This window comes from Bradysia coprophila, unplaced genomic scaffold, assembly GCF_014529535.1.
Source record: "Bradysia coprophila strain Holo2 unplaced genomic scaffold, BU_Bcop_v1 contig_350, whole genome shotgun sequence".
In the NCBI taxonomy this organism is placed as follows: Eukaryota; Metazoa; Arthropoda; class Insecta; order Diptera; family Sciaridae; genus Bradysia; species Bradysia coprophila.
In genome coordinates this window covers 11,717,306-11,839,201 of record NW_023503608.1, presented here as the reverse complement: position 1 = coordinate 11,839,201, position 121,896 = coordinate 11,717,306, and the positions used below count along the sequence as shown (strand labels likewise).

The 121,896-nt window shown below is 34.9% G+C and overlaps 7 protein-coding genes and 2 long non-coding RNA genes across 16 annotated transcripts; 4 read left to right on the top strand and 5 right to left on the bottom strand.

Moving 5' to 3' along the window:
- Positions 1-2,738: 2,738 nt before the first annotated feature.
- On the top strand, positions 2,739-19,123 carry LOC119081038. Its single transcript, XR_005088423.1, has 3 exons — positions 2,739-2,932; positions 4,364-4,369; positions 19,112-19,123. It is a non-coding gene; the product is annotated as an uncharacterized LOC119081038 (long non-coding RNA).
- Positions 19,124-19,290: 167 nt separating this feature from the next.
- On the top strand, positions 19,291-55,675 carry LOC119081022 (junctional adhesion molecule-like). The gene is made up of 6 exons (XM_037189704.1): positions 19,291-20,144; positions 24,432-24,610; positions 43,723-43,939; positions 46,303-46,520; positions 46,596-46,752; positions 55,529-55,675. The coding sequence occupies exons 1-6, from the start codon at positions 19,958-19,960 to the stop codon at positions 55,636-55,638; spliced, it is 1,068 nt and encodes a 355-aa protein (XP_037045599.1). The 5' UTR covers positions 19,291-19,957; the 3' UTR covers positions 55,639-55,675.
- LOC119081035 lies at positions 46,617-57,207 on the bottom strand. The gene is made up of 3 exons (XR_005088420.1): positions 56,990-57,207; positions 53,402-53,411; positions 46,617-46,627 (listed from the first exon to the last, which is right to left on the bottom strand). It is a non-coding gene; the product is annotated as an uncharacterized LOC119081035 (long non-coding RNA).
- Positions 57,208-58,068: 861 nt separating this feature from the next.
- On the bottom strand, positions 58,069-59,292 carry LOC119081030. The gene has a single exon (XM_037189727.1). It carries the CDS (start codon positions 59,214-59,216, stop codon positions 58,590-58,592), a length of 627 nt encoding a protein of 208 aa, XP_037045622.1. The 5' UTR covers positions 59,217-59,292; the 3' UTR covers positions 58,069-58,589.
- A 6,356-nt stretch (positions 59,293-65,648) lies between these two features.
- On the bottom strand, positions 65,649-66,724 carry LOC119081029 (integumentary mucin C.1-like). Of its 7 annotated transcripts, none has more exons than XM_037189725.1 (4): positions 66,400-66,724; positions 66,097-66,346; positions 66,038-66,063; positions 65,649-65,968 (listed from the first exon to the last, which is right to left on the bottom strand). In XM_037189725.1, the coding sequence occupies exons 1-4, from the start codon at positions 66,638-66,640 to the stop codon at positions 65,715-65,717; spliced, it is 771 nt and encodes a 256-aa protein (XP_037045620.1). In that variant the 5' UTR covers positions 66,641-66,724; the 3' UTR covers positions 65,649-65,714. The 7 variants fall into 7 exon arrangements, with proteins under 7 accessions (XP_037045620.1, XP_037045621.1, XP_037045618.1 ...); XM_037189726.1 differs by having other exon boundaries at positions 66,166-66,346; positions 66,400-66,723; XM_037189723.1 differs by having other exon boundaries at positions 66,038-66,346.
- A 5,352-nt stretch (positions 66,725-72,076) lies between these two features.
- Positions 72,077-79,269, bottom strand: LOC119081002 (regulatory-associated protein of mTOR). Its single transcript, XM_037189676.1, has 11 exons — positions 78,633-79,269; positions 77,597-77,699; positions 77,284-77,525; positions 76,822-77,222; positions 76,142-76,760; positions 76,003-76,077; positions 75,497-75,934; positions 74,270-75,434; positions 73,885-74,200; positions 73,701-73,817; positions 72,077-73,633 (listed from the first exon to the last, which is right to left on the bottom strand). Exons 1-11 carry the CDS (start codon positions 78,774-78,776, stop codon positions 73,420-73,422), a joined length of 3,834 nt encoding a protein of 1,277 aa, XP_037045571.1. The 5' UTR covers positions 78,777-79,269; the 3' UTR covers positions 72,077-73,419.
- Positions 79,270-80,909: 1,640 nt separating this feature from the next.
- Positions 80,910-84,011, top strand: LOC119081015 (aldehyde dehydrogenase, mitochondrial). Its single transcript, XM_037189698.1, has 10 exons — positions 80,910-81,123; positions 81,204-81,352; positions 81,417-81,436; positions 81,489-81,565; positions 82,413-82,467; positions 82,529-82,638; positions 82,698-82,982; positions 83,039-83,476; positions 83,535-83,692; positions 83,755-84,011. The coding sequence occupies exons 1-10, from the start codon at positions 81,028-81,030 to the stop codon at positions 83,900-83,902; spliced, it is 1,536 nt and encodes a 511-aa protein (XP_037045593.1). The 5' UTR covers positions 80,910-81,027; the 3' UTR covers positions 83,903-84,011.
- A 1,094-nt stretch (positions 84,012-85,105) lies between these two features.
- LOC119081008 lies at positions 85,106-94,523 on the top strand. Of its 2 annotated transcripts, XM_037189689.1 has the most exons (6): positions 85,106-85,505; positions 85,590-86,446; positions 86,483-87,157; positions 87,213-87,506; positions 94,215-94,219; positions 94,512-94,523. In XM_037189689.1, the coding sequence occupies exons 1-4, from the start codon at positions 85,314-85,316 to the stop codon at positions 87,373-87,375; spliced, it is 1,887 nt and encodes a 628-aa protein (XP_037045584.1). In that variant the 5' UTR covers positions 85,106-85,313; the 3' UTR covers positions 87,376-87,506; positions 94,215-94,219; positions 94,512-94,523. The 2 variants fall into 2 exon arrangements, with proteins under 2 accessions (XP_037045584.1, XP_037045583.1); XM_037189688.1 differs by having other exon boundaries at positions 85,590-87,157.
- A 15,381-nt stretch (positions 94,524-109,904) lies between these two features.
- On the bottom strand, positions 109,905-113,102 carry LOC119081017 (forkhead box protein G1). The gene is made up of 2 exons (XM_037189699.1): positions 111,460-113,102; positions 109,905-110,850 (listed from the first exon to the last, which is right to left on the bottom strand). The coding sequence occupies exons 1-2, from the start codon at positions 112,100-112,102 to the stop codon at positions 110,156-110,158; spliced, it is 1,338 nt and encodes a 445-aa protein (XP_037045594.1). The 5' UTR covers positions 112,103-113,102; the 3' UTR covers positions 109,905-110,155.
- Positions 113,103-121,896: the final 8,794 nt, after the last annotated feature.

Here is a 121,896-nt window from a genome sequence, read left to right as displayed (position 1 = left end):
AAAGACTGCTCCCAATGACGCAGTCAGTTCGAAATACTTGATTGAGTAAATATGTTTAGTCAAATAGCTTCATAAGTTACACGATCTGTAATTTAAAGAATATTTTGGTTTATACTTTTGCTAAGTACCTATTTAGTTCGGTTTGTTTTCATTCAACTTTTACTAAAAGTCGTAATTTGTAGCCCGTGCTTATGGTATTGTAATATGAAACGTGTTCGAAATTAAAAAGCGTTCAAATTTTAATTCTTCTTTTTATAATTTCGACGTCAATGTGAGCAAGCCAAAGTTTTCACTAAAGAAACTTGTATCTAAATCCTACTCGCATAACACACAAAAACAAGTAAGTGCATTCACATACAGCTATTGGTCGTTTTTGGCATAACAAGAAAAAAAAGGAACAATTTCCGAGAAACTCTGTAAGAATGTTGAACAAGTAAAACTTTCCATTGCATGAAAAACTTCATCAACCTACGACCAACCCCTAAACAAGCGCATGCAATGAAAGTTCCAATTTTAAACCTTTTCTTAAAATTGTTTCTCTTTTTTTTCAAACTAAAACCTAACGATGACATTATGCAAATTCGAATACAGAACCCACTATTTATAACACTTTATACAATACTCGCGTGTTTGCACGCTTATACATAGTTTTCATTTTCTTGTCACTTTCCAGATACACCGATATTGTAGCACGATGTGATATTAAAGCTTTTGCAATGGAATCTTAAACTTAAAGTCAAGCGGTTACTACGGTATGTGCTGTAAGCCATTGGATGCACCGATTACCCGACCAGCATTTTATCGAAAATATTCTTTATTCGGAGCGATATTATTGTGCATGTGCATCCTAAGAATTTTATGTTCATTTTGCAGGCTTTGATAATGTGTAACGTAAATGATTTTGTCTGATGATCCAGTCATTGTCGTTATTACATTAGAGTAGTAGCTACTAGGAGTAAATTTTTTTCATTGAAATGTGATCACAAAGAACATCAAGCTATGCTTCAATTATAAAATTACAACAAATATCTTTGGATCAGAAAATGTGGAAAGAGTACATCCATCCAGCTAGCATACGAAGGTTGAGAAGATAGAAGAAGACACCATTTGTTGAGTCATTAGAAATCTAAAAGTCAAATAGCTCATTAATGAAATTATACGTTTTCATAAGTAAACTACTTCTCATGTGGCAGGGGCGCCGACTTGTGTTTTGGTTGTTGGGTGCGAGATCTATGTACAGTGATTTTCACGATAGCGAATCTAGCTACTTAATTTAATATCAAGAGAAAGTGCAAGACCTGGTTCTCAGTGATTTGTAAATCTAACAGAGAAATATGTATTCTCCCATCGTAGTAATAATATAGTCGAGAAATGTAAAGCTAAGAACAAACTATAACAAAAGGGCGCATGAGTGCGTACAGAGGTTTTCCTTTAAGAAATTGCCTGTCTAAACCGAACCAAAAACTCTAGTTTTCCAGCAGAACGTCATAAAATAAGGCTAAATTCGTCCAAATAGATAGGGTTCGCCAAAAAACTAAAATGAAGTGATCGTATTGCAATCAAGATTGAGTCAATAATGTCTAAGTCGTACTTGTAGAACATACTTCTTCATGAAAATATTACGGAATAACAACATTCACTTACTTTTGTTCAAGCCTTCTTTTGACAATCTAGCTTCATTTTATATAATATTTTGGTGGAAAATTTGAGTTGAAATTTCCGGTTTTTCATCTCTATTCTGGACATGTATGAAAAATTGCTCGTGTGCATGTTTTCCATTTTTTATGCAACTGTTGTCTAATGGTCGGAGTGGTTCAGGTAAAGTAAAACTTGAATCGGAATCTCATTTACCTGATCTTAACAGGGTGGCTTCCGGTTAAAGAAAATGAAACTGACCTGAAAAATCAGGTTGGCTCGAAAGTAGTTTCAGGTTGACTTCCATTTTGACAACAAGTCAAAAAGTTAACATTTCAGGTTTCAGCTTATACTTACAAGTCGGACTCGTACCCAATCCAGGTCGCCCTCGCCCTGACTAAAAGTCCTGACATACTATTTCTTTTTCATGCTTGCTATGGGAACCGAAAGTAAAAATGTCAATTTTGAGGGGCGAAAGTAAACATTTTTCTACTTTCGGTTCCCATAGCAAGCATGAAAAACTCAATACGTCACATGGAAAAGTACTTTCGGACCTTTGTCCTTGTGACGTAAATGACTATTTCTACAAAAGTATTCTTCATAGCCTTTGTCATATTTCTCGTATGATTTTATTTTTAAACATATCGTCTGTAATATAGATGACTATTTCTGCACGTTTCTTCTCGGTTCTACATTAGGAAAGTGCTGATGTGGAACACCAAGCTAAGACAAAACTAATACAAAAACTAAAATTCCAGACAACTCACACAGAAACGTTATTATTATTGCTTGTGAAGGTCCGAAAAATGTCTGAAGGCTTTTTTTGTTTCAATTCAGAAACAGTGGAAATAATGTTAGTTTATTTAATTAAGAAAAATATCAAATATCTGTTGGGTGCTACGCACCCAACGAATCTTGGTGTCGGGTGCTTGAGCACCCAACGCCACCTAGAAGTCGGCGCCCCTGTCATGTGGTGTATACAGTATACCTCGTACGTAGCAGTTACGAGTTCGAAAACCTATAGGTAGTTTTTCGTCCTGATTGTAAATCACTAATAAAATAGTTTCTAGGACGTCAGGATGCGAAGCTATCCCAATTTCATTTAAAAAAGCATTGGTGGGAGCGATATAAAACTATGTGACATCATTGCATCTCCCTCGCACCAATGCATTTCCTATTTAACTTAAAATTGGGACAGCTCCACATCCTCACGTCCTAGGAACTATTTTATTAGTGATTTAAAAGCAGGACAAAAAACTGCCCATAGGTTTTCGAACTCGTAACTGCAACGTACGAGGTGTCAAATAGTGAATTGAAGAACGTTTCGACGTGATCAGAATGCTGTGTTCTTTGACCTCGACGTCGCCTCGGATTAACAACCTTCGCGCGAGAGCACAAATAGCCACTTTATGTCGCAAGCCATCCAGAGAATGTCAGGACGAATGCCACAGTTGATGATACCCGAATACCAGTGACCTGAACAGCCCGGCAATAAGTTTTCATTCGTTTACAAACATGTACGATAAGTTATTGTATCCGATTTTCATATTTTTTCTGTTGTTTGGTAATATTGTCTTCCATAAACGCGATTTGTGATGGCATTAAATAGTTAAAAAAGGACATAAAAAATGCTATCGGAAAGTTTCAATAAAATTTGGTATAAATAAATAAGTGAATGAAAATGAAGAGAACTCTCCATCAATCCATCGATAACATTACAATGAACAACTCATATAATGGGATAAAAACGATAAAACAATAACTTTACTATCAGCATTCAAGTCGATGTACGAAAAGGCTCTGCCACGGAAATTGAGTTTCATTCTCGATATTCGTTGTGGAATGGTGACCTTATTATGTTCGTAACATATAATAGGTTGGTTAGATATGGATTCAATAATATTATTTTTGTGTATTAAATAATAATAAATGTAGAGCCGTACAAAATGTTTCTATCGGGACGCAATTCAAACAACATTGTGGAGTTAGGGAAGAAAAAAAACTTTGGCCATTGCATGTAAACACCATAAAAGGAATTACCTTCGTTCATCTAGTAGAGTAAAGCGAAACTTCTTTCACTCAAGGTTTAAGTGTATATCTCATTGCGATTTTGTTGTATATTTCTTTCTTTCTTTTATTTGGACTTTGGTACTTACTGGTAAATAGAGAAAAAATGGAAATTTTTATTTTGTTGTATAATACTTCTTATGCAATGGAGTTTTATTAGATTTATCTAAACATTTATAATAATGGCAAAATGCTTAAAGTGTAGGATGAGGAACGCGAGTATAAAAGCATACACCAATTCAAACATTTCAAAAGTAAACATTAATTTATATTTTTTGTTCTTAACTACCGGATCTTTATCGCATTGAAACTATACTTCATTGGTTTATCGTCTGTTCTTGTACTTTTTTTCCACTTTATTTGGCCTGGTTATTCTTCTCTCTGGACGCAAAGGGATGAAACTCATGATTCGAATGAAAAGCAAAGAGACTAGTTAAATTTTTCCCTTATTTCTCCAATTTACATTGTTCTGGATGAGTAGGGTAATTTTGGTTAGGGCTCCTAATATTTTCTATGTTCATGCTAGAAGCAGTGCTGTGTCATATCCTTTTTTAAGACTCTTATCGCCAAGGCGATTGAAAAACTGATTGATGTTCCAGAATCCTGAGCGCAAGTGATAAAAGGGAACTGTTGGCATAATCCCTCATCTGGATGAGGTTAGGTTTAGGTATATATGGCTTCACTAGACTCATTAATAAATTACTTTAGTTGCGATGAAACATAACACATTCCAACTATTTTTAATCGTTCTTAAGTGACATCGAGGATAAGGCGACCTCGTGAACCTAGTCTAGCACCGCACGGTACCACGATTTTACTATCAAGATCATTTTACACACAACACACGATAAATAATAAGCAAATAAATGTTGTGGAAGACAGTTTCAAAATAAATCATCAAACCAATTAAAAGCGGAAGGACATGTGTTGTTATTTATAATTGCATTTTATGATAATGAAATTCACAGAGAGAATTAGCTGATCATTCTCTTCATAAATATATTTTTGAACTGTTCCACTGCCATATAAATTACCCTTTCGCTTAACAACATATTCAGAGTACAGAGTAAATATTATTAACGTTATGAAAACAGCTTATAAGAGCCCCTTTGCAACTTCAGAACAAACATTTGAATGGTTTTGTGTTATGAAATTAATGTACGGTCCCCACAGTGTAATTCACCAGTGATCCCTTATTTTCGACAGCAACATTTCAAGTGTAATTCTTAGTAAACATAATAAAATTTAACAATCGCTGGTACAGAGGAGGAAAATTGGGCAAAACGAATACCAATGTAATCTGTTATCGACAACGAAATGATGACAAAAAATTGCTAGATAATTTGCCTAACATAGAAAAAGGTAAGTTAGAAGTACAAGATTGTGAATTTGTATATGAATTTGTTGAAAATCAAAAGAAGTAGCAGATTTCAAAAATATCATCAAAATCAATCTTTCAGAACCTTGCTATAATCTACTAGACAATAACTTAACAGCTGGAACGATGAACTGTGTCTAATATCTAATATTATTTTCGATTAAAACAAAATTTTTGTTTTTATATTCTGTTTATGAAAACATATTGGAAGATGTATTCTGACGACTCGCTATCGTTTTAGCGCTGACCTAATTACCTGTTGTTTATAATTGTTTGTTTTTTATTATTCCACGAATTTCCGTACAAAGAAATTAACTTCAAAATAAATATTTATTGAAAATGTTCGATGGCCTCAGGTTATTAGCTGTATGAAGTATTTATATTGCCTCGCACCCCACTTCTTCACAAAATTGTTGCTGCTCTGGGCCGTAATTTTTGTTGTGTGTTTATTATATTGTACAACAGCAAAGCACACATCAGGAAAACAAATGTTTAAGCCATGCACACGAACTTATAACTTTTGGCTCTTATAACAAAGCTGATTTCTTTTTAGAACTTCACAAGCCCGCAGATGTTGCTTTCGATATGTGGTGTACCCACTTTGAATGAACAAAAAGTGAAAAATAAGAAGAAGAAAAAAACGTAAAATTCAATTACAGTCGAGTAACTTCCATCAAGTAGCTTTTGTGCACCATTTACTTCGTATTTGAAAAATACATCACTTGATTGAAATAAAATATACCTGCAGCATCTAACAGAACAATAGAGTGACAAATCGCTACTAAAATCAATTCTAACAGCAATCTAGTTTGTTCGAAAACTAACGATATCTTTTTTGCTGTTTTGAATTTTAATTTTTTTTTTAAATCAATACTTATTTCGTGCAACATTTTTCAATTGAATCTAGATTTCATTTCAACAAGCCTTACATTACATCAGTACAATATGTAACATACATAAATTAGAATTATTCGATTGAAAATTCACAACAAAGTATTGAAATGCCCGTCAAATAACCAAAATGTAGATGTTAAACTAGAAACAGGCACTCCGAAAATCAATCATTTTTGAAATTATATTCAGGTAATAAACAAAAGTTCCTCAAATTGTTATTAATATAAGCGAGATTGTGATTTTCAACCGATAAAGTTGACGTAGAACGTGGAAATTATCGTAGTCTCTGTTCTAATGTTCATTTCGACGAGTGCTTTGTGATCGTAAGACGAAGGATCGGATCATGATCCCACTTGTCAAAATAAACATTTGAACCGAGGTGCATATGATATGTTATTTGCCGAAGTCGATGCAAAGATAAAAGAGTCATATACAAGTAGAAGAAGAGTACATTATTTACCAATTTAAAAAATGCCGGAAATGGTTCAGCTTGTATGAAATAGAAACACACAAGAAATGCCATTTCCAGCATTTGTTCCATTGTTAAGTAATACATTTTACTCAAAAACTTGAGGTACGGTTTCGCCACCGTGAAGTAAAGTTGGAACGGAGTATGCTTGGGATTTCGCTTAGAGATAAAATGATGAATCAGTGGATTCGGCAACAAACGAAGGTCGTAGACATGATGGAAAGGATAACATATCTGAAGTCGAACTGGTCAGGACACATTGTGAGAATGACAGACGAACGTTGGACCAAAACCATAATTAATTGGAGGAGACCACCATTGACACGACCAGTGAATGGGCAGACCACCAGAAAGATGTATCAACTCAATCAAGCGAATGGTGAGGATAAACTGGCAGCAAATGACAATGATATCTTCAGAATGGAAGACAAAAGGGGAGACCTACATCTAGCAGTGGATTAAGAAGAAGAAAGAAGAAGAAGAAGTAAAGGTAACTTCAACTTTATATCACGTATTTGAGTAAGCACTGTTTTCGACGCAACTATTGAGATTGCAAATATGAGCCGTGTAGGTGATATTCAAATAAAACAGCCCAACTGCAAAAAAATCCCAATATATAGAATAAGGAAAATGTAAATGAAAAGTGTTTGCGGGAAGTGGAGCACGATGTAATCAAATCAAACGCTTCTTTTAACTTTGAATAGGTACTATACGACGACGACAAATTGTTGTTGAGGGCAGATTCTGCCAATAACGGTCTGTTGCGTTACAATTTTTAAGACTGGAAGCTCTAGTTTCAAGAAAAAATCGTAGTTTCAGATCCTTCCTCTATTGCCTCAAAGTGTTAAAAATTTGATCTAAGGTAACTCAGGCGTCCGCAGATAGACGATTTTACATATTCTGACAATTTACCATCAGCGAACCGCCGAGGAGGACAAGAGTACAACTAAAACTTTCAGGGATGGAAAGAGACGGAAAAACTGTGGAAATTTTGATAACGGAGACAGGCCGAGGCTCTAAAGTACCAATTCAAAAAAATATACCCTTAAGAGATGGTTTCCCGTTTCTAAAATGATATGTTAAGCTTTAGGTGTGGTTCAGTTCTGACCTAATTTTGAAGAAGCCCGGTCTGAGATCCAATTTTTTGACAGGAAAGAAAATTTTCCGTACGCAGTTAAATTTTCCTCTCAATCGAAATATTGTTGATATTCCTCTACCAAACTGAAACACATCGAACGAGGAAACCATACTGGTGTGTTATATACGTCTAGTTAATAGAGACAGAGCTAAAGCGCCCCAAAAACATAATTCCATGTTTTTGATTTTAAAAAGTTCATCAAAATCCTTTGGAGATAACAAAATTTATCGCAGCATCAAGAATATTAATGAGGTACGATAGTGAGTTGAGCAAACGATGTACAGATATACATAAGCCGAAATAGTACAGTGTTTCAATACAACTGACTTCAAATAGGTATCGAAATTCGTTGGAAAACTTTTGAGTTATGTTGGTGTGCATAGTAATGGGAATAGTTTTCGAACCGCATGACCGAATCATTGATTGCTGGTTGATTTTCAATACGTTCATACCGCAATCGAATGTAACGTTCGCAGATAAAATCTCCGAATTTTCCACTTTTCTCAAATTTTTAGTCAATGAAATAATTAAATCTTCCGTTGGTACATCCAATAATTTAAACATTTTCATTCAATTTAAAATTAAAGTGTTTCATTATGCATTCAATTATCGAACACATTCTCGACGGCATTCTCAACATTTTTGCGTACAAGATTTTATAAATTCATTTGTATAAATCGATTTTGTTTAAATTGCCGTAGCAGTAATTTTAATTTCCCTAACAAGAAGTACACTGTATACGACATGCCCTACACAATCTATGTAGTACATGTATAAAAAAGACCATTAAACATTCGAAGAACATGAGCTAATTAAATGAGTATCAATTGCCGTATCCACATTCACATAGATTTCATTATACGCACTCTTGATGTCAACTCAATGTCATGTGATAAACGATTATGAGATTCAATATAACCTTCTGGCCCCATATTCCGATATATTCCTTTACTGTAAGCTTTTCAAGAGCTTGCTGCCGGGAGAAACAGCCATATCATAATATCACTTTATGTAACTACGTACACACATATAACATTAGACGATAATATGTTATACATATAAGTATATTGCCAATGTGTGTGCTGTTGCCTTATATCTCGTTGTTTTATTGATATGGCAATGAATGGCACACATTTTATAGTGTTTAGTAGCTTTACGTAGTATATAGCGAGCAAGCGACCACCCAGCACCCTTGTATTTCAAAATGTTCATGTATATTACGAACAAATCCATCCTAATTTATTACAATCGCTCTCTCTCTAGTTCGGTAATGTTAGCAAAATTAAAGTGTCTTGTCTATGTTCTGTGCCTTGTTTATAATATCCGTCAGGGTATGGCTGTGTAATGTTGGAACGAAATTGAATCCAAACAGTGATAACATGTGAGTATTAATACTGTATCATCTATCTATACAGTTGGGAAAATTCTCTCGGATTTCAAGTAAACATATCATCAATTCACAGAAGCCTGTTGAAAATAGGCAAGAATTATCGTTATGGCACCTAACATTGCTGGCATATCAAAGTTGGTATTAGCTGCAGCATGAAAGCATGCAGAAACGATAGATTAAACGATAATTAAGATTGTTTGAAGCTGAAAGGTTAGTTCAAACACAATTTATAAACATTTTCTGGTCGCCCCGTGTTACACACGAAATACGTAGCTCTACTGTCCACAATTACAATCGAATCATCAAGTAAACGAACAAAACCACATCTAACCCCATAATGTTTAATTACCATCAGCAGTGATACGAACGGAACACACAAATCTTCGTTATGTATGTTTATTCTCCTTGAAATTGTTAATTACTTAGCCTCTTACCAACCTCTTGGCCTCAACCCAATACGAATACATGACTGAACATGATGGTACGTACATACACAACAGCAGTTCCACCATGAGAGGTATGCTAATGGTATTCATATATAATATAAAACCACTCCTCAGACGAACCTTAAATATCAAACATCGAAGACACACACCATTCATACAATACTGGGTACATAGTATGACCTCCACTAAAGTTTTATCAGTAGACAAACATCTATTATCGAGTATGTACATATGGGGTGTACAGTACAAGAAGTATATATACAAAATGTTGTATGCATTGTGTGTGATTCAGATGTAGATCATTTATACACATGCCGAAATCACAAAGTATTCTCGACGTAATTTCAGTGTTTCAGACTATGATATATACAGAGAAAACGCTCATCTCCATGGAATATGTATAGATACACGGAACTACATGTTGTTTTTACACAATAGATTACAGCTACTATCCGTCTTATACCCAAGCCTTTCCAACGAATTTCGCATGGTATCAGCACTTCTTGTTCCTAAGTAAATTTTAAGTGTTTGGCGTGCAATGTACATACCATACATGAACGAAATTTGCTGGATTGTTATATATGATTGTGTATTTATGTCCTAGAAATTTATCCGGGCACTATGTGTGTCAACTTATGCGTTGAAGATATATTATGTGGTATAATGTCACATATTTAAAATGGCCAGCTGAAAACTGGAGGACTTGGTGCATGTGTATATAATATGAGGATCGTGTTCAATTGACCATTTTAACAGAATCTTTTTGCTTATCAAATTGATTATAATCTCAATGATTCCATAAGAACTCTAAGTCCATTTCGTGCCTAGTAATAATATAGAAAAGTAAACTTTACAACAAAATTGCCCTTTTAATTTAAACCCATTTAAGATGCCTGAAAACATGCAAGAATTGTGAAGAGTAAGCATATCACGGGAACTTCAGAACATCGTTCAGAGAAGACAGTTCTTTTAATAATTAATTTTGCCATAAATTCCTAAAATAAAGTCTTTGATAAGTGGTTTCGGTTGGTCATGCGACAAAAAAAATACTATTCAATAATCTAACCACAAATCGTCGACCCGGACTAACTCCGTTCAATTTTACTACCCAGTATCTCTATAACTGTTCTTTATACTGGTTATAAATTCAAATTTTTGATTTATTTATTGCGACACATAAATCGTATGATTTATTCTCATTCTAATTAAAATTCTATACCAAAAGTGCAATGAAAAATAAAACTTTGAAAACCACGACTTTTTTCAATGGATGATTGCCAAAATTGGATTCAAAATCCTTTACTGCATAGATTTTTTTTCCGTACGAAATAATATGATATGAACATTTCGTTTACGTTTCAGTAGAATATATTTATTGTGATAAAGAGTTTGCAAGTTCACAGAATATTACAGAAAACGTTGAGAAGAAAAAAAAACCTTGAACTATCGGGCAGGGTATTTAAAGCTTTATGCGAGAAGCATCATTATTTATTTCCGCTTAGGTAAAGCCTGTCAATGATAATTGAACCGTAAATAATTGTAAATAAATTTAGAAATGCGACAGTTGTGATTTGCGTTGATTAAATACCTTACACTTTAAAGCTAGATGGACTACTTAACATTGGTGGGGTTGTAGATTTTGTTGTGGTTTAATTTTCTTCATTTTCTGATCCCCTACTGAGATAGCACATTATTTCATTTAGTGCTGCAGTCATTTCGTATTTTTAACCTTTTATGAACGGCATTTTTATCGAATCTATTACTTCTCTAGATCTAAGTTTTATGAACTGACTGAAGACATCAGTTAGAGTTCATTCCTTATTTTTGTCGTCGTTATGTATAACAGCATACTAAGAGTCCTTTATTACAACTTTAGATTTGGATATCGAATGTGCAATTAATTGTGTGAATAACCACTTTACAATACTTTGGCTATTCCCACATTGTACGAACATTCACTTCATAATACTACAACCATATTAGGGGTCTAATGAAAACTGAAAGACCCCTGAAGACAGGAAAAAGTGGGCATCGCTTACGGACACTCCCTCAACGTTTTGTTTGAATTCGACTATTTTCTTTAGAATGTGCAAATAGCTACAAAGAGATTATTCTCACAAAGTGCCCTTCTTGCATTAGTCAAACCATTTTTAGATAAATTTCGACAAGTAATTTATAGTGTCTGATATAGCGTTGCAGTACACATGCAAGTGAAAATTACCCCACAAAAAAATGTAGTGTCCGCAATTTCTGCCAACAAATTATTTGGGAGGTATACTCAATGTCATATCATTGGACATGGACACTCTTTATACGTTACTGTTCTCTACAGTTTTTCATTTTGGTTATTCCGAGCAATATATAGTCAATAACAATAACGATGCCAAAATCAGGAGATTTTTTTCGATTTTTCATTTCAGATTCCAATGTATTGGCAATGTTTGCTGTAGTAAATTATGTATTGTTCACTACCACAATTCTTGAATACCTAAACTGAATTCATATGAACTAAAACAAGAGAAAACCTTGAAAAGCTTCGGAGTATGTAATCTCTTCTAATCCTACACAGCTTCTGCATATATATACGAAAACAGAACACGTTTAATTCATTGATCGTAAACATCAAGTAATTCCGTGCAAACTCGTTGAACTGTATACATAAACATAATTCTGCCATCAAAATATTTTTTGTATCCAAAAATTCACATTCGTTTTCTTCGTTCACGATTCACAAACCAATTTTCCTCATCCCAGCCACATTTTCAGTTTATGCTAGCAATCGCGATATATGTGTATGCGAATATAACTTTGTACGCCATACAGTACAAGCAATTGTTCCATCATCAGCATTTCTCTTAACTCACATTAAACGTTAAACAACCAAAATCAAAGTTTAAATCGGTTTGCTATACTATCCGTTGATGGTATAAAAGGAAAGCAAAGTCGGTGCTAGCGTCTGCAAGTAATCTAATCGGCGATATACATAAACAAGATATATAAGTACAACACCATGTGAGTATGTGTGTGTATATAGAAATTTGTATAAATTCGCTAGAGCCCAATTTTATATTAATTTAATTGAATCCATCAAATTGTTGCTCCCCCTTTTAGGATATTTTGTATGCCATTGATCTACTTTGTGCTGTTTGTAACATCGTCGACTTGGAGTATATACAACACACATATATTGTAATACGGTCTCCTCATACTAAAAGATATTTCATTTAATTTAAAATATGGCTGTGATTTTCCATGTAAATTGCCTTCAATAGAATTTTGCTCTATTTGTGTCCAATATTTAAATGCTCCACTGTCCATTTTCTACCTTTTGTAAGTATACCGAAAACAAAACATGAAAAATTGAAATTATGTTTTATTAATTTTTGGTACTCCAGATGGGATAATCGACCTAAAGTTTTTTTTTTCATTCATGAGTTTGAATAATGAATTCATTAGTGTACGTCGTCTGGTGAAAACGCTATGAATATTTCTGTAACTTGTAAATGAACAAATGGTTTCTGGGTAGTCGATCTACCGAGACGTTTTAAATATATGCGAGTAGGCATTTTGAGCCTTTTGTTGAACGTATATGTTCACCTAATTATATTTCATAAGGGCAATGTCATGCGGTCGCCACCGTGAGTCGTCGAGGATACTTTTTATGTTTTCTTTTAGTGTTATTATGGTAGCAAATTGCGCAGACAATATTTATCCACAGTCGGCGACTTTGAAATAATTGACACATTTCGTTTCAGCTGTTTTTTTAGCTGATCCACTCATAGAACCAATTGAACCCATAGAACCAAACAGAATACTATTTTGTGTAAAAAGGTTTTTTTTACAGTGTTTTAAAATTGTGTGACACACTGTCAAGTTTCAGTTCCATATTTAGATTACCACTCATGCTTGAAGTGCGTTTCTGAAAAACAACTGAAATCGAATGCGTCATTTCCTTCAAAGTCGCCGACAGTACACCGCTCTAAGCAAAATGCGTGCATCTGTTTGTTAAAGATTGTTCAACTGGAATCAATTTACACTGATCGGTCTGTTCTAGTAAATGTATAAAAAATGTTTGCTACTCGCTCGTACCACTGTCAAATGTGGCGAAGATTCTATAGTGCCTTGGTGGTATGGTATAATGCTTTTTAACCATTTATTTATGATATTAAAATTCACCTCTCTTCTAAGGAGTATTTTCTAATCATTATGCACCACCACAAATTCAAAAATTTATGGATACTAAATTTTAACGTTCCTTTCTTTATGCTGGCCCGTTGTTATTTTTCAATTAAAGTGGCTGGTAAATTCCGTATTGTGTATACTTCTCAATATTGTGCTACGGTAAATAAATAAAAATAAATCAATGCATTCAAAGTTCATTATGAATGGCTCATGCTTTTCGGGAACCCTATAGTCGCGTAAGTTAAAATTCTGCTATAAATAGGTATGAGCAAAGAATTTTTGGGGGGTAGTTCCATCGTTTTATTATGCTAAAGTTGGTCACAATTTATAAATTATTACAAGAATAGAAGCTTAATTACAAGAAAGTAACGGTTAGGAGAGTTCATATAAAATTTCGCACATACTTTGAAGTTTTATTGTCTTGAACGTAACAGCACGCTGACTATACCTAGAAGTCCTATACCTATAATAACATTGTGCAAATTTATATATTCAAAAGTTATTGTGAAGCCGAGTAGGGCATAACCAATTTAAATGAAAATATAAAGCTATGTCAAATTATTTTCCTGGTCCTTTCTCTCGAGTGATTCGTACCCGGACTAGCTGTATGTATATCGCTCACTCTAAGAAAAGTTCCGTCTTTGGTTCGCACACATATTTAACCTTTGTCTCTCTTCACTATCTTTACCGTTCGTTTAGTATCTGATTTAATATTTAATGTTTTACAACTCGTAATTTTACAAATCCACGAGTTACAACAATGGAAAGTTAAACTATTCAATCAGTTATTCAGTATTCGGCTTGGTTATGTATGAATTTCTTGACTCGGTTTTTTTATGCGGGTGGTGTTTTTGTAGCCCCCCATTCAAAAATTGATTTATGTAGCTGAAATGTTATTGCAGTGTAATGTGTGCCAGTTCAAATTAAGTTTTTCTTTTCGAGAATTTTACTTCATTTCTGATTGCCTGTTGTTTTTGAAACATACGACTAAAAAAATTCAGGATTTGATTACGTTCTCTCTTTTTGAATAGAATTGTACATTATATACAAGCTACGAAACTATATAACTGGAATACAGAAATGGAGGCCATTTCCGTAATATTTACGTTCACCGAAATGATCTATAGACGAACATAACATACATATTCCAAAGGACAAACACAAAAAAAGGAAAAGATTTTACGCTTTCGTTCTTAGTATCCAATACATTTAACTTTTGTTAGTTAGTTTCCACTATGAGATGTATTTGTAATTTTTTTTCTATTCTTGTGTCAAGTGTTCCACTCCGCACGGTGAGCGTGAAAAAATTTAAATAAAAAAGTTCTTGCATATTCAGTTTGATTGTGGGGCAGAGGCAAAACTTTTTTGTTCTGGCACAACACAATGTTGACGGTAAATTTTAAAATTGTTTTTGACAAAAACAAGTCTTCCCTTTTCTTTTAAATTCTTTTTATTATCACCTGTCCATCGATAAAAAGTGAAGAGACACTTGTATGCAATGTTTTTTCATGATTTCCTGGAAAATTTCAAAAATGTATGGAGAATACTCGCTTTTGTCAAATATTTTTAAAATGCACCGTCAACATTGTGTTTTGCCGGAACAAAAAGATTTGTCTCGACCCCACAATACTTTTTGCACAATCACACTGAATATACAAGAACTTTTTTATTAAAGTTTTTTCAAGCTCACCGTGTCCTTATGTATAAATCCCATTTTCAAAACCTCAACTCCGTTTCAGGTCGCTAAACATAGTTCCAATTACACCTCCTAAAAGTTTGTCAAGCGAAACCCCACACCCGAAGGACTGTATTTAAATGTATGTTGGACATAAATATAGACCAATGTAGACTCACATTCATATGAATGTTTTATTGTAATTAGGAATGATGTAGTAAGGTATGAAAAAGTAGACGAAGACGAAAATTCTTGTTATAACACAGCCGCCGATAGCCACTTTCGTGCATAAATGTATTTACTTCGTTCCAATGCAAATTTTCTTCGTCCTTTTTAACAGTAAATAGAGAAAATTCCATTTTCGTTTACGTTCTGGATTTACGTACGAAATAATGTAATTAAAATCATCGACTTTGCTATATATTCGTAGTGTACCATCAACAAACTCAGTAAAAAATCGTTCGAACAATAATAATACCATCACTCGATTTAAATTGCGGTAGCTGTTATACGTTGTTACAGGTGCATTGTTGCGTAAATGAGTTATAATTTATAAGTCGACATCTGAGTTGTGAATTACATACTTGAAGTCTTGTGCAATTTTGTATTCATAGTTACTTTGTCCTTACTATATATAACACTATTAGATGTAGAGATCCTGGTTTGAATAACTTCATATTGTTCCTATTCTTCCATTTTATCAAAATGTACCAAAGGAATTTCTTGTAATTTCCTTACTATAAATTTATTAAAATTATTACTGGTATAACGATGTGATGAAACTTTAAAAATTTAATTTAATGACGTTATGACTGAACCATATGAATTTTTTTTTACATTTTTTGTTGCATTTTTTTGTACATGAACTTTTCCGGAAAAAAAGTTAAATTAAATTGAAGTGCATTCCAGAATTTATCACCGAAAAACTGTATGTAATTCATCAAAAAAAAAGTTTGTTAAATTTTAATTACTAATTAGTTACTATACACACGAACATTCAAAAATTGTAGTATATGGTGCAAATTGTTGCAATTCTAATTTAATAAGAATGAAACGAATATTTCATTTACAGATATCGGTTTGAGTTGTACAGCCGAACGTTTCAGCGTAATTTCAATGTAATTTTCACAGCTCAACAGATTCTTGAAATTAATCAGCATATTATTGTGGTCGAATCAGAAATTACTGTAGTTACATGCTATGATGGATAGAGTGGTTACATCAAATTGTAATTATCATCAAAATTCTTTCAAAAGATCACTTTCACGGATCACAGACATTTATGTTATGAATTCAAAAAGGGCATTCCAAGTTTCGAGTTTATATTGAGTATATATCGAGTATATCCCGTATATCGAGTATAATTCGTATAAATGACAACTCACCAGAAAAAAATTACATTACCAACAAAACGCCATTGTGTAGCGTGAGATCTCATGAGTTCGGTAAAGTAATTAGTTTTTCAATCGGACTAATATCTTCTGAGCGATAGGACTTTGGAAAAAAAAAATTCATTCTTACGGACCACGGCACATTCTGTCACCAGAAGCCAAAAAAACACATTTTCTTTCACTTTTGGTCCGACTGACATCACTTTTCGTTTTAACTCACGTCACTTTTTGCATATTTCTTAGGATTTCGTGCAATTGTTATGCATACAGCCAAGGACAGTCAAAAAAGTGTATTTTTATGATTTTCGTGTTTATCGATTTCAGCTGTTTTAACAATACAAATTACAACGGCAAAACAGCTGAAATCGATGAAAAACGTATAGAATAAAAATGCACTTTTTTGACTGTCCCAGGCTGTAAAATGATTGATATTAAAGTAGATCGCTTCGATTGCTAACGTAAATATAAGTGATATGAGTGCTACACCGCAGAGGTTGTTGTTATGTTTTGTTCGGAATGTGACTTTTTGGTCAGCCCAACATGTCACTCAGAACAAAAAGGTTTATTTTTGACCCAGATGGTAAAAACGTCGGAGGATGGAGCGGAACGGCAGGTTAGTCCGATTAAAAAAACTAATTACTTTACCGGACTCTTGAGATCATACGATACACAATGGCAGTTTCTTTGACAAAAATCCGTCGAATCAACATTTATTTTTCATTCATACGAATTATACTCGGTTATACGGGGTATACTCGATGTAGCCTTTATGTATTTATGGCTGGACCATGTCACGTGCATATCCATTTATGCAATTTATCTATTTCGTTTACAAATAAGAAAAGCAACCACTGACCCTTTTACAAAATTACAAAATAAACCCACTTTTCATCAACCTACTAGATTTTTCTCAGCCATATTTTCATCAATATGAAAGAAGTTTTTTTTTCCTTCTTTTTCGTCTTTGAAACGTAGTAGCAGTACCAACCGAATGGAATTTGTTCATAAACCAAAAAAATCATTCGAACTTGAAAAACCTCGACGTCGTTCTTTGATTTATTGTCGAAACGTGATGTAATTGCAAATCTATGAAAATGTTTATAAAAAAGTTTCATTTTTCTATTTCATTTTCCGGGAGACATCTCCACTCCTTGACTTAAACACGAACCGTTAAAAGTAGGATGTTGTTTAGTATACATATGTATATAGACAACCAAGTTGCCGAATATGTGTTGAAACGGTGTTAGAACGGGAGTAGGAAGACGGATATGATTGAAGTGGAAACCCGATTTTTCTTTCTTTCTTCCATCTCATGTGTGTTTCATACCCCTTTATACTCTTGTCCCTCCATATTCGCCAACCGCTTCACTTCGGCACGACCAGATTAGTGTAGGTTATCAACATAGCATGCTGCTTGGCTATTACTTATGGGTGTTTGGGGCTGTGTGGAACGAGAGTTTCGTCTTTTTTTTCCTATTTTTTTTATTTTTGGTTTGTTTAGTTTGTTTAGTTTGCGGGTGTAAAGTGAAGTTTTATGATGGAACTTGTTTGGTTTCGGTTTCGGGTACAAATTGAAAATCAGCTATAGATGTAATGTTTGTTCGTACAAGAGAAAGGATTTTTCGGTCTTGAAGTTTATGTAACGACAAACGGGGTAAGATGTTGTGCGATAGGAAATTTTATTTTGTTTGTTTGGGACTGGGCTAGGAATTAGTTTATTCTGTTTGATAGATCTTATAATGTAGCACGTTAAACTCTATAATACACTTTTCTTTCCATTTCGAGCGACAGTACAACGTACGAGGAAAACCATTTGGTTGTAAAAAAATTTTTTGTTGAAAAACTTTGTAAATCAACCAAATTTGATTTTATTATTTCCGATTGAAGTCTCTAAGGTTTTATATAAATTCAATTGGTTAATATTTTTTTTGTTCGAAACGACATCGACAGACATGGGACTGTTAAGTCACATTTTCATTTTTAGCAGTGTGTCTAAGAATTCAATGTCGAAGTATGCTTACTCGTTCACTAACTTTTATATTAGTTCGTTTATAAGAGTTAGTTTTGAAGTCTAGTAATATTCGTTTTTTTGCATAGAGTTACACTCACTCTATGGTTTTTTCAGTCTTATTCAAAGTCTGGAAACTGCACATTACATCTCCCACTTTCCACTTTCATTCTGAATGTTATTAATTTTTGTTGTTGTTACAGGGTGACATGAGCTAATAATTATGAAAAGCGATCATGTTAACCTGTTAATGGCTATTTAACTAGTTTTTTCCCTCATTTTTAACAGAATTTTATTACACCAATTCGAAACACTTTATTTCATAATTTTCACATAATCAACATCTTTTTCACACATCATAATTTCTGATGATCTTGTGTCCCACACACATGTTTGTGAAATTAATTCGAAATGGAAATAGTATGCTCAGATGTGTAGATATACACCATCATTGAAGATAGTTATACGTATAAATAAACCGAACATAGCCATACACATGGCACGAATTGTGGTTTGGTAGCGATCGTAAAATAACACATATCGAAATGCCTAGGGCGTCTTGTCGATGTTTCAGTCATCTTCACTGATGATTATCTCAGTATGTAAATAGCAGTGCACCAGGAATGTGTTAAGAAATTTTAAAAATAGTGAAATACTGATGTCGCGTTCGCACGCACAAAAAAAAACGGTGGATCATGTGTGTCAAATCATTTAAATAAATATATTTTAAAATCAGCTGACGAACAAACAAAATTAAAAATAGATCGAACTTTTGATATAGCCACTAAAATAGAACGCTTCTGTATACCAAGTACTCGCCTGATGTGAAAGAAAAGCAATCGTTTGAGTTTATAAAAACAACTCATTAACGATTTTGTTTATAATGCGAATGATGGATAATGGTTTTTGAGGAAAAATATCTTGTTCATAATACATTAATGTGTTCAATATCCCATGCTTTATCACTGTTATTGCATGGAGTAGATGAAAAATTTAGTGTGTGAGTGAAATAAAAAGAGTAAATTCTGTTTCAGTGGTACACTTGTGTATTGATACGATCTTGAAGAGTAACAGAACGTGATACATCTGTGCCAAAAGGAAAATTTTGCATTTCAGAGTTTTTTCAGTTTTATTTTTAAATTCTTTTGGAAGAAGACAAATGTTGTACGTCTGTATGGAAATTGGTCGGTTGACATAGCTTTCAATTAGTGTTTTTTTTGGGAGGTAAACAAAATTCTTGAAAACAAATTTTTGTCGCCATTGAAAATGTGATAGAAGGATATCATGTCTGAGGATACACTTGTAAATTATTGTGATAATGAATGTTTGGTGAATTACAAAGATTTCTATTGTTTAAGTAGCAATGTGACAAATTCAAAATCGACATTGTCGAGAACAAGCCTATTAGCAATTATTTTAGCAATGTGTATAATATGTGGAAGGATTGTAACATCAAATGCTGAAACACCAGGTACGTTGTGGAAATTATGAGAATGTTAAATTTATTTCCCTTCATGTATTCATACTCTCATCGAAAAGATCGCACTGAAGATGTTACGAAAATTTCATTTTCTGTTCTCTAATTTCACGGAACTATCATCAAAAATACTATCTTGTCGTACATTTCTTCCTAAAAAAAAAAGAAACACCGACTTTCCTTTAAGTGAAAGAACATTTATTTCAGCAAAAGAAAATTTAAATTTCCCGTTCTCGAAAACATATAATTTATGGCAATCAGGGACTTTAAACCAGAACAAGTATTTTGTTTCGCTTTTTTCGGTTGTTGTGTATTTGTTTCAATGTTATTTATGTTCAACGAGGATTGTAATTTAAAATGGGTATTTGTTTCCTCGGGTGTATTGCATATCACATAAAAAATTATCGCACTCTGATCAATAAAACAAAACTAAAAATTCGAAAACAAGGAAGAAACTACTTCGCTTTCCAATTCGTCTTTTTCATACTTTTATTCGATATAATGTCCCTTACATCAATAGATAGCTGGTGTTGTCTAACGAAAACATAAAAAGAAAGTGAACCGGGGAGCAATGGGGATAAAAACACTTTCGGGGTGGTGTGTATAGTGTAGATTTATTTATAAAGTAGAAAAATTGTCCGGGTTATATTTGTAAATGAAACAAAAAAAACCTTTGGCTCTGTGCATATACTATGTAGTACAATAAGACAGTATATAGCTGGCGATATTTGTTTGAAACACAAGAGAAGCTTTAAAAAAAATTTAACCCGAAACATTTGGATTGGAAAGGATGTGCAGAAATCAATGGATGGAAACCTTTTTTTTACATAAACGTAAAAAAACCTTCTCCTACTCCCGAAAAACTATATAAAAACGTCCTTTTTGCATATCTATATATGTATGCATATCCTCTTTTGCCGAGATATATGTATATCCGAATGAATACATTATAAGTTTTGTGAAAAGTAACTCGTCGCGCATTTTATTTTCCACACTTATTCCCTATTTTATGGCTGGCTGAGTTTTATTAGGCGAAAACGTGTGAATATATATGTAATCCCGAGCCATTATATCCACAGTCACTGTACGAAATGAACATTGTTATACGTATAGGATAGATAGGAGCACAATTTTATTTTCCATTTTTATTTATTCGTATTTGGTCGAATATTTATTTCAATCTATCAACCCGATTGTGAGGATGGTTCTTGTGGGTGGGATGTATGTAGATTTATGGAGATTTAACGATATAATAGAGAACAATATTTGGTCACATTTATCTTAAGCCAATTTTTAGCTACGCACAATATATCTTGGAATCGTGTTTATAAATTGATTTAACGACGTTCACGTTCAACGAGTGAAGTCTTTTGTTTATAAGTTTTGATTCGATTTAGTTGAAAATAGGATTGTTTTTAAAGTGTTAATAATGCAAAGGCTATACATGAGAAAACTACATTACAGTCATTGGTTTTGACCAGTGTTCGCTTTTGAAGCAAAAAGTCTAGTTAAAAAAAAGAAGTACAAGATTCGATCGGAACAATCAAGTCGGGAGAAGTAACAGATCGAATCATTAGGTGAAAATGCGCTTGTCGTTTATATTGTTTAGTATTATATGTTGCTGGCGATACAAATTGACTGCCCCCTCAGTGTGCCCAAAAAATCAGTCAACAAGAAATTGTGCAATTTATAAAGCTTTTAACGTCAATTATCACACACTGAGCAAAATGTTGTTTATGTTTAGGATCATATTGCGGTTTCACCAGCTCCATAATTTCACTTATACGTTTGAAGAAAAAAAAAAAGACGTCGCTCCGATAAGACATATAGTTATTTATTCTAACCCCTAACTGTATCCTTTATCCATGTGCGTTTTTCCATCAATATCTCCGCCATAAATCAATATAGAGTGAAAGTATCAGATTTGAGAAAAACATGTACATTGAACGTGTACAGAAAATTTTGTAAGATAAATTCTGTAATTCTTGTGAAAAAGTAATAATCTCCCAATAAGAGTATTAATATGTCTTACGAACGTTACATATATGGTTGAAGTCAACAAGGGCAAACAACATTTAACGCAGAAACAATATATCGACTGATTCGCTAGAAAAAACACAAACCTGCCGGTACAGTATCTCAGCGTCAAGTTTAATTTAAACGTATTTATTTCCGATCTGAGTTTACTCTTCAAAATTGCCAAGCTAAGCACATAATATGTTCAATAAGTACAATTCGAGCACGAGCCTCTCATACATACATAACACATCCCGTCATATTGGCACATATATTTTGTGTATATGTGAACATTACCTATACCTATAGGAGTTATAGGTATACTGTAACATACGTATTCTCCAATTTAATGGCAAATTTGTGCCTTTCATTTTACACAATCGAGGAAAAAAGCTTTTCCAAATAATTTTCATCATCTTAAGTTACATCACACATATCTGTATTGCTATGTGGCTTTTTAGATCGATCCATTCATCTGTGTGTGTACATATATATGTACATTCAGCTATTATGTAGATATACATTCGACTTTACGCAAACACCCGACCTTAGCAAAAACGCACCTTTATCCCACATAATGCTTAATATTAAATTTTATTATAGGGAATAACTTCCTCTCACTTATGCGGTGAAATTCCAAACTGACATATAATATTGCCAAAAAACGAACATTCCGGTTCTGTATTCGTTTTCATGTAGTGCGTATACATGCTTGTCATTGGCTTACACTTTCCGTGATAATATGATTACACATAGGCCATATCACACAACATACCGTATCCCCAAACTACACATAAAACGAATTTCCTTTGTATTCGATGGCTTTTCGACAAAATATTGAATTGTTGTGCTTTTTTTAAGTTTACGAAAAGGGTTTACGAAGCTGCACCAATACCAAAAAAAAAACGTTTAAGTTAAAATGGATTTGAGGATTTTTTATGGTAAAATTTTGGTTGAATCAATTAAATTTAGTAGTTTTGTCACATTATCTTTCTTTCGGCAAGCACCTGTCGATGTAATCTATAAATCTCTTACTTCTTAGTTCGATTTTTTCATTCAAAATCTTTTACTTCTTTAGTTTTAACATATAATATGCTGCTTAAGAGAACACTAGACGCAGATAATACCATATATTTGTCGTCGTTGTCTATGGCAGATAATTACAGTCGTTCTAAAAAGTTCTTACTACAAAGTTTAGACCTTGTCAATTGACGCTTTAATTCGATTATTCTATTTCTGTAAACTCAGGATAACTTTTCGCTCGAAAATTTCTTCAATATTTCGATGGCTTAACTACATATTCCCCAATGTGCTACAACGTGAATGTGATCTTTTTTTTTGATGCCAAACAATAATTTCTTGACGAATATGAGGAGCCCCAATATAAATTCGTTTATTTTACAAGATTCACACATACACCAAAGATGTACGATAGAAACTTATCGTATAACCATCAGACCCTTATTAGTCACATTTACCCAGAAATTTCAAAAATTTTCCTTTCATACTTTCCAATAAAAGACTGAAGAACATCATCGGTCGTTGATTCACTTTACAAAATAGAAAATATTGGTCATGGACATAGGCTAGCTAAAGATATTTCTAAACAAAGTTCATGCTTGTTGTCTGTCCATGCTGTTCGCAAAAAGTCCATTTATATTTCAAAAATAATATCTGGTTAACGATATCAACATCATGTACTTTACACAATGTGGAAATTGGTTTGAGCTGAGCGGTACGAATGAACTATTCCAGCTTTGAATGTTCTCTATATGTATGTATGTGTGTACACAGTCCTTACTGCATTGTCGGAATGCCATTCTTTTGCACCAGTTCCATATTAGCAAAAACATGCAACATTCGGAAAACAACTGTTCTGTGATGGTTACCACCAACGGTGCTCTATTGTATTTTGTAGCTCTCATCCCAATAGAAGTTCATACTTGAACGGGAATTCAAAGAGATTCTGACAAAATGTACATACAAAAGCTAATGGAAAATGTGTTATTTTGCAACATAACAACTAAATTGCATTAAATATTCACTCAATGGCATGTAAACAATTTAAATATTATAGTAAAATAGGTGCGCTCTGTACGTGGCATTCCTTTGATGAAATTAAAACACTATACGGCGATATCGTCTTATTTATGTTAATTTAACACAAAAATAACAGAATTACTAATTCTGCATATATCTCGCAAACTATATCTATGCTTTTTACGTTCCTTAAGTTTCCAGTATACAAACACCTTTCAATTACAGGCAGTTCTATTTGGCAACAACATCCAGCACCACGGTTAACAAATTATGACGAAAGAACAAATTTTCACAATAATTCCGAAATCATACCATCTTTCGGAAAGGTCCCCAACACAATTGAAGTGATGCCGGGCCAAACTGTCGTACTATCGTGTATAGTTAACAATCTGGGAGATAGGACGGTAAGTCAATCATATTCTCTATGTTATATCTTCAGTAAGCACAGTGTGGTATGTTTTATAACATCAAATTACCTCGTATTTTGTATCGCGTCCACCACATTATTTGTATCGTATTCTACTCGTTTTCAAGGATACTTCATTATTATGTTGTAACAATGATATGTGTGAAGTTTTATCAATTTATTGATTGCAGCACAAAACCTTTTTCTAAAAGTCATGTGGTAAATACTTCAGCAAATTTGTTTTAATTTTGGTTGTTCCAGGAACTTCGTTGAGTTTGGTGTTTGGTGTGTGTAATTAACTTTGTCGGCTGTGAAAAGTTTTACTCAGATGTTTAGGAGAGACGTTGGTGCACATACAGCTTTGCACGTTTTAAACATCTAAGTCTAAAACTTCGTAAATTGTTTCACATTTTTTTTTATTCAACAAATGGCAGCATTTTTGCAACGAACTTTATATGAAGAATGATGTAAAAAGTACCTTATGAAACCCTATCTAAGTATACCCCATCGAAATTCTCTTCAAAACCTTAAAGTAAGGAATTCAAACTAATAACACCAAAGAATTGTGACATCATTTTCCTTGCATGCAATTAAAAGAATTTTCGTAATTGCTGTGCTGAACAATGGTAAACAAAGGAACCTTTCAACAGCTCTAGGATATATTTTAATTCACAAACCTTGCAAGAACGAAGCCCCATCATTTCACTGTTAATATATTTTATAATTGTAGCCTTTTCCCAACGAAAATCTAACTGAATTGAAAATATCATTGGTGCAAATTGCACCGTATATAAAATGGCAGAGGAAAATTACAATCTCTACAAATAACCTACCCAACAATAAACTTAAAAAAAAAACTTCTTTTGGTCTCGTTCGTGACACACATATCCATAAAAATAGAAATTATTTCCATTCTACTTCTCAGATATGAGTTGCAGAGACCGCAAACACAATTTTCCATCATCGCAGCTGCATGACACAAGCCAAAAAAAAAACTTCAAAAATACACATAAATACCTGTGTACTTGCTATCTATATCTAAGGTTCGTATAGAGACATTTAATCTAACCAGCAAGCAGAAGCAACAAAAAAAGACGCCAAAAAAACAAAGATGAAAGTCCTTCTTGTATAACGTTTCGTATAAAATTCCTTAAAATGTTATTATGTTGAGTTGCGAAACGCTCTCTCTATTGTTTCGTTGTTAAATAGTGGAGTGTGCAAAGTAAAAAGATTGGGGTGGCGATGCTGGAGTGAGTGTTTCATATATTATATATAGTGTGTGTATGTACCTACTACACAGATTCTGAATTGTATGGCATGGGTTGAATTTAGTATAAAGTCTAATAGCAAGACGGAATGATGTGTAGCGTGGTGGGCATACATTTTATATTATGTTTATTTATATATCTGAGGGTATAACAATGCAAAAGGCGATGGAGTGCGGTGTACCGGGTTAAGTGGCTGCTTTGTTACTAGCAGATGACATAATAGGAAAATAGTAGAAAGAAGCAAAAATTGGAGCTAAAAAGGAGCAAATGTACGAAGCTAAATAAGGTTTTTCTTTCGTACACTTTTTTTAATAAAATGTAAAGTTTCCTCGGGTTGAGTTATGATATAATTTTGTGTTTTGAGAACGTTGATACACATAAAGTAGAATTACAAGATGAAAAAAGATTGGAACGATGGAACAGTTTTTCTTTCTTTCCTGGTTTTGATGTGCTCACATGGAACGCTTTCTTGTCTTGTGATAGAAAGATTGAGTATTGTAAACGATCAGTACAGTGTACAGTGTACACTATCTGTTAATCGGTTTACATTCATTATTTATTTCATATATCATGCCCGCACGTTAGTTAGCGGGCGTGACGCAAGTCCACTACCAAAAATGTTTTAACAAAAAATTTTCTCCACCTTAACTCCAATGGCCCCCCCAAACAAGGCATCAGAACAGTCGGAGCGTTTGCTGCGACTTAGCCCCGTACAACCCGTAATCCTATTTCGTCCGCAACCATAATACGTCCGTAGCCCTAATAAGCCCGGAACCCTAATACGTCTACAACCCTCTAATGCGTCTGTTACCAAAATGCAAGTCAAGTTGGGCATTGTCAAATTTACTGAAACTGTTCATTTTTAAAATTGCGCAATTACGAAAGCCCGTACGAAGTACCTTTCGAATAAAGCCAACAATTTACGACATAATTTTAGAAACCCAAAATTTTTTGCCAACTTTCCATTGGGTATTCAATTACCTCTCAAATGAAACAAAAACTAGCAAAATCGGTTGAGATTTACTCGATTTATGTGCAAAGAGCACTTAGGGACGAGTAGCGGCCTTAGTGCAAGGGCTAAAATTTGAAACTTTTTTTGCCATCATTCTATTCGGCATTCAATTATCTCTCAAATGAAACAAAAAATAGCAAAATCGGATGAGATTTACTCGATTTATGTGCAAAAAACACTTAGGGCCGAGTAGCGGCCTTAGTCCAAGGGCCCAAATTTGAAACTTTTTTCGCCATCATTCTATTCGGCATTCAATTATCTCTCAAATGAAACAAAAACTAGCAAAATCGGATGAGATTTACTCGATTTATGTGCAAAAAACACTTAGGGCCGAGTAGCGGCCCTAGTCCAAGGGCCCTAATTTGAAACTTTTTTCGTCACGTTCTTTTCGATATTCAATTACCTTCCATAAAAAACTAAATCTAGCAAAATCGGATGAGATTTACTCGATTTATGTGCAAAAAACACTTAGGGCCGAGTAACGACCTTTGAGCCCTCCCAACAAGCCCACGTTGCATCTTACCCAAACATAATGTTCAGCAACTTTGTTCTACTCGTCAATACCTTTCATTTGATATATCACAAGCAGTTATTGCGTGCGTATTTCGGTAGATATCGTCGAAAGACTGAAAAACACCTATAGGGCCCTAGCTCTGGAAGGGCCGACCCTACCATGCCCATTTTCGAACTTGACCTTACTTTTGTCGATACCAATCGGGGAAAAAAAGAATTTTGAAAAAAGGTTGTGATTTACTCAAGCTAGAGGGGTCACGGACGGACGGACGGACGGACATTTTTTTTATTGCGGATTCGTCATCTATGAACATAACCAAATGCTTTGCCCTTACTGTCTGCTTCCAATTCGACGTGTTACAAACGGCATATTAATCTTATAAGCCCCCAGTACTTCGTACGGGGCTAAAAAAGGAACATATTGTTAGGAAAAGGTTCAAAAATGTACTGAAAGAATTTAAACGAAATTTAACGCAAGATGTATACATTCTTTTTCATATTGGCACATTCATTGTTCCACTTTGGAACAAACCATTTTTTGGTAGAATAAAGCGAAAAACGTTTTGGAACATTTGAATTTACAATTATTTTTATTGGAACATTTTAATGCTGACAATATCGAAATGACTTAAAGTTCAATATTGAACATAAAAATTTTTTTCTTCCGAATTTTTTTCATTGGCTTTGCATGATCAGATCAATATCATTATCTGGACGAGCCCTGCGAAATTCAAGATTTTTTTGGGTGGTGACTGAAAAATCTTTTTAATGTTTCAAGTTTAATTTTAATCACTCCTCTTGAGCCATTAATGGTAAATAATAATTTTGTTCTCACCAAATTTTGAAACCATGACACTAAAGCCATTTGCTCATGAAGCAACAACTCTAACCATCACATAATTTTCCGTACATAGGGTTAAATGTATGGCGAGGGTAGTTCTGTGTTTTCAAACAAACTTCATGTAACACGTTGCTCAACCTCTTTTGAATTGAATTGAATTGAATTTATTGACACCGCCAAAGACTGGCTGAATATTATACATCAGTTTACAAAATACAAAAACAAATTTCACGTTAAACATTTAAAATCATCACAAACTAAACACCTCCAATACCCAACTTTTCGATCATTGCATTTTTAAAAGATATTCTGTTACCATACTTTGTCACTTCAGACTTATGTTCATTGATAAGTCTTATCAGACGAAAAACAGGTTGCTCAGATAAATAGACATTGCGAAGTCTAGGTTCAACCAAGAGTTGCACGGTAGATTTTCGAAGATTGTACGCATTCACTATGTTCCGAACAAACTTTGATGAAATCAAGTCATCGTCAATGTTATGCTTATATATGTCATACGCAAGCATTATGTCTGCCACAGTACGCCGCGTTTCCAAATTTTGCAATTTCAGTTGTCTACATCGATCTTCGTATGGTGCTAGTCTGTAAGTCGTTGCATTACTTCGGCTTTCCAACAAGTAAATCACGAATTGCTTCTGAATCGATTCAATGTCGTCTTTGTAAATTTGTGCCGCAGGGTTCCATATAGGCGATGCAAATTCAAGTCTCGATCGTACGTACGCCACATAAAGTATTCGCTGCGTTTCTTTCGTGAAATTGCCATTGGAAAAATGCTTGATACAACCGATCGTTTGACGACATTTCATTGTCATTTGTTCAATATGACTACCCGGATGGAACCATCTGTTAACCAGTACTCCCAAATCGCTCGTTTCCTCAAGTCTATTGATGACGTTATCGCCCATTTTATAATCGACCTGGATAAATGATGGTTCATGCCGGTACATACTAAAGATGTAACATTTTTCTTCGTTGAACAGAAGACGATTTGCTGCGTTCCAATTTACTACATTGTCAATATCTCGCTGCATTCTTCGAATGTCATAGTGGTCGAAAATTATTGACGCCAATTTTATATCGTCAGCAAAGAGTAGAGTGTGCGCGAACTGCACTACATCAACTATGTCGTTAATGAACACAATGAACATAAGCGGTCCAATCGAACTTCCAGGCGGCACGCCAGATGGTGACTCGTACAATCTCGATACGAAGTTGCCAATTTGAACGTAGTTCGTCCTACCGATCAGATATTGACATATACACCTTGCAGTTTTTCTCCCGATTCCAAAACTAGCTAACTTGATAATCAGCAAGTATATTACCAATTTGTCGAACGCAGTCTTGTAGTCACCATAAAATATGTCAAGCACATTCAATGTTCCACTTTGGAACAAACCATTTTTTGGTAGAATAAAGCGAAAAACGTTTTGGAACATTTGAATTTACAATTATTTTTATTGGAACATTTTAATGCTGACAATATCGAAATGACTTAAAGTTCAATATTGAACATAAAAATTTTTTTCTTCCGAAATTTTTTCATTGGCTTTGCATGATCAGATCAATATCATTATCTGGACGAGCCCTGCGAAATTCAAGATTGTTTTGGGTGGTGACTGAAAAATCTTTTTAATGTTTCAAGTTTAATTTTAATCAATCCTCTTGAGCCATTATGGTAAATAATAATTTTGTTCTCACCAAATTTTGAAACCATGACACTAAAGCCATTTGCTCATGAAGCAACAACTCTAACCATCACATAATTTTCCGTACATAGGGTTAAATGTATGGCGAGGGTAGTTCTGTGTTTTCAAACAAACTTCATGTAACACGTTGCTCAACCTCTTTTCGCAACTTGTTGCATAAATTACTTTTGTGCCACCGAGAATTGAAATACGACGGATTTCAATATCGATAACTAGATTGAAATGTCCAAAATTACAACACCCGTTTTCATGGCTTATTACAACACGCAAACCAGTGTTGAAATGAAATTCGTATGAGTTATTACAGCATTCGTTTTAAAAAAATGCAAAGCAACTTGATCGATCAAATTCGAAGAGTGATTGTTTACAATGAAAATTCTGAATTTTTGTGCATTTGTCTATTTCAATTCTCGGTTGGCACAAAGCATGATGTGTTACACGTATTGTAATGAGATTTTTTCAGCACACGACCCAATTTTCCTTACTCGCTCCGCTCGTAAGGAAAACTTGGGTCTAGTGCTGAAAAAATCAACATTACAATACTTGTAACACAACATACTATTTCGACACTTGTCTGTGTATAAATGAAGACACTCTTACATTGCCGTTTGTTGATCTATCAGTTTTACGAGTACTGGCTATTTGCATGCGAAATCGAGCGCCCATGAAAAATACGAATATGATTTTCGCCCGATTTACTTGAGTTTCCAATTTTGTATAAGTTTGAATGGTTTTTTTTTCTATTCGACCGTCCTGATCCAATCGAAAGACCCTGTGTGTAATGAAGTAAGAAAACTTACAGTAAGTCTCATCTGCAATAAGTTTATGTTGCCGGCATTATAATATTGCACAATTTTTTCTATAGATGTTAGAGTTCTTCCGTAAGATTGTTTTTATCTGAATCTCAATTTTTTCGATAATGATGGTACATTGGTACAACAATCTTGAAATATGCACAATTGACCTATTTAAAAAAAAAAATTAAATCCTTACAACATTTCTCTCATTGTAAATGTAAAAGTTTTCAATAATTTTGCGCTGCTCCAAGTTTTATTGAAGAAATAAGTTTTGTCGAATGAACCGAAGCTAAAGTAAAAAAAAGTCAGAAAATTGTTTATCCAAGACGTATTTTTAATTGGGTTTTCGAAGAACTGAACAAATAATAGAATTATTGCTTGCACGCAAAATTTCATTCAACCGAAATCGCCTCACTACAAAATACAATAAGGAAGCTTCATGCATGTGAAGAAGAAAAAGATTGGATATTTACAGCGTCCCATATAAAGATTTTGAAGAATAAATTAATCTTTTGTAGTTTTTTTTTTGGGATAGCTTGGCTTAGATTTCTTTTTTCTTCCTTGGTATTATTTGCAGAGTTTTTCTTCAAGTTTTTTTTCCCTTTACTTCTGTTTCATTGGGTACGTTGATCTGAGCTACTTTGTTTGCTAGTTGATTTTGATTTATTTGTATAATATGTTTATGGTCTGCCAAGATGAATTTTTATGAGCAGAAGAAATGGTTTCGGTTTTCCATACCTAATACGTAGATTTATTTATGTATGTCGGTTAGCTTTGGTAAGCATAACGCTGGAGTGTAGTCGTGTTACATTATAAATATGAAATCATTTCCAGAACAATGCTGTACAATAGAACAATAACAGTTTGTGTACATTAAACAAATTGTAGATGAATGTAAAATGCTATGGCTGGTGTGCCTGGTACCGTGTGTGTGTGTGTGTGCGATGCAGAACAATAGGATGTGAGGTCTTTAGTTTGCTCACAAATCACATTGATTAATTATTTCAGACCAGCACGATACCACGTTTATGTTTGCTAACTTTCTTATAGGTACATACACTTGAACGCTTAAAATGTACAGATAAGTACGCTGCTGTCTTAAGAACTCGTTATTATTGTCGATAAAGATATTTATAAGGTTTCTTTAAAAAAAAAAATAAATTGCTGCTTATCAAATACGATGCTTCTTATATATTGGAGCTTGTAGGATTACTTCAATCTCTGTACTATGAGTTTTCTAAGAAGTTTATAATTCCAGGACATAGCTTGATGCTGCAAACACAGCGATTAAAGCGATCTTATGCAGAGCATTATTATTCTACAATTTAAGTCCATCAAGTAAATATTTTCGGAACGTGAACGTTCAGTAAAATAATTACACGAAGGCAGTAATTGATTAATGTCATAGACTACACTAAACACTTCACTTGCAATCGAAAATAAGACGACATTCACGTCATTCAAAGTTGATGCACTGTGACACATATATATTATACATACATCCTAATTTGTCCCATCTGTTTCAGCCGTCTTCCCGTCAATTGCATGGCAGACGTATGTTTTATTAAATTTAATTGCTTTAATTACAATCCGATAAATCCGATATCACTACGATAAAATCGCAATTTTCATTAATTTCACCAAGTTTTTCACAAAGCTAATGTAATAGCAGCAGAATTATATAAATCATTGCCATATATATACGTCGGCCCCCATTTAGGATCTAAAAGCTTAATGGGTTCCAAAATTTTGATAAAGTAATTAAACACACACAACCATCACTTTAATTAACGTTATTAATTGGTGTCAAACAATAATTTCATGCAATTAATTTTAATTGATATTTTAGAGTTACTTTAAACGTATTATTTATGTCCTCTAACCATGCAATGCATATTGTATATAGAAAATTGTGTTTCATATGAATGAAAACAACATATCTATTAAAGACCATTAATTCTAGTATCCAATACATTTTCTGGATCAGATATAGGGCAGCTTTATAACTAAGAACTTGTAATCATGATGCCCATTCAGCTTTATAAGGCAAAGCCTCTTAAAGGCTACGAACAAAAAGGGTTTTACAATAATTAGAGAAAAAGTCGAATATATAGTAAAGCTAAATTTAATTGATGAATATATATCGTTGCTTGGAAACTTTAAGTTGAGATCGATTATGAGGTGGTGCTTAACATTGAGTACATACTGTCTTGCCAATGATGGTTTTAATTGATGCAATGGAAAATAAAATATCAATATTCCTTGCTATCTATGATAGCACAACGATGAACAAAGAAAACTCGATAATGCTACTAATGCCCGATAATGTTTTAGTAAGAAAATCTTTCGTAAATAATTTACAACATATAATCAACTTCAAAGGTAATTTTTTAGTGAAAATCCATACAAATTTTTTCATTAACTTTATGTATTAGATGTAGTTTCAATTAGTAAACACGGTTTATGTGAATTTTGACGAAAAATTTACTATTTATACTCAACTTTTGAGTAGATTGACTCTGCTTCACTCTATACGATTAAATACGTATTGTATTCATAAGGAATATGCTGTATGTGGTATCATTGAAAAGGTTAAGCCCAAGGCTTAAGGATACTATCGATTTTCTGCACAAACTCTCCGAAAAATCTATGTTTTGCTGGTGAAACTGTTTCACGGGGTCCCAAATTGTATGATAAATTGGTTTATCTCAAAAAACCCCCGTACAAGCGATTTTAATTTTTATTGGAAAATGATCAGGGCCTAGTCCTCTAACGGAATAAGCAATGACATTTCGGGATGTACTTTCAACTAACTTTCAACTAAAAAATTCAAGCTCACTGTGTAAACATCGTATAATAATGTCTTTATGTGACTAACTAAATCCAAGCGATCGTCACGATTCCAGTTCCCAGCTGTCACAGAAACGAGACCCATTTCCCGAAAAAAAAATGTTTTTCCGTTTCGTTGACATATACATAAAAAAGGATTTTGACACGAGTAATATGCAAACCATTGAAAACTTTTTAAATTGTAAAATTACAATTCCAAAAAGTGTACGTTCAGAAATGACCTACTTTATTGTTAGGTTATTACAATAGTAATAATGTCCTTGGGCCTCCTGTTTGAATTTTTTTTTTCGAGTTGGAAGTTTGTAGATTGTGTCAAAGGCACGTTCTATAGTCATGTCATACTACTAGTCGAAATAACAGCGTTCAGTCAATTAGGCAAGCAATTTTCCTCACTGCACTCCGGTAACTCGTGTCCGAGAGCTTTTTTTTCGAGTAATATTACTTATTGGCTTGGAGATTTTAATTTTAACTTGTGTGGTTCTATACGATCTTCGGATCGTCAAAATCAAAATACAAACCAGTATTAAAAATGGCGAAGCACCACAGAAATGTCATAGAGGGATTCTTTTGAAAAACAGCCTACCGAAATCGGAGGTAGAAGCCAAAACCACTTTCAAAAAAATTCTTCGAAGCTTGTGTGGTTGGTGACAGGTGATCAAAAAGTTTAAATGTTTAAGCCCCCATATTTGATTGCATACGCATCCAAACCCCATAAGAGCTAAAAGCACATATTCAATACTACATGTGATTACCCATTGCGGCTTGTAAAAAAAGTGCTAGTTTTCTGTTTTTGATCATCTTTCACCAGCCACACAAGCTTCGAAGAATTTTTTTGAACGTGGTTTTGGCTTCTAGGGTCAAATAATTTTTTAGACACATATAAAAAGTCCACTGGAAAATTCGTCCGATTTCGGTGGTCTGTTTTTCAAAAGAATCCCTCATAATGAAATATTGTCATGTACCGCTGTGAGCAAGATTACTAACCGCCCCAATTTTCGATAAATAAGAACGAATTACTCCTACGCAAGTTTTCGGTCATATGCGTTTGATTTTATATTCCTATATAATTTGCATGGCAGTTAAGTATGGATTAATTCAATTTCTTTTTCTGAATCGAATTGATGTTTTTTGAGTATTAATAAAATCCAATTCAATGAAAAGTAAAAATTATGTGATAACGGTTGTTAAATGAAAACTTACTACCTATACCACCTTAATTTAACAAATTCTACCATTAAAAGCACTGAATTAACGTCACTAAACGCTAACAACTAAATGGAAATAATTGCTGAAATTGAAATGCTCCACAAACATAATTACTCAAATGCATAAACAAATTTTACAGCAATTATAAGAGAAATTAAAAACAGAGAAAATAAAATAAAATGTTTTCTGGCAAGGTTCCCTTCAACAACAAAAAAGTTTACGGGTCAAAATCATTAAAGTTCTAATGCTTTTATGCAGATATCGCAATACGAAAGATTAAATGGCAATTTTCGAGACTGAGAATTATGGAAGAAAGTTTTTAAATGTATTTTTCCTATTATTTCCATTTTCATTTTCTTCTCGACGAGTGGCATTTTACTACAAATATAATTTTTATTTTGCTTTATTGAAAATTATATACACATTTTCTGTCGATTTATTCTATTTCTACATTAAAGCTTTCATTTTTTTACTCTATATAATACACAGTACACATTCGCGTTGAATGAGTATTCGGTACGATGTATACGTACATATAAATACGACAATCTTCAAAAGAAATGGAGGGAAAAAAATAAAACATTGCAGGATCCCTTGGGCCTGGCTCTGGCACTTTTACAAGATTATTGATTTTGTTTTATATAACCGATTTATTGTATTATGACTGAGTGTACCGACTACTAAAAACCATTCTGAGCTTTTATTTAGGAATTTGGGATATACACATTCATTCAGGTTCAAGTATTTTTATGGTTTGTTCAAAGGTAAAAAAGCTTGTAATCAATCAACAGAATCAAATTTAATATCCGTTTTACTGCTGACGAGAAATTTAGTTTTTTTTTTTCAATTCTTCTTCCAATATATCAATGAAATCGAAGTATGATTGCGCAGAGAATTGAATTATTGATGGGCTGGTGTACGTAGATATGCAAAACATCAAATAATTTATGTTTTCGTATTGTTGTCGGTACTACGTGCCTTTCAGCCTAAATACGATATTAAATTATTAGACTCAACGTTGTTGTTTTTTTCTGTTCCAGGAGAAGATAAAAGTGAGCAGGTGCGAGTGTTTTATTATCTCAATACGCAACCGAATTATTTATACGAACAACTCGACCAAATTTTATCAGTTTATTTAGCATTTTGTTGTCGTCTATATAAAAAAAAAAAACGATGAACACAATCGAAACGAACACCTCCAAATGAGAAATGACTTAAAATGTTATATCCAAAACATAAAATTTTATTGTTCGTTTGCGGGTAGCATCGTTTTCCAGTGTCTTTTTATTTTCGTTGTAAGCACATGAAAATAATTTCTACAGTTTCATTGTCGAATTTTAAAATATTAGATTCTAAAGTAGAATGTTTATACACTTGAAAGATCCACATTGATAGTGGGTAAAATTCGTTACATTTCAAAGAACTTGCTGCTTTAATGACAAGTCAGACTTTCATCATGTCTTATTCAGAAATCTATTCAAAATATTAAAAATTGTTGATAGCCACGTGTCCGGCAACAAGCAACAACTCCTTGTTCCCTTGTCTGAAAGTCAGGGCCATACGGCATCAAATACAAATAGTAGTCAGTGAGATTCGCTATAATAAAGACATTAAATATGCTGCATTACAGGCAAGGGGCGTTTGGGTTTTTGTATCACGCAATCATAAAAATGCAAGAACTATTTTTCGGAAAACATTTTCCGCATTTTCGAACATTTTCCCATCTTTTTGGAAAAAATTGGAAAATGTAAGAAAATTCGCGAAATTTTAATAAAAATATGGGAAAACGTTTTCCCAAAAATAGTCACTGCAAAGTGATATCACCCATGACCTGTAGAGTGGGTCTAGTTGCATCGCAAGATACAAGAAAACAATATGAGACAACACATTTTAATTTCAAACTTTAGTTTCCCCAAGCTATTGAATGGCCTTGGAAATATAATGGCAAAAGGCAATGAACTGCATTTTCAATTGTATGTCCTAGAAATTCAGTATTCAGTATCTAGTTAGTTGCTGGAAACACTGCAAACGTCAACAAGTGTTTTGTTTCTGTGTCTGAAATTAATTATACTTTTTGTAGTCAGAACTGACCAGAAAAAACGTTTCTGTTGGCTAAATCTCGGTTTGAAGTGCCATGGTCGCCGGTAAAGTTGGAGTTCTCGCATAATCATCCAATAAATCAACGTTTTCGTGCGGCTAATGATACGGTGCTCGTCATAACCTCACAATGTGTACGCGTACCGGTGAAAAAATAGTGACAGCTGGAACCAACAGAAATTCACGACGAATATTTCGAGAACATACTTCGGTGAATTTTTGGACGCTGTGAGCGGAATTTCTTTGCGAGGAGACATTAGGAAGGCTTGGCGTTATTGGTACTCTTCTCAGTGGTGTGTCACTGCCAGGACTCTTAGTTGCTTTGCCTCACTCGCCAGCTTTAGCTCTCGGTTGGTTCATGGTCTAAAAGTTTACTCACTGATGTGGCTGGGTCCTATTTTGCTTCTATATGAGTAAAATGATCCGGACTATTCATAGAGCTTATGCTTTCGGGCTATAGATTGGACAAGGTCGACGGATGGATTGGTGGTGTTATGCCGCTGAAAGATGCTAGTTTTTCCCGGCTCTTATTTTGATTCCTCGCAAAGACAACGTACACTCGATCAGGGTACATCTCTCTGAATTTATATTCGAGGAATGTATTCCATGTTGTGCAAAACTCTTTGCAAAGGGACGATATGGTCGCCGTGTCGGGTCGTTGTGCTATTCAGTGGTGTGCCATCGTCTGGAAACGCTGTCATTTCGCTTTTTGCCCCGAAGGTCCTCGTCTCAAAGGTGGATTGTCCGTCAGTCTAATTTGGAAGTAAGGGCTTTTGGGGTAAATAGTGGTAAAGTTTGGCGGTTGACCTTTTGGTGGTGCGTTGCTGAGTGACGCTTCTGCCTGGCTCGGCTTTCATATTGGCCCACTGCAGAGAAAGCTTACGTTCGAACGGGCTGGTCTTATAAAATATGAGACTGGACCAGGTCAATATCGAGCGGAATGTAAATCACAGGCTTTATCAATCCCAATGACAAGGACTGTGATTCGGGCGACAATGTTGCCTTACTCGCTGTCATTAGTGTAAGGCCTAAGGGGTGAGACACAGCTGTCCTCCCAGTGGCTTTCTAGAATTTACAGTCTAATGAAACGAGGTTGACGTCCTAAGGATTAGCTATCATTTTGGTACCTAATCATAGGGATCAGTTTGCTCGCCTGGAGTGATTCGTGTAGAGCGTAAGGCAATAGGTTGAGAAGGAGATGAGGTCCTGAAAAAGGCTTCAAGATTTTCATGATGACAGGGTAGCACAAAGGATCCCATGATCTGTGTGCATTGATCAGAAATGATCACCCTAACTGATTAAAAAATTCAGTATTGAGTGGAAAATAGATATTCCCAACTGGGGAAATTTTATAATTTAAGAAAACCAAATTTTCCGATATAAGAAAAAGGTCCATTATCTTCACTATATTCTCAGACCTGGGATCAAGACCTTACGCATTTTATGACTAAAAGAGTCACGTTTCGCATCTACATCGTCAGATGTAAGACCAACATAGTAATCATAGTAATCGAGAGTCACTATACTTTTTTTTCATATAGTTCTATTATTCAGAGCTTATGATTGAGGTAGGTACGTGATAAAAAAAAAAACTTTTCCAAAAAACATCGAACTTGTCCGACTGACAATTGAAATTTAATTTCAAAACAACAATATATTATTTTTCGAACTTAAAGAAAGGTATATCGACTTCTAAACTCAAGCTATCAATCAAATTATACTGATGTACGACCTGACTCAGAAACTTGTAAATCAATTCGGAAATGGAAAGAAATAAGAGCACAAATTGTAGGATAGACGTTTACATTTACGTTTTTTACTGCTGTTGCTTGGATTATAGGGAGATAAAGCTTAGTTCTTTTATCTATAGAAAATTAAACTAACAGCTTCCATTGAAATTTGGGTCAAAGATATATGCTTGTCCTCTAGTTGAATGATTTGTATTGTGCACAAAAAGATTTATTTATTATTTTTTACTCAATTTAATAAGACAGTGACCCAATGGTTGAATACATCCAACGCTAAATTACATCTTTAATGTTTTATTGAATTTTTAATGGATCCATTTTTCCCATCATCCAAATCCAAAATGCTAAACATTTAATGTTAGATAATAACATGCTAACGACTCATTTTCGTAGTAATTGTTTGAATACCACCAAATTGCTTGTAGGTTGACAATATATCGCACAATATAATAATAACCACGGTAAAGTCGGTCATCTCTGATTATATCCTTTCATCAAAGCAAGATCCCGTATGTCTTTGTGTAATAATTAATTGTCAATTATGCATTCGACGAACTAAAGCAAACATAATAATCAAAGCACGAATGTTGAGTTCTTGTTATATTAAATGAGTAAACACAATTTCCAAGTATTCATGTACAAGTAATTTATTAATTATTTTCAATTATAATCAGGAAATGTTTGCTGAGATGAATGCAGGATGAGATGTTATTAATTTTTGGGATTGGCTTTGAACTAATTTTGCATAAAATTAATTACTGTTGAATGAACGTTAGTGTTCTTGTTCCCGATGGGAGGAACTAACAAATTTGTGCATTTTGAATGAAAATGGCAAAGAAAACGTTACGTCTGAACTTATATACACTACCGAATAGAGAAGAAAACGTTTCAAGTTATATTCTCTATCGGTGACAGGGATCCGCCAGTACCAAGTATCTAATCGTCCTAATTCATTTTTTCTCTACTTTTCGAGACAAATCTAAAATAATTTTCCAAAATTAAAGTGGGTATCACTTTTCGATAACAACGACAAAAATAATGACAAACTCTGGGCGTCTGGGCATTATGGTCCTTTATACAGTAAAATGCATGCACAAAAATTGAAGAACAAGATTTGAAATCAACAGATTAAAAAAACTTTTATCGATGAAAGTAATATATAGACCCGATAATACTGGTTATATGCTTGCCATCTGTAACAGGAACTAGGGATGAGCGGGTTGAGGTTTTTTCAAAACCCGCCCTAACCCGACCCGGCCCGTTATCCGTTTCTGAAACCCGACACTTTTGAAACCCGACAAATTTTTAACCCGCCCGAACCCGGCCCAACCCGTTAAAGATATATGAAACCCGCCCAAAAACCGGCCCGCCCAGTAAAATCTGTATAGAAAATTCTAGCTGCGCTGACAGATTTCAAACTATTTTTAAATAAAGTTAAATCGCTGAACGTATTAACGACTCAGTTTTGGGGTTAGTTTTTCGCCAATTGATCAGAGACAAATTTATGAGTATCATAAACACCAGGATTACACCTAACTTTAATAAATATTCACGCCCTAAGTGCGCCTTCTATTTAAAACGTACAGTATAGCGGGTCATTTTAACGCTTAGTGTTTGACATTTATTACAAGACATCAGCGTAACATCGTCCAAACGTCACTTGTAATTATTTACATTTTTAGCGCACTAATGGGATAATAAGGGTATTCCCGAACCGAGTTTAGTTTTTATACTCGAGGCTAAAAAGGCTAAAAAATGAAATTTTAAGAATTTGGCGAATGTGTCCGCCGCCGCCGGTGTGATTCTTGCTTGAATAGAAAAAAAAATTCTCGATATTTGGAAATTCCATACCCTACGAAATATTGTGTTGGTAAATGGAACATTTATTCTATGGACGCGATTTTTTTAAAATATTTCTAGTGTTCACTAAAAATCTCACAAGTTTTTCTGGAAATTTTTTTTCCCATAGTAAGCCATACAAACTTAGTAGTCCATAGAGAAAAATGTTCCATTTACCAACACAATATTTTGTAGGGTATGGAATTTCCAAATATCGAGAAAACTTTTTTCCATACAAGCAAGAATCACTTGTCGACTGTCACCGAAAACAAACTGCTAATTTTTAGCGCGGGATCTCAGGACTTCGGTGAGAGGTCATTCACGCCATAGGTCCTCCAAAAATTTAAATTTTGGCAACTGACAGTTGGACAAAATACTGCTGACTTCATGTAACTAATGTCAAAAACTGTGCTTTAAAAAGTCCTGATATGCAATGAATGTACATAGAGTATACTTTCATTGCCGATATGCACTATGTTTTGAAATGGAAGGCGCACTTATGGCGTGAATTAATTTTTCAATCGGACTTATACTAGTGATAAACGTAATTTGATTAATTTTTGGGCTTGAAGACTGAAATTCGACGGATTCGACACGCAAACTACGATTGAAAAATTTAAATTTACTTAACTCGTGATATACTAATACCATTCAGTGACACTTCTGTCAGTATCTTACACTTTTAATTTTTTTTTAATCTTTTATACTCTGTATGACATAGAATTTAACGAACGACAATCCAGTCGACTCTTGAAAAACTCTGTTGAGAGTTCTAAGTGAACTAATATGACTGAACGAATCATTTTTATAGTCATTTTAAATACGTCGGGTTAATTCGGGCTTTGATTTCAAATACCCGCCCAAACCCGGCCCAACCCGAAATTCATTTTTTGAAACCCGACTCAGAGCCAACCCGAACTACTCACAACCCGCCCGCCCAAAACCCGACGGGCCGGGTCGGGTTTGCGGGTTACCCTAATCTTCGGGTCAACCCGCTCATCCCTAACAGGAACTCTATGGTGACTAACGGTAAACCAAAAGTGTTGGATTGTTGTATTTTGTTGTGTTTTAGTACAAAAAATTTTGAAATTGTTGTATTAAAACAACACGTTTCCAAAGGGTTGAGATCGACAGAGGTCTTACCAACCGATTTCATAATCAGGACTTCAAATAATGTATTTCATTATGCCCGAACCATGAAGCGAATCATACAGTTTTAGCTTCATGAAATAAAAGATGAATTTGATAAGCATTTTGAAAAAAAATCTTTTACTTCATTTGTTTTAACATAAATTTTGCTATGTATGGAACGACGTTAACGTCAAAAATGCTGTAAGTAATGTATTCGTACAATGAATGCCTTGCTCCTGAACCTTTAAAATACTTTTCTAAACGCATAATTTACTCTGATCAACTAAACTCGCTTCCAAAACCAGAAAATGCTGGCAGAACCGCACAACGAACGGAAAGGATTGGATAGTTTACTGAAAGGATAATATATTCTGTCATAATAAAACTTTATTACAGAAAAATTGTTTCTTCCTTATGACTCTTGAAAATTAACAATCGTTTCCTTTCGAGTTGTTCCCATAAAATTCTGTAACAATTTTACGAGCGTGGGTGTGTACTGTTTCCAGAGTTTCCTTCGAAAAACTATACGATGCTTATAGTTCATGCCTGACACAATCTCTTACATTTTTACATAATCCTTTTTCGTAAAACCAGAAAATATACAAAATGCAATGCATAAATCAAGTGAAGAACAGATGGAGGAAGACCGAAAAAAGAAATAATAAAAAAACAAAGATTAAACAATTTTCATAAAATCAAAATTTAAGATAAAAAAAAAAGTTATTATAATAATCTTTAATTTAAAAAGTTTACTCTCTCTCGTCCCTCCCTTTCTTTGATATATTATGATTCATACCACATAATAAAATTGCTTTAAGACAGATGTGAAATGTTTGCGCAGAAATATGTTGATGAATTTCTTTTTTCAGTCGTCGACTCGATTAAAAGTTTCCGAAAAGATTCAGCGGAATAGTAATAGGTACAATATTGGATCGCATTAATTCAATAATTAAAGTGGTTCGAAAATACATTCCATTGCGCAGATTCCATTCAAAACGGTGTTCGGCACACACTTCCGGCAGTATACTGAGAATTTGTTGAAGACAATTTTTCTTACAAAGAATTTTCTTCACATCTAAAAAACGACTGTCGATTTTAATAGAATATGAATGAAATAATGATTTTACATTTCCGGGAAGTGTGTTCTACTGCTACACATTCAATTGTATCTATGCGACATAAATTACAATTTTAAGACACATTTTAAGAGAAAGTCTTTTTATGCGTAAACACTTCATCTATTATACATATACACGCTATATGAATGTATCGCGAAAAGTCGGAACTCAGAGTTCATTGTCGCAGTGATTTAAGAATTTCTAAAAATATTTATTTTCGAAACGGATTATTTTGCTTCAAAACAAAACGTTCTATCGCCAAAAAATACGATTATTGGTTTAAAAAAAAAGAAAGAAAGAAGAAACTGCGATAGTGAATCGGTTCAGAATTTAAGTCACTCTTAAATGGTCTACTGAGCGAACCGAATCCAATTGTAATAAATTTGTATAAATTGTCGGTACACACAGCTAAAACACCTTCGGTTTGAAAACTGTGCTTCGTTTAATTTTGGTTTTAATTTTCAAGATAAAAAGAAAATCAAAGCGAAATCGGATAAGAAAATTTAATTAACTTGGATATAAATTTGATAAATGCGGCTATCTTAACTGAAAATCTGTTTTGTGTTGTGTGTTTGAAGACAGAAAGAAAAAAATGAATAGCACGGTGATATAGTCACAATCACGTTTTTCTTCGTGGCTGTATGTTGATTATGTAAATCTGTGGAATTCATTCTATTTTATACATTTTTATGATGGAAAAGAAACAGCTGAAAGGAAGCAGCTGCGCTGGATTTAAAATGCTGGGTGAAATATAGCAAATTAATAGCTGATGACCAAAGCTTGAGAATTTCTTATTCAACCCACCTATTCACCACTTATTCACCTATCAAACTAATTTACCTTGTCCCTACGCATTATACGCGCAGCATAAATAGTTTGTTATAGAAATTGAATACCGATTCCCAATCGTCCCTTTACGGTATTGTCATCAAAATTGAATATAAAATTTTCATTTATACCCAGGTATCATGGATTCGTACAGTCGATCTACAAATTCTAACTTCCGGTTCAATTACGTTTACCGGGGACAATCGATTTTCAACGGAACCAACGGATGACATACTATCAAATTGTTGGGGTTTAATGATACGAAATGTACGGTATACGGACACAGGGCAATATGAGTGCCAGCTGAATACTTCACCTAAATTGAAAATTAATGTTACTCTAATTGTTAGAGGTGAGTTTTGGTGGTTTGCTATTTTCATTATTTTCAATGGTCGGCAGTGTATACAATACATATATGTATACAATCTATATAGCAATGTGATTGTTTGTTGGGCTGTGTATTAATTAATAAATTTTGACTGTGAGTGTAACGACTAACAATTATAATACTACGTACATACGTCCATGACATTCAAAGGGAATTTTCCATCTCAGTTGTTTCGCAATAAAACATATCTATCTTTCTTTCAGGGACTATTTTTAGGAAAATGTTTTCCTAATTTTTCCTATATTTTCTTAAGTTTTCCTACATTTTTATCAGTTTTTTCAAAAATATTCTTTTTAGAAAATTTAGGAAAAGTGCAAAAATATGGGAAAATGTTTTCCCAAAAATAGTTCCTGCAAAGCGATTCACTGCTCTTTTATGGTTTTGTGGAATATAAAATGATTGTCCTTCCGCGGACGAAAGGTTGTCACAAAGAAATTGTCATGTGATAATTTACCAATTTCCCAATATGTTTCATGATATGTTTCATTTCGGCGAAATATTATTGATTCTTCTCAGTTTAACGCAATCATACGTACACGTTTTCCTATCTTTACTTTTGATGCAGTACCTATAATGAGTATTTCTGGACAGTTATATCGTTCGTTCAAAAGTAATGAACTGATTGGAAAATGTAACCTGCAGCAACTGTAACAAAATATTTGATATACGACCATAAGGTTCAGTTCATAAAGTGAGTCATTCTTAGAGGGGGAGGTAACCTGACTATGTGTGGCAGTAAGAACAAAACTTCTTAAACGTAACATGTTTGTTCGTTGAATACATTTTTCAAAAAAAAAGGTCTAAAAAACGTAGATGTTAGCGTGGTATGCTTTATGAACGACGCCTGAGAGTAGAACATAATATAGTTTACAACCTTTGTTTGCGTTTCACGTGAAGAAGAGACTGATGTGCAATATATTTTTCTGAGCAGAGCAATTTCGTACCACAATTTTAAAACGAATTTAATAAGCGATGTTTAAACCTCTGACAGACAGTCCTACATTTGACTTTGAGTTAATATTATTGAAATAATTTTCTTCGAAATGTTTTATCGAAATCTTGAGTTTTTAATAAGGAAACAATTGAGTTTCAGTGAAGGTTTTCGAAGTCGTTTTATTTTCAACGAATCATTTCAATAAATGTAACTGCATAACTAGCTCACTAACGAAGTTAATTTGTATAACTGACAATAGACGAATTTCTTAAAAGAGTGACAAATGGTGCTTCTTGTGTGAGATTTATTGATGCGAGTTAAGGGAATTTAATTCTACCTCTCGTTACTGGATAAATAATTTAACTTAACCAAATTTGTGATTTGATTCCAAGAACAGGGTTTTAATAAAATTGTAACGTTGAATTTGCGTCCGGTGATTTATACTACTCTCTAACACATACCAACTTATCTGCAATATTAAATGATTTAATTACCTTTGTGCCGCCGGTGGTGCCCTTTCTGCATGCACTTGAAAGTTAAACAATCTCATTAAACAGATTACATATGCTCTTCAACACAATGCTTATTTCCGAATATTTTTGTGTATGTGTCATTTCCATTACTTCAAACCAAACGACATAAAGAAAATAAATAAAAGAAAATGTGACAACACCAAGTAATTTGTCATTTTGGGTTGATTTCTTTTAGTATGCTAATTTCCCAGAGTTTTTCGAATATATTCAGTGGAAGGAATCAAGGCACAAAATGAATGTAAATTTGAGTTTTTGTATTTAGATGAAGATGGAAAGCAGCAGCTTTTACTACGGGGTTTGAGCTTTCTGGGAGTGGGATGAGTCGGGGGTTTATGAATCTGATGGTGTAACACAGAAAATATTTAGAGCGCACATAAATGGAGGATTTGTTTATATTATCGTGGGACACAGAAAAAAAAACATTTATTGTGTTCTGATTGGACCGTATGTGGTTGTTGATGGTAATTTTGTGATAAGGGCTCTGACAATATTAATCATAAATATCAGGATTGGCTCAGTGAATCAATTCTTTATTATGAATTGTACTTGTGAAATGATGTTTGTTGAAACATTCCTTTTGTATGGAATCGTAATGCTCATGATATACTTTTGTGTGTAACCCACATCGGAATGCCACAAACAACGTAATTTATCGTCAAAATATTTCTTTTAAACAGTATGCATGCACATAATACCGCGATAAACATGACAATGGTAAATGGCTGTATGAGATGAATTTGTAATTTTTCTAAAAATGACTGTAAAAGTTCACCAGTTTGTGTTGCATGCTTTGCTTTTATGAAGAAAGACTAGCCATTCTTTTAATGCAATTCGTCTTGTGGTTTACATTTTTTTTATAGAGCCGCAATTGATGGATCGCCCGTTTGTCGGAACGACTATTGACGGTGCACGTCAACAAGAGATTAAACGAGGTAGCACCATAACACTTACCTGTAGAGCAATAATTTCGACAATAAATGAAAATGAACCAAATAAAATTAGTTTCGCCATGAAAGAAGGAACACATCGTACGAAACGTGTTATTTGGAGTGTGAATGATACACCAATAACGATGCAGGTATACGAGAACATCATTGAAATTTAAAATTCAAATCATTGGACGAGAAATTGTTTTTTCTTTCGTTTCTATTAGATTAAACGGGGTGGTATAAACGTTTATACCGACTGGAATTTCGGTGAAGTGGTCAGCAATCTCACACTATCCAGTGTCACTGAAAGTGATCAGGGCGTTTATAAATGTTCTATTGACGATATCGGATCGGATGAGGTTGTAGTACAAGTGATGGCTGGTAAGTTTAATTCAGAAGTTTATTGCGGTTTAAGTTTGTAAGAAAATTTAATGGATTCTAGCCTATTGGCATTCTAAATTCCTGCATGCAAAATTGAATTTCTTTTTACTTTATCTCAGCTTTGTGTGACTATCAAGAAAGATTTTCTTTTTATCAGACATAAATTGTTATTCTAAGAAGAAAAAAGTTGTGAAGCTAACTTTTTTCGCATAATCAGTTTGTGCTGAAAAAGTTCACTTCAAGTCAACTTTTTCAACTTTAAAATGATTATATGTAAAAACAGTGTTAACTTTTTGATGTATATCCTTGAACAATGCACACTTCCGATAACAAAAAATGTATAAGAAAGTAATTTCCTGCTGAATGCATTCTGCAAATTCATACATTCGAAGTGTGGCTGGTTGTGGTGGGTTACCACTTAATTATTACAGTCAATTAGGAACAGTTATTTTAGTCAGCAAGTAAAAAGTAAGCGAATTTATATATTTTTCATTAAATGTGTGAACTTTGAATGCGTTGAATTGTGTGATTAAATTAATGGTGGATGCTATATGCGCACCCGAGTGATATTTTTATTATTTTTCTTCAAACCCAAATAGCATTTATTCGACTATTGACATGTGCATTCTCGACAAACTTCTAACGTGAAATCATTTGTTTAATGTGAGTGTTTTATAGAGTGAAAAGTGTTTTAAATCAAATGAAGTAAAAGATTTTGTATCAAACACTTGGCGATGCTTTTAACAAAAGAAGAGACAGATTGAAAAGATTTCTTAAAGGTTAAGCAATATCATAAATCTGTGCGAATACTCAACTTCGACTATGCTGTTAGACACCCCGGTTTGCGAATATTCACTTCGCCAAATGGTAATCAGTTGCATACGTTCTGTGTGCATACTGTGAGCGTGATATTAAGGCACATATAACACATTAAGGAAAATCTTCATCTCAAACATTCACAGAACTATTTCGCAACTATTTCTTAAACTCGACTAACTTTCATATCTATCTTGGGAGTTAATTAACTGTTAGTCAATTAAGGCTGCGGTGCCGACGTTGATTCTCTCCCACCATTAGAAAATTATCGGTGAATATAATATTTCAAACAGAATTTGAAACTTCTGCGGTAGTTTACGTTTCCATGTGTTTTCTATCTGAACTATAACACATACCATCTGTATGCGTTCAACTATATAAAACACTCTCGAATAGAGTGCAGTTTTGATACTGCTGCAATTGTTGATTTTTCGGAATTTTTTTTTTTTTTCCGTCATATCCACAATCGACCGCAATGACTCGTTAGTTATTTTTATATATACTTTCACGAGCAACACTCTCAATTTTGAAACCACCAGGTAATTAAATTTATTCGATATCGTGCACAGTCGATAACGTATTAATTTCCTTAACGTCCACATTCCCATGGCTGTCAATCAATCAGTATTGGTACGCTAATGGTTAAGCTCATTAATAACGTTAAATTTAAATCAATTTATTACAATTAGAATTTCACATTATGTGCGTAAAATGTTTCAAGTTGTTGAAAATGGCAAAATCAAAACGGAGGGTTGGACCTATAATAACTTATGTTGAGCTGGAAGCACTAAGTTAAGCGTCGAGTTAATAGTAACATTTATGCAAATGTTTTAGCATGCCCAATTCATTTTTTAGCGCAATATTTTTTTTTCTAATTTTTGAGCCAGATGCCCAATGCCCAGGATATAATTCCCAAGCTCCATTACCCAATCTAAAACATTTCTTTTTGATCGTCGTCAGACAAAGACTTTGGTTGTAGTAAATGTTCATTCTTTCTTGATTCAACCACCATGTAAACCAAGTTCTTTGCACGTTTTACGATAAGTAATTAATTTATCGAGCATCCAATGATTAATGAAAATGCCCGAGGATTTTAAGCCCAAACATTTTAGCTTACGTCAATATTTACACATGATAATCACCACAGCCCTGCTACTAGCATGAACATAAAAAATATTCGGAGGCTCCAAATTTGACACTTGTCAATTCAGTGTTCATGCTAGTAGCAGTGCTGTGACCTCACTCAAACAACCCCAATGAGTAGCCATGTGAGGCGACTTGACAAATCACAAGTGCGGCTTTATTAATTTTATTGAATTTGGTTTATTGTGGCCTATCAATTGACCTTTTTGGCGCCTTTTAGCCAGTCCGACCCTGGTGAGTAGGTTAGTCTTACGGTTATACATTTGACTAAGAAAAATCAAGAATTTAGAAGGCCATATCTAACAAATTGGACAGCATAAAATTTGATGCTAAAATGTGCGGTGATCTACCATTTCTATAAGAGGAGAAACCGTCATTATTAGATCTACTTGATAATGCAGTTTTTCTTGTATCAAAACTGGAGCACCAGCACCACCATGCAATTTAGCAACAAATTTAATGCACATTGCTTATATGGAAATTTTCAATACCCTTCACATATACGTTCACTGCGAGGCATTAGATACACAAAAGCTGATTCGACAGTGACTAATGTGAATAAAACGGTATTTTTTCCAAACGGTCTGTACGCCTCAAATTTCATTCCTTTTTTTACGCTCATAAATGACACACTATTCAGTAAAGAAAAATTACTGTTCATTTGCATGTTCATTCATACCTGGAGATAATAATTAAGAAAAATCGTTCCTATGCACCAACCAACCAACATATGAAACCGTCATCTCCCTCCCGTTATAGTAGGTGGCTTACAATAACTCTTGGTAGGTATATATATGGCTAAGAGAACAAAGTCAGTGCTTTTTCATTTTTCATTTTAAAATCGTGCACCGTGTACTATTCAAACAATTTTTCCTTTCTTTGTTGCAACATAAAATCCCACAACAACAAAAAAAAATCTTTTTTCTATTTATTTGTTTTGAACATGAATAAAGCTAAAACAAAGACAAATTATATCCACGCCAAGCTTACCGAGCAACAAGAAATATCTATTACAAACTTTTGTATGACACACTGGTAATGGTTAGGTAGGTAGTTCTACAAAATAATCTTCTTTTTTTGAATAATAAATCGTCAGTAGCTTAGCTTTGAATTATTTTTTTTATTAACGTACCGATTTTGTGCAATCCATTATCAGATATTAGTAACATCATTGTTGAAAAGTGGTGTACGTATATAGCTGAATGGAAAACTTTTAATGATGTTCATTTTATGCACAAAAGCCATTTTTACAATGCAAGCGAACCTGTACAATTATTTAAAAGCCATCGAATCTATCAAGCTTTCTAAACTGAGGATACAACTCTATTGATGCGATTGTACAACAAAGCAAGACTATGCCAGACTTCACAACATATTTTAAGCCAGACCGCTGTCATCTGTTATCGACAACGACAGTGAGAATAAACGACAACCTCTGACAGATGGAGTCTTATATAACAAAACGCATGTTCAAAACAAATGAAGTAACAGATTTCGGAAATCAATCTCAGAAAATTTTCGATCAAATCAAGTAATAGTTTGAATAGTAAAACTGTTAATGTGCTTGCCGTCTGTGACTACCATTTTCGACTAGAAAGCTGTTCGTTTGCGACGATAGAATTTTTAAAATGCAAATTTTATTTTAAAACTGCAAATTCAAAAGCTCCTTTTTCATCAACCTACATATTATCTTCATTACCAGTTCTTCTTCCTAAATATGAATTCACTCATCCTCATTAAACCTTTTCATCAGCTACCTCAGCTGCTTTGTCATTACGGCTTTAAAAAAATACTGTTTCATTCAGCATTTCATTCTTGTCATTGCAAAACCACACAGATTTGTTACGTACATATATAATGTTACGGTGTTGCACTATATACATAGCACACAGTCTTCCGTTGTCGACGGGTCTGGTATAACTCTCACGCCATAGTGTTCCTGAAGTAATATTATTTTAATATGAAAAACAACAAACACAAAGCAAACACCTGAATAGACTTATTAAAGTTCATAAAAAGAGCGAGCCAACAAATTTAACTGAAGGATAAAAAAAAATTGAAAAATGTAAAATTTGTACGAGAAATAAGTCAGTTTTTCGTATTCCTTAAAGTTTCACTTTAAGTAAAAATAAACTTAATTCCGACGATGTACTTATAGAAAGAGGGGTATAATTGTTGCGCAGCATGTTGATAGTTTGGTGAAAATGAAGTAAAATACCCTGTGCAAGTAGACTTTTCCCGGATACGTTACCGCTGAAAAAGTCCAATGGATTGAGAAAAGTGAGAAGAAAACTGATGTGTTCCCTCGAACCATCTCTGTACAATATTAAAGTGAGATTGCAGTTTTGAGTTGTAAAACTAGCAGATTATCGGTTGATTTTCCATCAGAATTAAGTGCCGGGCTGGACATACTGGGAATTCCAGAGATTCCCGAAATGCTCTTTTGATTTTTGTATGAAAATTTTCATTTTTTGTCTTTTTACAAATCTGTTGCATATAGCTTATAGCTTCGAAGGGCTTTTTCGAGCCGACTGTATTCCGACCTCGTCTTGAACCGTTTCCTCCGTCTCGAACCGAGATACCGTTTTACGGTTCTGGTAGCATAAATATCTATTACAGCTAATTTGAACTGATATTCGAAATTTTCTTCACCTGTTTTTCAGCTGGACAGAGAAGATTGTTTTTACAGGTTCAACAGACAGACCGCATGTACTTGGTTGCTTTATTTGTATGAGTCGTCGCGTAAAAATATTTCAATTAAATGTCGTTTTTATTTCGATTTGTAAATCGTGTTCTTGCGAGTTGATGTTTCTTTTCCTCACTCGTATCAAAATCTTGACATAACTTTTAAGCAGTTGTACTGATATGAATAACACTTGTGCTGATTACATCTCAATTTTTTTTTAAATCATTATTTAACTGCTTACGCGCACGATATGATATCAATGCGATTCTCAGGCGGTATCTTGGGCGGAAAACGACACCGTTTCTATACATGTATCAAAAATAACTAATTTTAACCTGTTACGGGAAGCTGTTTTGATATAATGAACACTGGGAACACTGGTCGGAGCACGTTTCTTTTTTATTTGTCTTTATTGCTGACAACAGACGACTAGCCATTTCTAAGGGATAATTGAACAGTTTGGTGCAGAATGTGTTCAGTAGAGCGCAAACTTTTTTAAGTTTACAAAATTATTTCTCGGATCAATTTCACTTTAATTACCCCAACTACAGTGTTTAAACGTCTTTTATATGTACTTTGTGAGTGCCGAGAAGTGTTTTTCGGATAAATTATTGTTATATACCATATTATTATCCACATGACCCCGTAAATGAAAGGTAAACTTAGAAATCCTTTTCTCTCTAAAGTCTCGGTATAGAAAATCTAACTTAAATCTAATTTATTGTCCGACATATCATTGCCACATTATGTAAGGAACCAAAACAACTTTCGAGTTAATTAAAACGTTACGGAACATGATTCTAACCGCAGTTTCGGATTTAGAACCAGAGCGGTATCACGTATAGGATATATACATTTATACTAACATCAAAATAATACAGTTACGAATTCATAATTATATTCTGCACAGTTCAGCTGCACGTATACATATATTGTGTTGTGATCGGCACACCGAAACTGGGGTTCATATATTAAAGCTTCGCTCTCAGCATCACAATATGTGCTCTGTGCACTTATTTAACATTTATATTTTATGATTATAATTAGATACTCATTCATACAAAAATGCAATGTTGGTGGTGGAGACTACTACAAACGGAATTGTCCAATGCACATTTAGTCAATATTTTCAAATTTCCGTTAATACAAAGGAACAAAAAACAAGGCATCAGAACAGTCGGAGCGTTTGCTGCGACTTAGCCCCGTACGACCCGTAATCCTATTTCGTCCGTAACCATAATACGTCCGTAGCCGTAATTCGCCCGGAACCCTAATACGTCTACAACCCTCCAATGCGTCTGTTACCAAAATGCAAGTCAAGTTGGGCATGGTCAAATTTACTGAAAGTGTTCATTTTTAAAATTGCGCATAGCGCAATTACGAAAGCCCGTACGAAGTACCTCTCAAATAAAACCAACAATTTACGATATTATTTTAGAAACCCAAAATTTTTTGCCAACTTTCCATTGGGTATTCAATTACCTCTCAAATGAAACAAAAACTAGCAAAATCGGTTGAGATTACTCAATTTATGTCCAAAAAGCACTTAGCGCCGAGTAGCGGCCTTAGTCCAAGGGCCCAAATTTGAAACTTTTTTTGCCATCATTCTATTCGGCATTCAATTATCTCTCAAATGAAACAAAAACTAGCAAAATCGGATGAGATTTACTCGATTTATGTGCAAAAAACACTTAGGGCCGAGTAGCGGCCTTAGTCCAAGGGCCCAAATTTGAAACTTTTTTCGACAAAATCTTTTCGATATTCAATTACCTTCCATAAAAAACTAAATCTAGCAAAATCGGATGAGATTTACTCGATTTATGTACAGAAAACACTTAGGGCCGAGTAACGACCTTTGAGCCCTCCCAACAAGCCCACGTTGCATCTTACCCAAAAACAATGTTCAGCAACTTTGTTCTACTCGTCAATACCTTTCATTTGATACATCACAAGCAGCTATTGCGTGCGTATTTCGGTAGATATCGTCGAAAGACTGAAAAACACCTATAGGGCCCTAGCTCTGGAAGAGCCGACCCTACCATGTCCATTTTCGAACTTGACCTTACTTTTGTCGATACCAATCGGGGAAAAAAAGAATTTTGAAAAAAGGTTGTGATTTACTCAAGCTAGAGGGGTCACGGACGGACGGACGGACGGACATTTTTTTTATTGCGGATTCGTCATCTATTAACATAACCAAATGCTTTGCCCTTACTGTCTGCTTCCAATTCGACGTGTTACAAACGGCATATTAATCTTATAAGCCCCCAGTACTTCGTACGGGGCTAAAAATATTAATATGTCAACTACAGGTTTTATTTACGGTGACATAGATAGGAATCGAATTTAAATTAAACATTTGACCGGGCATCGATCAGGCATCTACGTGACCACGGAACGCGTAACTGAAAACTAATACAATAATTGAAATCCTATATTCGTCAAGCAATTTATGGGTTAAGTTTTCAATGTTTGTTACCCAATTTTGTATGATTGAAACCTTGGCCTCGGTTTTTGATAGACGTTTTTGGTACGGAAGTTTTCTGACAAAGGAAATTTTTTACATGCTTTTGAGTTTCCTAGGCTCGAAACTAGGATATTTCACCTGGCTACGTAAATAACTATTGCTAACATTACACCATGTTACAAGTCTTTATCTGTGAAGACAAAAATAGGAAATGACATCTAGCTTCTGGGGTCTAATAAAGAAAAAAATTAGGTTACAACATGTTAAAAATAACTAAATATAACGAACAGGCACTGTAGTTATATAGTTGATTTACTTGCCCTCAGTACAATGCCGACAAGTTATAAGTCGCGATTCTATTTCAATCCATCAAAATTTTGTCTGAAATATTGGAAAAATTTCAACTTTACAGACACAAACATAATTTATTCATAATTTTCTTGTTTGTCAATACGATTTATGTACAGACTTCCAGTTACTGGTGGAATTATACGACGAACTATACAATTGAATCACTTGAAATGCTTGTCTGTGTCGGGCGAAATGAAACTTCTGTGACAACTTAGGTTATTCATGAAAAATCATGACGATCGTAGCATACATAATACATGATGCAATCGGGATAGAGCGTTGAAAATTTTGCACAAAACTTTTTGAATTCCAACAACAAAAATTCACAAAATTCTAAATTGATAGAAACACCAAGCGAATATTCTTCCATTTCGCCAACATACCCAACATATCTTTCATTATATACTTATATTACACATTCATCATTCATTTCACTATCCTAGTCCTACAGCCAGCGGTGTTCTTCTACAACTAATACATACCTATACCTAACCGACACTGTGCTACATTTTACTTATGTAATAAGCGCCTACATCAAATGTTACGTTGTATAAATGGAAAGTTAAATAAAGGGATATTTATGCAAAAATTCACCCGTAACGACTACGTATCTACACTACAGTTTTACACCTCTACACCTTTTCGGCAATAGACGAAAGTGAGATGTTCTAAAATTTATGTTGGTTTTAAGATGAATGAGGTTCATTGGGTGGATATGAATAAAAAACGAAATTTGACTCGTTTAGAAGTATTTTTTGCCTGTATCGGTGGCGATTTTAAAGTTTCAACATTATGTAAATAAATATAAGTTATTTATGCTAAGTAGCATGATAAAAAAACACGTGAAAGTATACTACTAACTGTTTCGATTGGGTCGGGTTTAAATTGATCAGTACAGTATTCATCACACATCACAACCCGCTACGATGTCTTAAAATATAAAGAGAGAAAGAGGAAATTTGGCTACGATACGTATAGATACATTATTTTGTTAGGACATTTGAATAAAGTAATATGCTCTTGGTAATTTGAAGTTTTTGAAATTTTAGCATTTGAATAATATTTATTTGGAAGCTTATGGTAAAGATGTTGATTGTACAATAGCATAAGACTTTTTCGGTAAAAGGCTTTAAATTGCTGATTGTATAATCAAATGGAAAATATTTTTTGAAACTTGACTCAAGTTACTTGAAACTCTGGAAATAAAACTATTTTTACAGTATGTTGCAGCATGGAACGTACTTTAACAGCATTTTTATTAGTGTATCTTATCAAGACGATACATAGTGTATTTTATTTGATTTTTTTTTCAGATATCAAGACTTCTGGCTTCAATGACGCTTCGGCAGCACAAATGGGTTCATCATTGGATATGTTAAATATGTGCCTCGCATTCGTGTGTGTTATATTAAGTCAAACTTGATTTGTGTCCTTATTGTAAGTCAAATATATATCAGTCAAAAACCTTTTAAATGTGTAAAATGTGACGCAAGTTCCATGTGCATAGTGAGGGATTCTTTTGGATTTCGACTGACCGAAATCGATGCTTTTTTAGACCCGTACGAAGTACTGGGGTCTTATAGGTTTACGCATACGTTTGTAACACGTCGAATTGGACTCCCTGAGTAAGGGGAAACCTATTGTGGTTGTCTAGAGATGCCAAATCAGTGAAAAAAAAATGTCCGTCTGTCCGTCTGCACGATAACTTGAGTAAAACGCATCCGATTTTGAAAATTCTTTTTTTTCCCGTTTGGTAATGTCAAAAGACAGGCTAAGTTCGAAGATGAGTGATTTTGGATCGACCCCTCCCGAGTTGTGGCCCAATAAGTGCTTTACGGTTTTTCGAAGATATCTCCGCACATTCAAACGTTACACTTGTAAGTGATACGTCAAATAAAAGGTATTTACAATACCGATCGACAAAAAAAAGTTTATGGAAATCGGATGACCGACTCGTGAGTTAGACCCCTTGGTGTGAAACAGGCACAGGGCGGCAAGCAGTTTTTGCTTGTAGGTCGGCCACATTTGAACATATTTCGTCTGTTTTAGCTTTATTAGATAGGTATTGACCGTACCAATCAGGGAAAAAATTTGAAATTATGTTCTCCGGAGCGTGAGCTCTTATCTGGCTACTCGGCCGTACAGTGAACGTGGAGTATTTTGTCAATATCTCGAGTAAATTTTGACCGAATTTCATGATTTTTTTTTGTTTGAAAGGTATTAACGAATGTAAAGCGTCGGTAAAATTTCCGGTCTCCTAACAAAATGGCTGCCGGTGGCCATATTGGATTTTAATAAAAGTGATATATCTTGGGAAAAATGGTACTTAGAGAGTTTCTAATAACATGGAAATGATTTGTTATTTGTATGTGGTGTTTCAGGCATTCCATATATGGACATCTATATATATCTATATTCACCTATATTGAGCTATATACAGGCATATAGAGCTATATAATAGCATATTCATCTGTGAAATGCTTATTTATAGGAAAATATAGGTAAATATAGCGGTATATAGCTGTTTAAATAGGAATTTATGAAAGTTGACTTCGTACGGGGCTGTCTATATTGCCTCCGGCAATTTATTTGTATATGCTAACAAGGCAAAGAAAGATAATGTAATTGATTTTAAAGGGCGAATAGCTTTTCAGTAGAGAATGAAGTAAAAGAAATGAAGAGTTTCACAGTAAAGGCTATTGATACGAATAGGTGTTTCGTACGGGTCGGCGTTAGCTATGTTTTATAAATGCCTTGGTGCCTCGGCCCAAAACCAGCTCATATATTTTTGATCTTCCATACTTGGCTGGTTGTAAGCGGCCAAACGTCGAAAAATATGGTTTCGTAGTTCGGATTTTATTTCCGTAAAGTGGCGAGGACACAGGCGTGTATGGGTTCGTTGGAAAGCTGAGGTCGAGTACTCCCGGCAAATATTAACTTTAAAAAATTTGATAATAAACGGCCGAAAATATGACATCCGCAAAATTTATCAGAATCGTGAACTTTGATGATGAGGACATCAGCGTTACAGCGAACCCATTATTTGGTAGTTTGGCGCATGACTACTTAAAAGATAAATGCTGTGTGTTCCACCCCGCCAAACTACTACATATGGGTTTAAATTTGCTTGAAAACTCGTCGTTTTTCGTCACATTTTCGTGATTTCGGTTTAAAGCTGAAACTTCAAAGAAGCAAACGCATTAAGTCTCATCGAAGTCGACTAAGTGTGTACCTTATGACAAATTTATCAAACAAATATGAAATAATTAAACTTTTTTTGAAATTATCTTGTAGTCCTTGTTACTGATAAGGACTAGGTGTCAGAATATACGCTATGAATGTGATCTTTGACAAGCACTACCTGGAGACAGCAGGTGTGGATACACGAAAAAAGTTAAAAATGCTTTCTTGGGATGATTTTACACCAATCTAAACAAAGATGTTCTAACATCACTTTTCATCATCAGTCTGAAATAAAAAAAAAATAAAAAAAACCTGATTTGCAAGTGATTTTGGCTATTTTTCACATACTTCGTCCTTGAGCGACCCGTAAATCCATTCGTATCGAGTCGAACCGCATAGATACTTTTTATCAAGGCATCTAATAGATTGGTTTTCTGTCATTTTAATTTTTCCATACAAATTTGGACACACCTATTATTGATAAGAACATAAACCATTTAATACTTTTATCCTTTTATTTACAAAAATATTCAGACTGTACACTACCAATACCCTCTCTAGCAACCAAACCTCGTTTTGACGTAGTCAAAATACCACCTTATTTTGACAAATTTGACATTGATTTTTTTTTTCATGTAGTTGCCGTGCCGCGCTTTTTTTAAAGCAATATCGACATCACACGAAAAATACAAATTTTAAACTTTCTTTAATTTTTGCGCACCAAAATGACAAAGCATCACCCAAAAAATACCTCACAATCACAACTCCGAACTCCGAAATGGTGACAGGAGACGTAATATTTTCAACACAAAAAAGGACATCGCTGCTCATACTTCATTTAATTTATTTTTAAAAGTGTAAAATTTTCTATGACATAATACACTGTAAAGTTTTACCATCTTAATTTTCCTAGTTTGGTTGCTAGAGATGGTATTGACACTACTCAACGCTTTCAAGTGACCCTTCATCACCAAATACACTGTGCATTATACATAGATACGTTTCGATACAGACGCCAACTTTTCTTCATAGAAAGGTCTGAAAATTGTATATATGAACTTGCAAGCAATAATCTAAAAAAAACAAAAGAAAGCCGTAGTCGACTATTTTGGAAATAGGTGTCACTGGCATCATACTGATATGTCTTACCGCCTCGCTTGTCGCGGTTCTGAGTAAAACAGTTTCAAGTTTTTACGAAAATTTCTTTAATTGAGTCAGTCTTCTGTACACTGCTATGACATTGTAGTCGTCGATATTGATAACTGCTTTCACAGACCATTTAGATCCATAAGTAAACTTCGGATTCATCGGTAATGGATCGGTAACAATATTACGGTCGTTTTGCGGGCCAACTATCAATACAACATCTCCACGGAATGCATCGATATACTTATCGAACGCTGATCTGTTGTTGAAGTAACAAAATAGTAGGGCAAAATGGTCGGTGGTCACAGCACAATTTTGAAGGTATTCTGGCTTCGGATCACCATCAATAAAACGCACTCTGATGAATATCGATGGAGAGTATTTGGTAGTCCACATTGAATGATTCCGTTCGACACCACTGACTGGTATATCCATCATTTCTTCGATGATCCATTCCAGCAAACCCGATCCACAGCCTATACTTAACACACTTTCAACACAATTTTCTGCCAGAACTGTTTTCAGTTCTTGCAGACACTTTTCGGTGGGCCAAGCCCATAAAAATCGAGATTTTTCGATGAAGGAATAGTCGTCGCTCAATTGAATAATTTTCTTCCAGTCATGGACTGCAATCAATTTCAGTAATTGACTCTCTAGTCTATCCATGTTCATTCAAAAATTCAATTACCACATTGTGCTTCGACGAAGTTAAAGTAATGACTGAATGATATATCGTGTAGCGACTCGAGATTTAATTCAACTTTATTCAGTTTTGTTAAGTTGTCGAAGTCGCTTCTACAATAATAGTACATTATGATACCGGGGAATATTTCCGGCGTTATGCACTTGTGTATATTACACAAAACACGAGTGCAAAGAGTGTGTGTGTGTAATGTAATATGCAAGATAGTTTAACGCGTACAATGTTCTCTGGTATCATACATATAATATTTTATGCAAATCGATGTCATACAATCGATAAACCGAACTGGTGTGCATACGTCATTTTGCACCAGCTGGTCACATACAATTCCAAATGGGACCAGCTGGTGCAAAATAACGTATGCACACCAGTTCGGTTTAGCGATTGTAATGTTTGAAAACTGCAAACTTTGGATTCCTCTGTTGCATAAAACGTTGTAATGAATCTCGGTGCGAAGTACTTTATAAGCTCACGATGTGTACTATGACACACGGCCTGCGGCCTCGTGTCATAATTACACATCTAGAGCCTAATAAAGTTCTTCGCACTCGATGTCATAAATAACTATTATTGTATTGGCGGAAACGACCATACTATCGACATAATAATGTAGGCTTATAAGCTCTAGGTAAATAATAATGACGTTACGCATAGCGCAAATTATGGCTGAATTAATGTTCGGTATAATTCTCCGAAAATTCACCGTAATGCAATAAAGAAAAGTATTAACTTGGCACTGATGATAACTGTTCTAAATATACACGCGGTTTTTTGGCTGCTTGCAAGCGCAATTTGTTGTTGAATGTTAGTTAAAGTTCATTGGCGTTCTATGTGTTCAGATGTTGTTGCTTCCTTCCGTATCCTGTGAAAATGTTTTTATGAAAACGTTTGAAAGAATCACTATATGATGACTCAAGTTATTCGATCAAACAAAATACCTTCCAACCCTATAAAATATTAAAATAATTTTAAATTGCTACCTAAGATCGGGTCTTTAGATCTTAGGTAGCAATTTAAAATTATTCAATGCGATTGACCAATTTGTACAGTATACTGTGTCTAACGGCAAACATTGTTGTAATGTCAGTGTTTATTTATTGAATGAATAAATGTATATATAACCAGTTCGTAAATTATTATTAAATATTAAATATATTATATAGGTGCATATCATTTTTTATGTGTCGATGCAAAGATAATCCCAAACTTCTTCTGCGAGCTGATGTATAATTGTTACTCGTACCACATATAGACATAACAAGAAGTTTAACCAGTTCGTAAGATGCATAAGATTTTTTGAAGCCTAAGCCGAAGGCGCGGATCATAATCCAACTCGTCAAAATATCGCAAACGCCGACCCGTACGAAAAAACCTATTCGTATCAAAAGCAGGGGTCGTACTACTCCTTATTTTCCTGATTTTCCTTATTTTTGAAAAAACCACCTTATTCCTCCTTATTTTTGAAAAAGTTCCTTTTTTTTTCCTTATTTTTCAATAATTTTGACGAGAAAACTACATTTTTGGATAACAGATAATAAAAAACGAGCCGTCAGAACAGTCGGAGCGTTTGCTGCGACTGAGCCCCGTACAAACCCGTACATCTATTGCGCACGTGACCCTACTTCGTCCGTCGCCCTACTCTTACCGTAAGCCTATTGCGCCCGTAAACGTCGTAAAATTCTTATGCAATGTGTACGTCTTAAAAATTGCGCACAGCGCAATTACGAAGCCCCGTACGACGTTCCTTTCAAAAGTAACACAAACTACACTTCAAAAAAATTCATGAAATTCGGTTAAATTTTACTCGAGATATTAACAAAAAACACCACCTTCACTGTACGGCCGAGTAGCCACATATAAGCTCACTCCAAGAGACCTAGCTCACGCTCCGGTAAACCGAATTTCATAAACTTTTTTTTTTCCTGATTGGTACGGTCAATACCTATCTAATAAATCAAAATCCATCTAAATCCGTTCAAATATGACTAACCTACAAGCAAAAACGGCTTGCCGCCCTGTACCTAGTTCACACCAAGGGGTCTAACTCACGAGTCGGTCATCCAATTTCCATAAACTTTTTTTTTGTGGATAGGTATTGTAAATACCTTTCATTTGATGGATCACTTACAAGTGTAGCCCTTAAATGGCCAGAGAAATCTTTGGAAAACGTTAAAGCACTTATGGGGCCCCAGCTCTGGAGGGGTCGACCCAAAATCGCCCATCTTCGAACTTAGCCTCACTATTTCAACTACCTTTCAGGGGAAAAAAAAAATTTTGAAATCGGATTTGATTTACTCAAGATATCGACGTGACAGACGGACAGACGGACAGACGGACAGAAGGACAGACAAAATTTTTATTGCGGATTCGTTATCTATGAACATAGGCAAACACTTTGCCCTTACCGTCTGCTTCGAATTCCATCAATTACACACGGCATCGTAATCCTATAAGCCCCTTCGTACTTCGTACGGGGCTAAAAATCGCTGCGCGGCAGAATACTGAGCAATAGGGTCATCGTAAATCTTCACCCGATCTCCTACTGCTAGTAAACAAACCATAGAAATGTAGTTCCTTGTTGTCGATTTTACTGAAGAAAAATATCCACGTGGATTACAGTAATTTTGCTACCTTCCCACTCAATGGGAAGAGCGTTGTTGAAGAAGGGGAGGGAGGGTAGAATTGAAGGTAACGGACGAATGTTTGGAAAGAATTGCCTCTGTCTCACGCTAAAAAGCGCGGTCATACTAAGTCAGTTAAAGCATCGACTTTACAAAAAGTCAGTCTAAGAAACAATCTAACGACAATAGAGCACAGTGGGGGAGGGAGTCCCAAAGTTTCAAAATTTTGGTGGACGCCACTTGTGTGCGACCTGTTGGAGGCTTGAAAAGGTCAATGGAATCTACCTGTTCCAAGTCATCTATGGGAAGAATCATTATTTTATTATTTCACTGATGTACTAAGAGGGAAACTTTCCCAACAAACTATTTGGTGGTAGATCACACAAAAAAACAAGACCTACATAAACTTAAATTCATTTGATCAAATTATTGTGTTGTTTACAAATTTGATATAATTCTGACCTCAAATCTCTACTTCACCTAAAAGAAAATTAAGGAATGTAGCATATTGAGAAATGTACAGTTTTATCCTGAGGTTCAAAACACGACCTACAACCAATGGAATGTTGTAAAGAGCCATAGTCTTATTTTGTGGGTTGTGTGGATTATTTGTATTAATATTTACACGTAAATATTCACAGTCCACAAAATAAACAATTGACATGGTATAAGAAAGTAGCGGTAAGCTAAGGTTAATAATTTCAAATTAACTTTTACTATTAAACCATGGTAATTCATAGGCCGCGTTCAGGAACGAAAAATTCTTCACTGAGTGAACATTCGTTTCGTTGAGTTAACGCTGTCAAGTTTAACTTTGAGGTTAGATTTCTCACGATGTACTTTGGTCGTGAAAGTTTACCCAGATGTCATGAACGTTTCGTTTCTGAACGTGGCCCATTGCGTTTAAGTGGATTTAAGTGGATTAAATTAGTGTAAAATCGTTGAATATGGGTATGGGAATTTTTGAAAAACTTCGTAATTTTTGATTATGAGCCTAAAAAAGCGTGCAGGGGGTGTGCGTATAAAAAATCATCAAGATTTTTACCCAAAAATTTACTTCCAAGCTCCTTATTTTCTCCTTAATTTCAACCGAAAAATTCCTTATTTTCTCCTTATTTTTTTTAAAAAACCTCCTTATTTCCTTAATAAGGCACGCCATTTTTGAGTGCGAGGTCTGATCAAAAGCCTTTAATGTGAAACTCATCATCTCTCTCACTTCCTTCTCTTCTATGCTGAAAAGCCATGAGCCCTAAAATCACTTACATTACTCATTCTTTGCCTTGTTATCATGCATAAAGAATTTGCAGGAGGCAATGTCGACAGCCCCGTACGAAGTCAAATTTAATAAATTCCTATATCAATCGCTAAATAGCGCCATATTTACCCATATTTTACTATAAATGATGACTTTACAGATAAATATGCTATTATATAGCTGAAAAGAGCTATATATGGCTCTATATAGCTAAATGTAGCTGTACATAGATATATATATAGATGTCCATAATATGGACTCCAATTACTTCTCTGTTAACAGAACCTGTATAAGTACGACTTTTCCCAAGATATTTCACTTTTACTAAAATTCAATATGGCCGATGGCAGCCATTTTGTTGGGAGGCCGTAAATAGTACGGACGATTCACATTTATTTAAGAGTGATATCGTGAAATCTTCGAACAACTTTGGGACAAGGGGTCACGGATATTATTGACTTATAGCTCATTCGATTCGTTGAACTTTTGCGAACAAAACGCAGTACGACGTTTGGTGAACGTTATTTTGTTGTCGACACTTGAGGTAATGAAGTAAGGGTCTGCCAAAAGGGGCCCAAAATCGTTTTCTCGCGATTAGTCGAGTATAACCATTTTGGGAAAAACTTTTTTAGCTAGCCTTGTAGGCCTTGAAGATTATGCACACTTAAAATTTCGAACGTTTTATGCATATATTTCGACTACACGGAAAAAACGCAAAATGTCGATGTACGTTTGAGTCGATCACGTTTTACGTGTGGGTCGCAAATGCTACGTCTCGTACGTAGCATGTACATCGAAGTCGTAAAATTCTACGTCTACATCGTACAATAAACGTCTGAGTGAACCATTGGTTTTGTCCTCACTCAACTACAATGTACAAAACCAATGGTTCACTCAGTTGTTTATTGTACGATTTAGACGTAAAATTTCACGACTTCGATGTACATACTACGTAGGAGATGTAGTATTTGCGACTCACACGTAATCGAATCAGACGTACATTGACATTTTCCGTTTTTTCCGTGTATTTTCCAGTAATCGAAAATTGTAGTGTACGTTACCAACGTGGATTTATCAAGTAACTCTTTATTTTAGTTTACTTTACTTTAAATAACACTTTCATTGAAAATAAATATTGAATAGCCACAACAAAAGTCCAAAAATGTTTCATATCCCACTTTTATATAGAAAATAGTCCAAATAGATCGAAATTTGGGTTCCAAGAGTATAAGAACCACGTGAATACATCGAAAAATTCTTTATTTTAATCAATCTCACTCTTATCAGCAATAAATAATGAATAACCGCAGAAAAATCCTCAAAAAAGCGAAAAACAAACGAAAGAAAGGGATAAAATTTCGGCCACTTGGGGTGGACTTCCGCTAAAGTCGCTCCAACCCTTTGCAGTGAAACTTAACAAAGGATTTTTTTACATGTTATGGTACTACAGAGGCTAGGATCTCTCACCATACATACCATGTCTCGGACTTATGTCACTGCAGCCGGTCAGGAACTTGAGAAAATCACCTATTTTTTCACCTAAAATGATTGATATCACCAACAGGTCAACATGGACCTGGTGGTGTGTATACTCAAAATGTGCGTCTCTTCAAGGCCTACAAGGCTAGCTGAAAACGTTTTTTCCCAAAATGGTTTTACTCGACTAATCGCGAGAAAACGATTTTGGGCCCCTTTTGGCTGACCCTTACTTCATGACCTCGAGCGTCGACAACAAAATAAAGTTCGCGAAACGTAGTACTACGTTTTACTTGCAAAAGTTCAACAAATCGAATGAGCTATAAGTCAATAATATCCGTGACCCCTTGTCCCAAAATGTCTGATTTTGTTCGATGTTAATAACTTTCAAACAAAAAAAAATCATGAAATTCGGTCAAAGTTTACTTGAGATATTGACAAAATACTTCACGTTCACTGTACGGCCGAGTAGCTGGATATGAGCTCACTCCAAGGGACCTATCTCACGCTGTGGTGAACCGAATTTCATAAACTTTTTTTCCCTGATTGATACGGTCAATACCTATCTAATAAAGTAAAAGTAGTCGAAATATGTTCAAATTTGGCCGCCCTAAACAAAAACTGCTTGCCGCCTTGTACCTGGTTCACACCAAGGGGTCTAACTCACGAGTCGGTCATCCGATTTCTATAACCTTTGTCGATCGGTATTGTGAATACCTTTGATTTGACGTATCGTTTACAAGATGAACCCAAACTCCCTTTCCGAGCTGTTAAAACTGTTAGTCTCACCTCACAGAGATATATAATAGTGTATCTACCACGGTAGGTATGCCGGTATTTTTTCGCACACGACATCTAGTGCGAAAAAATACCTTCATACCTACCTTGGTAGATAAATAACTAATATGCATCTCTAGCCAAAATTGTTATCTTAATGTGTGGGCATAACGAATATCTCCCCTTCGACTCGAACCGCAACGCCCACACGTCACAGTAACATTTTTTGGCAAGAGGTGCATAATCTTATAATAATTCATCGTCGTAAATACAGTGCATCGAAAATGTATTATCAATATATTTATTCGTCGCCATTTTGTCAGTTCGGTCTACGTCATTTACCAAAAATCTGGTGGGCGGGCATCGGCTTGTTCACAAGCGTCTCCCTCGTTACATTCTGCTACATCCGGAGACTCACATCGGTCAGTAGCAATCGACCAATGTTGAGCGAAACGACAAATCATTTCATGAGGTATACCATGAGCACATTTATAAAACATGGAGCAATTTGGATGCGGTAAATGTTGAGGTTGTGGTCCTAATGGGTTACAAGAGGGAGTACAAGGTATTGGAGTTGTTGTAGTTGGAACTGTAGTAGTAGTTGGCGGAGGAGTTGTAGTTGGCGGAGGAGTTGTAGTTGTCGGAGGAGTTGTAGTTGTTTGAGTCGTTGTAGTTGGTGGAGGAGTTATGGTTGTTTCTATCGTTGTAGTTTCTGGCGTAGGGGTTGTTTCTGTCGTTGTAGTTGGCGGAGGAGTTGGCGTTGTTTGAGTCGTTGTAGTTTCTGGCGTAGGGGTTGTTTCAGTCGTTGTAGTTGGTGGAGGAGTTGGCGTTGTTTGAGTCGTTGTAGTTTCTGGCGGAGTGGTTGTTTCAGTCGTTGTAGTTGGTGGAGGAGTTGGCGTTGTTTGAGTCGTTGTAGTTTCTGTCGGAGGGGTTGTTTCAGTCGTTGGTGTTGGTGTTGATGTTGATGTAGCTGTAAAATTGATTAATTAGTTTTAACTCGTTACTCTTTTCAAGCAATTTTACTAGTTGTCTCTTCCAACTCGCAATTTGCATTCCACGAAAAATCACAAGCCGAAATGAAACGATTAAAATGTAAATAACGGGGACAGAATCTTTGAACCCATTGTCCGTGTAAACACTGGCGAAATCCGTTACAATCGAATGGATCTGGAGCGTATTCACCATCATTACACATTTGACATGTTACCCAACTAGCATTTAATACTAATAGTATTAGTACTACAGTCCAACGCATCAAAGACATTTTTTATTGCTACAACTTCACTGGTAATTGACGTGTGGCTTTATGCGATATCAATTCAAGAGTGATGTTTATTACCGTTTTAATTGAGACATATGAGATTTTATTTATCAACGATATCTTCGCAAAAATCAATTAAATTACAGTAAAACATAAGGAATCAATTAGGCGGTGAAGGTTTTTGAATGTATATATGGGTAGTTCTGACATGGGGTGGAAAATGTTTGCAGCACGAGCTTGCTGATTAAATACTGTTTGTTCACTTCATTATGATCATCGTTAGAGATTTTAGGGATTGATTTTGATGATAGGTTTATGAATATAAACATCTCCAAATTCTTAGAATCAATTGCGATTTCAACAGACATTTCGGTAATGTGGATGAAGGAGAGGAATATATATTATGCACCTGTTGCCAAGATTGATATTTTGACGTGTTGGACATTATTGCCCTAGCCGAAGGCGTGGGCCATAATGCCTACACGTCAAAATAACAGTCTGGCAATAGGTGCATACCATATTTTATCTGTCGAGAACAGATATATCGAGATAAGTAAAAACTCCCTAGAGAGATAAGCTCGAGATTATCGTTCTAGATAGATAAAATATTAATTTTTAATATGTACGCTAATTATGTTTTTGTCCATCGATACAATGCGAAAATCTGTCATTATTGTAAAGTGGATACCCGTAGAATTACCCATATGGTATGCGTTTCCATTACTACATTTCCAATAAGACTACTTTTTCGGACGTGTCGTCTGTAAGATTTTTTTAATTACAAGTATCGGCCTTAATCATAAATAAATTTGCTGATAAAAATGTTGCATGTCGTTAAAATTCAAAAAGTGTTTTACACTTCCTGCAAAATTTGTAGTCGTTTTTGCAAACGTTATTCGATAAAAACTTTTTTAACCCATGAACTTATATTACACTTGCTTTCTTTGGTGGTGTTATCCTGTTTCGGTCAAATTTTCGTAGCCAATAACTTCAATCGAATTTAAAAATTTTATTTTCGTTAAAAATTTCGAACAGAAAGTAGGTATTTCATGCTGAACCTTTCAGTAACAACTGCGTGAACCTAACTCAAAAGAAGTTCTTACGTTCTGCAGTTTTATGCATCTTTTTCTGTTCTTTCAGCAGGAGAAATGTAAAGAGAGTCGTTACACTCACTCGTACGTGTGGAACGAATAAGAAGATGAAAACAAACAAAAACCCCTCGAAAGTAACAACTTATCTTGAGTTAAGTTCACGTCTCATATCATGTTGTATTCTAAAATTAGAAAAGGTAGTTACGTCGGTCGTAGTTACGTAACAGATTCAATGTTGATAAAGTAATAGATAAGGTCTGTGAAACAAAATTCTTGTATTTCACATAAAGAAATGTGTAATGAAAGTAAGGTAGCAGTCGTATGATTTACTTCTTTATGAAATGTTTTATACGCGCAATTTTTTTCATAAATAATTAATGTTTTATGCACTTATGAACAAACATTATTTGAATTTGACTGAGGAATTTATCGATTCTCCACGTCTGCTTTCTTTTATGCAATAAGAGCAAGCCTCGACGCTCGATGCTTCCCCTCTTACATCAATAATCTACTAATAATCCATTATTTAAGAGTGATATGGCGGAATCTTCGAACAATTTGTATGAAGGACAAATTCAACGTAACTGGATTTTTGACGAGTATGGTACCCATCGAATCCTTGCTTTATTACGAGTTCAACGAGGTATATTTCGCCTCCCTTGGAATTGTCGTTTTTGTGGTAGAGCTGTTTGAAAAATCGGTGGTTTTCAGGAGTAAATTTTTTTACCCTGATTATCTCGGGTAATTTGTGGTCGACTTTGTTCAAATTTTAGGGGATTGTAGTACTAGATAGACCGATCACATAAGCTACAAAATACGTCGGGCTGTTGGCTGAACTGACTTCCGCCATGTTATAACACCAAGTGTCTAAATAAATATTTGGATAAAGGTGAATACGCTATTTTCTCTACCAACGGCGAAATATTAGTCCTTTTTCATTCCTATTATTTCACCTACGTAGATATATTTTTTTACGGCGGAGCATATTTACAGCAACTCCCCCCCCCCCCCATTGGCTTCAATAATCCTCAAACTAGAATATCTGGAATCTAGGAATCCATACGAGTTCAACGAGCTATCACACATTACTGCAGCTTCAAAATTGGCTGAGATAAAATATTGATGTTTGTATGAAATTAAGCAAACTTTTGAATTTTCAGATAATGCAAATCGCCTACGTTAGTTATTTACTTAGTTACTTAGGTAGTTCCTATGGAAAAGTGGATCCAGCAACTCCTAAACGTTTCTATAGATTTTCCTGAAATTTTGGTCATAGGTTCTTAATGGCCCAAAAGAAAAAATGTAATTTTCAAAAGTGGGAAAAATCCATATCTTGGGAGCTGAAGCTCTTAAAGTAATTATACAAATATCCAGCATATCAAGTATATTTGAATACATCTCGTATATCGAGTATAACGGTATTAGTTTGACAACTGCCATCTGGAAGAAAATGATATTTTTTATGTGACGGATTTTGATCAAACAAAATGGCAGCGTGTAGCGCGAGATGCTAGGAGTTCGGCAAGGTAATTAGTTTTTTAATCAGACCAATATCTGATGAGCGAAAAGACTTTGGAAAAAATCTTTTTTGCACATTGAAAACAACGTATTTCCAAAGTCTTATCGTTCAGCAGTATACAGCCTTGATATATATACGACATGTAGAAGAAAAACATGGGCCAAAAAACCTCATTTGGCCACACTGATTTTCAGCTAGTGTTCCTTGTTTTTCATAATGAAATGAAGCTACGCATACGCAAACGCAAGATGACGCTAGATTGTTAGATGGTTTTTATTAACGTTTCCGCTCCATATGTGAACATGTAAAGAACACACGTGTCAAACACTTTACGCTTAAGACAACTCTTCATTTCGCTTTTGAAAATTAGCCTGAGTGAGCACGGCTGTCCTCAACGAAGACAACGTTTTATGAAAATGACTTCAAATCTGAGGTAGGGAAAGGAAACCGGAAGGATCTTGGCAATACCGGTTTTCGGTAATACCGGACCCTGTAATACCGGTATTTCATCGAATTTCTATTTCTCGTCAAATGTCAAACATAATCGAAGAAATTAATGTGTAGAATCATTTCAAACAGTTTTTCATGCTTGTTATTGTGACGCAGATTACTATTTTGAATACTTCGTTTAGTTTGAAAATGGATTTCATTACTTCATTAGAACACTTTCTAAAAATACAGAGAGGGAATAAATTCATTCTATAATATCTTCGTGTTGGGTCTAGGTCCTCATTTTCTTCTTACAAAAAATAAACGAGAGAATATCTCATGTAATTTTCAATGAAAAAAGACCTATGTCTGACATAGTTCCATTTTGTATCACTGCTTGAGAGACGCTTGGTATAAAATCAATAGTGTTGACTTTTCCGAAAGTCTCCATTATTGCTTACAAACATTCCATATGAGGGACAAAAGTCTTCGTATGCTTTAATAATTGTGGATAATTGTGGATAAAAAGAACCGATCGGTCTTTCCCTGTACCCAGAACTGTGTCAATCTTCCACCGGAATTTCTTCTGGCTTCGATGTGATCATGTATAGAAGACCCGCTCGCCCATACATTCTTTTTTATGTTTGCCCTTGCGGAACAATGTGAACTGGAAATAGTGGATCACTTATAACAAGCAGGGAAATTTAAGTGAAAGTGAGAAATAGATTTACATTTTGTAAATGACGGCACGATAAAAGTATGTCTGTCTCTTTAGGAGGTCTCTTAGATCGTTTATCACCAGAATCAGTTACATCATTAACAAATATCTAGGGATCACTTCCTTTTAGTTTAGGTTGAGATCTATGTGATCAGAACGCAACTTCTTAGAAATCCTAAGATCTTGTGTGTCTTAATTTGAAAGAAGCAAAGGGCTGAAATAATGTAATGCAGGTACATACTTCTAGCAAATTTGAAAGGCAAAAGTTATTCGCTTTCATCTGTCTATCTAGTTTATTGATATTTTTTTAAGAAAGTTGCATTAGTTTCGACAACTTTTTCTATTTCTGTAGAAAACCGGTATTCAAACTAGTAAAACCGGTATTCGGGATCCCGTTATTACCGGTTTTACCGAATGCTGCCCAAGCAAGACCACAGTTCGACAGTTCGTTTATCCAAGATTATTCCAAATGTAAAAAATCATTCACAGAGAACCTAACGTGAAAATATGTGCAGTAAAAATGAGCAGACACTCGCCATACAAGAAACAATTATTATTTCACCAATTAAATTTAACGTTTTTGTTGATCCGGGCAAAACACAAAATTAATGTCCAATTGAGTTTCGGGCTCTCTATCGAAGGGGAAACAATACTAGCGAATGGTCGAACAGTGTTCGGGCGAATAAAGATAAATAATGTGTGAATAAAGGGAAATGCAAGCGAATAATGGACGAAATATATTTCATAGATGATATTGTGACCAATTAAGAATTCTGCGATTCTACAGAAAAGTTTTGTGTCGTGTTTCGTTACGTGACATTCTACCTAAGTATTTTTTTCTGGACAAAAGTTAAGATAATAAATCAGAATATTTTAATACACTCACCTTGCACAATCAAACACTGAAAATTGCTTTTAACTAAAATTTTTGTTCTTTACCTCAAAGATCCATCCTTCGATCCGAACAAGGGACCATTTGATCCCGGTTTTATTGCCAACGACCTGAAGAAAGCTGGTCTGGCCTTCACGAATGAGATTCAGTTGATTTCTGGACAGCAGAACGACCGGTGTTGCTTTTTTCCAGAGAATGCAGTTTGCTTACGGCCTTGGCAATCGGAAGGTGTCAACTCTGGAAAGTATTTGCAGTAATCTACCCGATTTACCCATAGATCTCTTCAGTTGTGCTAACTAATTCTTATCATTCTAACTTATCATTTTCGGATCAACTTAGCGATTTTATTTTGCAAATATAATCATTATACAGAAGGGTATCATATAGTGGGTTGTTCACTGTCGCTGCTCATTAATTAACGATAAAGAAAGATCTGCTCCTGCGAAGTCATTTGCTGGTAGGTCAACTACACCTGCAGCAATTGATGCCTCAAACATGGTTTGGTTCGCTAGTGAAACTTGTCCATTAGAAGGCATTTTGACTAAATCAGCTAAATTAATACACCCTAGACAACGTTGGGATCGTATATTAGTTTTCTGACAAATGTGGTCAAGAAAACGATAAGGCAATAAAATGGTTCGGTTTTCAACGGAAAACGATCGGAAATTGCCGAAATGCAACTAACGAAGACTAGCAAAAAAAAACTAGCGAACCCAACCCTTGGTCGCAAGTCTAGCCAGAGAATAAGGTAATGTTTTTGTCGCAATAAAAATTTGTTTTTTTTTTCACATTTTTCTTTATTGATAATAAGCTGTTATCAGAGTAATTCTTACAAAATGTTCAAACACCGCCTTGCTTGTCATTACTCTAAAGGATTTCATTTATTTAAAAAATATTTATTCTTTTTACAAAAAAAAAAGTAAATGGCTTCCTAGGCGCGCGTACTTTTTCCCATAACAAAATTTTATGCACAATTAATTTACAAAGAAAAACGAAAACTGTATTGAATTGTCTTATTGTTTCTGACTTATTGCTTCACTTTGCATTGCTGATTTCTTTTGGTGTTGTGTGTTAATGGGTAATGCTAAAGTAAATGAAGAACAAACCGAGATTGAGCGATGCTCTGTGTGTTATCTTTCGTTATCGGAAATGTTGGATTTTGTTAGATATATTTTTACTAGAATCTGCTATCGTCTGATAGAGTTTCATGCGGTTGCTGTATTTATTTACATTTTTTTGTATATCAAAAATGTTCAATGCTTTGACCAGCCATTCTTGAGAAAACAATGTTATAGTCCACATTACAGTTTTAGAAAAATAGAGAGAAAGAAAAACAGACGATCATCATCATCATCCCTGCATAGAAGCTTTTTTCACTGTTCTGCTTAATGTATGCGTTATTCGATACGAATATTATAAGTTATGAAAGACAGTACTTAATGATTGTATGGCGATTCGCTTGCCGTCTATGAAAGTTTAACGCTTAACGAAAGGTTATCGTCACAATGATAAATTCGGTTAATCCTCAGAAGACCTTCGTCACAATAAAACTGGTAAGTCTCTAAGAACTGCGGCCTGACTCCAAGGAAAATCAGAATAATAGTTGAACGACCGGAATCTCTTGCAAGGTCTAAATAATAGTTTGCCCTTTGACGCTTCCCTGCCTGTTGAAAGAAGTTTGAAGCTAGAAAAATGAACTCAAATTTACCGAAGATCAAACGAGCCAACAAGTCCTCCGTTCTCAATTTGTGCAAGTTACATTAGTCACATTGCATGCATTTTGCTCAACTAAACGAATAAGTTGTATTCGACATCTGACAAACGGTAAACGTTCGGATATTCCTTTGAAGATATTGGATGAAAATTGAAAAAAAAGAAAAGATTTTTGTGTGTAAATAATTGTATACTGGTAAGACACCAGATGATTTACGACGGATTTTTATTGCTCTAAAGCAACAATTGTCAACTGATGAAGCTCATCTAAATAGACAAATGGCTGGGTCAAGTGCATTATATAGATATATAGGTTAGGCAAATTGCAGACAAGTAGCCAATAAATTCAATCCATAGCAGAGGTTTCTGATATAGGTTAGGGTTCCGGTAGAAAATACAATAAACGATGTTTTGTGACGTTCAGAAGAATATACGCGACGAGTAAGTTGACAACGATGCCCCGTTATTTTGACATTTGTCATTCGACTGATATATTAATACGTGGTCCCGGAAACTTGCTGCTAACATTGCGCGCAACGGATGGAATGACAAATGTTGTGATCGGCTGCCGGATGGTCGTAATGAATTCAGTAAATGTCCATCCAGGCCATAAATGCAAATGTCGTTGGTATAACTACAAAGAAATTGGTTTCTACCGTCAGTCCAAAGTTTCCATTAGAAATTCAATTTTTCAAACTCACCAGGCCAGAAAATCAGCTGAAGAATGAATTGCCATCGATGTAACGTCGCCGTCAACGGCCCAACTAGCCAAAGGAGTACTTTGTCTAATATCGAATAGTCGAACGTTTTTGTTGCCACTGAAATAGCAAAACAAAAGCGAATTTAGTGAATCGGCTGGCACAGTACAATCGTAGTGGAGCTTACTATCCAACAATCAACGATTCACAATCATCCCTTAAGCAAGTGGCCAATATCGGTGACGGTTCGTTGTACGCCTTGATTCGGGCTTCAGCAGGAGGACATCGTTTGTCGAACAGCAACACAATCCCATTATCGAAACTGGCCGCAATCAGTTCGTTCGGTGCTGTTGTCAACTCTGACACGCACGAATTCAGTCCCGTTGGGATGTCGCACTTTTTCATTTCACTCTCTGCGTCCCACAATCGTATCGATTTCGAGTCTCCGCCGACGACAATCGTTTGGGATCGTTGCTGCCAGCACGTAGATGTCCATCGGGCATCTGTGCAAACAAAAATGAAAATTTAAGTTTGAGAAGATATTGAAAGCAGGAACTGCCGGTTCCACTTACGTTCTTTTTTGCTTGACGTCACATCGAATAAGGCTTGGAAAGCGGTAACTAATCTCGGCTGAGCAGGATAATCGGTTTCGAATTGTGACGTATGTTGCCACAATCTAACGCATCCGTCCTCATAACCGGCCAATAACAGACTACGAAACTGCGGATTGATGAATTCTATCGTATTAACCAATGCGCTGTTCGTACCGCTCACTTTTATCGGTACAGTCTGAATGGGCACATCAATTTTGTAGCAGTGGAACTTCCAATTGGTCGTCCATATGGTAGCTCCGTCAACGACACATATTTCACTATTGTATGGATGAAAACGTACTATTGTAGGTGACATAGGCGCGCGAGTTCGAATGCTTGCTGTTGTCAGTTCGAAAGTCTTGAAAATCGCATGTCTTTGTTCGTCCTTTGCTAGGCTGCGAATTTTTTCATTTCGTTGGAAGCGTCTCATTTTATCCAGATATGTGGGTGCATGCCGATCAAATGTGCTTTTGAACAGGTTCGAAGGCGATGAGAACAAGCTAACAGCCCACGGAATGAAATTCGTGTGCACGATCGGCTTTTGTGGTTGTTCTGGCGATTCGTTGAATTTCATTGGATGAGCACCACTGGTTTGAGTCTCATCTACAGCTCGCGTTATGACACTACCGTCGCTGACGTCGGACGATGAATGTTCACTGACTGTAGAGCCCGTGCTCTCTGTCACCTCGTTGATGTGAATTTTCGAATTTTTTCTTGGTGGTTGAATGCCTGATCGTGTCGGCGTTGTGGAGCGTACCATTCGTGACGGCGGTACATTGCTGCAATTTAGATAGACCGTTCGAGTGTTCGGACTGGGCGGCAGACTCAAACTGGATCCGAAATTTTCTTTCGAAGCCTCTTTTGCTGCATCTACCGACCGAATCGATACAAATTCGTACAGTTTATCAGCCATTTCGGCAACATCCGGATGCGGATCTCGTCGTAAGCTTGTTATGCCCTGCCAAAGCGTTTTGTATGGCGAAATGAAGCCGACGATATTGTTTCCACTGATGGAATTCGTACTGGATACACGTTTCATGTTTATGTTACGTTCAAGGCTGTGAGTATGGTGATGGCTTAGTTGTTTCGCGTATCCGTTCTGTTCATGATACAGCGAAACAAATTGATTTTCGAAAAGGATGACCTATGAAAACAAGGGAATATTTACAATGATAAAAGCGAAAATTTCGTGTTAACTGATCTTACCATCCATTGTAAAGCAGCCACCAATTCCATACGTACTAAGGGACTCATGTCATTACCCGTGACATTGATGAGTGTCATTGCAATCGATCGATCGATATTGTTAGCATGTTCCGTGCGCTCTTTATGTTCCGTCACCGAGCTAATAAACGTACCCAATGCATAAACGGCTGCTGTTCGTACTTCCGGTTCCGGGTACTCCAGCAGTGGATACAATTTTTCATGTGCTAAGTCTCGGACGCCTGACCATCGAGCCTTGTCGTAATTTTGCCATAAGTGGCCCAAGCATATAGCCAACCATTGGCGTAGTAAGGCATTACCGTCAGCTATTTGTACAAGACTCATTGAAACTAGAGATCCTTGTAAGGCATTTGCTTGACCCAGCGGAAAATTGTGCACGATTGAGGCAAGCACGAAAGCGGATAGTGTACGGTATTCAGGCTAAAAACATTGAAATTGTGAATGGGTTCGATGACCGAACTTATTTCCAAAGTCACACATTTACATACCTGGATCGAATGATCCTGCAATACCGACAGAAAATATTTATGTCCCTGGTCGCACACCAAATCAACTTGGCAAGTCTGTAATCGGAAAATAGAACGAATGAAATTCACAAACTTCAGTGGGCAATGCCGGAGGACTCACGTTATCTACAGCCAAAATTTTTGCCCAAATGAAAACCAGCAGTGGCCGTAATTCCTTTGCTGATGCTTGCAGTAACTTTAAAACGTACGGGAAAATGCCAACACTCAACGCTAAATTCACAGCCCACGGTCCTAGATCGAGAAATCTACCGAGTAATGCCAATGCGCGTAATCGATGCACCTGAGACAATAAAACTTGCAGCACGATCGGCAATTGTTCGGGCGGGCTTCTCTCTTCATTGCCCTGTTCCAACCAAACATGAAATGCCGTTAACTGGTCCTCGAAAAACGGTGAATTTTGATATTGTGCTCCATTTTCCAAAATATTTGGTAACTGTTGCAGCGCCAAATCAACAGCTAAGTCCCAAGATGACCACATTGGATGCCGAAAGCAATTCGGTAATGCCGGACTAGAGATTGGCGTGCAATCGTACGAACGCATTATTCTTTCGGCGAGCAGAAAATTTCGAAAAAGACTCGCCACAAGTAGGTCTTGACGGAAGAGTTTTTGAAATAAGTCACGAGGCAATGTATTCCAGGCAATGGTGTCAGTAATAGCAGTGAAAATCCAATTCAATTCACCCAACATTGTACGACGGTCGTTCAGTTGACCAGGTATCCTAAGAAATCGGTTCGGTTTGAGTTCAAATTTTTTGCGTTAATTTAAGTCACCCGACTCACTTGTCCAAATATCGTTCAATCAAATTCTGTGAAATGTATGGAACAAGCGACGATTGCTGTTGTAATGTAAACCATTTTAGAGCAATTCGGATTGGTGTTGTTAGGCAAGCTGTAAATAAATCAGCCGGTAGTTGAGGGTTCATTGGAAGAATTTGATTAGCAGCGCAAGCGGCAAGCTGAATGCAATTTTTGTAGGTATTTGCTGTATTAACTGACGATGCAGCTGGTGAACTTCGATTCGGTGGTGTGCTTTGTTCCATTTCACGCTCGTGCTGATCAGCAAATTGATTGAACGAATTTACAATGATTCCAGCATTCGAGCAATCATATACGTATATTGACGGAGCGCCCATCCAAGTTTGTAAATCATAAATTGATAGCGGGATGTATTGTGTGTACGTCTGAAAATTTGAGTGAAATTAATGTCGTTTCATTAGTGGACAAGTTATCGAATCATCATACCCGATTGAACACCCAAATCTCTCCATTTACTGTCGGTCTGGGAACGCCATGACCATTGTAGTGGAATAGGACACGCTCCTCTTTGGCATTGCGTCGTAGGGACGAGCACAATTTCTTGACATCTTCGACTGTCGGATCCAGAGACGACTTGTATCGAGCCCGAGGTTGCCATCGTTCGTATTGTTTTTGAAGACTAGCACCTATCATTTCAATGGCTTTTTGTGGAGACACAATAGTCGGATCTTTGGCAATAGAATGGAAGGGTTAATTAGTTTGTCAATTTATGGATGAGAAAATCAAACAATTAACATACCAATCCAACACTCGAGCCGAGCACATGGTGTTATTTTGAATACATCTGGTGGATCCACGCCTACATTTAGGCACACGACAAGAGCTACGCTTACAGTTTTCATCTGAAAGGACAACATTTTTTTTAGAACAATAGTACATTACGTTCTTGTTTGGAGATTTTTATTTTGCCGAGAGGGAAGTTTGCAAGGGCTATAATTCCTCGTAACAATATAAAAATCTCCCACCCCAACATGAGGATCCCAATGCTGTACATAAAATCTTGTTGCTAACACGTTAGTAAATGGAGGTTTAATACGATCTCACATCTATTGGGCAAAACAGCTCCATTTCCTAACTAGTTAGCAAAATAGCTATTTTGCAGGGTGCTGAACGTAAAATACATTTGCAACGTGAAGAGTCCACTTCAACGTTTCCCACTACTGTATATGATTGAAATAGTTGGTATTTGCAAGTTGATTTATGAAATAATTCCTTACGTTGATGCGTCAATTTGATCAATTAATTTCACACTCGAAACATTATAATCGAGACAATGTTCAAACGATTGCAGTGTAAGCTAAGATAAGAACTATCCTCTTCAATAAACAAACATCTTCAAGGATGTGTATGTAGCATAGATTAGGTAGTCAATGTGTACAAAAAAACGGCGCACACAATCAAAGGTTAATATGTCACAACACGTTGTCATAAAAGTGTTTTTAATGGTTTGTTATGGATAGGTACTTTAAGATAATTAGTATTTGTAGGGTAGCGTCGTACGTTAAGTTCGGCGTGTAATTTTTAGCAAATTTATTATTCTGAACTAATCAAGGAACAATTTGCTTTGACAGCATCAAGGAGTTTTTTCTGGAATTACTAACAATCGACCAATTCTTTTCAGAACCCTTGACAATAACGTTCTAAGAACTGCAGCCAGACATTCCTGGAAGTTGAACGACGCTCAGGTTCAAAAAATATAAGTTTTTAGATAAGGTTTTCATGTGGAAACTCCTACGGCGTTACAATTCAACCAAAATATAGATCTGTTCACTTACCCGGTCTCTAATTCTCCAGGACTTAGATACTGCATTGCTAGAATTAATAGCTCCTTCGTGACGTTTTTTACTGAAACTAACCGGCAAATCATTGTCGTTCTGTAAGTCGCTTTCGAAATCCAATTTGTCAGCAAGTTCGATCATACCGAATTGTCTTTGAATTTTATTTTCACTTTCGGGACACTTATAAATCAAAAGTTATAACGGGAAAAATGGTCTCTTATCAACCGGACAAGGTTATGAGAGATTTTGCAAAATAATCTCGACATGCACACAGTAAAAACACAATTTTATTTATAGAGTCTTGGACCGATTGACACTGGCTTTTGAACATTTTAATTCAAGCGATTCACATGTCTGATTTGATTCGATTGCACAATATATAAACATCTCATCTTAAATAAAAAACCACTTTTTACAATCGTATCCGATGCACTTTGGATTGTTATCAGCATCATCAAAAGACGATATAAACATAAAGGAAATACTCGGTGAACTTGTTAGAATTCGATTAATTTAATTTAGATTACTGATTTTTGATTAATTTCTGTTTTTTAATGTTTACACAAACACGAGCTGAATATTTGAAGAAAAATAATAAGAATATGACTGACGTGTGTGACAGTCTCTTCGAACTGAAGCGCCGTCTCGAGGAATCGTTTCGAATGAATGAATATGCGCATGATATGTGTATCAGTGTTGACAGTTCTTTTCAGTCGTGGCGATTTCGAAAGGTTTCCACATTATACTCACAAGTTAATGTCAAAAATTATGTGAATGAGTGCGTTTGTAAAATATCTGTGTTCTCCGTGCCGACATTACACATACCCATTGAGTATAAACTTGATGTACTCCCAGGTATGATCTAATGCCACCATGGAGGAAATTACGAAAACGCATTCAAAAGCTCTCATTTTCATATTATTTTAACACGAAAATTGACGTTTTTGACTGGTTTTGGTCGACCGATTTTGAAGACGTTTATTGACATCAATGAAAGTAGATAAGTAGGTATGGCCAGTCCATACAAGTCGGAGCACATACGTATTTGCATGGCGCCATCTCAAACGAACTCATTTCTAGTGGAAATTTGCACTAGAAATGAGTTCGTTTGAGGTGGCGCCGTGCAAATCCGTTTGTGCTCCGGCTAGAACAAATTTGAACGTTTGGCCATACCTATCTATTTACTTTCATTGATTGACATTACCGACTGTTTTATATTTACATTGGTTTTGAATGGATTAGATCACGGCACTTCAACTAAAACAGTCGACAGCTGCCAAATAGAGTACTATTTTGTATGAAATATTTTTTACAGTGTTTTGGTGTTGACTTGGTGACACACTGTCAAGTTTCAGTACCCTATTTAAAGTACCAATCATGCTTGAAGTGCGTTGTCCTACTACAAGAATTTCTACAAAAATTGAGATTTGAAACAATTATTCACAACGACAGTTATTCAATTCACTTAATTTCGTCCGCCTCAAGGCAGTAAACTTTGGGGAGGTCACGCAGATACAGATACGAGGGTGACACACCACAATCGATGATAAAATGGCGGATTTCATACAAAAATTCAAAGTTCTGAAAGAACAGGTTAAGACAACCACGAAGGCGTTTGACACCAAATTTTATAAACAGATAGTGTGAGAAATCGACTTGAAGAAAATATTTTTTTCGAAAATTCAGAATTTTGTTTTTGTTAAGTTACATTTTACATATAAACATCGCAGCCGTTGACGCAATTGTGTGTCACTGCCCTCGTGATCAACTCAGAGTTGTCTTAACCTGTTCTTTCAGAACCTTGAAAAATTCAAGGCTGTTGTATACTTTGGGGAGGTCACGCAGATGCAGATACGCGGGTTACACACCACGTTTCATACAAAAATTTCACCACGCCATACAAATTCAATTTTTGTGAATTTGTTTGTATGGAAAAGGTGTGTTCCCGCGTATCTAATAAAATGGCGATCTGCGTGACCTCCCCAAAGTATACAGCCTTGGAAAAATTCACCTACTCTGATGATTGTCGTCGCCGTGATGATGTGGTGAATTATTTTTGTATGTAATCATCAAATGTGGTGTGTTCCCGCGTGACCTCCACAAAGTTTACAGCCTTTACAGCCTTGGCCCGACTGAGGTATCTTACATCTTTATTCTAACCCGGAAATAATTTTGTTTCTACCGTCTCTACACTTTGAATATATTTTTAACTGCCAGCACTAACATACATATCTCCTGGCATTTATCAAAGATGTCGCTGAAATGAGACGAGGTTCCATCTGGTAGAGATAAGAACTGCTTTCTACTTTTAAGTCAAGGTATAACTCTTAATGATTTGATAGCAACTTTTCACAGTTCCCATAAATATTTCGCGAACAGCAAACGCCCAAAAATGTTACGTGTAGTCAATTCCTTGTTCAGACACCACTACCGGTTTGCGTCGTCTATGCCGGCTCCGCAAACTAATCCTGAAGTTTTGTATACCGGTGTACGTGTTTCATTGATAGATTTGACTCTGGTTTTACTTGCGTATTTCGACCTTTCTAATCATACTGGTTGACCTTGTAGCTATTTATCAACAATGAGTGGCATAAAAGCAAATCAGGAAAAAACTTTCCGACGATAAATCCAACTACTGGACAAGTCATTGCTGAAATCCAGGAGGCCAATAAACAAGATGTAGACATTGCGGTGGCTGCAGCTAGAAATGCATTCAAGTGAGTGCATAAGTTATACATTCGGAATATTGACCTCGCTCATTTTCTTGTTTCATAATTTCAGATTAGGATCTCCATGGCGTCGTAAGATTTATTTTACATTATTCTGATACGTTTATTAAGAACTTTTGTACAGGAATGGATGCTTCTGAACGTGGTGTTTTGATTAACCGTTTGGCAGATTTAATGGAGAGAGATAAAGTTTATCTTGCGGTAAATATTTGCTATTTTAAATTTTTGATAAGATAACGTGCAGAGCCTATTTTCGGCGAACAGCTTGTCTAAATTTGTTGAAATCTGCCGAAAATTGAACTGTTCCAATTCGGGGAAACTTCAGCTAATTTCTCGAAAAATGTATTGGCTGGGCTATACCATTGTTTACGATTTGACTTATCATTTCGATGATAGAAGCCGATGAGTGACAAATATTTATTCATTAGACCCGTACATTATTCCCACCGGGTCTAACGACTTTATTAGTGTCTTAGAGAAAAGTAATTTAACATGCTTCTGCATCTGCATCGAAAACCGCTCATTTCATCAATGAAGCATTGTTTCCCTCAACATGAAAACATTGTACGTAAAACACGGGTGAAAAATGAAAAGTAACGTTTTCGCGTGATTATCGACCTCGGCTTCGCCTCCATAAACATGACGCGAAAACTGTACTTTTCCGTCCTGGTTACGTAAATATGATTTTGAGCACAGATTTATAGTTAAATTTTCAAAACCTTCAGTACAAATACGTACGGGTCTCTTAGATTTTATCTGATATAAATCCACCATCACGGCCATATCTACTTCTTTTTATCATTTAGTTACCAGCCTGTTATCACCTGATAAAACATTGAAAATTACATTTCACAGCGACTAGATGGGTATACAGTGCTAACTCAATTTGAGTCATTTATCGAAACATCTGTCTATATTTACGTAACAAGAGAAACATTTTAGTCTGTCTGTTAATGATGAGACGTATGGTTGCCTATCCCAATTTTTCGCGTTTAAATTACACACCGTACCGTTAGAGATTAATATTTTTGTTAACGAATCCATCTAGAGTTTGGAAACGCTGGATAATGGCAAACCTTACGCGATGTCACTTAATGCTGATGGTATGTCGTCTTATATAAGTGTAGCTCCTAGAAACAAATTTTATGCTTGTTCCCATTCCAGTACCAATGTCGGTTAAAAGTCTACGGTATTACGCTGGTTGGGCCGATAAAGTCCAAGGCAAAACAATACCGATGGATGGCGACTACTTTGTATATACTAGACATGAACCGGTATAACAAAAATGAATTTCTCACCAAAAGATGGAAAAAATGAATTTGTCCATCGATAGGTGGGTGTTTGTGCACAAATTATTCCATGGAATTTCCCCATTTTAATGATGGCCTGGAAATTGGGTCCTGCTTTGGCAACGGGCAATACAATCGTACTGAAACCAGCTGAACAAACAAGCTTAACAGCTTTGTACATCGCCCAATTGACGAAGGAAGCTGGCTTCCCGGAAGGCGTAATAAATGTTTTGCCTGGTTATGGAGAAGCCGGAGCAGCATTGGCGTCACATCGCGACGTTGATAAAGTGGCCTTTACTGGATCTACTGAAGTCGGAAAACTTATTCAGGTAATTCAATTACCATCACAGGCATGACGTTGTTTCCTATGTTTCATCACTTCCAGCAAGCATCTGGCAACAGTAATCTAAAGAGAGTCACTCTAGAATTGGGTGGAAAGAGTCCCAATATTATCTTGGCGGACACTGATATGGATTATGCCGTGGAGACATCGCATTTCGGTCTTTTCTTTAACATGGGTCAATGTTGTTGCGCCGGATCACGTACATTCATCGAAGATAAAATCTACGACGAATTCGTTGAACGCAGTGCTGAGCGTGCTAAGAAACGCACCGTTGGCAATCCATTCGATTTGAATAACGAACAGGGTCCACAGGTCGATCAGGAACAATTGACCAAAATTTTGTCGTTGATTGAGAGCGGCAAAAACGAAGGAGCAAAGTTGGTTGCTGGAGGAAAACGGTATGAAGGTTTGCCCGGATATTTCGTGGAACCAACAGTTTTCGCTGATGTAAAAGATAATATGACCATTGCAAGAGAAGAGGTAGATTGGTGGATTTTCACTTTTGTCTGTAACTTATTCGATCGCATTTCGTCTACAGATTTTCGGTCCAGTGCAACAGTTGATTCGTTTCAAGAATTTGGATGAAGTCATTGAACGTGCTAACAATACTGATTATGGTCTAGCCGCAGCTGTCTTCACCAAAGACATTGATAAGGCTAATTACGTTGTTCAAGGTCTCCGAGCTGGCACAGTTTGGTTAGTTTGATGAAAATTCTTTGAAAATTATCATGAAATTAACAACAATCCTATGTCTACAGGGTGAATGCTTACAATGTGTTGGGCGCCCAAGCGCCATTCGGTGGATACAAGATGTCAGGACATGGCCGGGAAAATGGCGAATATGGTCTGCAAAACTATACGGAAGTGAAGAGTGTTATTGTTAGAGTTCCACAAAAGAACTCATAGGCGGTACGGAAACGAATTTTCTACATTTCTTTCTTTTTTGTATCAATCGTTTTTGAAGCAGTAAAAAGCTTTTCTATGGCAAAATAATAAACTTTTTTTATCTTTTCAACCGATTCTTTTAAACGTGTGCCAGACTGGTCTTTAAGATATCTCTCTTAGGTATTGAGAGAGGTACAACCATAAAGTTTGAAAAATAGGATTTTCTTGATGCGTAATTAAGCGGAGAACCGCTCCGGTACAGGTCCCAGCAAAGTCGCAATACAAATACACGTAACGTCAGAGTCATTGGCTCAGCTTCACACAAAGTCACAAAGTCATGATACAGCGTTTTTCGAAGTAGTTTCCCCCTGATACCTGCCGCTTTCGCAGTAATGACCTTGATGGGTTCAATACAAATGTAAGGTCGAGCAGTTACATGATGAAATTTTAGTAAAATCAGCAACGACAGCAACATTAGAATGTACAAACATGACACACAAAATAATGGATCAAATTCCCCAAATGTTGACAAACTACTGAGTGGTATGTCCCAACTCTAACGACTGGTATCGTGTTTTCATCCAATGTGTAAACCGGATGTGTGATTTTTAGAACACATTTAGTGGCCAACCAAGAGTCTAGGCTTGATTTCCAATTACCAAGAAAGTGCTCCGTTTGAGTAACAAAATTGCATTTTTTTCAATTTTTTCTTTGTTTACTCGACAGCTTGCTCTCTCACGGCTCTTTCACGGAGTACTTTTTATTGAGTGGAAACCATACTTAACAGCCGTTACTCAACAGTACAAGGGAACAGTACGAATCGAGAAAATTCTATTTTTCGAACTTTGATCACCCTACCAATTTCGACTTGCCTAAGAGATGGTCTACAGTTAACTCAATAGAGATAGAAAAATGACTGAGGTCGATTTTGGGGTTTTAGGGTCAAAGTCAAGTTCCGCTAACCTATCCGGAACATCCGATTTGGGGATAAGATCTTTCAATAGAATCACTACTGCCTTATCACGCACAGTTTCATGATATAGATACCAATTACTCTCTGTTTACGGCGCCACTGTATCATTACCTTACCGTGCATTGTTCGTAATGAATTGATAATTATCCACAAATCGGCAATTATACATTGATCGAATGAATTGTTTTTAGAAATACTCGAAAGAGTATTGATAGCCGAAATAACAAGATAATAAACTAATCGGCCATATAATAATGTGAAGAGCATAGACAACGCTATTTTATTTACGAATTCACGCAAACATTTAATTGGAAAATATTCTCTATATCGCTTACACAAATAAATCTGGTTAATTAGTAATCCGAAAAATCGAGCTGTTATTGTGTCGAATATTTATTTCCGCTTAGATATTTGGACTGTTCAAGTGTTTACCTCGCTACGTTGACAAAAGAAAGAAAAATGAAAAAATTGAAGCGCGTTTTTATTGAAACATTCACCATCCTTCTAATACAAATATTAAATAAAACGGAAGCAGGGTGCACCTGGGGCACGAATTTTTGTGATGTTAGGTGTACCTCTGCATTTTCTTATCAAACCGGTTCGGAAACACCACAACAAGTTATGGCTCATCTAGGGCAGATATGGAACGAGGTCAGAATGTTTAATCCATAATTATGCGTAGAGAGCTCGTTCTCTTTTTAACCAACTCTAAGGCAATTTCACTTCTTTCAACAGCGTGAGAGTTGCCATCCCGATGGAATTATTTTAACATTGGATTCTGTGGCCCACCCCAATTTCAATGTCGTGGCAAATTGGTTTACTGCTCCGGTGAAGGTAAAGGAGTTAGTGTTTCCAACGAGTAATGGCATTTCTACAATAGAAGCCAATGCGTTCAACTCAACTGCCTTGGAATCCGTTACAAAATTGACTTTTCCGTCGATGGGTGTGAATCCAATTGTCACGGGAATCTTCAATGGTCTTGTGTCGTTAGAAGAGCTCATTCTTGAAGGAGCTTCTAGGCTGGGCGTTATTGGAAATGGTGTGTTAGACCCTCTGAGTGGAACATTAAAATATTTTAGTTTGGTAGCATCAAGTACAAGTTGGTCTGAGATAAGGATTAATGGATTTACCGGCTCGGAACCATTAACAGCGCTGACGACTGTGAAATACAGTTACAATCTAAAGAGTACCATAAACCATAATTCATTTTCCGGCCTACAAGATGTGATAAATTTAGATTTATCCGGTTGTCAAATTGAAACAATTGGTGCTGGCGCTTTCGATCCAATTAGCAATTCTGTGAAATATCTGAATTTAAGAAACAATCAAATTAAAACTTTGCCGGATGGTATCTTTTACAACATACTGTTCAACAATATAGGGACAATAAACTTGGACGGCAATAAGTGGGTATGCGACTGTGACCTTATGCCTTTTAAGTTGACTTTAATAGAGAATGGGAATGGCAATTTCGATGGATCTTTTCAATGTAACAACCCATTGTACCTCAGAGGTTATGACATTATTGATACAGACTTTTGTGATGATTACATTCCATCGCCAACAACGGAAGGTACCACAACAACTGCAAGGAGTACAACGACTTCAACAAGCACAACGACTTCAACAAGCACAACGACTTCAACTAGCACAACGACTTCAACAAGCACAACGCCAACGACTGCAACAAATACCCCGACTGAGGAAAACACAACGGAACACATTATTCCAACGGAACCATCAATCCCCGAAGAATTCAGCCAAATTTGTTACGAAGCGGCTGACAGTGCAGCATCCAAAAGCGTTTCCATTAAAACACCAAGATCCGGTCTACGAATTAATGAAAACGTCTACGGCGATACAATATTGGAGATCGAAGCGGAAGTTGAAAATTCCGTGTTAATTTGGTTTTCACAACTCGACCGAGAAACTTATCGCATTGCAAGCGACGACGTAACATGTGTGATTAATTCAGGAAGGACTGTACCAATTACAGATTTAGAAGAAGACATAGCATACACATTCTGTCTGATGGATTCCATCGAAAAAACCGTTTCGCCACTGGACTGCATTTCATACACGAAGGCTAGAGTTGGTGAACAACCATGGATGTATAACGAGAACAGAAGTCTCATCATAAGTATGACTGTACTCGCCTGTTTTATCAGCGTCTTGATTGGTTGGGCTATCGGTTTTTTTACATTTAACCAAATTATTAAAAAGAAAAATCAGCCACAGGAAGCAAACGGCATGTCCTGCATCAATGACGTATTGAAGGAAGCATTCAAATCTAACAGCATGATGTAAGTGGTGAAATTATTATTTATAAAATTGTAAATTAAAAGTACAAATGGATAGGAGGCAACAACAGAGAGTGTCTACGATGACCACAAGTAGCGGCAACACAAAGAGGACGACTAACTTTACCGTAGACTACTACTTAGAAGATGCACCACCATTGCCCGCCCGACCTCAATCGCATCCATTTGAAGAACCAATATACGCTGTAGTACGTAACTGAGGGTGAGGGTCGTTAAAGTAGGTTCTTGCCATTATTCTTACACGGTCAGTGAACTGGAATGATGAAACATTTATTTTTCCTTGGTTTTAATTTAAGCTTTTCCATTGTCAACCCTTCGTTTCTGAAATAAAGTTTTTCTTTTAATGTTGAAAATAAACAGAATTGTAGCCTTTTAACGTTCAAGAAACGTATAATCACACAATCTATTGCTCATTTTGTTCAAAGTATCTTTTTGCATAGAGATTGATACAATAGTACATTACCAGTGAAGTAATTTGATCTCTCTTATCGTGAGGGAAAATGTTTTCACTAGCCACATTACCTCACTAGTAAAGTAATAGTATATTACTTCCGAGGTTCCAAGTTGTGTATTTGATAAGTGGGGTGTTACAGCCCGACCCAAAGGGGAGAGCTGTATTCCCCACTTGTCAAATAACAACTTGGAACCTCGTAAGTACAATGCTTTACGTGATTAGGCAATGTAAATGAAAATGAAACATGCCGTAACACGTAAAATCCCTTACTTCATTTTTCAATCATTTTACTGTATATAAAAGGGTTTTTAGCCTGAGCTCGTCGCTTATTTTTGTCACCGTCGTCGATAACAAATGAATAGCCGTTTTTGAAAGATTAAATTAGTTGAATTTGTATAAATTTGACAGAGTTCACTGGACTCTACTTCCGCAATATTTGGATTGTCTTGAGATCAATAATCTTCTTATGTAATTTTATGACTTTCATAAAATTTAACAGTCCTCACTGTACTTGGAAAGATGATGGTAGACGTTTTCGTGAATCGTGAACGTTAGGTGACTGAATTACTTTAAAATTATTTATGCTTCTCCTCCTGTTTTCGAACGAAAAATTTTCGTTCTATTACACTTTCATAGATTGTAAACGAAATACACCAAATTACGTCTAACAAATTGAATTCATTAAGAAAAACTACTCACATGTCACGTTATTCGATCCCTACAATTATTCAATAATCGCCATCAGCCGCTCAAATACGAACTGTTCCTTGAATACATTCAATATAACCCGACAAAAATTTATGCACCCAATTTGTACGTATTACGCACCCACCGAATTTGTTCTCAAAATGATCTTAAATGAATCAATTGAAGATTATACAGAATGGAATGGAAAAACATATAAAAATGTTAAAATTACACACCCATCTGTGTACAGTTTTACTTTATATTTAATGCGATCGTTCGTCGAACAATGAAGTGAAAATTGAATTACCAGCCCCAGCGAAGTATATCATCACCGGGTTGTTATTCGATGAACGCACAAACTGTGTGTTTGAGGGTGGAGTAAAACTAAATGTAACAAATGGAAGCAGAAACAGTAAAATGTTACGTGAAATTGTTAATTCATTCGGTAATGTGAAACCTATGAATGTTTTTATTAAATGTGAAACTTAAGCAGTTGTGCCTCTAGTCTTTTGCGGAATATGTGCATGAAGGATTTGAAGTTGTCTCAGTGCTGATGGTAACATATAGATATAATAAGGAGGAATAGGTATAGGGATTGCGAAGACACAATTTTGAATTTTCGGTCTAGTTGTAACTTCTCAACAGTAAATTTTAAATTAGTAAAATAAAGTGACGAGAAGATTTCTTAATTCATTGAATTTTTGCGTCAATGTAAAACGATGCCAGAAGCGATGTCTTTTGCATTTATCAATGGAAGTGATTTAAAAAAATGTTTTCCTGCTACGGAAGTTGGAGAACTGCGTTAAATGCAAAAAAGGATATATTCTGAGAAAAGGGAGTGAACGGCTTAGCTCGTCACAGTATTTTTTTCCTCAAATTTTTAGAAATAATAAATTGATCCAATATTAATGCCATTCAACTGTTAAACATTCAAATTGTTGGTAAAGTGTACAAAACAACATGTCTAAAATAACAAACCTCCTGGTAGCACATAGAAAAGAAAAAGATTGTAAAAGGATTAGCATGCAAAGTTGAATTCCAGCTTAAATCTAAGAACAAACACAACAATCAGAAAATCATTCAACAAATCCTCTTAAGTGCACTTTATGGACAATATTGTTCGGATGGACATTTTTAAATGGAACAGTATGTTAAACTGCAATTATAATTGAATGGTGCACACTTTTGATAAAATAACGATTGGTCATTTCTGGATTATTTTCTTTCATCGAGACCATTGGTCTTAGCTAACAATAAATAGGACGAATGGAAATGTTAAGCCCAGCACCACTTAGCCAACTATACGAAAAGTAAATAAATTGTGTATCCAACTGAAAAACCAACAACACAAAAAATGACATCGTTAGAAAAGAAAACCATAAAAATTCCACGCATATTCGGGATACATAACAAAAGGGATCAATGTATAAATAAAAGTCCTTTTCAAGTGATTTTCTCGAAACTATTGAGAGAAGAAAAAAACGACCAACATAATGGGTTAGTGAGTGGGTTAACAAAACGAGCAACATAATGATTTTCGATTATATGCCTGCATAAGTGTACCGTATGTATATATATTCAGGATGATGGGTATATCGATTTGACAATGGGAAAATCTTTTTCTTCAGTCATTCTTGTGCTTGAGTTGTTTTGTTCAGAAGGTGTTCGATTTGAAGTATGTTCGAGTGTGTTTTGTGACCAAAAATAAGTTTTGTTGGCTAAAATTGTTTGTTTTTATTCACACTTTCAACATACGGTCTCAGAATGGAGACTTAAGCTTCAATTGTACTTTTGCACTTTCAGTTAGAGAATGGCCATTTCTGTATCATGGGTTATTGGTCACTTGGAATAATCTTTTATTATCACCTGTCATATCAGACCAATTATAAGCTGATCACTTTACGTATGCATTCGGCGGGCCTGTGTATCTGAATCTGTTTTGTCATTTGATCTAAGCATTTGCAGCTGACTTTTACACAATCTTTTACTTCAATAGTTTTAACACACATTTTTATATAATAAAGGAGAATATACTTACTGACAGGAGCTTCGCCTTCACTCTGATGATTGACAACAAATGATAAAGAGTCCAGTATCTTCCAGAGAATCAAAAATAATCAGGGTAAAACAAGTTCTAAGGACCCATAACCATATTAACCCACATTTTTCCTATACAAGAGAGCCAGCCCGTGCTTATTTTTTATTTATTGTCCACGATGCCAATAACCCATGACTATCCATTTTTAAAAGGTTAACTCTATGGCAGACAAAGGAAATGCATTCATCAATACAAAATGAAATCACAAATTTGTCATTCATATCGTCGATGCTTTTCAGTTCGAGTGTATTGTAAATATTCGAACGGTGCACAAAATAGAAAATCGTTTCGATTGCATGCTGCATGCAATATTGTGAAATGATACGCAAATGAATCGTTTCGAATAGATTTCAATGGCGGATGTTCATGGACAATAGTGTAATCTACTACCACCAATTTACCATATATAATATGAAAGTGCCTTGTTCCCATGGAATATGGAAAACGTGCGCGAACTTTGATATGGTTTTTTCTAACAGAAAGACATGAATCCAAATGATGTTACCTATGCACATATACTCATTTTCTAATCTTTAGAGATAAGGGAATAGTCCCTTGAAAGTCGACACACCAAAAAAAGTTTGGGAAATGTCCACATCCGCGAAACTTTTCGATCCGAAAAAATTGTATTTCGAGTCGGAAAGTTTTGTCGGAGGTATAGTGTTACTAGAGACCCTAAATATTCTATTAGTATCCTTATTTTTAACAATTGGATTATTTGCGAAGTCAGGTGAACCCTCAGAGTACCCTCACTTTGGAAAACTCGAAAATGTTCAAAAAAAGGTCTTTGACAAGCACTACAGTCAGGCGGTGAAATTTCAGCATGAATGTGCTTCAGCTGTTTTTCAACTGATTCACACATACAATCAAAACTGTTGTGGCTTCTTTATACGGTTTATACACACCCTATTTTAACAGTGTGAATGTCGAAAAAATTCGAAAAGAAGTTACAGTTGACTTTCAAGAGTACCAATTCGTTACAATTTTACGGCGAAAATGTTTCCACTGTATCATGAAACTTTACTTCCCTAGAGTTCCACATTTCTCTACTTAATTTGCAGTCTGTTATATTACCATTGGATAGATTACCATAAAACTTTTTTAAAGCTGTTGATATTCAGGAGAGCCGTAAAAACACCAGGGCCACCCGGATTTTCATTCAAACTTTCAAAAAGTAAAAAAAATGGAACATCTAATCCAAATTTGGTTATTTCTTTGCAATTAATTACTATGCTACACTCTCATATATATAAAAAATATTGATAACATCACTTAACCTTCTCCTACATTAAAAACGTCCATCTCGAGTATAATAACCTACCATCTTTTTATATATAGTTCCGTATCTATTACATAAATCTATCAATTCAATTTTCATACTCATAACACATAATCACTCAAACTTTTCAAAGAAAAAAAGAAAAAAAAACTAGCGGCGCTTTAACGTAAATTATATATTTACACACTCCTTTTGTCTATCGATACGTATATATACACACGACGACTATATCACGCAGTCATGTAAATAAAGTAAAATTGTTTGTATTATTGTTTTACTTTATAAAAAAAAGAAGAAAATTAATAACACAAAAAGTGAGGTGTATTGTATATAAATAATGCAAGAATATAGTCTCGTACCTATTACGGGTAGTGTTGCTGAAGATTATATCAAACGATAATGGAACTAGCCGCCAGAAAGGTGTGTAATTATGATTGTGTTATTTTCATGTTTTTGTTGTATTTAAGTGATGAAGAAAAAGCGTATGACTTAATGTAATAATAGCCAACATTGTAACATGACTGATGTAGATACTTTTGTTCACATAGCTTTTACACAACCGGATTTTTTTTATGAAAATGCTTCTCGGAAGACTCATGCCTTGTTAGTTCTTTTCGACATTTCTAATTAACTTTCCGTTTTTGTTAATCGGATCTAGTGGCATACGAGTCAATAACAAATTTTTAATTAAAAAAATGGTTTGGAAATATAGCGGAAAATCCATCTAATTTTCCTTTAGATTACAATTGATAGTGAGCGTTGCAAGTGAACAAGTTTTTTTCTGGTGAAACTTCAGTGAGGGATTCTTTTCAAAAATCACCTACCGAAATCGGATGCATTTCCCATTCGACTTCTTTATGTGTGCCAAGAAAGTTTTTCAACCCTGACGCCAAAAACATTTTCAAAAAAATTTCACGTACTTTCAGGGGAAATAGGCTCTTATGGGGGTTTGATAGCATCTACGATGAACTATGACCACTTTAACACTTCTAATTCTCCACTTTTGAATAACTTTTTGGGCACATATAAAAAATCCAATGGGAAATACGTCCGATTTCGTTAGGCGGTTTTTGAAAAAATTCTCAAATAAAATCGGGGTAATACTGTCCTTTATATAGTAAAATGAATGTTAAAAAATTGAAGTACAAGATTTGGAATCAACAGATTAAACATAGTTTGATCGATGGAAGTAATAGACCCGATAATAATATTGCCGTCTGTAACAGGTTAACCCGGTGGTTATAATGTCGACAGAAAAAAAATATTTGAAAAATTTTAGTCAGGCAAAATGACAGCGTATTACGCATGTTCTCAGGCCTCTAGAACAGTAACTAGATCTTCTATCAGTCCAATATCTTCTAAGCCAGTTTGGAAAACCCTTTGGTCTTATTTGATCATATCCTTTTTTCATAGTCTCTTGGATAAACAAGTGAATAAGACATTTGGGTTGATCGCGAAGGTGGTGGCAGCGAGATTTTCTACGACTTGTAAAAAACTTTTTGTTGATTATGGAAAAAAAACTGTTAAAATTTAGCTGCCAGTAGCCATTCGTGAGTATCTTAACCTTTTATTTCAGAACCTAGGAGTAGAGGTGGAGAATATAAAATAAGGGAGAATTCCATATATCGACCTATCTTCTAATGATGGATTTTAGACGGAAATAGACGAAAATAAATACTTATGTTGTTTCTGAAGCATGAAAATCTTTCGGTGGGCTCGTTTTCCGACCACAAAATTATAATTACCTTAAAAACTTTCAAATTTCAAATGTAAATTTTGGTTTGCAAACTTCATTCCGAAAATGAAGATGCTTTTTCAAATGGTCCTAACGTTTTTTGGGTTAATGTTAATGTTTTGTTATAATTAAAATTGAAGTTTATTGACTTCGTAAGTGCACCTTTAACACATGCAATGGTTAATTAAATAACATTGCCCACACATAACTCTGAAAAGAAATTTTAACCACACGCAAGTATTGAAGTGGTTCGAGTAGAGGCGTCGAAATGTAAACAATTATACCAATCTACTTCGTATTTAAGAGGAACGTATTGTGTGTACAAAAGCTGTATTATGATTGTTTAAAAAATATGTAAAAACACAAAATCAATGTAATCAATGCCCTATTCTTCATTCATTTTAATAGTCCAGTAGTTGTGGATGACAGGCTATAACTTATAATTAAGAAATCGTTTATCACTACAAATATAATAAGCGATTTCCTGAATGGAATGCGAAACTTGAGATTAAACACTTATGATTACACTAAACCTAGTCAACTAAAAGCAGGTTATAGCCCCAAAATCATTCCGCTTTTCAAGCTATCAGCGACACAGTTCTTCTAGCTGAAACGACCTGACTTGACGTCGAGATGGATTTAAATCAAATAGTCAACCGATACGACTAAAGGAATCTAAGTTTTTAAAATTTCAACGAGCTAAAAGAACAGTCCTCTCACTACTTTCTTTTAAAAAATTGTTCCTTTCAATTTTGAAAGAATATTTTAATTTCATAACAAAATGAGGACAAGTCTCCGAACGAAATCGTTTTTCTAATTTCTTCTTTGGCTAAACTATACATTTTCGCCTGAGTTTTGTTTTAAACATCAGGGACCAGACTATCTCATAAATCGTAATATACTTCAATATTTTAAAAGAAAAATATCAAGAATTGACAATAATAAAGCTCAAACATCCGATATTGCTTTAAGAGCCACTCTGGCCGTTATACGTATACCCACCAGATCGATGATGATTTTTCGTCGAGGGTTTGGTTTATAAACAATGAAAAAGAATAAAAGAGAAATATGTTCGATTTTAAGTTGAAAATTGTTTGTTCAATGTTGGTTTTTGTTTTATTCAAATTCCATTCGAAAAACTAGACAATACATCGTTTCGTTATGTATACATTGTACCATCAATATATCCTATTTGTTGTAGATCACTTTACAAGTGTATAAATAATATTTGAATAAATCGAATACCAGTAATCGTGTGTGTAATTAATGTTTGTTTAGTATCGATGAATTGGTGAGGTATTCGTTTTTTAGCTCTCAAATCAGATAGCTTAATGACGAACAAAATGTTCGGACTAAAGCCTCTAGCTTGAGCAGGATTAAGTCATAAAATTTTGATACTTTTAACAATGTTACCTATAGTGGCAAGTACATCATTACGATAGTTATAGAATCTGGTCCCTCCTTGCTTAGATTTTTTTTGCAGATTTGATATCTTTTACTTCATTTGTTTTAGGGTGTTTTTATATAAAAAATGGCTGCGTCATTATTGTGAGCAGTCTTTTTTTGCGCATTTTCCTTTAAAAATGACGTTCGCTAGAGACCATTATTAATTTTAGTCGTCGTTGCCTATGATCCAACCACTAAAAGTTCTTTCTGATAATTGGCACTAATAATCACATAGCATATTGCGCTGATAACGATAATCCGGCGCTGGAAGTTTGCTAAGATTTCTAATATTTCCCTTTGACATTACCCTACTTAAGTCTAAAAATGAACGCTTACGTAAGATTCCCGTGTTTTCTCAATATTTGTTTTATTGGGTCAGTTTTGTGTTAGGATAGTAGCTGAAAAAAGCATCAAAATACGTTGAACAATTAACTAACGTACATCTATTGTTCTCAGGAGACTGCTACAGTTTCTTGCATGTAATCAAAAAATTAATACCAGTTCTCAGCATAATTATTTTGTTAGACAGACGGTCGGCTTACCTTTTCTCCAGGATCTTTTAGCACCATAGTTATTGATTCAATTTGATTGAATTAAATTTTGCGATTCTTCCAAGAAATTTTCATGTATCATGACAGTCAGAAAAATTGAGAAAAAAAAACCTTTTTTGTAAAAGTCAGTCATTGAAAGAATAACTTAAACATAAATGCTTGTAAACAATCAATTGTTTACATAAAAACAAATTTCCAGTCCGAACCAAACTTTTAACTTAATTCATTTAATTATCCACAATTTGATCAATAAAACACTTATATTAAAACTGATAGACAAAAAAAAATAAATAAATAAAAATCCAAATCATCTGATATGATTGTAGGTAAATAAAACCCAATAGAAATGTTAAACCACTTGAAACAACAAGAAAAAGAAGAAGAAAAAAATTAAAAAAATTGAAATATCTGATCTATCGGCATCTTTGTATCGGCCTTTTAATCCACAATGATTCCATAGATTTTCGTTGGATCATCGTTCGTTTTAACACTTAACCGAATGCATATAAGTATAGGCTTTTATCAGTCAGCTCTTCGTCATAATAAGAGGGTTTCTTTTTGTCTTTTTTGTGTTAAAATTACTCCTCATCGAGTCTGATACATCTATTTATTTTGTGTTTATTAATACTGACTTATTGTATGCGAGAGGTTTGATGATCTGAATATTAATTTTTTTAGTATCTAACAATATTATCAAATAATTGGCGACCGTAGATTTATTGACCGTAAAACATAAGATTCAACATAAGAAACATAAGTCTTGAAATTGCTGGAATATCCTAAAAATGTGGAGAAAATTGTTAAAGGTTGAAGATAACCTTTGACGTTAAAATAATTTGACGTTCGAAAAAAGTGTCCTCGCCTTTCTTTGAGAATACTGATTACAAAAACATATTTTTTGAAACTTGTATTTATCTGTTGTCATCAACGACGTAAAAATAAATGATATACAGCAATGATAATGAAAATCGTACATTACCTTTAATAAAAAGAAGTAGCAGATTTCAATATTATATTACAATTTGCTTGCAGTTTCTTGATAATTATTTACATTTTGCTATTACGTTACAAAGAATTCACTTAAAAAATTTCAAATTTCAACTTAGTCAGTCCTTAAATTTCAACTTCTTGATAATGAATTAGGTTAATGAAATATTACAAATGAACCGATTTAGGCAGGTTAGGTAATCAAACCGGTTGCGGTTCTTTCTATAAAAATAGTTACTTTAAATCCTTATCGTCAACACAAAAGATTTTTTCATAGGAATACAAGGGAAGGAATCTGATATTTCGTATCCAGATGAATAAAAGTGTTTGAGAGCTTTAGCCAGAGGTACTTTTACTCATCGTGATACGAAATATCAAATTATTTCCCGAGTGTAGTATGACGTTTCAATATACGAATTAGGGAAAGACTTTTCCCTAGGTACGGAAAGTCCATTTTCCCTGCCTAGTAAAGGAATAGTACATTACTATACAAGTGAAGTAATTTGATATCTCGTATCCAGATGAGTAAAAGCTTCAGTTCAGCCCGAGGTACTTTTACTCATCGTGATACGAGATACCAAATTATTTCACGTGTAAAGTATAACGTTTTATTTTACGAGCGAGGGAAAAGGTTTTCACTAGTGAGGGAATAGCCACTTTACCTCGCTAGTAAAGTAAAAACTTTATTTCCTGACACTCAAAACAAGGCTGTATACTTTGGGCAGGTCACGCAGATGCAGATACGCGAGTTACACACCACGTTTCATACAAACAATTCACCACGTCATACAAATTCAATTTTGGTGAATTTGTTTGTATGGAAAAGGTGTGTTCCCGCGTATCTAATAAAATGGCGATCTGCGTGACCTCCCCAAAGTATACCGCATTGACTCAAAAGACCATATAAAATGACGTTTGGTTGCCACTTTGTCCAATGACATTTCGGGTTGAGAAAATATCTATTTTCTTCCCCGGCAATAAAATGCCTATTTTTCCACCAAAATGTCACCTTTGTTTATTTGTTCGAAAATTGCGTTATAAATTGTTGCGTTCGTTTCGTGTAAAAAAAACGGTTTTTATGAATTTAACGTACGAAAAACGTTGTGTTCACCTCGGGGAGAAAATAGGAAATTCCAACTCGAGCGATTTGCGATCCTCGCGTCGCTCTGGCCGCAAAACTTCGCTCTTGTTGGAATTTCCTATTTTCTCCCCTAGGTTCACGAATCCAAAGTCTTAAAGGTTCGAAATACGTGGTCTCACGGTCTCAAATCTATTTTACGGTAAATTCCCAGTAGAATTATGTCACAAAGATAGCTCTAAGTTCGAACACTTTGCTAACAATAAAGAAAACATTCTTTGTGCTGAAAGACAAATACCTAGAGATAAAAAATTACTATTCCATTATATCCTCACATCAAAAACGATTTACAGCTTGGTAACAGTACAAGGAAAGAAAAGTGAAATTCGACTTGTTTACTGATTTGACAGTTGTTATGGGTTGTAGAAGATTGTACACCGAATTTGTTAAGCAAATGAAAATCTAGATCGACTTTTACTTTTCTCTACATGAACATGTGGAACTTACACATGTACTGTGCTTCACATGATTAGGCAATGCAAATGAATATTTCTTATGAGCGAAGCGCCATTTAAATTTCCGTGACACGAAACTATTTTTGCCGAAAAAATTAAATTTACGACACCTATTTACAAGCGATTTAAAAAGTCTTTTTTAGTACATCTACATTGAATTAAGAATAGTTATGCGAAACTGTTACTCTTGATACGCTTGCCGTTTGTAGGATGGTGACTTTCAACCGTAAAATCGAATCAACGCAACCAAATTGGCGACTATAGGTCTCGGGTATGCATTGTATCATCGATCCAAATTGCCAATTTGAGTATTTATTTCCTTTCTCATTGTAATATGTCATTTTTATTGCGACAGAATATAAGCTACTCGAAATCAAAATACTTTTGTCAGAAAACTCCATAATTCGATACTTGAGATTATCCTCGAAAAGTTCTCAAATGAAATAATAAAAATTCAAATATCTATTTAGCAGCATGTCCTCTTTCATCCTCAAATAGCATTAGGTTTTGCTACAATAAATATTTTCTTTAAATATTCGGGTTTTTTCAATTGCCACAATGGCATATTTCCAAAACAACAATTTATCTTTGATCTCATAAAACATTTCCATGAACCATTGTGTGTTTACCAACAATACAATTTCTCATATATGAATTTAGGTGTGTATGGTGATTGATATTATATATAGTTTAGTGTTCGGTTGCACAATTATTAAAATACGTTTCAAAAGCAATCTATTCAAGTGCCAATTTATTGCAAATTAAAAGAGTGGTAAATTAAATAATAACATCAACAGCTCCTCATCTCTCAAATTTCCATTTTTCAATACATTTTTTTTAAGAGCATTAGTTCATTGTTCTGTTTATATTCACCATTAAATTTTATTCAATTGTTGCGGTTGTATTTCTTTCGAATGAAATCCGGTAGTCCTTGATGTTTACCTAATAAGTAGCAAAGATTTCTACCTTGATTTGTAAGCCCCTAACTTTTCGATTACTTTACTAAAAAAAGGGAAAGAACTCGAACCATAATCTTTACCAATCTTTGACCCCTACGAAAGAAATAGTTGTCATATTTAATCGATCACGATTAGGAAGACAAAAACAATCGCTAATGTCTATATACAGGATGGCTCAGTGGTTACGCACAAGCCTTCCACTAAAATGTTCCAGTTTCGAATCCCCTATCTGACAATTTCACATTATATTGCATTGGTAATGTTCTAAATTTCACTCAAGCTTCATAATTTGGGTAGTTGTAGTGCGTTTTATGGCTGAGACGATGTACACACTGAATGACTTATCTAGACAACATTTACGCGAGATATCAATTAGCACCTAACTTAGAGAGTATTTACATACGTCGAAGCGTGGTTCAGACTGCAGTTGTTGAACAAATGAAGTAAAAGATTTGCCATCAAACACTAGGCGTCAAAGTAACACAACTACAGATTAAATCATTTGCTGTTTCTAAAAGGTTATAACATTACCGAATATCACTAATACTGTAATATGAAAAAGAGAAGATTGAGACACTTAAAATTCCACAAACTGCAATTCATCGAAAGAGAACAAGGCGGTACTCTTTCATTTATGACAAGACCACGACTTAGACCTTAAAACACAAATTAATACAAAAGTAACATACGTGTAATGGCATGTATCAAAAGTCTTTCACATTAGAGTATATAAATATATGAAAACAAGCTGTAGGCTGTGTTTAATTTTAAATTAAAGAATTTGTAACATCGTCAATGTTATATTCGGTTAACAATAGCCGCTATAATTTTTATGAAGATATAACAGACAAAGGTGCTTATTCGGCTAGATCGGACACAGATTATATACATACGTTATTCATATATTGTTTATTGTAATTTTTGTTGTTTTTCTGTTCTTTCGCTTTTTCGGTTTGGCGGTCGGTTTAATGTTTGTTAAGTCATCTCTAACGTTTGATATGTCTTAATTTGGTAGGTTAATTTTGTGTACATAACAAAAAGGAGATGTATTGTAACCGAATGAAACGCCCATTTCGAAAATAGAAAACTTAAAGTTTTTGTTTATTTTAAGTTGAATCAATTGGACTTATGATCTCGGTTCCATTAAAGCGTATTAGACACATTTCAAAATGAAATCGGATCGAATAAAAAGTTTATGATTACATGCATTAGGTTTTTATTGTTCACTGAAGTGCGATGATGTACGTTTCTTATGTTTTTGCATTTAGAGCCTGACGGGGTTTGAAGGAATCCGTATTTTACAGTTACTGATCTAATATTGAGAATTTGATTATAATATTTCAAACGTTCATAGAAATAGTTGCGGAAAAATTTTGCTCTTAAAGCGAAGTAATTTACCTGCTTTGTAGCTTACTAATGAACTACTGCTAGTAGATAAATCAAAGAGCGATTACCGTACAAAGTGCTGCTGCATTACTTTTATAACCTCCTTCAAAGCAACGCTCGTCTAAGTCTAGTTCTAAATGAAATTTTTTGAGTCATTGAATAATATGGTAATATGAAAAACTTATGAAACAGAAATAGAATATCTCTCTTATAGATGGGATGAAGTACTTGAATCGGGCCTTCTATTTTAGGAGTTTTAGAAGGCTTTTAGACTTAGGTTTTGGGAGATTTTTAGGAGCTTTCGTTCGCGGGGAACAATACATTTTTTCATCCTGGAGTACCAAAAACGTGACATTCACTCATCAAATTTAGTACCGAAAGAGCAACATTCTCCGACACTTTTTTTCTATCAAATTTTCATTCCAGCTTATGTCATTTTCAAAGATGGAGCACCGCGATGCGGAAAACGCACCTAGTGGTGAAATATACTATTAACTACCTCTTATGTTTTCTAAAAAAATAGCTCGATGCAAAATACCACTTTTTTGTGATAAATTCATCGTTGTACGATTTCTAATAAGCCCTATTTCTTGAAAAACTCATATTTTTCACTTTTTAATGGCTATTTCTTGTAAAATCCTTTGGTTTCCATTGTGCAAAGTATTGTCTTCCAGTATGTAGCAAAATGAAACTTTTGAACTAGGTATTTGGGCCGTTAATACAGGATCGGAAAAGGATTTTTGTAGAAAAATTGTAGTCACCCAAAGTTACCAAAAAGCCTTAAGTTCAATTTTGGGCATTTAATAAATCAATTATTAGTAATTTTCAAAAACAAAGCCTTATCTAAGAACTAAGAACCGACGTTATTTTACTCATCCAATGATTGTATTGATCTTGATCCTGATTTATAGTAGTATAATGAGATGTTCGAAGTCTCATTTCAGCTTTTTCAGCCTGTTGAATGTTCTTTACCCTGCCTAGAAAAGTTACATTTTTTACAGTTGTGAATAGGAAATTTATAATGTTAAAATAGTGGTCTGTCAAACAGTGAGGGCACAAATTATACCCGCAGATTTCACGTTAATTTCATCCCAAATGAAGAAAATTCTGCTCATCCTTTGCACCCGAACGCCTTCATTTTCCAAAAAAAATGTCTATATAAATCGTTGATTGCTTTTTTCTTGGATTTTTCTATGAAATACATCCATTCAAAGTCTTATTGAAAAATATATAGCTAAATATCGGGAACAGTCACTTATTCTCCAATTCTTGTTGAGAATACACACAACATATTTCAGTGTGACAATATTTTGCAAAAAAAAAATTATATTCATTAAATTGCATTACAAACATCAAACAAATTTCCACTATAGAGATGAAAGCACAATTCAGAGCCACTTTATTATATACCTTCCATTACGAGAGATGAAAATTTTTCCGTTTTATTTTAGCATTTTTATTGTGTTTATTGAGTAATGCGTGTTTATTAAGTTATTGAATGCTTTTATAGATTGCTTTTACCTTGTTGGCACTTGGTTTAGAAAATGTTATTGACTATTGTATCTGATTTTATATGATGTATATTAATACACACTTGCAGACACGTTTACAACACGGAACAGAGTATTCATATTGTAGTTAGATTACGATGTAGCACTAAGGGTATTGTTTGAAATGTCAATCGGTTTGCAATATCATGGCCCTACGTTAGTGAAGCGCCTTGACGCAAGTCCGATCACACTGAAAAATTTGAAACAAATTTTTGTCCGCAGGACTGATGAACGAATACACGAACTTTTTGACTTTTTCAGAAAATATGGCAGATAGAAAGTTCGTTTAAAGGACAAACTTAGAGTTTCACATTTTATTCAACAAGTGTTTCATGGTTTTCCCCAAAAATCGTCAATTTGGGAGCTATGAGCGTTTTAAGTTTGAGCTATGTTAGCCATTACTAGGAAAACATGGCAGATAGAAAGTTCGTTTAAAATACATATAACATGCCAAAGGTATAAAACTTTATTTTACCTGGAAAATATACTAATTCCAGGGGTGGCGCCAGAGTATTTAATTTTAGTCAACACGCGTTTCAGGGTTTTTCAAAAAAAGTCACTGTTTTTATTGCGTTATACCGAATTCTCAAAAAAATATTCTTACAAAAGAACTGATATCGCCCAAAACCACTTGCAGTGAACGCAAAATTTTTTTGGTATTTTTTTTTAGATTTTTTTCGGTACAATTTTTACCTTTTCTTTTTGCGAGTAGAAACTGTAAGCTTCACCCCAGCGATACCAGTTCTTTAGTAAGTGGATAAAAGGACTTGCGTCACACCTCCACTGTAAGTAGTTTTGGGCGATATTTGATACCAACGAAGAATCAAATACTTGTACGTTTCTACTAAATTTCATGTTTCACTCTCATTCAATTCAATATACGCAAAAATCAGTATTTTGATCTACCACCCGATATATTGGATATAGAATTATTAGGAAGTAAAATCTTTGCTTTTAATCAAACTAAACTGAATAAGTTCCTAATATAAATAGCCCAATAAAGCGGTTGTGGGACGGTAGAATTTACCACTTGTCATCTACTTCTATTATTGCATTTATGTATGTGACGCATTTCCGTCGATTGAAATCAAACCAAAAAATTAAATAAAAGCTTGTAGATGTAAAAACGACTACTTCTTTTCTACAACCCCGCAACAAGCAAGTACTGTAAGTGGTAAACCATCATGGTTCGCAAAGTTCGTGAGTATGACGATTTCGTAGACTTTTGATATAAAATATATGGGAGAAATGTCAAAAGTTCACGAAATTGCCATACTGACGAACTTTACGAACCATGATGGTTTACCCCTGTAATATTTCGAACGGTTCACAATTTTTTTTTTTGAATTCCCACTATTGAAATCATTTTTTTAGAAATATGAAAAGAGGACTAAAAACACTTGCGTCACACTTTGTACTATTAAAGGGATTTTGTATGATCAAAAATAGTTAGCTAAAAATGGCGTATATCCGCAATGTTGTGAAGAGTTTATCTGAAATGTTTAAAATAAATTCGGCTGCAGATGAAAGTTATGAAACCGTAATACAATGTCCATAAAATTTAAAAACTGGAAACTCAATAAAACTGTGTTTTTTCCAGATTTTGGATGCTGCATTTGAAGGACTACATCGAAATGGTTTCTTCGATCAGCCTGAAGCCGTCTGGGAAAATCAGATACTGAACGCTGTACGTAACGCTCTTCCCGATCTCAGCCAGAGATCCAGGAACGATGCTGCTAATGGTGCTGTGCAGGATGCCCCTGGCAAGAACCAAAAGTACGTACTAATCTGTGTATTTATACGATTTAAAATTCACGTAACCTTAACAGTTCGAAAAGATGTCCAAAGAAAAGACCTTGAAATAGACAGCAAAACTGTCAATCAAACAATTGAGCTCCATGTATGATTTTGAAGCTAATTATAGTGAAGCCAGTGTTTTACTTTGTTTGCTGATGCTCTAAACAATTGAGCTACCGTGGACATTTTTATTTCAAATCCAATTTTGAACCGTGTTGACACGTATGCGTATTTCAATCTCCATTAGATGTGTATGTGTTAGTATACATCATATCGTTATATTTTTCAGAAACTCTAAACACAGAGAACACCGCTTGCAGGAGAACTCAATCAAGAGTTGTGGACAAATTTCTTGAGAAACGCTATATTCCGCGACGAATTCGTTTTAATTTTCAGCTTTAAAAATACTAGAATCGAATTGGATTTGAAATAAAAAATTTTGAGTTCGTGTCTCACCCGTGCACATCAAAATTTTTTTATTTCAAATCCAATTCGATTCTAGAATTTCTAAAGCTGAAAAGAAAAAAAACTAATCAATTAAGCTCGTACAGTCGGAGAAATATAGATTTCGGGTTTTTTAGAGATGTCATCATTTCTCTAATTCTCTCAATTGCCATTTGAAATAACATGCGAAATGAGAGAATACAGAAAAACATGATGTCTCTTAAAATCCCGAAATCTATCTTTCTTCGACTGTATTCCCAGAGAAAACTTTTGCATTTATTACATCACCGCACCGTCTCAAGTGACTTTCATTTCACCAAACTGTCTTTGCTATATTTTAGACGCAAGCGAAGAGTTGCTCAAGATGACGTCCCTACGAGACGCTCAAAGAGGATGCGAAAACCGAACCAAAGTAAGATAATTACCATTAGCTTCTTTTGTTATTAGTAGGCTGCAGTGCATGCTAAGAAAATGATTCATTACATGAGGGAACAATTTGGAGATAAGAGCAACCTCACAAGTGTGTTGTTAAGAAACAAGCTTCGGTAACTCTTATTTGCGTGTAGAGTTTACATATCCGAGCCGAAGCCGATGTATGTAACTGCTCTTGTCGAAACTAACACACGAGTGAGTTTGCGAGCATCTCAAAATCGTTTCCAAATTAAAGAATTATTTCGCAGCATGCCAGTATTCTATTTTATTGCCTGCCCATGTGAAAACTGATCCTTACATATCAATTAATTTAAATAATAATCTGTTGTTGTGATAAAACGTGTTCAAACGAATCTAGTAATACCGGCTCACACGTCGATAAAATTGTTATCCAACGCACTTCAAGCGTGATAATTAGAGTACTGAAACCGGACAGTGTATCAAACATTTTTTCTTACAAAGTAGTACTCTATTTGGCAGTTGTCACTCGAAACACTTTTTTTTGATACCAACATTGAAAAATGATACTTTCGCCCCGCATATGAGGGGCGAAAGTAAAAAAATGCATCCCACGGGGAGAAAGTACTTAACGAAGAGCGAACGCAACTGAACGAACAGCGAAAGTGACTGACGTCACAGAAAATGAGAGAAATGAGTTGAGTTGTCAACAAAATCCGCTCATATTATGCAGAATACTTTGATCAAAATTGTAAAACACTATGCGCCAGTGTTCTTATTGAAATTAGCATACAAAGTTGATACTTATTGTTACTGAATGATTTGTTAGTTATATCTTAATTTTTGTGTGTGTTATTGTTGTGATGGCTAAATTATTAAATTTTTCATATACCCCCCCGCATTTTCTGGCTAAATGCCTTTTTATTTCAACATTTTGTTGCGATGTTTGCGATACGTATCAATTTTCAATGTTGGTATCAAAAAAAATAGTATGAACGACTCGGGGCAAAAGTAAAAAAATTCAACCTGTGCGATTAGAGCCCTTGCCTTCGGCGCGGGCTCCAACTCTCGCACACGGTTGAATTTTTTTACTTTCGCCCCTTGTCATTCAATGTACTATTGCTTGAAATACGTTGTTTGATACAGAAGACACCACATGTGTGTGTAATGTTTCACTGACTGAAAAAACGCTTTTTGTTAAAATGTTTGATTTTGTGAAGAAATCTATTTTTGTTGAATTTAAATAAAGTTAATAATATAATATAATATTGGGTGTTTTATTAAATCTTACAGCTATCCGAAGATAAGTATCCGAAGTATAAGTGCTTTTTTTGTAATTGTCCTCAACCATCTGGATATAAATAACACCAAACTTCTAACCATTACCGTTACTGTCGTGTAGTATAATTAATAATATCGTCCCTGAAAACTTCGGAGCTATCTCTGAGTTATCTCTGTTTTAACACAAAATAATCACTCGTATAGCTTATGAAGACTTATATTTCTGCTATAAAATAAAAATATTTTTCGAAATTTTCGCCTTCATTTTTAACTTCCTTTCGTTAGACTTAACATTTTTACCGACAAATTTGGTCGAATTTTAGTGGGGACCGGGAAAAATCAGGAAATCGGATTTGGATACCGGGAATAAAACATTATTTGCACACGCATAAAATCGTATCGCATTGAATACCATGACGTTCCAGATTCAATAATTTATTGTTAGCGGATAACCTTTAAAACTGTTACAACTGTCATCTGTTATCGATAACGACGACAAAAATAAGGTCAAGCTCTGGTTAATATGGTCCTGTATATACATGTTACATACATGTTAAAAAAATTGAAGTACAAGATTTGAAATCAACCGATTAAAAATACTTTGATGGATGAAAGTAATAGACCCGATAATAATACTGATCATATTCTTGCTGTCTGTAAAAGGTTAATGAACCTTGTAAATCAATATACGGTAGCCAACCAGATGGTTTTCCAAATAGATGTAGAAATAGCTCAGAATATTGAGTGGAAAACAAAGGTTAGGGACCCATCACAGATCACAAAAATGTAGCTATCAGAAAACGTTACTCTGTCATAGGGTACAGTTGTCATGTCATTCTTGCAGCTAAAGTGATTAGAACCGCGAATATATTATGGTATCAGTAGTAAAATTCAGCCACTACTTTAACTCGTTGGTTTATTGTCCATTTGCTCAGTACTTCAACATGGTGAACATTTCGTAATCAGACTAAGAGGAGGTGGGCAGCCATCATTAAGCTAAACGAATTAAGCGCAAGAAGTGGTGCATCTACAGAACAAGACCGTTTATTCACCGTTTACAATGTCCGATACTTTTTATTGACATTTCTGAAGTAATTACTCTTGATAATGCAAATATGGCAATACTCTCTTTAACAAACAAACTCTCAGCTCTCTGTGTCAAATTAACACCTTAATAAAAGTAGTTTGGTTGCTAGATAGGGTATTGGCAAAGGCCATAGAGTTTCCGATCTTAGTCAGATATATTTCAATCGATAAAACACGTTCTCTGTTGTGATAGCGGGACATAAACACAAAATTTGCGACATTTTCTGTGAATGTTTTCGCTTCTACGAATTTTGCTTCCACCATACAATGCAAGAAAAATTTCCAACAGCTGAACGAATTTTAAAAACAGCAATCCAGTGGTCAATCTGGATTTATTATTTTCATTTGTTATATTTATGGCGTTGTTCAACTAACTTTTATAGTCTCTTTCCTAGAAATATTCGATCTTAGGTAAATTATACGTCGCATAACGATATAGCACGTAGGTGTGTTTATAAGCCCCCTGCAAATATGCCTGATGAAAGTATTAAATCTCAATTTCTTCTACCTTCAATCTACTTACCATATACCTCGTACGAGGTTTGATCCATTCGTTTTGCCAATAATTACAGTAAAGTCTTATGAATGCAGTCAATGATTTATATAAATAACAAACCCTATAAGCCGATTTACGCACGGCATATAGTTGATTATGGCTTATGGTTTTACCATTCAAAAACATTTCAATATGAAATCTATTATATTTGATAGATGAATATTATTTATTATCATGAGAAATATAAGTATTGAGAGACTGGATAATCATATTTTCAGTGAAAATGTCGTAGGTTCGACTTAATACCTAGAAACGGAAATTATTTAATTATCCAGACTTTTCATTTGGGAATTATGTTTGTCTACTGTTGAGATTTTTTTCATCCCTAACTACCACAATTAGTAGGATTTACAGTAGGATTAGCAGCTTTTTTTTAACAAATTAAATTCTTACAACAGAAGAAGATTCGTTTGATATTAACCATATTAACCTAAGAAATTAAAGAATCTATTTGGTAATTTGAATTGAAGACTACATCATGGTAGTGTAATATTTTTCAGTTTGTTATTCAGCAGGATACACAAGGTTCAATTTTCCTTCAAAAGATGGAATATAAAATGAAACGAAAAGTCCTCTCCAAAAATTGTATGAACTTGGTGAAGGATTTGTAGCCCCTTAGGAATAAGAGTTACGAAGGTAAAATTATTTGTTACGTACGTTACAACTCATTCGTTTCTCGAGTTTGCTAGGAACCAACGTAATTATGCAAATGTTTATTGATTGAATGACTGCTTTGTAATGCGAATTTATAAAATAATTTTAGTGGAATTAAATATTGAAGCTTTAAACGGTAAGCGAATAACCAGTCAATTTGTTTAGTTTAGTTTAACGTAAATTCTGGCATGTAAGACCGCAATAGCCATACCAACCATTCTTCTCGACACTGTCAATATCACTATTAGTTATAGACAGTGACGACAAAATGGCAAAAGTTACTTTTTTTCATTTAGAAACACTTGAAAACAAAACAAACGACTGCATTTAATTATTTGAAAATTATCATGCAATCGTATGACTTGACTACATAACTTTTTTTAATGACAAGTGAAAAAAAAGACTGCTCACAATGGCGCAGCCAGTAAGAAATCGATCTTTTCAAAAAATAAATTTTACAATAGATAAAAATCATCTACTCTATTAGCTCCTACTGTTCTCAAAATGCATTCCATCTTCGAATGGCAATTGAAATTTTCTGTAATAAATAATCTGTTGAACGTGGTTCCCCTGAAGCAGCCTTCATGATTGATCCCAATTTTTGAACCAATTTCATAGTTTCTGGCCCCATACAACCTAAAGTTTCGAAAGCTAACAGAGTGAACAAATAATTTTCTTTCGAATGTTTGTAATGATTATTTAAATTTTTTTTTTAAATTTTGAAAATCGGTGTCCTACCACTCTTAACGATAAATATCTTATCAACGAGACCTCACCACTCTCTAAAATCGTACTCAATTTCAATATTTTCCTGCATCCTAATAGATTTAATGGCTTCAATTCAGTCGTATGTATGTTCTATTCTAGATTTTTAAAGATTTGAATAATTCCGACAATTTTAAGACCAAGAACTTCTGGAGAGTTGTTTCAAATTGAACACTTTCTAGGCACTATATAATTTCTCGAAAGCATGTACAATGCTACAAAACTGTATTTTTCCGATATCTGCAATATTTCAAAACTTGTTTCTTGATACATAAGACAGAAGACAAAAATAACGAATGACGAATCAGGACGAAAATTCAAAATTACTTAGATTAGGAAAAATCTCAATATAAGTTCATGTTGACATTTCGGGAATGGGAATATTTTAAGAGAAGAAAAATCAGTCAGGCTTCTATTTTAATGTATTTAAATGTACCCGTGCGGGTACCTAGAGAAACAAAATAAAATAAGATTGTAGATAGTAGAAGACTACAAATTAAGCCTAGTACTTTTAGCGCAGTGCTATTGTATATAAATCGAAGATATAACTCGAACTTGACTGATTTCTGCGATTTTCTGAAGATTATTTCCCACGTAGCTTAGGAAAAACGTTGTTCCTACACTAAAAACTTTCCATGTACCACGTACCAATTTTACCGTTGATTTGGAATGAACATTCCAAAATGGTACAATGTAACAATTAATTCGGTGAGTCGTATCAATCGTTGATATGCTGCACAAATTAATTGGTACAAGGTACCAATTTGACGGTTGATTCCAAGTCAACGGTAAAATTGGTAGATTTTATCTTCAGTGTAACTTATGCTAAAAAAGCGTTAAGCATGCGTTAGGAAAATAACTATATCACTCAGTTGAGCAAGTAACTATTATTACATTACTTCACTAGCAAAATATCCTCAGATACAGTAATAAGATAAATTTAATTTTACACTCGAAGGTCGTACTTGTGAAGATCCAGTAGATTATCAAATTCGGGACTTTGTCGTCAGTAAATTAAGACTACAAACGTGGGTATCTACAAATCACAAATTTATTAAATCTTTACTTTTCGTCAAATTTAGAAACAAATTGTGTTAATAACCTAGAACCATTATCTTAAAGAACATTTATGTATATTGTCCATCAATGACAAAGTCAATTTAGTCTTTGTGTACGCGTAACACTTATAATGAAAAAAAAAAACTTAAGTTCGACTTTAAGCATCGAAATTTTAAATTTCTATTTTTTATCAATTTCACCAGAACCAAAAAAATCGATTTCCTTAGCAATCATTTGATTGTAACGTCGGCGGTATTTCACTTAAATCACTTGAAGAAGCTAAATTTAGTCGACGCGAAGCATTTTGAGCAGCTGCCATATATTGGCCGTAATAACGTCCCAATATTCTCGGATCCATTCCTACATTTAATCCACCTGGCCACTGTTGCATCAATCCATGCCATCCGGCTGAATTCGGATGAATATGACTGTCATCATCAACATTGCCACTAGCATAACGATTATTCGGGCTATCTGCTCGATCTAATAGTCCTATCGGAGAGCCACCGTCATCCTTACAATCTTCTTGGTCACTGGCTACAACATCTATATCTTCGTCAATATCACTGACGCGTCCGGACATCGATAGACGTTTTGCCTTCAACAAATTATTATCTTCGTCTGGCGCCAACAGTGATGCCACATCGAATTGTCGTTTTCTAGATTGTGTTGCATAAATTGTAGCGTGAGGCGGTAGTCCTGCTACTGTTGCTGCACTCCACGCCGACGGACATAAAGTTTGTAATGCATTTGGAGGTGGTGGGGTCATTATTAACGGTGGAGGACTTGGAGAATCGGTTCCTTCGTCATCGACGGCAAGGCCCATATGTTTGCGAACTTTTCGTTGAGCCTTGCGTCGTCGAAAATCTCCTTTCTTGAAGTCGTCAATATTTGCTGGATGGATGGCCCAAAAGTGACCTGCAAGAAATTGGTATTTTAAGGCCGGCGAAAAGGCAGGAAATTTCAAAAATTAATTGTAATAAGCACTCAAGGTACTCATTTTGACAAAGTGGTCTATTTGACTCTTAACTCTTAACAAAAATGGGAAAGCCAATCGCAACACGAGCCACCAATATCTTAACAGGCGATTACTCATTGCATAAAAAGAATTCTTTTAGAAGCCGCTCTTTGTCGTGCATTCCTAACTTATCTGGAAAGACTTTATAATATACTTTAGAAAGAGCTTATTTGATTTCAGAGCGTGAAACCGTTGTTTGTCTAGGAAAACCGAGAAGTACCGAGGTTTGAAAGAAATGACGAAGAATCGATGTTTCTTCAGGAACTCACTGTTACTTTGTGAAATCGTAGGTCGTTAATATTTTGTAAAATGAAATTTCAAAGTATAAAATGTCGGAGAGGTGAGGTGAGCGCCGAGAAGAAAGGATGACTTCTTGAAGAAACGGGTAGTTTTGAAAAAACGTCGCTACTCTGCCTTTCTTCAGTAAATGGCAGTTTCAAAAGTCATGCCGTTGAATTTTCAGAGCAAATATCGAGTTCACGAAATTTAATGATTTTGTGATTGCTTACCTTTTCCGTTAGCACTTCGTCCCGACTTGATGAAACAGTCGTTGAGTGACAAATTATGGCGTATGCTATTCCTCCAACCAGGACCTCTCGTACGAAAATATGGATAATTATCGAGAATGTGTTGGTAGATATCGGACAAGACGAGCTTTACATCGGGCGACGACAATATAGCCATCGCAATGAGTCCAATATAGCTGTGTTGCGGCTTTGGTTCTTCCGGTTGGAATACACGATTGTGGAATAGTGACATCGACAAAGCTAATCTTGGCCCGTATGGCGTCATTGTGGGATATGTTGGGCAAATTGGTAAAGGTCCTGAATATTGAGAACATCGTAGCCGTTCTGCCATTGCGTAATTATAGAGTTGAAGGCGATAATGATCGAGTGGAAGTAATCCAGGCGGTACAGCTGCTAGCATTGACATTCCTGATGAGTTACTTGATTGTGATTGCTGTTGAATTGGTGGCGAATGTGACTGATTCACGGATGTTGGAGATGGATGTGGTTGCGATAATTGTGGCTGGGGTGGTTGATTTTTGGTAAAATTATTTCCACAAATGTTGGTCGATTGTATGGTTATTGGTGATGTGCTGTTGTATTGAAGTGCGGATCGAGAAACAACTGGAATTTCATTGCTGCACATTTCTTCCACTCACTTAACTTACTTAAACTTTAATAAATTATTAAACTCTTATAAAAGTTTGTTGGACGATGAAATAAAAGTTCCTAACATTTAACACTGGAGCAGGCACAGGATCACAAACTATTATTTTTTGTTCACTTAAATCATTGCCATTTTTCGTTTAATGTGGTGCAAATATTTTTTTTTTCTTAAATCGACACTCAGTCATTTAGCTTACAGTGTTTGACTGCAAGAAAGCAAAAAAAATGTGCCAAGACTAAAATCCATCAACAGCCTTCAGCCGTCACTGTGTGTATGTATATTACAAACATCGAGTTGTTCAATCTAATATGCCGTTCCAAGGTAATAACCGCCTACAATAATGTTTCTCACTGTTGAAATGGTGTGCTTTACACACCTCAAATGATATAACAAAATATTTTCCACTTCATAGACACGCAATATTCGCATCCAATATGGACAAACAATCAAGTTTTGACTGGAAACACAGAAAAACACTTTATTGCAGAATCAATTCTTTTTTCCTTCGGTGTCTATTCAACAGTGTCGTGTGTCCTTATTCCACTGTTAGTCGGACGTTACAAAAAACACTGATTCACCGAAGCAATAGCTTTTCCTTAATCACAAAAATCACTCAGTTCCATGAAAATATAGGAGCCGTTACAAGCCGAACGAACAACGAATACGTAATGTACATCCATAAAGCATTCAAACTTGAATTTTGTTATTCTCGGTTATTTTGATTGTTATTCTTATTTGTCAGAAAATAATTAAAAATGAAACACAAAGAAAAAAGCCGTTTCGTCCCTCCTTCTTAACATCATCGATATACAAGCACTGAATGGACCAAACACAAAAATTAAATCACGTCTCTTCAAGTAACGTTATTTTCCCAACTTATGCCTTCAACATGTATGCTAAATTCAACATAAAATCACTCACACATCGACAGCATAACATTTTTTCCTAAACCGAAATGTCTTGCGTCTCTCACAACACAACAGAAAATCTAACCAACAACAACACTATATACCCAACAAAAAACGTATACGAAATGCTTTGTTCCAATAATATACCCATCAACAATACCAGCCTATATTCACGCTATGTATTTACTATGGCATGAAAATTTGTGTATATACAAAACAAAAACAAAACATCAACAAAAGGAAAATAATGGCAGTGCTGATTCGAAAGTATGCGTTTCTGGTATCTATCTATATGTATATTAGTATAGTTGTGTGTTTCTGTCGGGCGAATGAAGCGCGGCAATAAGGGGAGTTAGAGAAAATCGAGTCAATCGATGTTGTTAGGAAAATATTTTTGTTCTTTCTGGTTGGAAGTGAATGGGAGCATTTATTTATGATTTACATACAAGTACAGTTCGAAAACAAGTCTAACAAAACAAAAAAAAAACACACAAGTCGATAGACTCCAACCTACCTCTCCCCGATAAAAACCCAGAAAAACACTCCCTCAGCAATATTTGTGACACAGACACATATATAACATCGTCCTGTGTACCCCAACCTTCATCAAAAATTCATCGAGATACCCTATTTAGAAGTTGTGGAGTTTGTGTTTATTTTTCAATAAAAAAATATTTTTCTTCTACGGTTGATTTTGGTTTGTTTTCTGTTTTTCTTGTGTGATTCGTTCTTCGGGGCATTTCCATCCACACTCTCATTGGCCGACATGCACGGTATATGAAAGCCACATCCTTCCAAGCATCAAACTGAACTGGTGTGTGACGGGTTGGGTTTTGAGCTGTGTGTGTACTTTACTCCGCCTCTGAGGCAGCATTGATGTTATATTGAATACTATGTGTACAGTATACATTTGATTTATAGCATTTCTATGTCGTATTTCCGTAGCAGTTTTATTGTGTTATGTGCTCTGTAGTCTCTACAGCTGCATTCTTATATATATTTGAATTTGGAAACGTCTTGTGTTACGTTCCATCCATTTGAAGAGTTCTCTTTCGAGCAAGCACTTAGAATTAGTTTAAATAATATTGAAATGCACAAATTTTGTTTTTGTAACTGATACGGCTAATCTTGCTATCCGTTTCGTGTCTTAACAACACTATAAAATATATTAAACGACAACATTTACAGATTTAATGATTTTACTGTTGCGTAGTTTTGGTGTTGCGCCAAGTTGCCCCGAGGTCCGATTTTCAATAATTTTATATGTGAAAAAGTCAATGAACGTATAAACCAGGTATAGTTATTCATTGGAAAAAGTCACTCTTCAGGGTAAATTTTGTCCAAACTTTTCTTGTGATGGCTCGTTTTGTAGGTATTTCAAAGACGCATCTAATGAAAGATTAGTTCCGAGAAGTGAATTTAAATATTTTCAGTTATCGCTGTATGGAGGCCCAAACATAGTAGGTGCCCTGATTGCTGATTATTAATAGATCATTGTCAATGTCGTTTGAGATGTCAAATGAGCTGTCATTTTCACAAAGCTAACCAAAATGTTACAAAAATTTATATGGAGCTGTCATTGTTTGAGGTTAGCTTTGTGAAATTGACAACTCATTTGACACTATTTTGAGAGAAGAACAGTTATTTGACACTGATCTATTGTCTTGCGATAGTGTATCGTGGTAGGTCCGAATCCGGAATCACTAAAAAAAAAAAATCGACACACCCATATACGGAGATTTGCACCCCTCGCAGAAACGAAGTCAACGGTTAGTAACGAAAACCATCATCTACAATAATTTACTGCTTTTCTGAATGCGAAAAAAGAATTCCTACAGGAAGATGTCATTTCACGTATTTTATAAAAAAAAATTAACACTGACGGAGATGGTTCATTACATGAACGATTCCATTTTTGCAAGTGAACAGTTCCTTAAGACGAATCTACACATGGCTAAATTGTTGCCTACATTTCCGGGGAAAATTATTATTATTTTGATGATAATTTTGAACTCGCATCCTTTTTGGAAAAATTACGACCATCGTTTGGTGTTAAAATGTGTTAGCTTTCACTAAAAATTTAAATATTTATGGTGATGTAACCTACTTCCGAGAAAACTCAAAATATGTGTCAATTTTCCTGAAATATTGAGTTTTCTCAGACTGAGGTTACATCACCGCAAACATTTAAATTTTAACTGAAACTTAACACATTTTATCACCAAACTATGGTCGTACGTTTTCCAAAAAGAATACGAATCCAAAATTATCATCAAAATAATAATAATTTTGCCGGAAATGTAGGCTGTAAACTTTGGGGAAGTCCCACTCGTCAAAATAAAAATTTGCAACCTCGTACGTACAGTGCTTTACGTGCTTCTGGTCGGTAAATGCGAAAAATATACTCAAAAAATTGAATTTGCCGACCAGAAGCACGTAAAATTCATTACACCACTGTATGTGTAGGAGCTAACTTAATTGCATTCGAAGATATACGAAAATTTCGAATTGAAAACATGCCATAAGTAATAGGGTGTAGCGTTTTGCTAGTTTTTTTTTAATTTTTTAAGGCCTGCGGGTAGGCTCGATGCAGAATGGTCCCCTGATCACGAAAATAAAAAAATAAAAAAATTGAAGTTCCACGCTCCCATGCGCACCTCTGAAAACCGACTTTTTAGGTCCCAAAGCCATAGTGAGATTAGTTCTGCCAGCTGTGCGGAAAAATATATCTTAAGTGTATATGATAATTAATCGTAGAGACCGTGGCTACAATTTGGCATACTTTAACCGTCATTAACGCATTATTAACGCCAGCAATACTAAGAACAATTTGGAACCGTTTTTGTATAAATTCTGTGAAAAATTAAAAAAATATGGTTTTTCTCGTACCATTTTCTACACACTAGAAGGTCATCGAATCTGCAGCCCGGTGAATCTTTACGTCGAGTCTTCATTCGTTTGAAAGCTCTTGAAATTCCCTTTAAAATGAGCTATGACACGACTATATTCCTTTCCAGTCACATATTTTAGAAAGCTTTAAGTCCTAAAAAATTCTGAAAAAGTCATGGTCTGGAGCACTTTTTGTAATTGTTAAACGGTGGCTCAAATTTTTTTAAATTTTAAAGTATGCCAAATTGAAGCCATGGTCTCTACGATTAATTATCATATACACTTAAGATATATTTTTCCGCACAACCGGCAGAACTAATCTCACTATGGCTTTGGGACCAAAAAAGTCGGTTTTCAGAGGTGCGCATGTATCATGTAAGCTTGGAACTTCAAAATTTTTTTTTGTTATTTTCGTGATCAGGGGACCATTCGAAACTGACTTATTACTCACAATTATTAATGGGCGTGAGCTCATATATATAAAACTGCATAGCAAAACTGTAAACTGAAAAAAAATGATAATAATGAGCCCACACAAAAAAACACTATTTCCCCCATCGTACGTAAATAACAAAACAACGTAAAATATTTCCATGTGCAACCATCAGATACATCAGATACATCTATAATCATTCTCGTTTGTTTTAATTACATTTGCTTGTTTTCCAAAGCCATTTTTGTTTGACTAGATTATTGATAAACAAATACTTTTACCTAACATCGCATTATTGAATGCAACTAAAACTATCATGAGCAAACAGCAGCTACTCTATCGATACAGTATGACGGTATAATGGTACGCTATTATATTCATTTATTTTATTTGCATAAAATTGGTTACAATATTTCTAGTGGTTTTTTAATGGTAGTTAATTGATTTCGAGTGTTTGTGTGCTCGAAAAAAAAAATGTTCTAAACAAATTGTTTGATTGATGGATGCAAGTGATATTTTCTATAATTTTTTTAGAATCTCGTATTGCTCAAATGATTAATATCAACAACGTAAAGTCTACCGGGTATAAAGTAAACTTCCTCCTTCCTGTGATTTTCTTTAATCTTAAAATGTCGCTGCGATAAGTATCATATTGCATTGTCACATAGATTTGTATGAACGTTTGTTACAATTCAGCTCACCTATCTAAATCTTTCGTTGTTGACTTTCAAAAACATTAAAAAAGATTTGATTTCACGACCCGGATTCGTACACATAATATATGTAATTGTTATTTTGATTGCATTCGCAGACGGCATTACATAACAAATGTAATTATCGAATCTTTAACTTCTCCTCAACAAGTCAATGTATAAAATCTTGTACTTCATTTAATTTTAATGTAAATTTTGTTATATAATAAGCTCACAATAAGTTGTCGATGACAGATGAAATATTTGCAGATGAAACTCCAAGAATTCCGAAAAATCATGTTTCGTACGGGTCTCCCAAATTATTTGAAAGCAATGTTCACTTCTAATTTGCAAAATTTTTACGACCTCAAATTTCATGCACTATTAATATTGGTTAACCACAAAACTAACGTACATACCCATTTTATTTGTTATAATCTCACGGTAAGCTCATTTGAAATTATAAAGGAAAATTTGTCAATTTTTGCAATTTTTCCTAAATTTTTTTTATGAATTTTACACTTGCCTATTGTTAGGTGTGGTACGATTTCTTTTTTTATATTAAATCGTTTATTTTTCAACTTAACAACATTAAGAAGTCCTTCTCTAAATCCCAACATAATAATCCTCTTCAAAACATATTTATCTTTCGTGTTAATCAGTTTTTCTTTGGTGTGTTCGTCGATAGATCTCAACGTTTAAAGTTGTTTTCGATTAAGTACCCAGACAAAATTTTTTGTTTATATTTCTCGACATATCAATATGCTGTTTATGATGAGGACACATGTTAGGATTACATTTTGTGAAATTTTATCTTAAAAAAGTGATTTAGTCAATCAGCCGAGGAGTGGGTTATTGTTATGCTGTAGAGAATATTCCCACATTCAATGTAAACACTGTCATTGATGAGCAATGAGAGTGCAATTTTTTTCGAAAAAAATATTGTTCGTTTACTTGGAAGACGATACAATATAAATACTTTGTCAGACTTTATTGTCCAAATAAAAAATGAGTGAGTGTATTCAACTATTTCTTTCTTTCGTTTTTTTTTTGAAAGGTCAACGTAAGTACTTAAAATAACAAAAATATCGAAATTCATGCTAAAATTGGATTTAGATCAGACATTGATTTAACGGACATAATGGTACATCTCGTTCAGATTAGAATTCTAAATGGTTAAATACAACAATTGTGCATCCTTCCTCCTATAACAATAAACAACCGAATCTACGATCGATCAACAAAAACATAAATTAATGTAAGAATCCACTCCACTCTTTTCGATTAATGAAAATATTTTCGAAAATACCAACAAAACACATTTTCGCTTTAACCGGCGCTGCGATTATAACGACATATACTTCCATTCTATACTACCCATGCGATTATTTCACCCCTAGCTGTATGAACCGATTGTAAAACTGTGCATATTTGGTGTATCAAAAAGCTTGCATTTTAATGCCCTTTGCCAATAATTGAATAATCAAACATAAAAGTGAATTAGTTCTAATAACCTACTACCAACACTCAATAATTCGACTAATGTGCGTGTAATTGTCCTCTTGTATAATAAAATGCAGTGAAGTCTATTGTATTCAGTTTACTTTTACACATCATTCACCCTATTATTAGAAATTATTTTATTCAGATGGTTGACTGTGTATTTAATTCAACAATTCCCAAGTGCGAAATGAATGTTACTTTAGGTGTTCGTATTTGTGCGTACGAGAAAGTGAAAATTCATTCACTAGCAAACATCGGACTGTTCATCAGGTATACGGCTAGACATCTGTTATCAACAAATGATAACGAAAATAAGCGAAAAAGGCTGGCGTCCTGTTTATAGCAAAATGTGTGATAAAACGACTCAAAGATGTGATTGTGAGATTTGATTTAATAAAAAAATATTTACTTTTGGCTCATAAAGAACTTTACTGCTTGCCTCATGCGAAAGTTGACCACTACACAGCAATATGACTGCTGCGAAAATGATCCATTACATGATGGCATATTTTTCGTGAATTTTTATGTGAAATTCAGCTTTCGCATGGGTGAGGCAGCAAAACAGAATACATTGGATGCTTCTGTGTGGGTTTTTGAGCGACCTGCTTCGGTAATGGTTTTTTTGTCTGTTTCGCTCTACACTTGTCAAAGGACCCGTTACCGAAGCTTGTTGCTCAGGAAACACACTTGTGAGTTTGCTGTTATCACAAAATTGTTAACGTAACCTACTATTTGTACCAAAAGACCTATGCGTGGAGCATCGCCAAAATTGAATATCAAACACCAACACGTAACCCGTTGAACGCGTATCTTCTCTTCCCTATCGTTCAATTAATATATGGTAAACGGGAAAACGTATGGAAATTATCAGCCTTTCATTCTCATATTTCGATGTTAAGGGTGAACAACTTGATAAAATGAGATCGCAACATATCTCAATTTTTTTCATTTACCCAAAAATTGATTGCCCTTTCAATATGGCATGCAATTAAAGTGATCGATATTTAATAAGAAACGATCGCAAAAAATAAAGAATTGATCGCTAAATTTATGCAGTTTTACAACTAACATATGATTGCCTCAAAATATGAAATGATTACAAGAAATAAGGAATTGATCACAAAAAAATAGAACTTGAAAGAAGAAAATAAATAATTGATAGTAAAAAATAAGGAGCTTGACAGAAGAAAGTAATGAATTGATCACAAAAAATAAAGAATCTGATTGCAAGAAATAAGGATATGCTATCTATTATTCTGTTTGATTGCCATTTTGTCAAATTTAATCAGAGTAGATGCGAAGTTTTACGAACGTGGAACGATGAGAGGACTCTTTCACTTTGGTAAAAAATAAAAAACGCGATAGATGAACTTCTCTTACAGTTTTGTACAAAAAAGGAAGTCCCCCGGTACTTACTAAATTTACAAAACCTTCAATCGTGAATAAAATTTGAATGGTAATAAACGACCGATAAATTAATTTAATTTTTTTTTGTCGTTTCTTCACTTTTGTCGATTTTTTTCGACGATTCAGAAAGCGACAAAAGTGAAGAATTGACGAAACGTCTCTAAGTTACATTTCGTAGAAGGATGAATTCCCTAGGAACGAACAAAACGCCTTCTCGTTAAGTTTTGTAAAAGGATGAATTCACTAGGAACGAACACAACGCATTTGCATTACATTTCGTAGAAGGATGAATTCCCTAGAAGCGAACAAAACGCCTTCTCATTACATTTCGTTGAAGGATGGAGTCCCTAGGAACGAACCTCCTTTGCTTTATATTTCCAAAATCGACAAAGTGCGAAGGAAAGCCTTTTTTTACTGATTTACTGAAGAGGTGCCAGCGACAAGTACCACATTTCTATCGGTATTTTATTATTTTCTATCGGTAAAATTGAATTTTTCTATCGGTCGAATATATGTCCCATAAAATTATCACGACTCATGAGAATTACGGCCCTCGTTTCGCTCTGGCCGCAAACTTCACACTCGTATGGGAGTTGTAAAATATTTTGTTTGATTGTTGGAATAATGAATTTAAAAAAAATATTCAGAAATTAGTTGAGAATGACTTATCTTATATTGCCTACAAAGAATGATGGTTACATTTAACATAAAATTGCCTACACTTTTCAATCATAGTGTGCTCTTGTGATCATATTCTTTATTTCTTGCGATCATTTTCGTTATTTCTTGCGATCATTTTCGTTATTTTTTGCGATCAAATTCTTTATTTTTGGGGATCAAATTTTATTTTTCGGATGGTAACTGGTACATGGGATCACTTCTTATTTTTGGTCTGTAGAATCTTATTTTGTTGTGATAATTTTGAAAAAGTGTCAGCGATCAGTTTCTTTTTTCCAGTGGTCAGTTAATAATTTCAAGTAATCAAATCTTATTTTTAGAATTATCAATATAAATTCTTCCCTTTCAATATTGCTTACTTTAACTTTCGATATACTTCATCGACGGCATCACATAACTTTCAAACGATTTGACCAAAGTGTTGGTCGCTTTCAACCCATTTAACTGGTTATAGAAATAGAAAATGCTACAGCACACTTTGAAGATACCTGATGCTGTTCTCGAACAATCTATTACGACCTGAAGGCTTTATATAGTAATCATAGATTACCCTGAAAGTCAGTATGACAAAATTAAACGATGACCTCTACTGGAGTCCAGTGAATCTTGTCTTACGTCTTAATTAGCAAAATATTTAAAATATCAAAACGAATGAAGTAATAGATTTTGTACCTTAGATACTTTAAATAAAAGCCCGATGATTATCGATTCTACTGGTCTCTAGTGCGAGAAGAGAAACGTGGGACGCTGTTGGTACCATTATTACGTCTGCATTTTTCTCCAAACTAACATATTGTTGAGGTCAATAATTTTTCAAATGTTGATTTGCTACTTACTAAAGTTTATTCGACACACAAACGACCGTACATATTTATCAACTTAACAATTTACAGAACTTTACACAAATAATAACACGTTAACATAACATTCATTTTATTCCATGCCAGAACCTACCACCCAAAAACAGATAAGTCAACAAATAATCTATAAAGTTGCTATGCTGATTTGCAACTCTTATGGGCTGGGGTGGTCGAATTAGTATTTTTATACATAAAACTGGTAAGCAAAGTATATGACTGTGTTAAAGTTAGCAACGATGCTTTAGATCATCAACCAACAACAGTTCTGTTCATCCTATTTGCATAGTTACATCGTTTACGTGTACGAGCAGAGATAGGGGATGGATGGTTACGAGCTATGTTGGTATTATTAAATGTGGTGTTGCCTTGGGAAACATTTTATATCAAAATATATTTATACACA

What these genes read in the sequence shown, in the direction of transcription:
- LOC119081022 (XM_037189704.1), top strand. Translation starts at nt 19,958, where the DNA reads ATGTCTGAGGATACACTTGTAAATTATTGTGATAATGAATGTTTGGTG. An exon ending in ACAATCTGGGAGATAGGACG is followed by an intron (nt 24,611 to 43,722) that starts GTAAGTCAATCA and finishes ATTTATACCCAG; the next exon opens with GTATCATGGATTCGTACAGT. An exon ending in ATACACCAATAACGATGCAG is followed by an intron (nt 46,521 to 46,595) that starts GTATACGAGAAC and finishes CGTTTCTATTAG; the next exon opens with ATTAAACGGGGTGGTATAAA.
- LOC119081030 (XM_037189727.1), bottom strand. Translation starts at nt 59,216, where the DNA reads ATGAACATGGATAGACTAGAGAGTCAATTACTGAAATTGATTGCAGTC.
- LOC119081029 (XM_037189720.1), bottom strand. Translation starts at nt 66,640, where the DNA reads ATGTCTTTGATGCGTTGGACTGTAGTACTAATACTATTAGTATTAAAT. An exon ending in CGAGTTGGAAGAGACAACTA is followed by an intron (nt 66,347 to 66,399) that starts GTAAAATTGCTT and finishes TCAATTTTACAG; the next exon opens with CTACATCAACATCAACACCA.
- LOC119081002 (XM_037189676.1), bottom strand. Translation starts at nt 78,776, where the DNA reads ATGATCGAACTTGCTGACAAATTGGATTTCGAAAGCGACTTACAGAAC. An exon ending in CCTGGAGAATTAGAGACCGG is followed by an intron (nt 77,700 to 78,632) that starts GTAAGTGAACAG and finishes TTGTCCTTTCAG; the next exon opens with ATGAAAACTGTAAGCGTAGC. An exon ending in ATTGAACGATATTTGGACAA is followed by an intron (nt 76,761 to 76,821) that starts GTGAGTCGGGTG and finishes CCGATTTCTTAG; the next exon opens with GATACCTGGTCAACTGAACG.
- LOC119081015 (XM_037189698.1), top strand. Translation starts at nt 81,028, where the DNA reads ATGTTACGTGTAGTCAATTCCTTGTTCAGACACCACTACCGGTTTGCG. An exon ending in TATATACTAGACATGAACCG is followed by an intron (nt 82,639 to 82,697) that starts GTATAACAAAAA and finishes GTCCATCGATAG; the next exon opens with GTGGGTGTTTGTGCACAAAT. An exon ending in AAGTCGGAAAACTTATTCAG is followed by an intron (nt 82,983 to 83,038) that starts GTAATTCAATTA and finishes CATCACTTCCAG; the next exon opens with CAAGCATCTGGCAACAGTAA.
- LOC119081008 (XM_037189688.1), top strand. Translation starts at nt 85,314, where the DNA reads ATGAAAAAATTGAAGCGCGTTTTTATTGAAACATTCACCATCCTTCTA. An exon ending in TAGGGCAGATATGGAACGAG is followed by an intron (nt 85,506 to 85,589) that starts GTCAGAATGTTT and finishes TTCTTTCAACAG; the next exon opens with CGTGAGAGTTGCCATCCCGA. An exon ending in TTCAAATCTAACAGCATGAT is followed by an intron (nt 87,158 to 87,212) that starts GTAAGTGGTGAA and finishes ACAAATGGATAG; the next exon opens with GAGGCAACAACAGAGAGTGT.
- LOC119081017 (XM_037189699.1), bottom strand. Translation starts at nt 112,102, where the DNA reads ATGTGCAGCAATGAAATTCCAGTTGTTTCTCGATCCGCACTTCAATAC. An exon ending in ACGAAGTGCTAACGGAAAAG is followed by an intron (nt 110,851 to 111,459) that starts GTAAGCAATCAC and finishes AATTTCTTGCAG; the next exon opens with GTCACTTTTGGGCCATCCAT.